The sequence below is a fragment of the Ahaetulla prasina genome, chromosome 6 (assembly GCF_028640845.1).
Source record: "Ahaetulla prasina isolate Xishuangbanna chromosome 6, ASM2864084v1, whole genome shotgun sequence".
NCBI lineage: Eukaryota > Metazoa > Chordata > Lepidosauria > Squamata > Colubridae > Ahaetulla > Ahaetulla prasina.
This window is the reverse complement of record NC_080544.1, coordinates 40,002,472-40,130,207: the sequence shown is the minus strand read 5'-3', so window position 1 is coordinate 40,130,207 and position 127,736 is coordinate 40,002,472. Positions and strand designations below refer to the sequence as shown.

The window sequence follows — 127,736 nt, the reverse complement described above, 5'->3', positions numbered from 1 at the left end:
GGAAGACGGAAACAAAAGTGTTCTCTAAGCCATGCTGTTCAGGGGGAAGTTCGCGGGGACAAGGACGCGTCCGGGGGCAAAAAGCAAGCATTGTGTTTTCTTCTGAAAGGGAGAGGGAAGGCGTGGGACGAAACTTGTTGAGGCTTTAAAAACTTTTGCGACCCGCGATGGACAAGTCGGGCCTAGTTCAACACAGGAGCGGATTCGCCCTCTCCCTCTCCCTCTCCTTTTCCTTATTAGAAGCGCCTCTCACCAGTTCAAAGGTGGGAGCCCAGAGCTGGAAGCTTTAGCTGAAGCTGGTACAAACCCGGCTGGGGTAGAGCCCAGCTACCGCCAATCAGTCCCTTCCCCGCACATTCCCCTCCTCCCCAAAGACTTGACCTTAGCAAACTTGGTCAGGCAGAAGGTGCGGTGGATTTGAATGAGATTTGCATACTGCAACTACGACCTCCCGAAGTCGCAGCCCTCCTCCTTCTTGGAGTGTGTGAAGTGTTCCTTTTGTGTGAATTTACGGGGTGAGGCTTCAATGATCCCCCCACAAATTTGCATTTAAATAGCGACATCAAGCGATTCGCGTGCCACACACCAGTGGGCTCCCAGATGTCAAGCCGAAGTCAGTCAGATGGCCATTGCCCAGCTGTCCTTCTAAACATCATACCAGAGCATGCCGTGACCTTAAAGGGACAGAGCCCTTCCTTGGCGTCAACCACCATATAAGCTCTTTCCCAATGGGGGAGGGGGGGAGAACAGCGGACACATCCGAACCAGCCGTTCAACCTGTTCCATTGTATAACCCTCTCTCTGTTAAAAGGCCAGAGAGAAAAAAAATAGCACATTGCGCCATAAATCACAACCCCGCCACCCTTTCCCTACTTTCCTTTCTGTGTTCTCTGACAATCCACGGCCATAATGATCCATAATCTTAGACCGTACAAAATCCCACTGATTCATGCTGATAGATTCATTTCTCAAGTTTGGGAAAGGGCTTCTCTCGCCCCCCTCACTCTCCCCCCGCGCGCGCGTGCGTGCACACACACACACACACATTTTCCAGATAATACTGCCGGGACTATTATCTCAAATACTTCTCTTATGCCACCCACCTGAATCAAACAGAACTGTTACACTTCAGTTGTTCAAAATCTCTAACACGTCCCACGTGCAATTCCTTATATATTCTGCCTGATGCTCAGTTCCACGTTATGTCTTTCTTTCTGCTTATTGAAGCCCCACCATCACCACCCTCCCGCAACACTTGTATCTTTCCTCTTTCTAAAGAAACTTTGGAGAAGCGAAAAAGTCCAGTTTGGAGGGGGAAGAATGATTGTACGCTCGGTAGCCACACACACACACACACAGCTAATTTCAGCCCTGTCCGGTCTTAATATTAATAGTGTCTGGTGCTGTCTTCTTCAGGTGGCAAAGAAAAGAATTGGCACGAACGTGCCAAAATCCGTGTTTCAGTTTTAAGGTTATTCTCGGACTCTTTGATGAACAAACACGCTCTGTTCCACTTGAAATGATCATGCAGGGTTTCGCCGAAACAAATCTCGGCAACCGCTCCCCCCCCCTTTGCTGGTTTCTAAAGGACAGGTACATACACTTATTTAAAATCTGCCACTTGCAAAAGAGTTTGGAATGGTAAAGCGGCCCAGAGAGAGAAAATTAGAAGTGTGGTGCATGTGTGACACTATGTGCATACATAAATGCACATCCATTCATTCATATACGCTCCCCCCCCCATGCACGCACACACAGACTCACACGCACACATACACAAACAGGCGAGAGAGGGATCGCGGGCTGTTATTTCATGACAACATACCCTGTTGAACCGAACGGCAAAATGCCCTGACCCCAGACTCTTGCCTTGCTGCAAACGCCTTTAGGTAAACGGGAATCTACCGCGCGGGCGCTATCTAAGGGAGAGTTCTCCTTGGCAGATATCACCGAGCCGCGGTCTAGGGAAGCTGAAGCTGGCGATGGAGACCTTTAAAGGTCCCGAGGAGTTAATTCCACAACATCCGATTCCAAACCTCCCCTGGCTTTCCGCTAGGCGCACAGCAGCTTAGAGCAGAGGTTGGCTTGAGGCCCCTGTTCGCAATGCCCGACCAAATGAGCGGCATTTCTGCCCAGGGAAAAAGCGGAAGGCAGTGGAGTCGCCCTCCGTACCCTGCCTGGATGCCTTTTCCAAGACGGTCGGCCACCTTTCCTTCCCAAACAGACTCCACCAGCGCCAACACCATAGACAACCATGGCTGGGGATTAAACGCCAACCGGTTACACTTTCTCGCTTCTAGAAAGCCACATACTCCTGTGCCGGTCCGAAGTTGGCTTCAAGCTCAAGACCGGGACTCCTGGCAGCCCTGTGTAAACGTCAGCCAAGCCCAGTTTCGCCTTTCTAATTATGCTCAGCAAGCCAGATTCTTTCACATTGAGGTGGACGGTTTGTCGGTTTGTTTTACTAGCAAAAAGATAATAGCAAAGGGAAAGTATGAACAGCCGCAAGAATAACAGCAATCAGAAGAAACGAAATGGGGTGCCTTTTATACGGCCAAGTAGGAAAACGAATCTTTTCTCCCTGATGTTTTTAAAAGGCGCCCGGTAAGTTTTGTAGCAACGAGGAAACGAGTTTCTGTGTGGGGTTTAAGACATCCTCTTTCCCTTGCCCTTTTGTTTTAGTTGTTAAGACTGGACATGGGGGGGGGGGGGAAGGGGGAAACGCAGAGGAAAAGAAAGACCCCACTAGATGAATGTTGTGAAACATATGAACGCGCGCACACCCAGTCTCCCTGAATAAAAAGATTGATTTCTCAGAGTAAAAAATCCGAGCGCCTCGGAGTTGAGCGGCGGCGAGGAAGTTTGACGAACAGCGCCTCCTTGGGTGGGAAAAGAGATTTTCAGAGTAAATAAGATGGAGATCGTAAGTAAAAGGGGGACGGAAAAGTAGCATCTTTCTCGCTTTCTCCTTTTCCTTCGCATTGCATAGTGAGAGTCAACGGAACAGAAGGTTCCTTTTTACTCTTTCTGCCAAACAAACCAATAGATTTCTTCACGTGAAAACTGTTTTTGGTGTTTCTTATTGCATGGAAACTCAATAAACGGGATCTGTTTGGAAGGCGCAAAATTAACAAGTGTTTTCCTACAGCTCTCTCCTCACTTCTTGAGAATTAGAGCAATAGAGCCCGCGCCCGTGAAGAGAAACTTTTAAAATTGCCCCTCCGAACAACGAGATAAAGTCATATTTGAAAATTGCAATGGGCGTCGCATTTGTGAACAATACATTCAGGGAGGTAGTGGTCAAAGAGGACAGAAAATGACTTAATGTTAGGAGTTAGGACATTTTTGGTTTAAGTTAGGGAGCGAGTTTGGGAAAACGGCGGGATTTCAGGGAAATGCCACTGGTACCCTGTGTGTCTAAAATTAGTGAGAGCGTTCAATCGGAAGAGACACGATAAAATGTGACCTAATGGGTCAGGGGGCTTCAAACGCCTTCATTTGGGAAGTAGAACAGAAGCGATGCGTGTCCAGGAAAGATTTGAAGGCAGGCGGGCGTGGTGTGCGGGGGAGAGCGGGCAAGGAGGCCAGGGCAGACCGTAAACTTTACTTCAAAGGCAGCAAAAGCGGATCAGTCCAAAGCGAGTTCAGTTGGAAGGACGTGGTGTTTCTCCTATTGCGAGAAAGTAAGGAAGGTCTTGATGGTTGTAAAAGAGCAATCCAAGATCCCGAGTAGAATGAAGGCTGACGGACTGGCGGCGGGGGCGAGAGGGAGACGAAGTTTCACAGCCTTTTCGGCCTGGGCAGCAGCGCGTTCTTCTTGGGCTGGCAAAAGACTTCGCCGCGAACTTGGCCGGCTCTTCTTCCTTCTTCTGTGTTGTTGTCGGGGGCTCCCCTGTAACTGAGGCACCCCAATATTTCGCAAACCACCAACAAGCGCCTTTTTTTTTCAAGTGGGAAGTTGGCAAGCCCACTTGATCTTCGTTACCCCACTTTTCGCATCCCACCCCCATTCAACCTGTACGGACAAGGATCGATCCGGCCATTGCTGACATTATAATTGGCTTTAATTAAACATACTTCGTTCTAATTAACTCTGCAATTTTAGCATGCTTTGGACGCCGGTGTCGAATTTGATATTGTCAGTCCAGATGTCCTAATAAAATTCAACCCTCCACTCGAGGCTTCCATGTGCGTCGCGAACAAAATGCAAATGAACTGTAAAATCTAAAGTATTGTCAAAGGTATAATCAAGAAAGGTGTCTCCAAACTTCTCACTTTTTAAGTGATTATCACGCGGCAGTTAGGAAACGCAGATTTCCTGCGAACACTGCGCCTGCATAATAGGGACCTTAACTCTTTCCTGCTCCAAGTGGCGCCCCTAAACCCAGCATCTTTTCCCTACTCCGCCTCGTCAGGGCTCGCGGCTTTGCAGAACCTCGGCCACACACACCTCCTGAGATGCGCCCTTGGAGGATGAGCAATAGGAGTCGATGCCTTGGGGAACCTCTTGCTTTTCCCAGCGTTTTCGAGGTTATAAAATCCTCCGGAAGTCTGGACTGGCTACGCTGGTGCAGTTTTTTTTCCAGGGGGCGGAAAGAAACGGACCTTTGGTCAGAAGATCCTCTAGTAATTCAACAACGCGGAAGGAGGCCACCCTCATTTAATCCAAGGCCAGAACTAATTTCTCTTCCTTTCCTGCCTGCCTTCGGAAAGAAGACGGAGATTTTCCGCCTTCTTGAACGGCCGGGGTAGTTTTGGAACCCTCAAAATGTGGTCTGCCTTAAACACCTTGAAAAGCTGGTCCAGCAAGCAAAGAAATTGATCTAATTTCCTAGGCCAGTTTATACACTTTCTCACGGGTTTATGTGGCTTGGGAGTTTTGATCCTCCGTCCAGGAATGGCAGGCAGGCAGGCATAAATGATCAAAACCCTTAGCCCTAAAGAACAGGAGCGCGTTAAAAAAAACCGCTCGTGCACTACATGCATTACATACATACTACATACTACATACTACATGCACTACATACCACTACATTAATGGAATCATTTAAAGCGGTTGCTAACTTCATTTTAGGGGGAGAGAGGGAGGGAGAGGGAGAGAGAGTGGGAGAGAAGAGGGAAAGAAGATGAAGCGGACAAGCGTGTGCTCTGAGCGCGGGTGATTTGCATTTTCTTTCGGATATTGAAATGAAGAGTGAGCTGCTGGGCGGTTGGGCTGCCCAGAGCATAGCTGGGGGCCATGCAGAAATAAAAACAGAAAAAGGAAAGACGAAAGAAAGAAACCGGCTTCTCTTCTAGACTATTAATAAGCAATTTGTCCCGCTGAAATTTACATTGCAAAGCGGACGGGGAGGGGAGACCAAGCGGTGCGCGTTGGGGGAGAAAGAGATGAACCGGCCCTCTGCGCGTCTTTCTGTAGCTTTTTCCGCTGCGGCAACCCGCGCCTTGGCTTGCGTTGCGGAGGGAAGGACCAACTCCTCCGCAAGGTGATTTACGGGCAATGCTTGAACTTCCCTCCGTACAACTATAGTTTGTACATTTGCATATGTTACCCTGGACCGAGCTATCCCTTTTCCAAGTGAGAGTTTTTAACCCGTCCCTGCAGCCTCCCTCCCTTTGGACACTTTGATTGCAAATCGATCGGGTGAATTCTAACTCGATTCCTTTTCCTGAAAATAAAGATTGCATTTTTTCCCCAAAAGCATAAATAGGAGTCTGAGAAATAAACATAGATTACCTTAGATAAACAAATGTTTGGATGATCCCCGCCCCAACAAAATTGTCCTTCTGCTTAAAAAAAAAAAAGGGGGGGGGGACGTTGAAGACTTCTTGAGCACTAAACAGCGGGTATAGTCTGCCACCTACAGGACATTCGGCGGATCAAATCCCCGGCGTTGGTTCGTGTTAGATTCTTTAGATCTTGATTGCTGTTTAAGTCACTTATCAAAATTACTCGGTTATTTCTCTGTGCCATTTTGCTTATGAAACATTGATTGCTTTGTTATTTGAACTTTGGAAAGCGCTGTCTCAAAAAAAGAAAATAAATAAAAGGAAAGAAACCACTGTTCCTCACTTTCCAGATAATAAAAGGGTTGTCATTTTTAAAGACATTCGATTAAAAGGTAGGAAATGTAAAGATAATACTGTTTGATTTGTTAATCTAACTCCGCGATTTCAGAGTTGATGTCCCCAAAGACCAGGCAAGCTTTTTCTCTTTATTTATTTTTATTAAAACATCAATCTACTCTAGAGCTGGGTGAACTCAGTTTCACCTAGAGAACATAAAATTCTCCATACCAAGGAAATAAGCACCTTTCATAAATCAACAGTATTCCTGGCAGATCGATCAATTTTTGGTTGTTAATCCGAGAGGAGGAGTTTTAATTGCTTCCACCGTTTCTACACCTCCCCTCCCCAGTTCAGACATCTTTCCCATTTCCAGACCGGTCGAAGGTAGTTTTCAGTCTGATTTCAATATTTGGTTGGAAGACAAAGTCACCTTCTTTCAATCAAACCACTTCCCCAATCGTTCAGCAATGCCGCTTTCCTGTTCTCCTTCCCACCAGGGATACAAGCACAAACAACCCACTTCGCTTCAACTTTCTGACTGCCTTCCAACAGACACACACGCACGGTTTGCCTCCAAAGTTACTGAGGACACCACACCAGACGTAAAGCGACAAAAATAACTGGGTATTGGGGAAAGGGAAAAGGAAAGGGAAAGGACGCTGCGAGGTCACCCTTTCCATCCTTGGACCTGTTTGATGCCTGTTTCGCGTCAATCACGGATCAAATCAAATTGGCAGCAGCATCAGGCACGCGGCTCTGCCCGGTCAATCTGCCCTCTAACCTAATTGGAGGACCAGAAAGGAAGCGCAGTTTCTTTTGCTCTCTTCTCTTCTCCCCCCCCCCGACCGCCCCCCTCCCCGCCTCTCCTTCCTTCCCCCAAACGCAGCAAGGCACCCCATCCCACTCGGGCCGCCTTGCCCGTTTCTTTCCAGAATCAGGACCCCACCAGAGACGGAAGACCCCGAAGAGAAGTCCAGCCAGCGAGCGACATGCTGTAACGATGGGGACCCGGCAAGCCCCAACAAATCGCTTACCTTTCACGGCTAATTAGGCCACGGACAGGTTTGTTTGAGTTCACAAAGAAGGCCGGGGGTGTTTATTGTGGACGCAAAGCTGGGCTGTGTGTGATCTGGACTATTTAATACATTACTTACCCTGCAACAATCTCGGGAAAGCTCCACGGGCCAAAGGGATGGGAGAAAAACGCAGCAGTGCGCAAGCGCCCCTCCCCGGTTCAACTAAGGGGGGTGTGTGTGTGAGAGCGAGAAAGGAGCGGGACTTGCGGGAGGAGGAACGCTGGATCCCGGCGAGTCTCATGGCGGGAAGGGGAGGCGTGGTAGCGGCGACTCTGGAGTTTAAGGAAAAGGCACTTCAACCCGAGAAAGTTTCGGAGGGCGAGCTGGCGCTCCGGGAGAAGGGCAGGAGGCAGCAGGGTAAAGGGAAGAAGTGGGACGAACAGCCTCGAAACAGTGCCGTTGTGGCGACGGCGGGGCATCCAAGCCCCTTAGCAGCCGGGAAAGGGCTGCCCAGGAGCCTCCGAAGCTAGCAAGAGTCGGTCTAAATTTCATATCTTTTAAGCTTTCCCGTGGAAAGGCCGCTTTTTCCCTGGCGCGCCGTTTCCAACGCCTGCTTTTGAGGCGCGCGCCCCTGAGCTAAAACGTGGCCATCGATGAACTCGGGCGGGGTGGGGGAGCCCCAGGTTTGTGACAGGAAATCTGCTTTGGGGAGCTGTAACTGGGGCGAGGGGGAAAGAAACCGTGCTTGGGGGAAGAGGGGGGGCTCCTTTTTCTTTGAGGAAGGAAGGAACTCCCCTCCCTTCGCCAGAAGGATTCCCTATTTCTCCTCCCGCGCTTTTCTCTCAGGCGGGCGATTCTCCTCAGTCCTGACGCAATCTCCCTCAATTCCCGCCGGGGGTTCAGTAATAATGTCGTTCAGCGGGGGTGGGGGGTCGTCAGTCGACCGCTTTGCCTATTTTTATTTTTTTTTGTGCCAGCGTGCAAATCTGGAAGTCCGACCCTATACCTAAGTACCAATTAAAAATCCCTCGAGTCTTTCCAGCTCTTCTCAGGCGACTCAAGACTTGCGCCAGGCTGGACTGTGGTGAATTTCGACGGGAGGAAAAAAAGGCGCCAAACGTAAGAGGCTGAAGGGCGGCCGGAGTGAGGCCAACACAGCCGCACGTGTTCCCCGCGATCCTCCTTGCCGGGAGCAGAGTTTCTGGGTTGGCCAGAATTACGGGCAAAATTACCACGCTTTCCTCTCTTCCCCCCCCCCCGCCACGTCTGCACCTGTGGGATGCAGACGAAACAAAACCCCACGGGAGAAGCGGCCCAATCGGTCGCTTTCGTTTCCCGACCGTTTCCCCTCAGACCTGCCGTTGAAGGCCAGAGGGAAGGCTGCTGGTGCGAACCCTGACCTGACGTTTATGTGCCAACTGCAAGCAACTGGTGGCGTTTGCCAACTTTGAGCCTGGGGACATTTTGAAAAGCCGCCCCCTGAGCCTTGGGGTCCTTCTCCCCCAGAAGACTCCGGCTGTCTGCTTTGAAAGTGGGTTGCGTGGCGTGCCTCTCCCCTTACAGCTCCCGCCAGCTGTGAAATCAATGCGGCGGGGGAAAGAAAGGTATGAGGCGCATTCCTGCCTTAGGAGCAAGAATCCCAACGGTAATAGGCCATTCCTCCATGCGCGCCGCCTTCGGAATAAGCCTTATTCCCACCAGCGGGAGTTATTTACAGGTAAAAATAGGCTTTGGAAGCGGCGTGCGTCTGATTTCCTGTTTTAAGTGGTTAGTGGATGTCGCACTTCATCCTACAGAGCGAAGCCAAACGTTATCGACGCTACGTCCTTGCCTCAACTTCTTCCGCGAGGTTTTATGATTTAAATCTTAAACGCGCATGGGCCCTCGTCACCTTATGAAGCTCCCGAAACCTAAGAGAAATAAAAATTACATGTTTAAAAGCAGTCCACACGCTTCCTGAGATTTAAGCCACATTAATTCTTTAAAAGGCAGTGGCAAGTCACCTTCCTGGGTAGATCTTTATATTAAAAAAAAAAAGAAAAATCCCCTGAACTGTGTTCTCTATTGAAGTCCTTGGTTAACTTGGTTTATTGACTGGGACGTCGTTTTCTTGTACACTTGTCTCAGAAAGTAGAAATAAATTCCGCCCCCCCCCCAATAATCTTTATTTCAAAAAAAAAATTGGTTTGCCCTGTCCTGAATAAATTATGAGAGTTCACATCAGATTGGACTATGCTAAGCTTTCCCCCCCCCCCCAAAAAAATGATCAACGATGGAAGTAAAACGATTTTTACTATAGAAAGAAGAGGTGAAGACTAGACTTGTGGATCATTCAGCAATTTCTTCCTTCCTGAAATATTAAGTATATCAGGGAGGGGGAAAGACCTGATAGAGTACAAGATTCTCTATCTCTTCACTACCCAACTGATCCTTGGGTAAAAATTACATCACAAATACATTTTTACATGAACTTTATTAAAAATGAATCAGTGCATACATAAGTGCCCTTTTTCCTAAAAAATAAAGATGCAAGTGTGGAATAAACTATACAATAAGGTAGTATTCATGAAACTCAAGTATCAGTTTATTATTTTATATGCAGCTGAGGTTGTTTGATTGTGGTGAGATATAAATGTAATAAATTTAATTCTTTGTAAGTTTAATTAAAACACAGGTTCTCAAGTTAAATAGGTTTAATTTGAATTTAACTCTCCTCTTGCTTGGGAACAACACCTACTGGATGGAGTAGATTTAATTTCTAGCACATAGAATTGCAATATCATGAAATGTGTATATTAATGCTAACTTTTATTAACCTAGTGAATAGAAAAGCTACTGAATGTAATCTAAGTCTGCAGTTTGAAATGCTTTTTGGGAAATGCTGCATTGAGAAAAGTAGGATGTACTTGTAAACAATAGGATGTACTTATAAACAATTATTAGGGAAGTATAACTGAGTGGTTAGTGGACTAGAAATTTGAAACCCTTGAAACTGATAGACACTTTAACATTATTAATACATGTCATGTAGAAAAGTCAATACATTAAATTTTCATACTGATATGTTTTAGTGATTTCCCCCTCACACTAAAACAATATTCACTAATTAAGCTACAAGTGGCTGCATCCAGAAATAAATTAAGTCTAAAAATGGTCTAAAATTCTAATAGCTTAGTTCATACAACTAAGCCAAAATGAAACAAGTCATTTTATGATTTGGTATAATATTTAAATGTGTGGATCTAGTCAGTGAATATTTAGAATAGAAAGCCATATTAGATAGTTGACATTTAAGATCTTCTCTAGAGAGACTTGTGGTGTGTGATCATCTTATCTTATTCATAATGAGAACATGCCAAAATATACCATTGATAAAGTGGCCTGTTAAGTGCGTTGAGCCAGTTTGGCATAGGGGTTAAGGCACAGGTGTCAAACTTGATCACGTCACGTGATGTATCATGACTTTTTTGCCTTTGCAGAGCCGGGATGAGCATGGCCTGCACATGATGCATCCGGCCCACGGTCCACCAGTTTGAAACCCCTGGATTAAGCCATCATATTAGTTACAAGGAGATCATGAGTTCTAGTCCCAATTTAGGCACAAAGCAAACTGGATGACCTTGGCCAGTTACTTTCTCTCAGCCCTAGAAAGAGGTAATGGCAAATAACTTCTTGTCCAGGCAGTCTCTGAGAACTGGGCAAGATTGAATGGAAGAAATGTGTTAAAGGAGAAAAAGATGTAAAAATTCCACAGTCAACCTAATTAGTAGTACTGGGAGTATCCCTCTAGACCTACTTTCATATGTGGCTCACTTTTAATTAATTAATTCAATTGCTTCCTGACTCCCAATGATTCTGGTTTTATGGTTTTTATAATACAAGAAGTCCTCAATTTATGATCACAACTGAGCTCAAAATTTATGTTGCTAAGCGAAACAGTTCTTAAGTGAGTTTTGCTTTTTTATTACCTTTCTTGCCACAGTTGTTAAGTGAATCATTGCAATTGTTAAGTTAGTAACACAGTTATAAAATGAATCTGCCTTTCCCATTGACTTTACTTTCAAAAGATGGCAAAAATTGATCATATGATCCTGGGACACTGTAGCTGTCATAAATATGAGCCAGGTACTCAGCATCTGAATTTTGATCATGTGGCCATGAGGATGCTACAATAGTTGTAAGTGTGAAAAATGGTCATAAGTCACTTTATTCAGTGGTGTTCTAATTTTGCACTATCACTAAACAAAAGATTTAAGACAAAGATTTACTTGTGCACAAACAGCAAGTATCTTTCTATCAATAAGTCTTTGAGTCAAACTAAACTTTTAATGATTTTATTAATTAACTTTAACTTTAATGACAATAACAAGGAAGACATTTTCAACTGCTTCTTCCAAAATACTGTATTTCTTTTTAAACTTATGACCTAGTTTACAATTCTAGTTAGTATATTTTAGTGGCCTTATCCAATCACTAATTAAGTATGGTCTGCCATAGCTTTTCAAGGAACTGACACCTAACTGGGTTTAATATATTAAACTGGGTTTAATATACATCAGGTTAGGAAATGAGCAAAGTGGCATTCAGTGATCCGAAAAGCTGATCCTGCACTTGCAGGAATACGTTAGGAAGAAGAAGAAGGTTAGGAAATGACCATTTAAATGATAATAAATAGAAAAGGAGCAGTCATTTTGTCTGAAGAAAAAGTAAAAAGCTGCCTCTTTGTTCCAAAATGTGCTTTGAATTTGAGATTTTTAACCAGTTTTAATGGTAGGAAAAGCAGTTAGGGGACTAAAAATAGAAATTCTGTTTTCTTGAATGTTTTTCCAATAACCAGGAAAATAAGGAATTTTTGCTTGTTTCAAACAAATATCACTGGGAAATTGCACTTTTTTTCTCATTTAACTATTGTGGGTAATTTCTTAATGACTGTGATGGAAGTGGAGTTGTAATTCCATTATATAATGTCTTACTTAATTACTGTGTCCCTTAGCAACATTGTTGCTGGTCCCAATTGTGGATGTTAAACGAGGACTACTTTCAACTCAATGAAAGTTTGGCAGCAAACGGGTCAAAACTTTTAAAACCTACATTTGAAGTCCCACAAGAAAAATTCAACAATATGTTTCTGTGACAGAATTGGTCATGTAAAATGGGTTATGGAAGCCAACAAGAACATTCTATAGAGTGATCACATATAACATGTATCTAACAGTATGAGTGATTCATTTGTTTGGTAATCCCATTCCTTGTTATCTGAATGGAAGGTTTGTAGGATGACTTTCAAGTCAAATTACATGAAATTATCCCATCTATGCTTTACTTTAAAAACTAGTGTCTTTAAGATCTCACTTCCACAGGACTATCTTCTTCATATCCAATTTACACAAGTTGCTAAACTTATGTAAATTGTGCTCAGATTAAATTCAGTTGTGCTGGCATTTCTAACTAGTTGGGAAGAAGCCACTGAGGCTGTTTGTCCGTTTCTTCTTTCATTTGTGTGTTGTCTCAGCTTCTCATAGAAGCTTTAGTTTTATAGTGCTTTAGTCTTATTCCTATTTCTATCTTGTTGTCAGTTGGCTTTATTCAGTGCTTAGACTGCCCATGTCACCCTCTGAGGAAATGCTAAAGAATTTACTCTTGGTATTAGTCTCTTGCTTTTACAGTTGTGCACTTCCACAAGTACTGAAGCAATTTTTCTGCTTTCAGATTGTAGGTTTCCTTATAATGGCATAGATATCTGCTATACATTTACTGATAGGCAAACTATAATGTATGAAATTCAATTAAAGCCTACAGAGCAAGAAATTATTCTCTATATTCACGTGTGCTTTCTTCCTTTCATAGAAATTATATTGTTTCCTTGTATATAGGGTCATCTTATGGGACCCAGGAAACAAGCCTTCTCTGTGGCTCCTGTCTTCTGGGATGTATCCACCCAGAGATCTGTACTATTTCCACTCCACTGATTTATCACAAATTGCTAAAAATCTGGTATTCTACCAGACTTGTAGTTTCCTTGAAATATATTATTTTTTAATTTTAAATTAACTACAAACTGTATAGTTATTGAGGATGGTCTCAAAATTAGAATATTAAATTAAGTTAAAATACATAATATTCAAAAGGAACTTTCTACATTTTCCTATTTTTTACTGACTCACAAATATATATTCCTTTCTATTCTGAATACAGCTTTGCAACTACTCTTCTTTACTCTAAATATATAGTAAGCAAAGGTTCATAGTAGAAAAGGTCATACTTTCAACAAGCAATACCATTTCCTTTAGCACATGCTTTCTTTAAGTAACTGTCTTTATGCCATAGATTCTTCCAATTTCCAAATTGGAGATGAGGTTACAGGGTAAGAGGTTATGTATCAGGTGACTGAGTTCAAGAAAAATGTGCCAACAATAAGCACTAGGGACAGCAGAAGTGAAATCTTCTCTCCCTCCCTCCCTCCTCCCTCCCTCTCTCATACATATGCATACTTACATAACTTCAGTCATAAGAGCTATATTAGGCAAAACTGAACATAAAGAAGTTAGATTCTGTTTGTATATCCACAATTAAATGAGAGCAAACCCTGAAAATCACCTTACTGACAAACAGAAAGTCTTAGCATCTAAACCAAAAGACACTAGGAAAAATGAATGAATATGGTAAGACATTTATCAGGTATAAAAATTAATAACAAAATATTATGGTACTAGCATTATATAAAAAATTAAGCGAGACTAAAATATTAAGAATTTCTATTTTTTTAAATAATGAATTTTAATCATATAAACATTTCTAACAATGTATACTTACAAAAATGTATAGGTGTATATCAAAAGTATGATTTTAAAAAATAACAAGTACTGAATAGTACTTGGAGAGAATTCAAGTAGAATTATCAATATATTTCTTGAGAAAAAATATATACAAACTTTTGAGTTGCATATGATAAAATTACACAACAGTCAGATATATGCACACAGTATCCTGCCTCATTATTTCATGTCCTAGAACAAATATTTCCAAATTAATCAAATGTTACAAACAGAATTAGTTAATGTGTCTGGAATTTTGGGAAGCTACTGGTTGCCATAGAACTCATGCTTTCTAGCCGTAGGCATACCTATACATGGCTATCTCAAACATCACAGATTTATGAAGAATTAAAACTACATAGGATCAGTACCAAAAACAAATTCTTAAAATCATTACATTTTTTTTCTAAAGTAATTCTAGGTTGTTAGTAATGGAAACTCCATCCCTAAATCACCAGATAGAAAAACACGGATATAGCTATAGCAATAGAATAACACTTAGACTTATATACTGTTTTACAGTGCTTTACAGCCCTCTTTAAGCAGTTTACAGAGTCAGCATTTTGCACCCAACAATCGACCCTCAATTTACTGACCTTGGAAGGCTGAGTCAACCTTGAGCTGGTGAGAAACGAACTGCTGGCAGTTGGCAGAATTTGCATTCTAACTGCTGCGCCACTACAGCTCATACAAAGTAATTCATGTAATTTTAATAGCTATTAAAAGTATCTGGAAGTAGCTACAATGCAAGAGATGTCAAATACTGGGGGAATATCTATAGTCATTGTATACTCAATCCTGCTAGCCTCTTGTATTGCAAAGATTCAACCACATGTGGAAGCTGTGTCTTTATCCTTGCACATATACTGGTATTTGCAAATTAATACTTACGATTTTGTGTAAGCTATGATACAAGTGATTGTATCATTTATTCTATAAGGAGTACTTGTGTTACTTGTGTTGTGCTAGTTGTGTGCAATGCTAGCAAAACAATACTATCTCACAACTTTGTTGGTAATCTATCATTGGAAATAAGTCAAAGGTCTTCCATACAGAGACAATAATTTTAAATGCTGATTTAAGTTTTGTATTGGTGTTAGCGTTTGCTTTCACTCAGCATCACAGTAAAAATATTTCCACTAGCTGCAGAAGAGAGACAGCAGGTAAATCAAAGTTAGTAGGGCATAAGTCTGAAAAAGAAAAAAGATTTTAAAATTTAATTTGTGATATTCTATTCCATACATGGAATTATTTTGTTTTTTTTCTTTAGGTACTTCACAGTTGAACTAGAGTTTTTATTTCTATTCTTAGTATTATCAATGATGCTCAGAGGAACACTCCAAACATTGAAAGGTAAATGGTAATCAAACATACCAGTTTAAAAAGAAAGCATCACAACAGAAATTTAGATATGCAAATTTAAGCAGATTAAATGTCCTGTGTATAGTTTTCAAGGAATGTTATGGCTATGGGAAGAAGTTACTTTCACTCCAGCAAATGCCTCATCCTTTAAAGGCATTGTGGTTAGCTGTCTTCACTTATATTGAGCCAATTTAAAATGTGCCTATCCAGGTAAGCAAGCCATGGTTTTGGGTTGCTGTGCGCATTTGGAAAGTGCATTTGAAGGTTTCCATCAAAAGGTTGCCATGGGAGATTGCTAATATTATCTGAGATTAAAGTATTATTATTAGAATATATGAATAAGATACATTGCTATTGTCATGCAATGTTTAAAATACAGGAGGTCTATTGCCTGGATTTCTTGCAGGTACAATATTAGAAAATCAGTAACTACTATATTTAAAATATTTTTATTCAAGTGGATATCCTGGTTTTTTATTTTATTTTAGTTTTTTATCCTGCATTACCAACCTGGAGACAAGTTAGTAATACAGTCCACTCAAATTATATCTATCTATCTGGACATAAATTTGATACTGAGAATTTTAAAAATCAACACCTCATAATTCCTGGATCCTTGGTGTGTAATGTCCTGTAGCACCATCCAAGTGGAGGAGTTGAAACAATTTATGTCCAGGATGTGAGGAGTCTGTAGGTACCTTCTCAGCCCTCCTTCTGACTCACACAGTATACAGATCTTCTATGAAAGGCAGGCTAGTTGCCATCTTAACTATCTGTTGGAGTATGTATCAGTCAGTGTTTTCCTAACAATTCTAAAGGGCTTTGCTGCAAATCATTTTACTTTTAAAATCATCGAACTTTTCACAACTCTCTACGATTTCTTATTCTTTTTCCATGTTATCAGCATTCTGAGATTATTTCCCTTTCTCTTAGCTTGTATCCAATTACCAAGTAATTACCGAGCACTGTGTTTGTAGATCATGTATGTTAGAAGCCTTTTTGCAATGTGTTTCCAACTCACAAATCTTACTGCTTAGACATTGAATGACAACAAATTTACCATCAATTGTTTGGATATTCTTCCCAATTTATACCTTAAGGTGAACATTACTCTCCTTTGAAATGTGTATTCAGCCCTCTGTTCTTCATTGTTCCTAAAGTTTGTGAGGTAATCAGAAAACTCATACATTTATTTGTTTATTTACTTGTGTTCTCTCTCTCACACACACACACAGATCTGTTCCAAGTATATTTCTAATCATGGGAAACATAGACACCAAATACATGCAGTTCATAAACACTATACTTACAATATCCTTGATGGTTTGCAGTTTGACATACTCTGAGGGCTTGCATGCATCAGTGATGATGACAAGTATGCCATTAGTAAATTGACTACTGGTCACAATGGACAGATCTCAGTTAATGTGCCAGACTAAGACAAATCATCTAGCTACACAGATAATGTTGGTGATGGAGAGTTGTGTGGACTTGTGTGATAAAAGGCCCAACACTGAAACTATCTGCATAGAGTAAAGGCCTGGAAGGCTACTCATCTTGCCTGGAAAATTGTGAATAGTCAAAACAAAAGAAAGTCCAATATACTATTGGCAGATTAATTTGTCACATTGGAGGACACTCAACAAGCTTCTGGGGAAATGCTGAAGTCTCTTCAGAGGAAAGAAGGCATTTATGATGTGGTTGCAGCAATGCTCTCAGGCTGTCTGACTTTTGATGTACCTGTGTATGAAATGAGAGTCAAGTGGTAAATATGTCCTACAAATTGTAGCATCAGATACATGAAGCAAAGAGATAAATTGTCAAGGTGAATGGAATACACTAAGTTGTTCTGTTTGATATCAGTGAACTGAAATGGATTGGCATCAGGCACTTTGAGTTTGATGATCACACAGTGTATTGTGCAGAAAATGAAGGACAAAGAAATGTTGCATCTATAATCACAAAGATTGCAAGAATTGCAATGAAATGCAGTTCAGTCTCTGAACACTTAATTTCTACTCAGTATTGCAAAATGTCTATCAAACATGACATCCACATGCAGAAGATGATGATATTGATTACTTCTACAAAACAGGTACAGGATAAAATTAACAGACATACAAAACAATATACTGATAATTATGGATGACTGGAATGCAAAAACTGGGAACAAAAAAGAAAGTTGTGTGGTTGGAAAAATGTGGCTTTATAAGAGAAATGAAGCTGAAGAACATTTTGTTAAATTCTATTAGACCATCAATCTATCTCAAATATTGTTTTCCAGCAAAATAAATTGCTATTGTATATAAGCATTTCACTCAATGTACTAAATAAAAATGATGGACAAATTCAATAACATCAACAAACAAAACTTGTAACAGGTAAGTGGTACAGATTTTCAACTATTGGTATGCAAAAAATCCAAGCTAAAGTTAGAAGAAGCATGCCAGTAATGACTAAGAAATGACTTTGAAAATATACCATCAGAATTTAAAGGGTGCCTACAAAATCAGTTTGCTTCATTGGATAATAATAACAGAATTGTTATGGGAAAGACAAGAAAGCAAGAAATAGCAGAAAGCAGAATCATTATTAAAAAACTCAAAATTTCTTAGAAACATTGAGAAGAAATGAGAAACAAGGGACAAGGAGTATTATGGAATGGCACCAAAATGTTAAATGTGCTTAGAAGTAAGACAGAACTACTCTAACAATACACACAAGAAAATTGAACCACAAAATAGAAGAACAAGAAGATCTGTTTCCAAAAGCTACATAGTTAAAATAAAAATTCCAACCTTGAACTGGAATACTAAACAAAACTGAATGATATTGATCAAGAAAACATAGAATACACCATCATTATACCATAAAGATCAAGTAGATCAACTTGTAATTTATGATTAGGAAAAATGATGAATGAAGAGGTGGAAGCAGCATTGAAGATGATGTTAAAAAAGAAAGCACTGAGCACTGAGGGCATTCTCACTGAAATATTACAGAAATAAGATGTTTATTACAAAGTTTTGCTAGGAAATTTGGAAGACAACATTATAGCAAACAGACTGATAACGTAAGTATTTACACCAACACTGTAGAAAGTTGATCCAAACTATCACATTATTGTCCTGATCCCACATGCAAGCAATACTCTTCTTGAGATTACTGTATTCAGTGGAGACTAAAAGCATACCTGTTTTCTTAATTAGCAGAATTCAGGAAACGTTGAGAATGAGAGACATGAGATCCTTGAAAAGACAAAAGAATACCAACTGTAAATTTACAAATACAGTATTTCATTAACCCCAACAAGACCTTTGGCTGTATAAAAATCACATTAAAGTTCCATAGCTGAGCTTGGATTTAGAGTTCTTTTATGTACTGATTCCAGACTCTTCGTATTTTTTTCCCTCTCTGATCCAGGTCCATGCATCTGATTTTGGGCTCTGTTGTTTTCAAGAATTCTCTTATGACAAAGTAAGATTCTATGACTGGATAATCTCATCCAGTTTTATTATACAAAATAATTCTCTATTTGTACTTTGGTTACACATATCACCCCTGTGTTTGTCATTTGTATATCATTTATCATCTAAGTTGGTCTTGTGATTAAGTATGTCAGGCTGTTCTTGTACAGTATTTCCTTATAAAGCTCTAATTCCACTATTTGACATTATTCCTGACAAATATTTATACCTAATTTTATTGCCTATACCTTAATAGTGGGTTCAAAGCACTATGTTTGTACATAGACTGGTGTTTATAATTCCTATATTGATAGTCTGACTACTGTAGTGAGTTCTAAGCCTTGCCAAGTGCATCTAGTACTACGAAAAATATGTTTTTTAATTATTTGCTCAGTCCAGAAGCTTTAATATAATTTAATAAAACACTTTGAAAAAGCTATAAATACAGTATCTGCTATAAGAACACAAACACACATAAAGGAGTTTTTAAAAGACAAAAATAGAAAATAGTAAGACTTTGCATTTTTATATATGTGCAGATATATAAAGGAGTTTATATATACCACAAGCCATGGTGGCACAGTGGTCAAAGTGCAGTACTGCAGGCTACTTCTGCTGCCTGCTGGCTGCCTATAAGTTACCAGTTCAAATCTCAACAGGTTTAAGGTTGACTCAGTCTTCCATCCTTCGGAGGTGGGTAAAATGAGGACACAAATTGTTGGGGACAATATGTTGACTCTGTAAACAGTTTAGAGATGGCTGTACAACACTGTAAAGCAGTATATAAGTCTAAGTGCTATTGCTATTATTTGAGGCAAAAATAGAAAATAGTAAGAATACAAGATGAGAGTACTCATCTGGAGATTCAGATTATAGGTAGAATTCATTCCAGAAAGGATGATGTAAGATAAAACATGTTTGTCTTCTGATCAAATGTTGTGAGGAACACCTAGGCTAAGAACAAAATCTAAAATTTTGCCATCTGATCTACTAAGCCAGTCTCCTAGTAAAGATTCCTTTTTCCTCATTCTCTGATATCCTCTATTTTTGAAATAAACTATATACAAGCTATCAAAATGATTATGCTTTTAAAGTATAAAAAAACTGACTCCTTCCAGCTTGACCAACTTTTTGCAGTAATGCAAAACTATTGGATGTGTACTTGGGTAAAAAAGGTGAGATTTGATCTTTTCAGATTTTCTCATGCTAATTTAATAAATATTTCATAGGGCATCATTGAGTTACATTAAAATATAAGCATGTTTCACAGGGAGTATGTTAATAGACACTTCATAAATTAATACGCGTTAGACTGCTGCAAAGAAAAGTAACCAATTGTGCTGCAAAACAACAATAGCAGAGCAATCTGATTAATACATAAGCCTGTCAAAACATTTAAAATGTTTTTACTTTATGTCTGAATTTGAAGCTGCAGTGACTTCTCAAGATCTTGGGAATGAAAAGTGACTACAGATCTAAACCAGGACAGGATTTTTAATAGATTCTGAAAAAGTATCGATTATATAAAAATGACTTCTATGGACTGTAATTTGAAATGGAAAACCAGCATGGGGAAGATAATTTATATTGCTCCCAAATGGTGACAGATGGAATGGGGTTTATTCTATTTTCCATTCCATTCATCTCTCCCTTTGCATGTCTTCAGCTTCATCCATCTAAGTGGCTATTCTGTATTTTTAAAAGTCCTCTCAAAGAATTATAGATATGCAGTTTGGCTTCACACCTCTTACAGACTTATAGGTCACATGAAATACCATGGATCATGTTTAGAAGTAAACTGGCAGGCAATGCAACTGAACAAGAATAGGTGCAATATGATTCCTTTGCCTTGATCTTTCCAGGAGGTGGATAGGCACATTTTTTACTAGCTATAGTGTACTGGGAAACTTTGAAGACTAGAGTGCTGTCAACATACAAATGTATAAGTGTTTCTTGTCAATATTACACAATGCTTTGAAAATGCTTCTCAGAAAAGGCTGAAGTTCATAATGGAGAGTCCACGTTGCCTACAAAATACCTAGACTACTAAGAAATACTCTGACATTCTGAAAAGATGTTCTGTTTAGTATTAAAAGTCAATGTGAAAGAAAAACCCAACTGATATATAGAACATATTTATGACTGTTGCGCTATCCTGGTTTATGTGATCACAATTTGAAGCCTTCCCAGCTGACAAGCAAAGTCAGTGGGGGAAGCCCAATAGTGGGTTTCAGTTTTGGCCACTACCGGTTTGCTTGCGTGTGTTTTTCTGGGTATGCTTAGAAGCTTCTGTGCATGCGCAGAGACGTCCAGGCCGGTGGGCGGAGCCTCCCACAGCCGCCACTTGGTTCACCTGATCTGGGGCGAACCGGTAGCAACCCACCACTGGGGAAGCCACATTCACTTAATCACCATATGATTCACTTAATAACTTAGTGATTCACTTGACAACTGTGGCAAAAACTGGCAAAACTCATTTAACAACTGCCTTGCTTAACAATAGCAATGTTGGGCTCATTTGTGGAGGACTACCCATAAAGAAGGCAAGGTGAGTTTGTTTTTACCAGTACAAAAAGTTTTGGCATCAACAAAGTCATATGCACGCTTTACCTTCCGGTTGTCTATAGACAAACATTGCTTCACTGTTTCCACTTTTGTTTCCTCTGTTCCAGTCTAAGCTATCACAGCTCCTAAGAGGAATCCATCTTAGCATAGAAAATAAAAATGTCCAGGAATATATGTTAGTAACTAGTAACTTTATCCTCATCCAATGTTGCTGATAAATAACGCTGAAACTGCAGTTTTAATATAACTGAAACCATAAATTAGCAATTTTTGCTAATTACCGTAAGTCAGTGACTGAAAAGAAAGTTTAAAAAACCATGGAAAATGATTTAATTAGAATAAAATGGAAAGAAAAGAAAGAAAGGCTCAGTTACTTACCTTGATAATTAACTTTCTTTTCCCCAATATTGTGCAATATTAATAAAATATTCTGCATCAAGGACAAATAACTCCCCTAACTCGCTATTAGATTGATTCACAGAACACTATGGCCCAGTGCCTGAAGAATTGACAAGGTAGGGACCATCTGGATCCCAGGAGGACACTGATACACAGGAGAAATTCTTTTGGATTCCATGAAATGGAAAGAGGTATAAAAAAGGTAGGAGGGATAAAAAACAATGGATTCAGAGTTTCCCATACACTCACACACATACCCAGGCTTGTTGAATATGGGAATGCAATTGGTGATATGTTCCCACACTTAAGCAAAGCACTCAAAATCTACCATGAAATTCTACAGAAAAGATAATAAAATATGGTATGGACTATGCTATTAGATGGATATGTAGCTGATAGAACAATCAGTACCAAGTTTAGTTTAAAAAACAAGGTTTTCAGTATCAATCTAAACATCAAAATTCAGAGCAGTGTATTCTATAATTCTGGTGTAACTAGAAAAGGCTTGGTCTAGTTACGTTTTAACTTCTCATGGAGCTGAAAACTTAAGTAGAACTTCCCTAAATGGCATGTTCGGTGATTTGGTTTCTGCTATAACTTGGTATTATGTATATAGCCATGATGGCAAACCTATGGCACGTGTGCCTGAAATGGGATGCAGAGGCATCTTTCCAGGCATCCGTGGTGTCACCCAACTTATCTGCAGCTGTGCATGTGCGTGCACCGGAGCTGATGTTTGGGCATCCGGACCTAGCTGGTCTTCGGAGCTCTCAGCATGCATACTTGTTTGTGCATGCATAGATGGTGTTCGCATGTGTTCGTGAAAATCATGCACATGCGCAGATGGTGTGATTGCGCATGCAGCACACGGGGCACGCAAAACCTAGATGCATGCACAGATGGTGCGATTGTGCATGTAGTGCATGGGGAGCCATGTGAGAGCCATGCACAAGCATAGATGGTGTTGCAGCGCAGTGCACAGGGTCACGCATGAAAGCTATGCACAGATGGTGCATGCAGTTGCACGTGCAGCACATAGGGAGGAGCTACATGTTAGTGCAAATAGCGCGCACAAAGTGTGTACCTGTTGTGACCCAGGTTCCTGGACCCGGACTCCTGGACTCGGATGATTCAGAAAGTGAGGGAGAAGACCTGGCCAGCCCTGCTTCTCGAGCCCTTTCCCTCCCTGGCACCCACTCAAAGGGAGGAGGAGGGGCCGGCAAAGCCTGATTCCATGGAGCCTCCTTCTGATTTGGCAACGCCCCAAGAACAGTTTTGGAGTGATGCAAGGTTACATAGACGTGATCGGCGTGCGCAGCAGCGGAAGAGTTGGGACAAAGCCAAGTCATAATTGTCATGCAGTGACATCTGCAGAGACTATAAATAGGAGGCGGGACTTCCTGGTTTTTTGTCTTGGACAAAGTAATGAATTTGGGCGGGCAATCTGTATCAACGGAGGGAAGAATATATTCGTGAGTAATTCTGGCCTTATCTGTAATTTCCTTGTTATCTCCAGAAACTTGGCAGGCCCGTGGGTAGACGTAGCCAGGACATTTATATATATGTAAATAAATCAGAAAAGGAGGCCTCTGACTGACTCTTTGCTGGGAGTATTGGGGGAAGGGAAACAGAACAGTTTGGCACTCGGTGAGTAAAAGGTTCACCACCACTGCTATATAGAGTTTATTGGATATAACCACCACTTTGAAATGGTCTTGGAAGACTACCAACAATACCACCTTTAAAGCGCTCCATGGCTTAGGACCCGGGTACTTACGAGACCGCCTGCTGTTACCCTTTGCCTCCCACCGACCCGTACGCTCTCACAGAGAGGGTCCCCTCAGGGTGCCGTCCGCCAAACAGTGCCGGCTGGCGGCCCCCAGGATAGGGCCTTCTCTGTGGGGGCAGTGATGCTCTGGAACGAACTTCCCCCTGGCTTACGTCAAGTGCCTGATCTTCGGACCTTCCGTCGTGAGCTCAAAACACATCTATTCATTCAAGCGGGACTGGCATAATAGTGTTGAATTTTAATTGGGGTTTTGTGAATATTTTAAAATTTAAAATTTAAATTTTAATTATCAGCCTTTTATAATTTGCTAGGTTTTAACTGTTGTTTTAATTGTATATATTTTATGTTTTACTTTTTGGCTGTACACCGCCCTGAGTCCTTCGGGAGAAGGGCGGTATAAAAATTTAATTAATAATAATAATAATAATAATAATAATAATAATAATAATAATAATAATAATAATAATAATAATAATAATACAGTGATTACAAAATAGCTGTTATTCCATCAGGTTGTAATTTGGCTGCTTGACGTTTATAAATTCCCTTCAAAGACAGCCCAATGTAATAGCCTAGTGGTCTGCAAACTTGGCTCTTTTAGGACTTGTGGACTTCAACTCCCAGAGTTTGCTGGCTGAGGAACTCTGGGAGTTGAAGTCCACAAGTCTTAAAAGAGCCAAGTTTGCAGACCCCTGTAATAGTCCATCTGTTGGAAGAAAAGGCTTGAGTTACTGTTGCCTAGTCTTCCTAGTCCAGGTAGGGCTATACGTGGTGTACCAACAGAACAAAGGTCTCTCTAGACATGATTTTCATCATTGATTAAACAGGAATTATCAGTCCAAGTGGACCCATAAGCCATGGACTTGCTCATTCAGGGGAAAGTACAACCTCATCCCAAAATGTTACTGAAAACAATCGATACCCTGGAGATTTTTGGACAACCAGCAGTTCCAGCTTGCTAGCGTTTAGTCTGAGCTTGTTTCTTTTCTTTTCAGTCCCTCACAGCCAGTGGTTCAAGACTTCCACAGCTGGGGATGGTCATTTTATTGAGTATCATAAGCATACCTCATACTGTAGTAGTAGTAGTAGTAGTAGTAGTAGTAGTAGTAGTAGTAGTAATAATAATGATGATGATGATGATGATGATGATGATGATGATGATGATGATTTTTAATATTCTATTTTCCCTTCATGGATATTCTGCAATAAGAAAAAGATGAAATAAGTGATGGGACTACTCAAAAGGAATGCAACACTATCCAGATTCCCCATAAAACTTGGTGAAGGAGATACTTGATTGCTTAATAATAGCTTCACCTAAAAGGACCCTTTATTTATTGCACAGGTACTCCAGGCCCAACTCCCAAAATATATGTTTTGTTTTGTTTTGTTTTATTTATTTATTTATTTATTTATTTATTTATTTATTTATTTATTTATTTATTTATTTTCTGTCTTGTTCATTCCATGACATACATGAACTACTTAAATTAACACTTAATGTTTGGTTCCACAAAAGTCTGAAATGGTTATAACAATCCTCACTATTGAATGGGTGAGATTAATTCTTAATGCTCAGCCCGATGCGGAAAAAGTCCCTGGGCACAAGTCTTGCTGAAATGAACAAATTTTATTCTGTGGAAGCTGTTTAAGGATTTGGGCTTGTAAAATGTCATCAATCTGCAATCAACAGGTATTTTGGAGTTTGCCCTTTGCAAAAGCATTCCAACTAATGGCATTGTGCTAATAGTGTTTCTTTGTATCCCAAACCACAGATTGATAGGCAGCTTCTATAACTGAAATTCTTTGAAACTATAATGAGAAAGCAAAATTTCATGGCCATGAGACCATAAGCGATGACATATGATCTTTATACAAGGAGAAAAAAATCCAAAATGTTTTTATATTGTTACAGTAAGAATCCACCATGACAGACCCCTCAAGTTTCTTCCACAATTGGCCTGAGGGTGTCTTTATATTGTCAGTGACCCAAGGGTTAAGTTGACCTTAGCCCCAGTCTGCTCACACCAAAATATTGAAGTTTAGTTACTGAAGTGCTTACACTTCTCTTCAGTGCTGCTTCAGCCACTTATAGGATAGTATCTTAGTAGTTATACTGCTCCAGCTGTGATCTTCCAAACTCTTGGATGATAAAATGTACCAGTCATATTCTTTTATAAATAAGATTTTCCTATCTTTCTGGCAATTTGTCAACTACATAATGTAATCAATGCCATCAAAAAATGAAGATTGCATTTTTTTCACTTTTCTCTGATGTAGAATGGTAAGAGGTTAGCTTTTGTGGGGCGTAATGACAATAGCAACTATAAACTGAATTTCAGATGCCACAGCATATCCTCTACATGGCATAAGTACTCTTCATTACTTTTCTCATGAGGGAATCATTATGCACCCTAGTGGCATCTTAGTCTGGGCAAATCAATATTTACAGGTTTTTCATCTGAATTCGTAGCTGATCAGAAATGGAAATTCTAATCCTCCTTCCAATTCTTAGACTATACAATGTTCTCAGACTGGGTTACAGTATTGAAAGCAAGACAGTTTTAAACTATCTCAAAATTTGAGTTTTATTTTTATTTTTTATAGAAAAAGTTGGAGAGGCATGTGAGACTTTACTGTTGTATATACGTCTCATTTTTCCTCCAAGATTATTTATTTATTTATAAATTTTATTGGCCATCCATCTTACATATGGTAACTCTGGGTGTCCTACAATCATAAAAGAGATAAATAGATAGATAGATAGATAGATAGGTATGTATGTATGTATGTATGTATGTATGTATGTATGTATGTGTATATGTATACATTGCTATATGCTAAATAAATATGTATACATGTGATAGATATTCAAGTGATATACATGTGTATATGTATATTTATACTAAAAATATAAATTAATTCCAGCAAATGCTACGATCCAATTACCAATGGGGAAGACCGGAACAGGGAAGGAGAGGAATCTTTTGTTAATCAACCACCTCCACTGTGATGCTCCACACTGAGACCCCAAACTAACTGGCAGAACCAAGTTTTTAAGCTTTTATGAAAGCCCAGGAGGATTAAGGCAAACCTCACACCGGAGGAGCAAGATGTAAATGTACTCTATTTGCAAATATATATCCTTACCAAAAGTTTGTTACGTTAGATTAATTTATTTATTGTCTCGATTGTATACTGCTCTTTATTCAGGAGCTCAAAGCCATGTACATAGCACCCCCTCTTCCAATATATCTCACAACAACAATCTTGTGAGCGCCTTCTCCAGTCCCATTTATACTAGTTTACCAGCCCTTTAATTAATCTCTGAAAAAAGAACATTGGCTTTGTCCTCTAGAAACTAATATTTAAAATCATGAAAGAGATTATTAGATGTAAAAGGGCTGTATTTATGTAGAATACATTCTTCATATGTGTGAAATTGTAAGCATTGCAGCATAGATCTATTACACATGTTTCAATATTGTAAAGCTGGGGTATTATATATATATATATATATATATATATATATATATATATATATATATATATATAGGCTCTCGAGGAATAATCAAAAACTGGGATAGACAGCATCTAATTTGCTAGTACAAGCTTTTTCTTTTGTTTCTTTTATAAAGAGTATATAGATTATGATGAAGATGACATATGAGTTGCATAAATTGAATATTGTTAGACAAGTAAATTATTATTATAAAGTAAAAGATTCATACTTTGTCATGTCTCCTTTATCACAAAACAAAATATTTTGGTAAGAATGTAATGCTCAGGCTATGTAAAAGATAGATAGATAGATAGATAGACAGACAGACAGACAGACAGACAGACAGATAACATTTCTGATGCAGTGGTTAAACACATAATTTTATTAAATTTAAAATGAGAAAATGCTGAATAGGAATAATTGTTCTTTATCTTCAGGAAATGGTTTTAGATTATTATAGTAGAATTTAAGCATGGAGGTACCAATTCTTAGTCAATCTTGAGTTAGAGATTTAGAGATTTTGATTTCAAAATCTTGATAGGAAAAGCACCTAGTAATACCATAGCTGTAGATTAGGCTAGACTAGGAACTTGAAAAAAATCCTGAATGAAGAGAATTTCAGACCATTTCCCTAAAACTGCCACGAAAACTGTATGAATCTAGTCAATGGTGTTCAGATATGAATACAAACAACTAGGATATCTTTACCTGTTTTTAACAAGCTTTGTAAAATTACTACCTACTGGTTAGATGTTTAAGTTGGGTTAGAGAAAACTTACAAAATCCATGTAAGTTTTAAATAGTCACTTTAAAAATCTTATAAGGCCTTATTAGTAAAATAAAATGCTGCCATGAAACACACAAGCATGATAGAACCAAATAAGAACCAAATGTGCAATTGGCAACCAACGTCATAGGTTTCATTTGTTTAATGATGTCTGATAATATCATGTTTGTTTTTTCATTCCCTTTCTTTGCAGACTAGAACCATGTGGGACTATTTTTAAACTAAAATCTGAGACTTAAGGAATGCTACATCTTCAATTCTAAAATCCCAGCAGTTGTTATTCACTTATAGATGATCTGCAGTGATGACAGAATGTACCATAAATATTAAAGGTAGGAAATATAATAGTTGCTAGGTTTCTGGAGGTTTTAAGGACATGGGTATCCTAATATTCTCTAGTTGTCAGGTATGTTTCTGTTCATCCATGACTACTCATCTAATTATAAAGGCAGCAGTGATCAAGCCCCCTCAAAATTACAAAACAATTTAAGCTAGAGCAGAACTGTAATTTTTATTTGGTTCCATTTCAGTTTCTGGAGAGATCTTGATTATAAACTACAGTCTATTACAAGACATTTTACTGACCATAAGAATATAGGACAGTAAAAATAATATTTACACACACATGTACACACAAACTGGATTAAAGAAAGAGACAGATCAACACAAGTACACATATATTTAAAGATTTTTCAGTGGCACAGTGTTTGTTTAACTTAATGTATATTCTAAAATTGCAATACCCTGCTTCAGATTTCACAAATTTGGGGAAAAGTTGCCTGTTCTTGGGATAATAAACCTATTCTACCTTGCAGGATGAAGGTTCTCCATCCTGTAGTTGAAGCACACTGATTATCTTGTGGGGTGGAGGGGGAATGCAAGAGGCTTTTCTGTTATAAATAAATCCTGTGACTTATTTTAAGAAGATAGTTCAAACTGGCAGAAACCCAGCTCTCATTTGAATGCATAAGGAAAGAGGATTTGCAACTGAGTGAAGGATTGTATTTATGTATTGCATATGGAAAGTATAGTCAAGGTAAAGTTCTCTTTAATGCTAAGGCCCTGAAGTTTCTTCCTTAATATGTTTTAAATAATTTGAACATGATATTAAGGTACCCCTTTATCCCTATTTCTTGGTTCCAAATTTATGATGCTACTAGTTGTGTAATTCAGGGACAAGTTGTAATTCTGGAATAAAACAGTATGTAATGTGCAGCCTATAACATTTTTAAGATACTTTAGGCTTCATATAAATAACTGAAATATAATATATCTTAAAAATGTAAAAGAAGGGAAAAAAAGAAAAAGACACAAAAACTACTCTATCTGCATGACAACCAGGCCTATCACATGAAGCAAGAAAAGGGCAGCCTTATCTGCAGTTGGCTTATGTTTACTAGCCCTTTCTCCTCTTGGAAGCTTCTCTAGGGAAATAGCTGAAGCCTCCCCAGAACATAAGCTTAGATCCTGCAATTATCTTGTTTGTGCTGAAAGCACACCACTGTCTTGTTCATGCAGGATTTTGATAAATATTATTAGCACAGCCTTCTAACTACCCTACTATTGCTTCAGATTTTAATAAGAAAAAAGGATTGAGAAATGGCTACTATATATAATTGCTTTTTTACTTTCATTTTTAATCCATTTTTAATTTATGTACAGACAGCTTGCTTTGATGCTTGAAAATGAGCAACACTGCTGCTTGTCTCAACATTCTTTCATTGACTATTAGAAGACTCACTATTTTGCATTTAACGTTGGGATCAAGATCAGATCTGGCTAGATTGGACTTTTCCAGCCTAAGTAGAGACTGAGACTGTTACTCCTGGTCATATTGACTTGAAATCCCAACAGATCTGGACTACTGCAACGTGCTTTACATGGGACTGCAGGAGGCACAGAATGCAGTGGCATTGGCAATCATATGTGCTCCCTGATCAGCGCATTTTCTGCTCCATGACATTGGTTGCCAGTGTCCTATACTTAATTCAAGTTACTGCTAGTGACCTGTACAACCTTCATGGCACAGAGCTCTGTTATTTCAGAGATCACTATTCCCTCAGTCTACCCATCCCATTAGGTCTGAAAGGAGAGGCATGATCTGGATTCTATGCATTAGGGAAGGCTATCTATTGGGGCACAGGAAGAGAATCATTCCTGTTGTGGTACCTACCTTTTGGAACATCATATCCCAAGAGAATAAATTGGCCTGATCCTGCTGACCTTTCATAAAGCCTTACAGATATGAATTTATCAACAAGTTAGGGAAGCCAGATATGTGGCAGAGCTGATGCAATAGCGATATTGCTGGGTTCTTGGCTGATCTGTTTAACTTTGGTTGATGACATGAGTTGTTTTTATTGTTATATGTTTTATGGTGTTTTTACCTGCCCAGAGATAGGAAATTGAGATGGGGGGGGCATATCATTTGAAATAATGAATGCATAAATGAATAGATAAATAAATGGAAGGATATAAATGTAGAAGGCTGAGTAAAGTAACATGAAGGTGGTTTGTATACTGGGCTTCTTGGATGCTGGTCTAATTTTACAGCAGAACACATTTTAGATCCTATACAATTAATAAAGTGGGACAATTCATATTTTGTACTCCACATTTTGGGAGTGCTGAGACAATATATTTTCAGTTCCAAGACTGGATTTTGTTACATATTTTTTTAAAGTAGCATCCAATGGTTTTACTCTGGTTCCTCCTTTCTTCTTCTGATGATATTTTTTATATCTCCTAGTTTATAGTAGTTTATATCTCCTACAACAATCAATCCCAACAGTTAAAATCCATTTCCCAAACTACTTTCTTCAGCAGCAGCAATCTTAGTGACATGTTAGCTGCTCAAATCCAGATGACCACTAGAGGGTGCCAATAAACATAATATCCTGTAATTCTTTGCTGCTCAAGCTCAATTGGTGAATAGTACAATGGGAAAGAAAGAAAAGAAGTGCATGGAGTAATTAGAGCTTCAATCATGTGTTATTTGGAAGTCTTGTGCTAGATGGCTAGGGCTGAAATGTCAACTGAAGGAGACATTCATCAGGTTTTTATAATATTGTGCATTGAAATTGCAATGAATAACAACACAGCACAGTTTTGTGTCATCTTTGCTCTAATAGCCTCCATTTTGCCTCCATTCTCTTAGACTCTAAGGAGCCACAGATCCCAACAGTTTCTTTCCAGATGTATTCTATTTGGGGAAACTGATCACCTGAAGCTAATCCCTCACATCTGGATGGGAAGAGGCAGATACCTATCCATTACTGTAGGCAGAGGCCTCAACTGGATTGCCAGTTTCATGTATGAATGAGATTTATTTCCATTCACAAAAAAGACTGTGCTGAATCCAGTTCAATGCCATCACATGCACACACTACGTCTCACGTCTTTAAATTATAGATTCAGAAACTGCAAGTTATCAAATGTGGGATTTGTCAGAGGACAGTAGAACTTCCTGCTTGTAGTTGACATTGTAGCAACTTCTTGGTAGAGTTTGCATTTAAATAATATGTTATAGTGTTTAAACGAAACTCAATAAAAATTCAAATTTCATCTATTATGAACAGCCTAACTCTCAAATCAAACTTTTTAAAATAACATTCTATATAAATAGGATTTTAAAACATAGAACTTGTGGAAAATGTATTCACTTTCACTTCTATCTATAAAGTGGTTTATGAATGACCTTCCTACTGAAGAAAAATTATTGCTTGGGACTTCTTAGTGGCTGGGAACTGGGTGTTTAGATCAGGGTCACCAACCTTTCGGACCTCAAGGACCACTAAATTCATAATTTTAAATCCTGCGGACCACTAATATGATCTGCCTAATGACTGCCTGGGTGGGCGTAGCTAGGTGGTCATGTGAATGGGTGGATGTGGCCAAATCGATGTCACTCACATAGAGGGGTGCCTCACCAGCCTCTATTCGCCCCTCCCCTCCCAGCCACTCTCGCCTCCCCCCCCCTGGGTTCCTTAGGGTCCCAACAGGAAGCAGTTGTTGGAGCTAAACAGCCACTATGAGAAAGAGTTGGCAAAACAGTTCAGTTCAGATTGGATCTGACCGAGAAGGAGGCTCAGTAGAAGCATCTCACTGAGGACTTTGAGCATAACTTTCCAAGGCAGAGGGAAGACCTGTGAGAGTGCAAGGCCAGGTACCGGTGCCTGGAAGCTCAGCGGGCTGAGATGGTCCAGGCCATGATGCAGTCCCACTGGAACAAGGCCCACTGGCTCTTTGCCACCAGCCTTCGCCCAAAGCCCTTCACCAGGAGGCCGAAGCAGACCCCAAGTTGGAATTTCTGCTCTCCTCCGACCCACACAAAAAGACCCCAAAGGGGGAAACACTCTGCAGCAGCACAAATGTTCATTGCACGTATCTGTCTCAGGGGCTGTAGTTTGAGGACCCCTGATTTAGTGCAATATAAAAATGCAAATCATTTTTCTGTGGACCACCAAAATTTTTTCGCAGACCACCAGTGGTCCACGGACAAGCAGTTGGTGACTGCTGGTTTAGAATGGTTATTTGATTTCCAGGCAGAAAACTTTATTAGTCCTGGTTTTACATCATTACTTTTCCATGGAAGTTTTAGAGTAGTAAATACGATCTGGCATTGCCTAAAATATTAATGAGTTCTGATTGGTCATTTGCATTTGCAGATAAGATTTAAAGAACTCAGTTAAACGCAGAGCACATGATGTATTTAAAATATCTGAAGGAATTAATCTATTCTGTCTCTAAAGTAGATGATTTGATGGAGTATAGCGAGGGAGGCCTCCATTGAAGATACACTATGAGCTAAAATGCAGTCAAACCACTGTTATTTTGTGAACACAAATGAAAAGAGCTCAGTAACATCTTTAATATCTACTCTCTTTTACCAATATTACACATGTATGATGATGAGTCTTTTTATTGATCTTGTTGTCTTGTTATACAAGATGTTTTTGCAGAGATTTACCATAATAATGCTCTCTAATGAAGCTGATTATGTCTCCCATAAGGCACATTAATATATGAATAAATTGTTCTTAAGGTAGGTCTATTTATCACAAGAACAGCAATAAGCATAATACAGTGTTCCATAGAGCATAGTATACCCTCTAATATATGTATGCATCTAATATTTATATATTTTTCTTAGACTCATTTCAAGAACAATGAGCAGCCGAAACTCTTGTATTAAAAGAAACAGACAGAGAGCAAGAAAAATGTTAGACAATCCCTGTAAAAATGCCTTCACTAACATTGATTGATAATGGTCAGATTAAAAACTATGGGCTATTTTTTTAACAGAAAAAACATTAATAATGGTATGACTGTGCATAATGCAATTGGAAATGGTTGACACTAAGGTAAAGTACTGTCAACGTTAAAGAAACATATGTCCCATCGACTTAAGTGAGAAAGATAGGAATGCACCACCATTTTAATCACTCTTACATAGTTCTTTTATTTTTTATTTATTTATTTGTCAAACACAACAGTATATATAAGTAAAAGCATGAAATAACCATACGAATTGGATACAATCAAAGGGAACATTAGGACAGGAACAGTAGGCATGCTGGTGCTCTAATGCACGCCCCTTACAGACCTCTTAGGAATGGGGTGAGGTCAACAGTAGATAGCCTTTGGTTAAAGTTTTGGGGGTTTTGAGAAGAGACCACGGAGTCAGGTAGTGCATTTCAGGCATTAACAACTCTGTTACTGAAGTCATATTTTCTACAATCAAAGTTGGAGCGGTTCACTTTAAGTTTAAATCTATTGTGTGCTTGTGTATTGTTGCGATTGAAGCTGAAGTCGGCGGAGTTCTAAATTTTCTAAACCCAGGATTTCAAGTCTGGTGGCATAAGGTATTTTGTTGTGATCAGAGGAGTGGAGAACTCTTCTTGTAAAATATTTCTGGACACGCTCAATTGTATTAATGTCCAAAATGAGGTGAACACTCTCTAATATGACAATCACAGTAACAGGATGTCTGGAGCTGTTGAGGCTTGAACTGCAAACACCTCATTGGTTATCATACCAAAATGTTATCTTGTCCAGGATTCTAATTCTCATTTTGACCAATAAGGTGCACTTGAGAAGACTACAATAGGAACTTGAAAGCAATGTAGTCTCCCAACAGTTCCCAAATTCTGAATTGGCTCTGCCTAGGCAGGCTGGCTATTGGGTCCTTTTAGTCTTAAGATTGAAATAACAAATTTCCCTTGTTCCAAGTCCGTAAATCATCTAAGATTATTGCTTATGATTTAGATACGGTGATTTTGTATATAGGTGGGAAATAGGCTAACACAATCTTGGATTTTGCTCACACACACCCCCCTTTAAATACATGTGGAGTTGGCAGTCTGAAAGGTAATTTATTAAATTCCAACATAATTTATTATTTCTTTTTTTATCTTCTTTTTTACAAGATGTCTCTGTTCTCCACATAGGTGCTACAGGATTCTGAGATATTAATAGTAGATGGCTGTTGCCATGTGCTTTGTTTCAAAAAGTGCCCAATGATTCAGTAAGAGTACATGGTAAAGTACATCCTGTGGAGTTAATCGGAACCACTTCATTAAATTTGTTTTTGGAAATTAAGTGCTTTGTGAACTAGCTAAACCACTCGCATGACAAATTTTCAGAGTATTGTCAAACCCTCTATAACAACCATTTTACGAGAATGTCTACAAAATGGTTTCAAAATACCAAGTTTGGCATTGCCTCCCATCTAAACATACAATAGAATGTATAACATGCAAAACCAATGGTTCCTTTATCTTAAATAGATGTAGGATAATCTAGGAAGACAACAGGTAGGAGCATAAATTACATCTTCTGAATCTACCAGTTCATCACTAATCTTTGTATGGCTTCCACTAGATTTTAGATTTCCAAATGTTTAATAATATCAACAATAAAATACACCTCCCCTGTATTCAATTATGGTGATGAGATAAAAGATACATTATTTTCTTGAAACTTTAGAACATAGAATAATAGGGTTGGAAGGAATTATGGCAAAAGAATATCTAAATGAATACCCACTGAAATTATTTTGTCCTTTTATTAGGAAAAACAAGACAGAGTAGATTGGAAAGATTAAGGTTGATTTAAAAATGTTTATTTCCCTAACAATAACAATGCTGTTTTGTTTTTTGAAAATGCAAAAAGCTAAGCTATAAGAAAATAAAGATTTTCAGTTGGACAGCAGAGTTTGTTTAGTATTTTGTGACACCCTGCTTGCCCCTAATAAATGTTTACTCTGCTAATTTTCACCCAATTGAATTCACTTACTTTTCATTGTTGATTTGCTTTTGATAAAATATTTAGAAATTTTGTTGGCATAAGACAACTTTTCCTGATGTAGTATCCTCTAGTTGTGTGGGACTTCATTCCTTAAAAGTGTCTTGATGCTGGCTGATAATCTTGGTTACTTGGTTTAAATCTTGAGAATGCTAGGTTGGAGAAAGCAGCATAAAATGTTAAAATTATGTTTGTTAATGAAGACTAACAACAACCGGTACAGAAAACTATTGTCACATTGCTATGAGATATTGATTTTAACCTCCTCATGTTATAAAGGATTGGAACATTTTATCTTATGTCGAGCTCTTTGCTTATTGTGAGATTTGCTCCTCAGCAGCTTGAATTGTCCATGCCTTTTTACCCGTTATTTGACCTTTCATATTTGCAGTTTATCTTTCAATATTTAAGAGAGAATTAATGTGAAATAATTTTGCGAGGCAGGCACCTGGCATCTCAATCTTTCTTGGAAGTAAATATTTGATTTAAATTGAACTTACTTTATTTTTTTTAAAAAAAAGTTTAGGATGTAGATTGGATTACTTTATATCATTGCAAACTAGAGACAGTTGTATATAATGGGAAGTGTGGCAGACTATATAATCCAACAACAATAGTCAAATCGTTTTAAAAGCTAAAAAAAGGCCCTGTTTACTCCTCAGACTTAAATTTGTGTAATTCACAGTGTTTGTTTTTTTTACTGCATGAATAATGTGTAATCTGCATGTATGATTGGGAATACCTTTTTCATCTGAGTGCACTCCATTTTGATTTGTTTATCTCTGGGGTGCTTAACAATGAAGATGCCAGTTGTGTGGAGAGGAAGAGATTTGCTGAATCACAAAGAGCAGACTTTATCAGAAAAATCTAACAATGTGCCGTGCTTTGCTAAAGTGAGCTAAAGTGTGGCCAGCTGGAACTTTGAAATTTAACTGTAAGCCACTGGGACTGTTAAATCGTAACTGAACTTATCTTTAATGAAGTTTTCTGAAATGGCACCCGACTACATAATCATCACAGTATAACTCTTTTTAGCTGTAGTGTAAAGAGAAGGCACAGTAAAGCTTTCGACAAAAACTAGGATATACTGTACATCTGAATATTTGAGATCCAGAACTGATGGGTGTAAATGTCTCTCAAAGACAAATGAAGAAGTGAGATAACCTGCCTATGACATGCTGCTATCTTCGTCCACCCACTCTATCTCCTAGTTATGCTAAATCTTTGAAGAGCATTCAGAAGCTACAGCTGGCGCACAGGTAGTTTTGGGGCCCCAAAAATGGTCCCTGTGACACTACTGTTTTGTGAACTGCACTGGTTACCAGTCTGCTTCCGGATGTAATTCAAGATATTGGTGATCACCTTTAAAGCCCTTCATGGCAAGGGTCCAGGTTACTTGAGGGTCTGTCTCACCCCACTGGATAGGCCGGTACCACTTGCGCCAGTAGAGGAGGCATGCTACAAGTCCTATCAGACTGATTATTCCAGCTGGCGGAGTCCAGGAGGAGGCCTTCTCTGCTGTTGCTCCTGCCCTCTGGAACATCTTGCCCCCAAATGTGAGGTTGGCCCCAATCCTCCTATCTTTTCACAAAGGCCTAAAGATATGGCTCTGCCAGTTGGCCTGGGGCCCCAGTTGGGGAACAGCACAATGAAGGTAGTTGATTGAGTAATACTAAATCTCACCTCCCCCCATGTATACTTAGTTTTGTTGTCTGATTTTAACTTTTTATGTTTTAACTGTATATGTAACTTTAAACTGCTCAGAGTTACTTTATGGTAAGATGGACAGCCAGTGAATTTTATAATTAAAAAAACCCATTAATTCTACAATTTTGAATCATTTTCATTCAATGCTACTAATTTTATTTAATTTGTTATTACACAAAAATTATTTACATTTTTTCAGAAGAGAATAAAAACCCCATTAGTGTAATCTGGCGTTTTTACATTCATCCTAGGTATGAGGTGGCTAAAGAAAATGTAGAACTGTCTTACCCTTCATTGTAAAAACTCTCCATTAGACAGTAGCTTCTCTGGCTTGTTGGACATCCTTAAATCCCAAAGGAGGACATGAAAAGGAGTTACATTTCAGAGAGTTTTCTCTACTTAGGATGTGTGGGCTGCCAGGGGGGTTGTAGAGATGAGAAGTGTGTCAAGAAAAACCAAAAGCAGACCACCACATCCTCAAATTACTCAGAAAGGCTATCCCAAGGAAATAACGAGAAAAAAAGGATTTTTTAAAAACAGGTGATTGTTCATAGCAAACATAGGGCTCATTGCCCATTTCTTGGCAATATAGAAAAGTCATTATATATGATTCACCTTGGTGGATGATATAGCTACTAGGCTTAAGGCTAGGTTTAGGGTTACAATCCTTTGTTTAGCAGCTGTAATGAAGGATTGCAGAATTGTTTCCCAAATCATCCATTATATCATCTAACATAACTCATATCATTATTATCCTTCAGTTGAGTACATGCAATATATTCTATAGCGAGTGATCTTTGAAAACCACCTGGCATCTGTAGGTGGTTCAAAATAAAGCAATGGAGTGGTCCATTTGCTGACTGGTGCCCGTCACCTTTTGCCTATTACAGCTATGGAAACTACCATTTGCACTGGTAGTAGGTTTCCAATGCAATTCACAATGCTAGTTTTGACTTACAAAGATGTCCAATGGTTTGATGGTGAGGTCCCTATAGGACTGCCTGCTCTAACCAGAGTTAACCAGCCTGAATTTGGGGGTATCCATTTTTGTGAAGTGTGAATGCCGAGATACATGTTTATGTCATGGCACTGAAAATATGGGACAGCTTACTTCTGGAAATTTGATTGTGTTCTTTAGGGATCACCTTTTCAAAGCTGTCCTGGAAAGCACTCAGAGCGAGTGCTATGTTTGTGTTTAGCATGGAATTTTAATTTTCTTACTGTATGATTTTTATTGCTGCCATTGTACAAAGAGTCTGGGGAAAAGTGGCAGCATGCTAGTGAAATAAGTAAATATGCAAACTAAATAATTCCATAAATGGCTGGAGCACAAATCTTCACTAGGAGGAGATGAGAAAAAAAATGGGGAAAACAAGGCAGTTTATCAAGACATTTTGTCATTCAACATATATATATAATGACTTTTCTATATTGACATGATACAAAAGCTTCCTACGAATGATTTTGGAGGTATGTGGTGTTTCGTTTCTATTCTATTCTATTCTATTCTATTCTATTCTATTCTATTCTATTCTATTCTATTCTATTCTATTCTATTCTATTCTATTCTATTCTATTCTATTCTATTCTATTCTATGCTATGTGTGTGTAATTATATATATAATTTTACATTTGAATTTGAAAGGCCTTTGGAAACATCGCAAAATCATATATATACACACACACACACACACACACACACACACACACACACACTAATACACTAATATTATATGCAATTTCAACTTCAAAATTTTCATTATGCTTACATCTAAACAGTCCACCATCTCTCTCCATCGAAAATGGCTTTAAAAAAGAGCTCCAGATAGTTACCAAGTTCCTCGTAATCCAATTGGGAAGCAGCGTAATAGAATAAAATTGCTAGAGGTAGTCATACATTTATTTTTACATTCGTACTTGAGGGTTAAAGGTTGGGGGTTTTTTTTAGCCAACAACAACTACACACAAATCTAAGTCTGCTTAAAATTTGGTATAGCTCCTCAACTGTTTAGAAAGCTTGTCCCTGGAGTGTTCAGCCACCATTAAGGCGGCTTTTACTGATGTTTGCACCTTTATTTCAAGAGAATGAAATGGCAGCCTGTCTATCACATGATGAGTGAAAGTAGCAGTAAACAGAGACTGAAACAGAAGTACAATACACCAGGGAAGAACCTGCATGGGTTTAATGTATTCCCACCAGAAATCACAAAAGTCTTTTGGAATCTTATGTATTTATTGTTAAAGATCTACACTGTTTTTGTGGATAAAGGCATCTGTGTACTTTATATTTTGTTGTTACAGAGAGAGGCATTTCATAAGCATTTGCATTGTAAGTAAGTGCTCCTAGCACTTGCAAACATTGACAGAAATGTAAATGCAGTTGGAGAGTGACTTTGGCATATTCTTAATTATGTTGGCACACTTTTGTATTGATTTTTGCTCTGTTAATTACTAAAGTATCAATACGTTGTAAAATAACATGCATTCATTATCTTTGCTTGCAGTCCATTTAAATAATTACAAAAAAAAAAATCCCCCACCAAAAACATCTACTCACACAACACTCAAACATATACACAAGCATGTTCTCAGTCAGCAATTTCATCGAACCAGAAATTAACTTACTATATTTATTGTTACTGTGCACACTTAATTAAATAAAGCATCAGTCATGTAATGTCCATGTCCTCTCACCAATAATAAACATGCTGAATGTTTCTCTATTTGTTGAGCCTTTGTAAATGATGCAGACCCAATGGGAACATCTCTGCATTTTTCTTTGAATGCAACTAGAGATGGCTGTGATTTGAAATCTGTTAGGGTTTTCTGGGATTTCCAGAAAATTTAAATTTTTGGGTTCTTTTTCACATCCCTAACATAGGAGTTACCAACCTAACAGGGCCATCTTTTGGCTCTGGGTCTAATTATCAAAGTTCTTGTTTCAAACTGTCAACCTATTTTTATGTGCCTCTGTTAGTAAGAATATGAGGGAAAGAGAAAAAAGAAGATCAGAAGGGAAACAATTCAATGACTATGCTGATTTTTTAGCTACAACTCTGGCTCCAATCATCAATGACATCTACTTGCTTATGATGACTCCCTTGAAAATGTTGTTCTCAAAAGACAGCAGTAGAAAATCTTCACGCAATGGCCCTGAATTATAACTTTGAAGGAAATGGCTTGACAGAAAAAAGTGCAAAGTGGAAATTTGTATATAATAATTGAAGTATCTAAAATGTTAAAACATATTTTATTTTTATTTTTTATCTATTTATTTTGTCACACAGTATATATAACCATAAGAATGAAATAATTATACAATATATAAGCATATATATGAGTATGAGTATGTAATAACTATATTAATTGGATATAACGAAAGGAAACAATAGGACAGGAACGGTAGGCACGTTAGTGCTCTTATGCACACCCTTTAGATATGTATTTATTATTATCTTATTATTATATAGATATGTATTTATTATTATCTTATTATATAGATATGTATTTATTATCTTATTATATAGATATGTATTTATTATTATCTTATCTTATTCCCATATATGAGAATAAGATAAACAGAAGAAAGTACCACTGAAATGTGAGTTTCTCATAAAAAGTTTTGCAATAGTTTTACCTTCCAGAAAATTAGTTTAAATTGATTTCTCTTCCAAAGACACTTTTTGTTGTTGTTTTTACAGGAAAAATCAAGGCACAGTTTGTGGTCAGTCCAAGCTGGGCTATTTCCTTCAGCAAATCTATGGTCTACGGTACAGTCTATGTTCCTTTGTGACTGTGAAAAACTGGAAGAAAATCTGTAAAAAGGGAAGGCAGCTTGTCTGCTATTACTTGTCTTCTTGTCAAAGATAATCTCCTGGATTTACTAAGAACAGAGTTTAAAATCTGGTGAGGTAAGGCATTCATATCCTTCTCACCAGATGCAATTCGTGCTATGACCTTACATTACTCGGTATAGCAGCTGTGCATGTAGAAATGTGTTCCTGTAAACAGATTGCATTTTAGGGGCAGGGTATTTAGGCACCCAAAGGGCTGAATATAGGAATTTGATAGTAGGTGGAGAGAGGAAGGGAGGGAGGGGTTGAGAGAGAGAGAGAGAGAACCTGGTGTAAGCCAAACAAATATCTCTGTGTCTGTCTGTCTATATAAGATGGTGATCATTGTTTTTAAACTTAGTAATGCAATTGGTTCTGCCCATTTAATGGTTATGTAGCATTAAACTTTGTCTACTGAATATGCAAAGGAAATATCTGAGTAAACGTACAATAAGTATTATATAGATCATTGATCTTCAATAATGGAACTGTTGAAGCAACTGCCCATTTATCTGTAAAATTATCATATGTTAACATCACAGTAGAACAATTTTACAGAGTCTAGCAAGGGCCTCTTTTTATCAGACATTGGTCAGCACAAATTCTCTGTACGTGGTGCACCTTCATCCCACAATCAAATACAGAAGTACTATACAACCTTCAATTCCAGAACCAAAGTACTACTTTCAAAATTCTAATTCTAAGTTCAAAAGTGAGAAAAGAGGCTATATTTAATTAATCAATTAATTAAAAAATTGACAAAATCAAATTGAGTTTTATGCTGACCTTTCCGACATTTGGTAAAGCTAAACGTGGCTGTTGGCTTCCAGATGTATATATTCCTGAAGTACAGGAAGAACAAACCGCAGAAAGTTTAAGAAAAAAAAAACACCATACGAATTTCATTCCATAAGCGTAGTGACTATTGTCCTCTGAAAAATACCCAGTTGTGCAAAAGCTGGAGTATGCTGTCAAATGGTAGCATGTTTGTTTTCTACTTTATACTGTTTGACATTATGTGCTAGATCACATCAGTTCAGGAAACAAACTTGTTGAATGAGATTTCACATTTGAGGGCAGAAAGCGATCCCAGAAGGAGATATAGACCCTTAACAGGAAAATCTATGCATAACGTTTTGGGGAAAAAGGAAGATTTTATTGACATATTTTCATAAAGTAAAATACAAGGCTGAAGAATCAACCAGTGTAGTAATATGATCTTCTAAGGTTATGCAACACACACACACACACACACACACACACAGAGTTTTGGATAACATGTAAATCAAAATCCTTGTGGGAAAGACCAGCTCTTGAGCCAGTCTGGAAGTACCTCCAATGCTATCTTTCACTTCTGCTTTACATTATGCTTTTACCTTTTGTCTTACTTATAGTATAAAATACAGGACTACCTCCTATGAGTGCCAAGTGGAAGGGAAGGGAAGTAGTGGAAGGGAAGCCAAGACTGGGCAAGTAGAGAAGTAACATTTGGGGAGAAAGAAGTAGTGAACGTTATTAGAAAAATTATGCAGTACTTCTAGAAGCATGGTAATTAGTTGGAGAGCTTACCTATCTTATTAATAGTGAAGTCGAATCTGTCCATTATTGTGATAAGAAAAAAATCTTCAGGGTGGATAACCCAATACTTCTCTGTGCCATTTTTAACTACAATGATTATAGCCATATGCTTCTTGCAAGTGGAAGATGACTCACATCATGGTGTAGACATCCTTCATGACCAACTCAAAAACTATTGAAAATTTTATAAAAGGAACTGCTCATTTCAGGTCTGGCTTAAGTATTTCTAAGGGACTTAAGTCTGGACGTATTGAAATTGGTAGTCTTCACAGTCCTTTTGTAGAGTTGCTTATACATTTGGGATCCACTGTCTTATTGCATGAGTCACTTATGTTCCACCTTAGAATGATGGTGAGAGAGCCTGCTGCTGTTCTGTAGAATTGTCTCATATGAATTCATATTTTCTCTCATGGTGGCAAGTTATTAAAGTCTTGCAGCAAAACATTTCCAAACCTTGTCATTATCACCTCTAAGCTTGACAGCAGGCATGTTATTATGGAAAGTGGTGTTTCTTTTCTCATGAAATAGTAGCACTCATGCAACCTGAAATGTTCAGAATGATTCTGTAATGTTTTTCAGACTGATATGCATTTATGGCTTTTTGTAGGGTCTTGTTATTTGAATAGGACCTGAAGGACATTTCAGATTTGTTGGTAGAATCTTTACTTGTTGAGGGGAGACAAAGTTTGTGAGATTTATATTGTGTAAAGTTGATCCAATTCAGCCCTGACTATTTAGTGAAATACTCATAACTTACCCTAGATGTTAACTAAATTGACTGAATTAGTAAAAACTCCCTTTTTCATTGGCACGTTAATTTTTAATGACTTTATTTATGTACTAACGGAAAAAAATTGTATTTACTTTGCTTATTTAGATTCCCTTTATCCATCAGTACATAAAGCTCTTACCTTGCAGAGATATGCAAGAATTCAGAAAATCAGAAATGGAGTGAATACTTTTTCAACTAGTTAAATTTTACTTTTTTTACTAATTTTTTAAACTAATTTTAATAATGATAACTAATTATACAACTAGTTAATAGTTCCAAAGATATATCAATTAAAATATTGCATTGTAATAGTAGGAGTGGTATTGTTAGGGAAAATATTTTAAAAATTAATTTGAGACATTTAATAATTTATTTATTTACTCATGCAATTTATCCCAATCTCAATTCAAAGAGATTCTGCATGGATTCCTGATAATGATAATCCTAATTCATAATTAGATGAATACAGATACATGTAGTAAAGCTTTTCTCTTTTGAAAGGATTCACAGATTTTAAGTAAGATGAAACTCTCCATGCTGTATTAATAATCTTGAAAGGCAAATTATTCTTAGGGTGGAAATATACCATGTTTGTATGTTACAGGCATACGTTTAATGTGATTTTTAAAATAGTAATGTTTTCTTTTAATAACTGTTTATTGACTGTATTCACTCCATGCAATCTAGTTAAGGAATTAATTTGGAAGGTTTGCACAATTCATTAAACCATAAATTACTAAATAAGCTGAATTTGCATAATAAGTTAAATCACAGGAAGACTAACTAAGGTTAGCACTAACCTCATTTAGCAGGTTGTACAAATGTAGTTGCTAGAACTGGTCTAAATGTGTTATAAGAGCTTGGGCATATAGTTTTCTTTCTATATAATCACAAACAGAAGAAATCAGCAAAAGTGTCATTTTTATTCTTCCTTCTCCATAACTAGTAGAACAATTGGGGAAGATTAATTAAGTAATAAACACTCATATAATCACTGTATAATCAACACTAATATGCAATCCTCTTTCTCATTTCCTTTCCATACTAGATCTCAGATCTGCTATCATCTTCTTCCCCCAGTAGGCAGGCTGTTTTCAGTTTTTATTTTGCCAATTTCATTTTCTGGAGCCCTGAACAGAATCTTGTAGAGTGTGTGTGTGTGTGTGGGGGGGTATTTTTAAAAAAAAGATACTATAGTTTATGGCAGCAATGGGGAATGGCAGCAATGAGACATTTGCTGCACTTCAAATGTTGTATGTGAAATTATTGTAAGTGTATTGTGAAATTATATAGGGATGCTGGAAGTTGTAGCTGAATAGCTGAAAACCTCCTCTGGCTTATAGCAATAGCACTTAGACTTATATACTGCTTCACAGTGCTTTTACAGCCCTCTCTAAACAGTTTATAGAGTCAGCATATTGCTTCCAACAATCTGGATCCTCATTTTACCGACTTCGGAAGGATGGAAGGCTGAGTCAACCTTGAGCCAGTGAGATCTGAACTGCTGAACTACAGCTAGCAGTCAGCTGAAGTAGTTTGCAGTGCTGCACTCTAATCACTGCACCACCTTGGCTCTTTATATAAGTCTTCACCAGAAGGCTTCAGGGACTTTAAATGATACACTTTACTTTATACTGGACAGATCATTTTAGCCCCATATCAAGACCCAATGCAAGATTGAAAGAGTGCAGATAATCAATTTTTTCTATGTATTGCATAGTGGATCCACCTGTTTAAGCAATGTTTCCCAAACATAGAAATTTGGCAGATAGTTATCTTGGACTCTAGGTCCAGACATGACTTCTTCAGAAGGGGATATATTGCTGCCTTCTTCATGGCTGCTGGCAGCTTCCTCTCAAGCAGGGAGATGTGAACAATCCAGGTAGTAATTACTGCCTACACTCTTTGCAACTGTCCGTTTTACAATGGTCCAGACTGCATGTGGCAAAAGACAATCTAGATAGATCTTATCTGTTTTACTTCTTCCTCTCACACTCTAGGCTGACCTCCCTCTTCCATTGGAAGTCTCCAGTTGAGATTTCCTTGCAGCATCCTTGAAATTTAGTGAGAACCTCTTTAGCTCCTTCTATGATCTCTTTACTATTTCCCCTTATTTACTTACAGTATACATCCTCTTTCCTCTATTCTACCTTCAGTTAATTACAAACTCTAATTTATAGCACCGCTTTATTTCTTTGCTTCTTATGGTAAACTCCTACCAGTTTGCACCAGTTTTGCTAATTTCCCCAACTTTACTGCAAACCCCTGGGTTGCAATAACAAAGGAAGTTGTGTTTTAAGAAGCTTACTTAGGTAAGAATTAATGTATAAATTACTTACTATATTTTGACACTGTATTTTAATACCTTGCTCAGCATATCCTTTTATTCTTTTTTACATGCAGCTACATCTTCCTAGTATTTCTGTTCTCATTGACATTTCATGTTAGGCTTATTTCTGCTTCAATCCATTGCCAAACCAGTTCAAAAGTTCTTAATGTGCAACATATAGTTATGGATGCTGGTGTTGGCTAATTAGTACTTTATTTACCTCCTACTGAGTTGTTGCAAAGCCATGCTGTCTAGAAAAATTGAGAGTTGAAATCCAACACATCTGGAGGCACCAGATTGAAGAAGGCTGAGTGAATGTTTGAGAAATAATTGGCAATCTTTTTTATGTATTTCAATGAGACATTGAGAAAGGTATCATATTTTCCATCCACTTAGATTTAGAGTGCTAATATAACTTAAGTGAGGGCAGGGGGTGAATGTAAAGAAAACAATGAGTTATCTGAAATCTGAAAGACTCCTGGAGATGCAGGCACCTGGTGTTTTGCAGAAGTTTCCTAAACTGTTTAAAGTAAAACCAATATTTTGAAGGGTTCCTCATGTAGCCAATATTTGCTTATCCCAAAGATACAAGACTCAACTTGCATTCTCCTTAAAAGTCCCCATTGAGTTCAGGATAGTGGAACAATATGTCTTTGATTATAATGCAAAGTTCATTCAAACCAATCATAAAATTTGTATGATAATTTTATGATCATCCATGGGCTCATTCACATCAGATTTCATTCCAAATCTTTATGGTAATGTTAATAAGAAAACCTGTTTTTCTCCGAGTTTTCATTATGTGTTAAATATTAGCACATTATGTCTTGGGCATTGCAGATTGAATTTCTGACACTTCATGAGTCTACTTAGTTTCAGGCTTTTGTGAGAGGGTACGATATGCAGCACCCTCCAATCTGTACATGGTTGTAATGACTGCATATATTAATGGCATAAGAGTATCATCTAATTCAGTATTCAATATAGTCTAATAATAATTGAGCTTGAATCCAATTCATCCAAAGGCTAACTATGTGCAGGATGTGGCTTTGACTTTAGCTTTTCCAGCAGATGTCCATCCCATATGTAGAGTTGGAAACTGAACAGATCAGTGTCAAAATGTAAGAATCCTCCCCAGAACAATGCTGTCATCCTGCTTTATGTACTTGTGTTTTGTTCAGAGGGTCCATTCTGCTATTGAGAAAGTAGTATTGTTTTCCTAAAGCCTATCTTGCTGATAATACTATTTGCTTGGTAGTGGGCACTCATTCTTAATTACAGGACAGGCCCAACTTGACCAAATCAGCTGAGTGGGAAAGTGCCTAGTTGAACTTTTCAGAAGATGCTGTGTTATCAGACTACCTGCTTGGCATCTTAAAGACCTTTTGTGCAATTTCCCCAATTATCCGCATTTAGAAAAAGATGAAAATGAACAGGTAGCAATTGACTGAACGACTTTCATTGAGACAAGGTTTCCAACCTCTGGGCCATGGTCACTACCGGGCCATGACCTATTTGCAACTGGGCCACCTGAAAAGTGGGCCATCATGCATGTGAGTGCAGCTCAATTAGCGCAAGCAATAAAATGACATGCACGGATATACGTGCACAGCTCAATTTGCGCACATTGTGATGTGTGCACATGCCACATGCATGCCAGGTAGCCGCTTGTGCGAGTCAAACTGCATCTGCACGTGGGTGTGCTGAGATGGCACTCACGCAGCCTGGTTCCCCTCTCCCGCTCCAGCCGGACCGCCAAGCCACAAAGCATTGTGCAGCAGGTTGGGATTGCTGCCCTAGACAGCTACTTGTAGATGAAATACACAATATTGGCCAATATGGAAATTTGGTTTGCTTTCATTTCAGGCAGCTTCCTAGGCTATATAGAAGACTTCTGAATATATTAAAACTATTCAGTGAATAAAATACTATCCACATAATGCACATAATGCTTAACACACCGCTTGTCTTGAGATTGCAACTGGGAACCCTAGCTTTATTTTATATATGGGTCATCTTTAAATATTTGCCTTTTTATAAAGGGCATGTCGACAGAGAGGATAAGATCAAACTGAAGAAAGCAGCTCTATAGGATGATTGTTAAACAGGCTTCATTTGCTCTGACTAAATCAGAAGATGATCTCTTATGCATCTGTTTCCCCTTGTTTCTACTGCCTGAGCAACACTTGCTTTACACTAGCATTAACTGTCAAAATATTATTTAGCTAGCGGATACCTTCTAGAACAACTTTTATTAATAAGAGATCAAAACTTGTTGTGATAATTGAATCTCTCTATAATCCCTCTATTACTGAATGGAATATGCCGCTGTTCGGACCAGAGTGAAAAACTCATTTGGGTTTCTTCTCTGCCCCTAAGACCCTCTCTTCTCCCATACGTTATAATAAGATTTGATTTTCAGTACCACAGAGGAAGATAAAATTTGCAATGGGTGCATACAATCAGTAAGGCAATAGCATTTCTCTATTTCTGTCTTCTTTTAACCCCTGCAGGAATCATGTTAAATAAATATGTAGCATGCTGCATTGTCACAATAAGCGGATGTACAATTATGAGGCCAAATCCCCAAAGGAAATCAACTTGAGACTTATTAATATCCAGACCCTACAGAAGACAACTGTCAGACAATTGGTCAACACAGTATGTAGTCTCTGATAGATACTGACTAACCCATTACGATCTTTATGGAGTGTCCTTTTGGGGTCTAGATCTTCAAATATGAGTTGGAAGACCCTTTCCTTTTATTAGTTGCTAAGCTCTTTATACTTTTACCATATTGCAGCACGTTAGAAGTCTGGGCTTTATTGTCTTATGTTATTGAAAATCCAGATTCCCTCAGCCTTCTCCCTCAGGTCAAGATTTGTCTGCGAATACATTCTCATTTCTCCATGTACAAAGGCTGTCTGGAGAGAGGCTGAAAAAGATTATGACTGTAATATACTTAAATCCAATTTATTTGCCTGACTAGAAACTTCCACACTTCACAATTGCTTCCTACAGAAGATTTTGTACTTAATTCTTTCTTGGCAGTAAAGAGCAAGCTCGATTCAGCTCATCTGACAGGTATATACACAGCACACACATCTGAGCCCCATCGTGGAAGGCACTGGAAGAGATAGGGTGAAAACAGTGAATTTGCACATTTACCATTATGTGTTCACACTTTATTTTAATTTAGTCATGATTAATTTGCTTCATAGAAGCAGCTCTTTAAAGCTCATGTGAAAAGCCAGCATGATAGAGAGAGCAATGTGGCTTTAAAAAAACAACAACCAACGAACAACAATTAGATGACTAGCAACCTGATGTAAAGGAATTTTGGAGAGATGTACAACTGTTTGTATTTCACCTGAATACAACCCCCTTTTTATCTGTTTCATAATGCAATATTCAACTTATTGCTAAATTTTCACTATGCCTTAAAGGAGTGCATCTATACCGTTGGCATTACAGTTGAGAAAGGGGAAAAAGAGTGTTTTGAAAAAGATTAACCTGTCAAGAGCACTAGAACTCAAACTGGGCCAGTAGATCTTTTTGGAAGCAGTTGTTGGAACTTTACTTAATCTGGGTCTGCAGAGTTACTTGGATGTAAGCCACAAAGCACAGTGAAATCCGTAATGTACTGCATGGAAATTCCTCTTCTGAGCATGACAGCTGAGAACCACTCTACACAATAGTTTCTTGCTTCTTGTGATGCCTAGCAAACCACCGTGTAGTTAATCTTTGTTTAGTTCCAATCTGTATTCTTGTACTATTCTACTTTGTTTTGTTCTGCCAGAGCCTGTGCCCCTGACAGATGCCTAAATGTTACAGATCAAGTGTTAGCAGAGGCCTTGTATCAAAGGTCGCTGGAATCTAAGTTAAAGCTGCACAGAGATGGCTGTCTAGTTTCCATTGGAGTACATCCAGTGAAGAAGAGGCCACCGTTTCTCTAAGTAATTTGTCTTATACTGGTCAAACTGTCAAATTGGTCTTATATTGTTAGGAATGTCTTTTTTCTAACATTTAATCAGAATCTGCTTTCCTGAAACTATAATTCATTATTCTTCTATTTCTTATGCGCAGGGGCAAGAAAGGGCAGGTCATGACCTTGTAGGTGACGTTCCTTCGGATTTCTCCCTCCCTCCCCGTAATCTTTTGATTCTTTTCTTAAGGTTAAACATAACCATCTCCTTCAGTTTGCTGTTCATTGGACTTTGTCTCTAATTCCATGATCACCTTCCTTTTTCTTTTCGAACCTGTTCCAGTTTATCTAATTGCATACAACACTCAAATTGATGTCTGATCCATGAAGAATGACATGGAACAATTTACTTTCTATGATTTGAAAACTGATTGTTATATTAGTCTAATATTGAATTTGCAGCCCAGTCATGTTTCTGATTCGGATGTGGTTTGTGGTCAAGTACTATTCCAGTTTGATGGGCACGGTGAGCAAAACAGGTATTTCTCCATTTTATACTCATATAATCAGATTTTGTTTTATAATAAGGTTTGTTCGTTCGTTCATTCATTCATTCATTTATTCATTCATTCCATTTATATAGCCACCCACCTCACAACAAGCTACTCTGTGTGCCATACACTTTCCAAATGTTACTATAAATTTCTATTCTGCTACATTTGGAGAAGGAATGTTTGCATTTCAGGTTGCTTATTTCAAATGTGTTCTTGACATATTGCTGGTCTCAATTTTCTGCAGGCTGTATTGTATTGTATTTGAACTTTGAATTAACTTTAGCTATACTTATTTTGCAGAAATAAATTCTATGAACACTATAGTGTGCCACAGTGGTTAAGGAACCAATGCGGCATAGTGGTTAAGGTGGTTTGATTCAGATCTAAGAGGCAAACATTCAACATTACCTACAGCTATGAGAAACTGTATCTGTCACTCAACCCAACCTATGGGTGCCCTGTCACTTTGCCTAACCCTAACTGCTCAGAAAGGCAGTTTATTTATTTAGCAAATAGCATAGCTAGTCCATGTATGATATAGTGATATATCATACATGGACTAGCAAATTTGTCTTCAGATTAGTAAAACACAATAAAATATAAATGTTAAAAAGATCAATGTTCAAATACCAAAGTATAGTGAAGTATATTGAAGCAGGAAAAGGTAGTATTACACATGTTTACTTGAGCTTCTGGAAAAAAATGAGATATAAATCTAATAAATAATAAATAACTTTTCTTCCTTAGGAATAATATGTCTGGATTTCAAACTCTTTGTTCCTATCTCATGTATTGTATGTTAACTCTCTACTTCCAGGTTATATTAGTTTCCATATCCTTGTGGCTTGTTAGAAACTAAATTAATACTAAGAGATATCAAAAAATTAGATGAGCATTTAATAGCAGATCACAGTTATCCAGACTTTTGCAACCAGATCTGACAACTCTATTTATTTAAAACCATTGTAAGCTATACAAAACCTACGAGAAAAGAATTTAAACTCTCCAATTGTGTTTATTTTAAAAATATCTTTATACACAAGACTCTGGAATATTAATTGACTTAAATTCTTGAAGTAAAGTTTACTTGGAGATTCTGAGGTCTGAAGAATATACTGATTCATTTTCCATTTAAAAAAAAAATGATCAAGTGAAATCAGTGTCATCATGTCTTGCCTTTAGAGCCTGGTTTTTTGTTATAGTGGTATATATCTTTGTTTTGCAGTCAATACAGAAGGATCATAATTCAGTGCAGTATACATCTAATTTGCATGTGAAATGTTCTAGGTTTAATCTCTGGCATCCCCCAGATAGAATTAAGAAAGATTTCAATCTCCGACTCCATGAAGCTCTATTGCTTACAATAATTTGAACAATATGAGCCAAGATAGATTACAGGTCAGATTCAATATAAATAAGTTTTTTAAAAACTTTTTAAAAATTCTTCCTCTTCTTGTACAATTTGCAGCAAAAGGGTTTGTGTCTGCTTTTTTCACTTTCACAATGTAAGACATAAAAAAAGCCCTATTCAATAAAAAAAAATGATTTTCGTTAATTTCTTTTACACTATTAGCTACCTATTGTATTCATAAGGCCCCCTCTTGTGGTGACTGTATTATGTGACTCACGTAAAAAACTAATGCTGGATACTTAAAAGTTGCACTGTTACTTTCCCCCCCCAAATTCCTTTAACAAATATTTCCAATCTTCTTTGTATAAGTAATCTTATAAATCTTCTCAAGGGATTCTCAAGATCCTCCGAATCTTCTTAAGGGGGCTGAAAATATCAGCTGATTTACAATATTCTATTAGGCCAAAAGAAACTTACTCCTGGATGTATTCAGTAATAAATGCCTAAATCACAATAAAATTAGAAACTAAGGATGTTTAAATAATGCTGAAATATTCAAAATGACTGAAATCAGTATGGCTTTGAAAAGTGACCTATTTATCTTATCCCAGAAGAAAGTGTGGTAGCTCCTCCCTTTCCTCCACATTTTTGAACTATAAGAATCAGTGCATTTCAAAAGGAGATTATTGCTTAGAGTCCATGCTTGGCATAAACAGGATCCAGAGAATGATCAAAGCACAGAGATGGGGATTATGGCACCTCCTTGTGTTTAGCCAATGTTTCAGAATTTATGGACATCGGCCACATTTGCTAGGACTGTTGGAAATTGGGCCAAGACATTAGGCAGGCACTACTTGCTTCCCTTTGGTTTAAGGATTCTGGATACGTTATTACATGAATGAGATTTCAAGCTTTTACAGTGCTATTCCAAGCAATCTGAAAAAAATTGCTGGGAGTAAAAAGAGTAGATAAATGGGATTTTAAGCATACAAACACCTCTGATATGAATGCGTGGATTATGTGCACAGCATAAAATGATTGAATTGAATCCCAACTCTAAGCTACAAATTAATAAATGATTAAGAAGCTTGGCAGTGCCAAACTTAAGAAGTTTGGCAGTGCCAAACTATACATGTCAGTAGTAACTGTGAATGATTTCAGTGGGTTCTACTCTTACATAAGCAAATCACACATTCTTCAATAAGACATATGCCAATATTAAATCTATTTCTTTAATAGGCAATAATTCAAAATTCATGTACATATTAATGGCTGAGTTCCTATATGGTAGCGTACAACACAAGAAAAAGGGAAACAGTCTGTTACCATGATGGCTGCTCAACAGAAACTTGCAAGCAAATCACACGTATTTTAAGAAACATTTCTCAACAAATCATTGTTTCATTGCATTTCTATCCCCCTGCAATGAAAACAACTGTTGGTGAATGTGTGTGTTTATGTAGACATGCAAAGAGAGGAAAAAAAGGATGTGCCATCAATATAGGTCAAGTCTTAGTCTTTCAAGGAGGGATGGATGGATGGATGGATGGATGGATGGATGGATTGAAAATCTAGATGAATATTAATTTACATATCGTTAATCCTATATTCGTCGCTTCGCGGCGAAGGTTGTAGAGAGTATGGTGGCATATCAGTTTCCCTTGCACCTGGATGAAACTGTCTATCTAGACCCGTTCCAGTCCGGTTTCCGACCCGGTTACAGCACGGAGACGGCTTTGGTCGCGTTGGTGGATGATCTCTGGAGGGCCAGGGATAGGGGTTGTTCCTCTGCCCTGGTCCTATTAGACCTCTCAGCGGCTTTCGATACCATCGACCATGGTATCCTGCTGCGCCGATTGGAGGGATTGGGAGTGGGAGGCACCGTTTATCGGTGGTCCCCCCCCTATCCCCCCGACCGGCCGCAGTCGGTGTTGACAGGGGGGCAGAGGTCGGCCCCGAGGCGCCTCACTTGTGGGGTGCCGCAGGGGTCGATTCTCTCGCCCCTTCTGTTTAACATCTACATGAAGCCGCTGGGTGAGATCATCAGTGGTTTCGGTGTGAAGTACCAGCTGTATGCGGATGACACCCAGCTGTACTTTTCTACACCGGACCACCCCAACGGCTATCAAGTGCTGTCCCGTGTCTGGAGGCCGACGGGTCTGGATGGGGAGAAACAGGCTCAAGCTCAATCCTCCAAGAGGGGGTGGTTGTGGATGCCGCCACCCCGGTACAGTCAGCTAAATCCGCGGCTGACCATCGGTGGCGAGTCACTGGCCCCGATGGAGAGGGTGCGCAACTTAGGCGTCCTCCTGGATGAACGGCTGTCTCTAGAAGATCATTTGACGGCCGTCTCCAGGAGAGCGTTCTACCAGGTTCGCCTGGTGCGCCAGTTGCGCCTTTCTGGACCGGGAGGCCCTATGCACGGTCACTCACGCCTCGTGACGTCTCACCTGGATTACTGCAACGCCTCACATGGGGCTCCCTTGAAGGGCATCCGGAGGCTACAGTTAGTCCAGAATGCGGCTGCTGGTGATAGATGGAGCCCCTCGTGGCTCCGTGATAACACCCATCCTGCGCAGGCTGCACTGGCTACCTGTGGCCTTCGGTGCGCTTCAAGGTTTTGGTGACCACCTTTAAAGCGCCCATGGCATAGGGCCGGGTTATCTACGGGACCGCCTACTGCGACCAGATACCTCTCACCGACCCGTGCGCTCTCACAGGGAGGGACTCCTCAGGGTGCCGTCAGCTAGGCAGTGTCGTCTGGCGGCGCCCAGGGGAAGGGCCTTCTCTGTGGGGGCTCCCGCCCTCTGGAACGAGCTCCCCCCAGGACTCCGTCAACTTCCGGACCTTCGTACCTTCCGTCGCGAGCTCAAGACACATTTATTCATCTGTGCAGGACTGGCTTAGATTTTAAATTCTATAGGGGTTTTAATTGATTTTAATATTTATATTTCTATTTTTAATGATAGGGCATTGGAATAAGTTTTTTAAAGATTATTTTAATTTTATGTATCGATGTTTTATATGCCTGTGAACCGCCCTGAGTCCTTTGGGAGATAGGGCGGTATATAAATTTAAATAATAAATAAATAAATAAATAAATCCAAGTCAAAAATTTTGCCATTTGCCTGAAAAATAAAAATAACAAAAAATAAAACTATTGTTAGAAATTTATTACACTGTTCTTATGGACAGTTGTTACAAAAATAATCTAAAAAGCATAGATTAGGATATTGATTAATAGAGTAGTGTCCTTCTATGCATTGCTCATCATTTGTAAAACAAGACAGAATACTGTATAATGTAATGAATAGCCCTGGGCTTAAGAACTGCCAGTACCAACACTTATCAAATCTGTTACCTCAACTGATGAGCTCTAAGGGGAACATTCCTGGAAGGAGAATCATTGATTTGGTTATTCAGTAGATGGAAATGTTGAGCTCTTTGCTTTCCCTGCTTTCAGTTTTTGCAATGCACAATTGCAATCCAATGGTTAACATTTAATAGGAGCCCCAATAATACTAGTTGACTGGATGCCTTCTCTTTTTTATATATACATTGATATAATTCAAACTCATTTACCTGCACAATCATGACTACTGGAATTAATTTTATATAGCACATTTGCACGTTTTATTTGTGGGACTGTAATAGTAGGTAATGATTCTTCCTGAGTATAAGTTATCAAGTATAGCAATGCCTAATTAACCATAGCTTCCAAGAAGGCACAAGCTATAACATGTTGTACATTATGAGTTGCAGGATCCAAGCAATCTGTGTGTACAGCTTGAAGGATAGGCCCCTGGGTGGTCTCTCCCTATCTGCTGATCCCATACTACTTCTTGGTTTTCTCAGGAGCTCCATGAAATGAAGCAGTAAAGAGAACACTGGAATGGAACTGGTGGAAAAGAAGAAATGACTGTGACTGGACTTAAATAAGAGCTCATATTTAAGTCTACTTGTTGTAATAAAGGTAGAAAAATGTAATTACCTTTCTACCATTGTATTTGCAGAATGTTGACTAGTTACATTGCTTAAAATCTTGCATATTCTTGGGAGAAGTATGAGCCAGGAGGGCTAATTGGCGTAAACTATTATTATATGGCTAGGCATTTAGTGAATAAAATCTCCCAAGTTGAACCATTCTAGATCTAACAAAAATGGAGAATTATTGCTATTATTCCTTTTTGGGAAGTTTTTTTAATAATTTTTTTATAACAACAGAGTTTGAAGGGATTTTGGAGGCCTTCTAGTCCAACCCCCTACCCAGGCAGGAAACCCTACACCATCTCAGACAGATGGTTATCCAACATCTTCTTAGAAATTTCCAATGTTGGGCCATTTACAACTTCTGCAGGCAAGTTGTTCCACTTATTAATTGTTCTAACTGTCAGGAAATTTCTCCTTAGTTCTAAGTTGCTTCTTTCCTTGATCAGTTTCTACCCATTGCTTCTTGTTCTAACCTCAGGTGCTTTGGAGAACAGCCCGACTCCCTCTTCTTTGTGGCAATCCCTGAAATATTGGAACACTACTATCATGTCTCCCCTAGTCCTTCTTTTCATTAAACTAGACATACCCAGTTCCTGCAACCGTTCTTCATATGTTTTAGCCTCCAGTACTCTAATCATCTTTGTTGCTCTTCTCTGCACTCTTTTTAGAGTCTCAGCATCTTTTTTACATCGTGGCGACCAAAACTGAATGCAATATTCCAAGTGTGGCCTTACCAAGGCATTACAGAGTGGTATTAACACTTCACGTGATCTTGATTCTATCCCTCTGTTTATGCAGCCCAGAATTGTGTTGGCTTTTTTGGCAGCTGCTGCACACTGCTGGCTCATATTTAAATGGTTGTCCACTAGGACTCCAAGATCCCTCTCACAGTTACTATTATTGAGCAAGGTATCACATATATGGTACCTGTGCATTTTTTTATTTTTTATTTGCCTAAATGTAGAACCTTACTTTTTTCACTGTTAAATTTCATTTTGTTAGATAGCGCCCAATGTTCAAGTCTGTCAAGATCCTTCTTTATCTTGAGCCTATCTTCTGGAGTGTTGGCTATTCCTGCCAGTTTGGTGTCATCTGCAAATTTGATGAGTTCTCCATCTATCCCCTCGTCAAAGTCATTGATGAAGTTGTTGAAGAGTATTGGGCCTAATACAGAGCCTTGGGGTACTCCACTGCATACTTCCCTCCATAATTCCATTGACTACACATTGAGTGCGGCTGGTCAGCCAGTTACGAATCCATCTGGTGGTGGTGCTGTCTAACCCACATTTTTCTACTTTATCTAGTAGTAGGTTATGGTCTACTTTATCAAATGCTTTACTGAAGTCCAAGTAAATTATATTGTTTATTAAGTTTACTGATAAAGTGATAAGACTGTAGTTACAGAGATCTCTGGAAGATACGCATATAGAATGGAAATCACATTATGCACAACTTGCATAAATTGGCTCTTTATGGGATTGGGGTGCCCTAGAAACAGCAAATTTGCTGTGTTGGATTGCCCTGGGCTCATACCTCCTCTTTAGGAACAGGATGAACTGGGACCAAGAGGGCTATTGCACACTTTGGGCTGGTGCACTAATATCTAGAACAGGATTGTCATTCGTGTCTTTCCTGCTAGATGGTACTGTTCATCTTGTCTCTCATTGGGCCATCTAGAAACTTCAATTGGTCCAGAAGGTGGTTTATGTGTATGGACTGTGTAATCTCTTGTCCAAGTCCCTCCTTAACAATGTGTTCTTTCCTCCCATTACAGTTCTTTTACACTTCCCCAAGTACTTTTTTTAAATTTCTTTTGTCACAACAAATACCCAAACAATTGTTATAGATAAAACAACATATTTTGAAGAAAATATACATATATGTATAAAAATATGCATCAACTATATCAATTTGATATGATGAAGGGAACAATAGGACAGGAACGGTAGGCACTTTTGTGCTCTTATGCACGCCCCTTATAGCCCTCTTAGAAATGGGGTGAGGTCAACAGTAGACAGTTTTTGGTTGAAGATTTTGGGATTTTGAGTCAAGACTATGGAGTCAGGTAATGAGTTCCAAGCATTAACAACTTGTTACAGAAGTCATATTTTCTGCAATCAAGTTTGAAGCGGTTGACATTTAGCTTGAATCTATTTTTTGCTCTTGTAGTATTGCGATTGAAGCTGAAGTAGTCTTTTATAGGAAGGATATTGCAATAGATGATTTTGTGTGTTAAACACAGGTCATGTCGAAGTCGACGGAGTAGTAAATTTTCTAATCCCAGGATTTCAAGTCTGTTGGTATAAGGTATTTTGTTGTTTTCGGAGGAGTGAAGAACTCTTCTAGTAAAATATTTCTGGACTCTTTCTATTGTATTTATGTCAGAGATGTGGTATGGGTTCCAGACGGATGAGCTGTATTCAAGAATAGGTCTGGCAAATGTTTTGTATGCTCTAGTTAGTAGTGTAGAGTTTTTAGAAAAGAAGCTACGTAAAATTAGGTTTACAACTCTTAGGGCTTTTTTCGCTATGTAGTTGCAGTGAGCTTTGGCACTAAGGTCATTAGATATGAGAATTCCAAGATCTTTGACAGGGTGGGGGTCATCAGTTAGGTAATGTCCATCAAGTTTGTACTTGATATTAGGGTTCTTTTTTCCAATATGTAAGACTGAGCCTTTGCTGGTTGAGATTTGGAGTTGCCAAGTTTTAGACCAATCAGAAATTAAGTCGAGGTCTTCTTGAAGAGTAGAAGTGTTATTGGTGGTATAAAATAGTTTGACATCATCAGCAAAGAGAACACAATAACTTGAGATGAGGTCGCAGAGATCATTTATGTAAAGTATGAAGTGTTGTTCCAAGAACACTACCTTAGGGAACGCCACTTTTGACAGGAGCAGGATTTGATAGAGCGTTGCCAATTTTGACCACTTGTTGTCTGTTTGACAGGAAGGCATTTATCCAATTGTGAAGAGATCCCGAAATGCCGTAGGATTTTAGTTTGAGGAGTAGTTTATCATGTACTACTGAATCAAAAGCTTTGCAGAAGTCTATGTAGATTGCATCTATTGCTTTTCCTTGATCAAGGTTTGTAGTCCATATGTTTTTGCAGTGGAGAAGTTGTAGATTACAAGACATTTTTTTTCTGAAACCAAATTGTTTATTAGAGAGAAGGTTGTTTGTTTCGAGATGGAGTGTAATGGATTGGTTTATGATGGATTCCATTACTTTGCATGAGACACAACATAGAGAGATAGGTCTATAATTTTCAACAAGGCATGGATCTCCTTTTTTGAAGATAGGGATGACTGTAACTAGAGACCAGAGTTTTGGAAGGGAACTAGTTTTGAAGGCTTTATTAAAGATAATGCTTAGGGGTTCAGCTATATTAATTGAAAGTTTTTTTCACATAGTCCATCTGGTCCAATAGATAATGATGGTTTCAGGTTGCGAAGGGCTTTTTCAACATTATCTTCTGTAAAGTCCACGTGGGTTAGGTTGTTGTTTTCATCTGTGGAGTCTATGTGTGTTGAGTCGTTGTTAACATTTTTGATACGATTGAGGAATGTTGGATATGAGCCATCACTGTTTACAAAGACTGAGCCGAAGAATGTGTTAAAGAGGTTTGCTTTAATTGTTTCGTCGGTACATTCTTTACCATTCTTTTAGTGGTGGAATGGTTCTTGTTTCTTTTAGCTTATTGTTTACAAAATTATAAAAAGCACGACTGGAATTGGTGCGTAGAAGGTTTTCTTCTTGTTTAGTGTGGTAAATGTTACATTTTGTTTTTATTTGGTTGCAAATATTTTTGTAGCGGTTTTTGAACTTTACTACATAACCTTTTTTGTTTTTTTTCCAGAGGGATTTTTTTTTTTGGATTGCAGCTTTTTTATTGATATGGGAAATTTGCTTTTCCTATTGATTTTGGTGATGATTTGTGGTACATATAGTTTGATGATTTTATTAATTTCAATTAGGAATACTTTATAGTGGTCTTCTGAAGTGATACAGGTTGAGAATAGATTATGCCAGTCAAGAAATGAATGATCATTGTTTATAAGGTCATAGTTGGCTTTTTTAAAATTGTAGTTTGGAGTACTATTGTTGAGGCGATTTATGCGAGGGCGTATGTTTAAATAAAAGTCTGTCATGCAGTGGTCGCTGTTGGAAAAGGGTTCTTTTACTTGTAGTCCATAAATAGAGTTTGCGTTATTACAAAAGATGAGGTCGAGGCAGTTCTTGAGTCTAGTATTGTTAGTTACTAATTGTTGAAGGCCTAGGTTTGTAACTGCATTGTATAGAGTAGTATGGATTGGTTCGGTTGTACATTCATTTGTTATCCAGTTTATAGAAGGTAGATTTAGGTCTCCCAGAAAGATGAGAGATGATTGAACTTCCTCAAGGTTGGTTTCTAAATTTCTTTCCAGGTGAAAACATAATTTTTCTGCTGTCCCTTTGAGGATTAATTGTTGTAAAGCAATGCTTTCCAATTTTATAACTTTTAGCTTCATATTGTTAGTCACCAATTTATTTTTTTTTTTCAGTTATGCAGTCTGCTTTTAATATTTAAACTCTGTAAATTGCCTGGAGTCCTGCTGTTTTCTGGAAGTCAGATAAATTTCATAAATAAATAAGATGAAGTGGTAACAGTCTATGAAGACTAAGCTTCTGTTTCCCTCTCTTTCATACCCAGAAAGCAAGAAAAGAAAGCATAGTCCTTAGGAAAGGGGCAGAAAATGCTTTAGTCTGTCCATTTGAAACATGTAGCCATAGGGTTCATCCAAGCCATCTGGATTTTATTTTTATTTCTGGTTTTGTAAATTATTTTGATTGTATTATTATACTAGCTCAATTTGTCTGGATTTTCTCTCTTTTTCTTCCATCTTTCTTTAAGATTTGCTTCCATATCCTTCCGTGGATACTGCTTCTTTAACTGGAGACAATAGGGTAGGCTATAGTTCTGACCTTTTCTGAATGAACCTTTGTTAAGAATACTTATCCACATAATATAATATAATACAACACAACACAACACAGCACAACACAACATAACATATAACGTAACTATATATACCCTGTTTTCCCCAAAATAAGACATCCCCTGATAATAAGCCCAACTGGGCTTTTGAGCGCATGGCAATAAGGCCAAGTGCTTATTTCAGGGTTCAAAAAAATATAAGACAGGGTCTTATTTTGGGGGAAACATGATGTATTTTGGGGAAACACACAGATACATAGATACATACATGATAGATACATATATCCTCAGTCCTTACCCGTTCCTCGGGCGGCCATGATCCTCAGAGCTTGGGTCTTCGGTTGATGTTATGTAATGCTCGGTCTGTGGTTAATAAAGCCCCCCTGATTTGTGATCTTATTCAGGGGGAGTCCGCGGACCTCATGGGCATTACGGAGACCTGGTTGGGCCCAGAGGGGGGGTGTCCCCCTTGTTGAGTTGTGCCCTCCGGGTTTCCGAGCATTTCATCAACCGAGGGCCCAAGGTAGGGGTGGGGGGGTGGGGTTGTTATTAGGGAAGATCTAGAGCTGAGGGAGGCCACTGTTCCTCAGATTGCCGGTTGTGAATCCCTCTTTGTGAGGTGGGGCCATAGGAATCAGTTGGGTTTGTTGATCACGTACCTGGCTCCTTGCTGCGTGACTATAGCCCTACCCGAGTTGTTGGAGGTGCTTGCCGGGGTGGCGGTTGAGACCCCCAGATTTATAGTCATGGGGGATTTCAACTTGCCATCGACCGGCTTGTCATCGACTGCAGCCCGGGAGTTCCAGGCTTCCATGACGGCCTTGGACCTGATTCAAGTAACTGATGGCCCTACGCACATGGGAGGATCTAATTTATATCTCTGGACAGTGGCTAAATGATCTGGAATTAGATGATTTAGTAACAGAACCGGTGTCATGGTCAGATCATTTTCTCCTTCGCCTGGACTTTCGGACCGCCACCCACCACCGCAGGGAGACGGAACCAATACGTTGGTTCCGTCCCAGGCGCCTGATGGACCCCGAGAGGTTCCTGACGGAGCTTGGGCCATTCCCTGAGGATCTGGCCCACGGCACGACTGAAGAACTAGTCGTGGCCTGGGAGCAGGCCGCGGCTGGAGCTTTGGACCGTGTCGTGCCTTTGCGGCCTCTGACCCGGCGCAGATCTCAACCGGCCCCTTGGTTTTCCGAGGGGCTGAGGGAGATGAAACGCTGGAGAAGACGCCTAGAAAGTACCTGGAGGTCCAGTCGTTCCGAAGCTGATCGGACACTAGTTAGGTCTTATTCTAAGGCCTACCTAGTGGCAATGAGGGAAGCGAAATGTTCCTACACTTCCACCCTCATTGCATCGACAGATAACCGCCCGGCTGCCCTGTTTCTGGTGACCTGCTCTCTCCTCCATCAGGAGGTGCGGGATGACCCTTTGCAGGGACGTGCCGAGGAGTTTAGTGGTTATCTATACGATAAAATCAATCAGCTCCGGGATGGCCTGGACCGTAATTGGGATGATCCAAGTGAGAGGGCGGAGTTGCATCTTGTCGAGATTGTTTGGGATGAGTTTGATCCTGTGGCTCCCGAGGACGTGGACAGGTTGTTGGGGAGGCTTCACGCCACTACATGTTTACTGGACCCATGCCCTTCCTGGTTGGTGCTGGCCACACAGGAGGTGACACGAGGCTAGCTCCAGGGGATTATCAACGCTTCCTTGTCGGAGGGGGTTTTCCCTGCTGCCTTGAAAGAGGCGGTGGTGAGACCCCTCCTCAAGAAGCCTTCCCTGGACCCAGCTATTTTGGGTAATTATCGTCCGGTCTCCAACCTTCGCTTTGTTGCGAAGGTTGTAGAGAGTGCTGTGGCGCAGCAGCTACCCCAATACCTGGATGAAGCTGTCTATCTAGACCCGTTCCAGTCCGGCTTCCGACCCGGATACAGCACAGAGACAGCTTTGGTCGCGTTGGTGGATGATCTCTGGAGGGCTAGAGACAGGGGTCATTCCTCTGCCCTGGTCCTGTTAGATCTCTAGCGGCTTTTGATACCATCGACCATGGTATCTTGCTGCGCCGGTTAGGGGGATTGGGAGTGGGAGGCACCGTTTATTGGTGGTTCTCCTCCTATCTCTCTGATCGGTCGCAGACGGTGTTGACAGGGGGGCAGAGGTCGGCCGCGAGGCGCCTCACTTGTGGGGTGCCGCAGGGGTCGATTCTCTCGCCCCTTCTGTTCAACATCTATATGAAACCGTTGGATGAGATCATCAGTGGCTTTGGGGTGAGATACTAGCTGTACGCTGATGACACTCAGCTGTACTTTTCCACCCCGGGGCCACCCCAACGAAGCTGTTGAAGTGCTGTCCCGGTGTTTGGAAGCCGTACGGGTCTGGATGGGGAGGAACAGGCTCAAGCTCAATCCCTCTAAGACGGAGTGGCTGTGGATGCCGGCACCCCGATACAGTCAGCTGCAGCCGCAGCTGACTGTTGGGGGCGAGTTATTGGCCCCAAGGGAAAGGGTGCGCAACTTGGGTGTTCTCCTGGATGAACGGCTGTCGTTTGAAGATCATTTGACGGCCGTCTCCAGGAGGGCTTTTCACCAGGTTCGCCAGTTGCGCCCCTTCCTTGATCGGGATGCCTTATGCACAGTCACTCATGCTCTTGTTACCTCTCGCTTGGATTATTGCAATGCTCTCTACATGGGGCTCCCCTTGAAGTGCACTCGGAGGCTTCAGTTAGTCCAGAATGCAGCTGCACAGGTGATAGAGAGAGCCTCACCTAGCTCCCATGTAACACCACTCCTGCACAGACTGCACTGGCTGCCTGTGGTCTTTCGGGTGCACTTTAAGGTTTTGGTTACTACCTTTAAAGCGCTCCATGGCTTAGGCCTGGGTACTTACGGGACCGCCTACTGCTACCTCATGCCTCCCACCGACCCGTACGCTCACACAGAGAGGGACTTCTCAGGGTGCCGTCCGCCAAACAATGTCGGCTAGCGGCCCCCAGGGAAAGATCCTTCTCTGTGGGGGCTCCTACCCTCTGGAACGAACTTCCCCCTGGTGTCAAGGTTCCAGAAAAACCTCTTCTGCATAAAAAAAACGCAGAAGCCATGGTTTCCAGGCCTGACACCTGGTTTGCGACAAATACCTGACCTTTCGCCGCGAATTGAAAATGTATTTATTTACTCGCTCGGGGCTGGCTTAAGTTTTTTGTTATATTTTTAAATCTCAAATTTTATACTTTTAAATTTTATATGAATTTTAACAGGTTTTTGGATTTTAAATGCTTTAAAGTTTCGGCCAACTGTATAATAAGTTTTTTAATTTTGTTTTTAATTGTATATTGTTTGTGTTTTATTCTGGCTGTACACCGCCCTGAGTCCTTCGGGAGAAGGGCGGTATAGAAATCTAATTAATAATAATAATAATAATAATAATAATAATAATAATAATAATAATAATAATAATAATAATAATAATAATATATAAATACACACACACATATATAGATATATACATAATATATATATTTCTCCCTTCCCTCCCTTTATCCCCTCTATTTCCTTTCCTTCTCAGTTTTTCACATTCATATAAGTATATATGAACACAAAGATAGGTCTAGAACTGACAGGTTTCTGGTTTCTAGCCTTGGGCCTTAACCATTACCCCCAAATGGCTCCCAAAACTATTCTTACAAACTTATTTTTAAGTAGACTTTATTTTTGAGCTAGCTCTTCCATTAATATTTTATATGAATTCCTATCACCTTCGTCAATGTTGCTGAAGGGTATGACTAAAAGTTGGAGCAATGTCTGAAGTTACAGTAGTACCCTGTTTTCCTGACATCCCCAGATAATAAGCCCAATTGGGCTTTTGAACGCATGCGCTAAAATAAGCCCTCCTGAAAATATTTAAACACATGTGCAGCAGGTCCCCGCCATTTCCTCTGGTTAGGATTAGGGAGACAGCTGCAAGTCAGATAAGATGGCAAGAGGAGCCCCGTCTTGCTCCATGCGTCCCAAAATAATAAGACCTGCCCAAAAATAAGACCAACTGCTTATTTTGGGGTTCAAAAGAATATAAGACAGGGTCTTATTTTTGGGGAAACAGGGTATTTCTATTATTTCAACAAAGGCCATGTTTCATATTTGTGGCATTTTATAGGTTAAACTTATTAAATTGCTAAATTTATGGATGGATTAAGTCCTTTGCACTCCTGTAAAAACATTGTAGGAAATGTGTATGTGGGGGAAATATAACTAATTTTCAATATTTTTCATCAATTGCTGATGTCTGCTCATGAAAAACATTACAAAAGGGATTCGGCCACATCCAGGCACTGGGCATACCTGATACAGAATACCATCAGACGATGTCTATTTTATTAATTATAGTAGGGGAGTGTTGCAAGGGAAATTATGCATAATTCTGTAGCTTCCTGTATCCTGTTTGAACTGTTCTGGTTGGCTGATATGAGACCATACTTGAACTTCATGCTGTTTGCACAATATGCTAAATTTCCCATGGCATTATGTAGTATTAAGCTTTCTTCCCTCAGAAATACACTGATCTTTCTGAAGTGATGTATAATCTTAACTATTTGTGAAAGTATTAAGGGATCATGCTTAAGCTGGTACACTGGAATTTTTGGTATATTTTCAAACTATTTAGCTTAATTTTATTGATTTTTAAAAAAAACAAATGCTTCACTATGATTCTGTTATTTTAGGTTTGTTTGCTTGATTGGGTAAAACCTTACACAGAGGTTTGTATTTTGACCTCACAGGAGAAATTCAACTCTGGGAGGACACCACCTTGAGGTAAAGCGAAAATCCAAAAGGATGACAGTTAAGTCTTCTTGTATACGAATTCCTACCTAAGAAACACATGGTGCAAAAATGACCTGGGGAGTTTCTGAAGTAGAGTCATTGGCATCTAAGTATCTTCATAAAGTATTTGTATCAGTGGGTGATTAAAGCAGCATGATTCCAAGAGAACGTCGCAAAAATTAATTCCTCCATGGTTGCTTGCTCAGATAGTTCAGGAAGATATTTTCCAGCTCTTGGTATGTCAGAACTCCTTGAAAATCCTGACTTTTCATAGCCATATCCAGGGCTATGATATGCCTGCTTCCACAGCTCTTATTATTAGAAGGGAGTCAGATTGATTATGTGGCTGTCTCTGTGACCTACAACTAGCAGGGTGAATCTGAAATTTGCTGTTGGATTAACATTAATGATAAGCACAATCCAACCAAAGTTAAAGTGCTGTCTACATAGGTCCAATAATTATCTTTTATATAGCTTCTTTCAATGGTGGGGATGGGAAGATATTGCCCTAACAGCCTACTGCCAATAGCATTTAAGCATATATTTAACTGAATAATATAATGCCGTGCCTTGTGAGCTGCCCTGCCTCCCAGTGGAATTCTGTGTACAATTTAAAGCACTGGTGATTACCAATAAAGCCTTGCATTGCACAAGGTTAGTTTATTTGTACATCTCCCCAGCTGGGTAGCCTTAAAAGCCCTGGCTTTTACCCCAGGCAGTGAGACCAGGCTGTTAACAGAACTTAATATTTGGATTGGGAGATGTCTTTTAGGGTCTTCAGTACATTTTGGTGCTTTTATGATACTCTCTATAATTTTTTGTATTGTGAGTTTCCTAGAGATATAAGATAAAGATGTGTGGCTGTATACCTTCAACAAACAAACAAACAAACAAATAAACAGATAAATAAATACATTTATTTATTATTTTGGATTATCCCTAATATCATACTTTTTATAATTCTCTAGTTTTAAAGATATGGGAGTTCGTCTACATTATTTTCAGGAAATTCATTTTTAAAACTCTATTAATTTTTTAAAAATAGCCTAAATAGAAGCATAAGATGTTATAACCCACTATTTTGATCGTGTGACCATGGAGATACTGCAACGGTTGTAAGTGTGAAACATGCTCATAAGTCACTTTTTTCCAGTATTGTTGTAATTTTGAACAGTCACTAAATGAACAGTTGTAAGTTGAGGACTACTTGTATATCCTGACAGATTCTAGGCCAGTGATGGTTAACCTTTTCCAGAACGAGTGCCCAAAGCGTCCACGTGTGCACGCGAATGCGCGCCCGCACCCCAAAATGCAATGCACACATAGCCCCCTGCACGCACCCCACCCACTGCACATGCATGCGTGGCCACCCTGCTAATGTACGGGGGGGTGTCCGTGCATGCGCGGCAGAGACCTGAAGACCAGCTGGCCAGCAGGAGGCATGCACACATGCGTGGCACAGCTGAACTGGGGCGACAGCTTGTATGCCCACAGAGGGGGCGCTGTGTGCTACTTCTCGCATGCATGCCATAGGTTCACCATCACGGTTCTAGGCTATTCTAAATCTTTTTCCTCTCTCCTTTAGTTTGGGACTGCACAGTCTCTTAATTTTAACTTCTGTCTAAAAGTACTGCCTCCTTCCTGGGAAAGGTCTGTGCTGCCAAGAGTCTGTTTCTTCAGGTGCACATTGTATCACACCTGTCCCATACAGTATAAGCCATGATGACATTTTGCCATCATAAGATCATCATCCAATGGACAAGAATTATGTAATTTATACCAGCTGTTTGTGTCATCAGAAGAGAAATAAGACATAGTACAACATTGGCATTATTTATTGTAATGTCACAAATGTGTGGCATCATATATGATCTTCAACTCACTGATGTAGATGGTCATGGTTCAGAGTAAAGTACCAGAACTTGAGCAACTATGTAGTGCAGAACCATTCTCAGTAGAATTTACCAATGGATCACAAACTATATTTGTAGTATTTTCAAGATTTTTTAATATTAGTCCCCACAATATACATGCGGCTATATATCATGGCTTAGAAAATAATGACATTGTTAAAGTAATCAAATCACACTCCCTGCACAAGAAAATCACTTGTGAGATTTGGTTCTTTGGATCTGTGAAATGTGGAATGCAAATTCTGTAGTTCCATTCTTAATCCCTACTTTGCTATCTTATCCATGGAGCCTGATGTACACAAGTAGAGTTTGCAAAGCATATTTTCTTAGTAAATCTAATGTAACTTTTTTATTTATGGTGACACTGATCATTCCTTCATACTTTTAAAGTTCTTATTCTGTTTTAGCTGAAGAAGGCAGAACTGAATTGCATAGCAAAGGCAGTATAAGCTTAATCAAATTGCATTATTATCTTTCTCCACAAAATTCTTTTTACTAGACATGTACATAATGTTTTATGACATACACCTGGTCCTTCCTCTTATGGCACAGGGAAATATCTCACTGATACCTATCCTCATGCTGTTTATCCCTCACAGTTACTTTGTGTTTACATCTGAGTGGAGGTGCCTCCAGCTTCATAAATCTGTATGCAGTAGTATGGGCTCTCTAACAGCCATTCATTTTAATTATGTGTGACATAAAAGGACCACCTACTGATGAGACAATACAGCTGTAAGATTTTCAAGGTTGCTACAGGGAATACTTCATAACTGAAGTATGTTTTCCCTAAGGAGTTATACTACCATTTGATTTAATTTTTAATTTTTACATTTTAATCAAAAATAGATCAAATGGTAGTGGTACCCCCTGGGAAGCATACTTCAGATATGAAGCTGTTCATGTTTCCTTTAAATATGTAAAGCTGCCATTTATGTATAACTCATGAATGACATCCTGTGTTGCAAGCAAATATCCATGCAGTAGTTTCTATACTACTCTAGTAACAATAGTAAAAGTGCATACATGTATAGCCAGATTCAGAAAGGAAAGTAACATTACTAAAACATTTCAAGGCATAATTCTATTCAGTATGAAGTTAGCCCTAATTGAATACTGTATGTTTAGAGAAAGCTTGGAATCATATTTCTAGTCTCTGTCTTATACAGAAATCACATAACATTACCCTCTAAACATGAAAGAATGTTATATTTTTATTAATGTATACTTAAATGCCTATACATGCCTATAAGTGTTAAGTGCCTATAAATAAGTGGATTATAAGAGGCTAGTCCAAGTTCTTTTAAGATTGGTTTGGATAGAAAGAAGGAATGAGGTAGTGAAGGAAGGGTAGGAGGGGAAGGGAAGGAAAAGGAAGTATGTTGGCATCACAAATATGTAATAGAACCGGATAATCATCTGATCTTTGAAGTAAGCTTGAATCCATGTATGAAAGGGAAAATATAGTGTTAAGTTCTGGAAGTAACGAGGCTGGAGACCAGGGTAGTGACAACAGCTCTTTAATATAGGGTGAACCCAGCAACAGGCTGGGGAAAAACCTCTCCTTTTATACAGTTCTACTGGTGGCTTCGTCCAATCAGCAACGTGCTGATTTCCCGCTCAAATATTTAAAGGTACAGACAAGAATACATAACACTCCTCCCCTCCCAGAAAACACTTTGCCTCTATTTACATTTTATTTACATGTTATTTTTCGACGTAGTCACGCAAATAACCTGGGCGTCTCCTAGTTCTTTCAGACCTCGCGGTTCAGTTCTGGGTGGTGTTTTGAGCTGTTCGGAGGGTCTGTTTTCCTCCCAGCTCTTTCTCTAGGCCATCGGGCCCTGGATTATTTGTAGATTCTTTTCTTGGCCATCCGGCCCTGGATTACTTTTTGTAATTTTCCTGTCGTTTCCCTCGGGAACCTGATGGCGTCGCTGGACCTCCGGGACCTCAGCTAAGTCTTGCGCCTCCCGGGTCATGGTCAGCTGTGGGTTCAAATAAGGAGGGTCATAATTTGTTTGCTGTGGTTCGGTTTGTTCAGTTATTCGTCTCCTTATCTGATCTATGTGATGCCTCCATACTCGGTTGTCTTGTAATTCGACCAAGTATGACTTTGGGCCAGTTGTTTTATTATTTGCCCTGAGCCAACTTGGGCCGTCCCGTGGTTGCGGGCCCACACCGGTCGCCTATGCCCAATTCCTTGTTTTGTCTATTTCCCCTTGTAACCCTCTGGTGTGTAATGGGGACTCAAGCGGTCAAGTGGGCACGGAGTTTCCGTCCCATCAATAATTCGGCTGGGCTTCTGCCGGTGGCAGTGCTTGGGGTTCTGTGCTGAACGCCAGAAAGAAGTCTATCTTTGTTTGCCAGTCACCTGGCTTGAGCCTGGACAATGCCTCCTTAGCGCTCCGGACGGAACGCTCTGCAAGGCCATTCGGCAGGGTGGAAAGGCGCAGAGAGGGCATGTCGGATGCCCTCCTCTGCCAAGTATTCTTCAAACTGGGCTGCCGTGAATTGCGGCCCGTTGTCGGACACCAGAGTGTCAGGCAACCCGTGGGTTGCGAATAGGTGGCGCAGGGCTGCGATTACTGCCTCGGCCGTAGTGGATTTCATGAGTATGATCTCCAACCATTTAGAAAATGCGTCGACAACCACTAGGAAAGTTTGGCCATGGAAAGGGCCAGCAAAATCAATGTGGATTCTTGACCAGGGCCCTTGGGGTTTTCCCATTCCTGACTGGGGCCGTTGGAGGTAGGGGTCTGGACTCTTGGCAAGCCTGGCATTTCCTACCCTCTCAGCAATCTCTGAATCCATGAGTGGCCACCACACATAGCTTCTTGCTAGCCCCTTCATTCGGACGATCCCTGGGTGGCCTCGTGGAGGAGGTCCAGTACCTTTCCTTAATTTATCGGGATTACCACCGATCACCCCATAACAGGCACCCCTTGAGCCGAGAGCTCATCCCTTTTTAACAAATTTTAAAGTTCGCTGCGCAGCGGGCCACCCTCTTGTACCCAACCGAGTACAGTCCTTAACATAATGTCCGGTATGATGCCGAGCCACTTCCTTAGATGTGACTGGGCCAGAGTCCAAAGAGTCAATAAGCAGGATGGGCGTCCCGGCGTGGGGTCTTCGATGGCCCCTGGTAGTGGGCATCTGCTTAACGCGCCTGCATGCCCCACTTCTTTCCTGGTCGATGCTGCAGCTTGTACAGTAAGCGGCTAAGAAAATAGTCCATCGGGTCAAGCGTGGCGAAAGTGCCACAGGCGTTGGTGTCGCCAGCCAGCATTGTTTGGCTGACGGCACCCTGAGGAGACCCTCTCTATGGGAGCGCACCGGTCGGTGGGAGGCATATGGTAACAGAAGGTGGTCCCGTAGATATCCGGTTCCTATGCCATGGAGCGCTTTAAAGGTGGTAACCAGCACCTTGAAGTGCACCCGGAAGACCACAGGTAGCCAGTGCAGCTTGCGCAGGAGAGGTGTTGCCAGCTTCCTCATTTGACTTATTACTTTGGTAACTGACACTTTCAGACTACTCTACATTTTTTTTTTAAAATTTACATTTATATCCCGCCCTTCTCCGAAGACTCAGGGCGGCTTACATTGTGTAAGGCAATAGTCTCATTCTATTTGTATATTTATATACAAAGTCAACTTATTGCCCTCCCAACAATCTGGGTCCTCATTTTACCTACCTTATAAAGGATGGAAGGCTGAGTCAACCTTGGGCCTGGTGGGACTTGAACCTGCAGTAATTGCAGGCAGCTGTGTTTAATAACAGGCTTCTTACAGCCTGAGCCACACCGCGGCCCCTATTTATCTAAGGTATCCAACCTTACTTATTGGGATCAAGCAATGTTTCCTAAATCAAAGATAATGGGCCATGGAAGGCAGTGTGGTTATATATTTCACTCAAAAATAAATCCTGAGTTCAGTTAAATAGGCTCCTAGGTAAGTACATATAGGATTAGAGCCTTAATTTCTCCATGTTATAGTAGAATAGAATAGTTTGATATCTGTAATCCATGGAAAAGTCATTTATATATGGGAAATTCTGGGGGGGGAGTTATATATGGAAAAGTACCAGGTAGAACCTATGAACAGAATTGGGACTGTACAAGTCAGATGCTATCAGCCCCTCCCCTGGCTCTCTGAACTGCTTTTTCTTGATGGTTTTAATCTCCAAGGATTTGGTGGGAGGGAGGATTGGCAGATAAAAATGGAAGGCCCTCTTTCTGGTTAACCTTTTTTAGGGCTGGAAGGGAGGACATCGTTCTAGAGTAAAAGCTATAGGGCTTCTGTGCCGTTGGGAAGCCTATGGCTGAGTACAGCCCCCACCCCATAAGGGGAAGCATCGCAAACCAGCACTAGGGGCAATGAGTTGTGATATTGGATGAGCAGGCTATTACTTGAGAGCAGGTTCTTTACTGCTTCAAAAGCCCTATTTTCCGACTTTCCCCAAGACCAAACAGTATTTTTTCCTAAAAGTCTATGCAGCGGTTCGGCAACGGTCGCTTTATTCTTTAAAAAGACCGCGTAAAAATTCACTAACCCCAGGAATGCCTGCAGCTCTGCTTTGTTTTTGGGCGCTGGAGCCTCTCTAATTGCCTTGACTTTGCTTTCAGTAGGGTGAATTCCTTTCTTGTCTATCCGGTAGCCCAAGAATTCGACGGATTCGACCCCTATCTGGCATTTGTTTACCTTGACTTTTAATCCGGCTGTCCGGAAAATGCCCAAAACCTTTCTTAAACGCTCCCCCAATTCCTCTATGTTTTCCCCTGAAATTAGGACATCATCGAAGTAGGGAACTACCCCTGGGAGCCCTTGCAGAAGACGTTCCATTAGGTTTTGGAACAGCCCTGGTGCCACACTCACCCCAAATTGCAATCGAGTGCACTTGAAGGCCCCCCTGTGCGTTACAATTGTTTGGGCTTCGGCTGTGCGGGTGTCTACGGGCAGTTGTTGGTAGGCTTGGGCCAAGTCTAACTTTGCAAAGACTTGCCCTTGCCCCAAAGAGTGCAGTAAGTGTTGCACCACGGAACCGGGTAAGCGCTTTTCTGTAAGGCTTTGTTAAGCGTCGCCTTGTAGTCAGCGCAAATTCTAATTGACCCGTCTGGTTTTATTGGGGTGACGATTACGCCTCCCACTTTGCGTGATCGACTGGCACCAAAATCCCTGATTTATGAGCTTATCTAGCTCCTTATCGATTTTTGGTTTTAGGGCAAAGGACTCTCCTCGCCTTAAGCCTAATGGGAGCTACCTGGGGTCTAAGTTGAAGGAAATAGGGGTCCCCTTGTACTTGCCCAGGCAGTCCTTGAAGACATCTTCAACTCGTTAAAGAGAATGTCTTCAGGTTACAGTCACTTGTAGATGCCAGTCACCCCATGCCCAGGGCACGAAACCAGTCTAGTCCCAACAGACTGGGCAGGGTCCCTTCCGATCGTGATGGGCAGGGTCTTCTATGTGGTCCGTACGACTCGGACGGAGGTGGTCCTCAACAGGGATGCGATTCTGGTAGTCATGGATTCGCAGCCGTTGTGTTTGCAGGTGGCGTCATGACTGACGGCAGTGACTTCGCCAAAGTGTCCCAGGACATGATGGTGATCGCTGATCCCGTGTCTACTTCGAGCCGCACCGCATTCTCTATTTTTGGTCTGGTGAAGATCTTCTTCTCCACTGGCCGAGGCGCGCCTATGACCACAGTCGCTTGGTTTGAATGCGCTTTTTGTTTGAGCCAATCGCGGTCGCCTTGCCGATTCCGCGCCTGATTGGCCGATTTGAATTTTCGGGAAGGTTGGGCCGCTGACAAACTTGAGCTAGGTGCCCTTCTTTCCGCACCGCCGACATGTCGCCCTTAAATTTGCAGCGCTGGCGCTGGTGTTGACCACCGCAGCTTCCGTGACTCGCCTCGGTCCCCTTTGTCGCTTTCTCGGTTCTGCAGACCCTTCCTCATCTTCACCGCCGGATTCGGTCTGAACCTCCTCCTGGTGCATCAGTTGTTCGCGCTTGCCTTGTGGGACCGCTTTTGCAGTGTCTCCGCTTGCGGGACATTTCATGTGCTCTGGCTTCGCCCAGAGCGCTGGCCAGCGCCAGGTTGTTTTGCTAGCAGCCGCCGCCGCAAACGGATGTCTCGGACCTCGGATGAGTTGCTCGAGGAGCACTCGCCCAGGTCGCGTATCCGCAGTCCTTGGACGCTTAGGGCGGCCATGTAGTCACCGATGGATTCGCCCCATCTGCCTTCGCCTCCGAATTCAAACCGCCGCACGATTTGGACGGCGCTAGCGCAAGTGGTTCCTTAGTAAAGTCTGTAGAGTTGGCCACGACACCGATTGTAGCGGCGCTATTCTGCCAGGGCTTCCGCGATATCAATGACCTCCGGACCGCAGTGACTTAAGAAATAAGCCCTTTTCCGTTATCTGAACCTTGCAGTTCGCTATTTCTAGAAAGCTCAAACGGGTCATACGTTCCCCATTTCTCTTTAGCCGGGTCAAACGGTGCGGGCGGAGTGTAACTGGCCATCTCCGCTTTTCTGCCCTGTGTTTGCTGGGTTCGGGTCTGTCGTGCTTCAGCTCGGTTCTGGTTCTCCTTAGCCTCGAAATCCCACCTTCGTCGCCAGTGTTAAGTTCTGGAAGTAACGAGGCTGGAGACCAGGGTAGTGACAACAGCTCTTTAATATAGGGTGAACCCAGCAACAGGCTGGGGAAAAACCTCTCCTTTTATACAGTTCTACTGGTGGCTTCGTCCAATCAGCAACGTGCTGATTTCCCGCTCAAATATTTAAAGGTACAGACAAGAATACATAACATATAGTTTAATGATAAATGAAAGATATTTATCAGAAATGCATGTCAGAAGGTATGAATTAGTGCCATCTAGACTGCTATGGGCACTTCACATAATAAACTGATAATAGGAACTGAGTAATATATAAATACTCATAATTCATAGGTTGGAATAATATGAAATTATTTTGTTACAAAATGCCACTTATGTTTGTGGAGTCATATTAAAGTAACGATGTTTGCTTGGAATGATGAAGAAAAGACATTATGGAAGAGAAAATGCATGACCGTAATTATGGCACTGAAGTTGAGGCAAATGTATTGTGCAATTGGTATATAGAGAAAATGGACAGTTGTAAAGAATTTGTTCAAAGAGAGCAAGAAATAGTTAATAGGATGCAGAAACTTCAGAGTGATCTAATGGAAATAAAAATGGTTTTGGAGTAGACCAAAAAAAGTGAAGAAAACTTAACACAACGTTAAGTGGCAGTAAGGGTAAAAATGGAGAAATGAGATGTGAAATGACTTATTTGACTTATTACTTTGGTAACTGACACTTTCAGACTACTCTACATTTTTTTTTTAAATTTACATTTATATCCCGCCCTTCTCCAAAGACTCAGGGCGGCTTACATTGTGTAAGGCAATAGTCTCATTCTATTTGTATATTTATATACAAAGTCAACTTATTGCCCCCCCAACAATCTGGGTCCTCATTTTACCTACCTTAAAAAGGATGGAAGGCTGAGTCAACCTTGGGCCTGGTGGGACTTGAACCTGCAGTAATTGCAGGCAGCTGTGTTTAATAACAGGCTTCTTACAGCCTGAGCCACACCGCGGCCCCTATTTATCTAAGGTATCCAACCTTACTTATTGGGATCAAGCAATGTTTCCTAAATCAAAGATAATGGGCCATGGAAGGCAGTGTGGTTATATATTTCACTCAGAAATAAATCCTGAGTTCAGTTAAATAGGCTCCTAGGTAAGTACATATAGGATTAGAGCCTTAATTTCTCCATGTTATAGTAGAATAGAATAGTTTGATATCTGTAATCCATGGAAAAGTCATTTATATTCTGGGGACATTCTGGGGGGGGAGTTATATATGGAAAAGTACCAGGTAGAAGCTATGAACAGAATTGGGACTGTACAAGTCAGATGCTATCAGCCCCTCCCCTGGCTGTCTGAACTGCTTTTTCTTGATGGTTTTAATCTCCAAGGATTTGGTGGGAGGGAGGATTGGCAGATAAAAATGGAAGGCCCTCTTTCTGGTTAACCTTTTTTAGGGCTGGAAGGGAGGACATCTGGCGAAGAAAGTCAAGACCTTTTCCTTGAATGTGGGTCTGGCTCTTCTGACTGGAAGAATAAACCAGTGAAATGGCTTCCCTCCAGAAGTTGTGTGTACTTCATCACTGGATGCTTTTAAAAAGAGATTAGACAACCATTTCTCTGAAATGGTATCGGGTCTCCTGCTTGAGCAGGGAGTTGAATTAGAAGACTTCCAAAGTCACTTCCAACACTGTTGTTTTGTTTTGTTACTGTTATATAATCCGCTATAGTACGATACTTGAGATATTTCCTACCACATCTCCCGCATTCTACTTATTTAAATAATATATTCATTGTCAATGTTTATCTATAAAAAGTAATCAGGCCTAATTTGAAACTAAAGTGAAAGTTACATCCACCCGATTCATTTTTGTTGTGTATCTAATGTAGAATGCGTGATACTGTATGCTATAAAGTGCAACTATTTAATATTTGGGTATGATAAATAGGAACTAAAGTATTTTTTACAAGGCACACCTGGTCATAAATATGAGGTAGGGATACACTTCAAAAGAGAAAAAGGACCACCAAGTAGATCGACCAAGCAAATTCAGAATATAGTAATGTAATGAATATACTAAAAAGACAAAGTCTTAAATTCTGGTGGGAAACAGCTTTGAGGTCAAACTATGAATTCCAGGGATTCTTCTATAGGTCAATTGCTGAAGAAATAGGTTGTAGAATGCAAATTGAGAAAGTCTAGAAAGAAATTAAGACATGAAAACAAACTTGGAGAAGTCTGAGAATCAAGTGGTCTGCAATGAAACTTGAGCTTTGACTGTTGAACAGACCTCTTTGCAAGTAAAGTTAGATTCAGAAATCTGCTTTTTTTACATTTCCCTGAAATGTTTGTTTTCTTTTTGAATAAATGCAAGTTGCTGAATATATACTATCTACATCATCCTGTCTCCATTTTTCACATTATAGATGAATGCTTACAGGTCAGGAGAGGAATAGTCACTCATTTTTTATGGGGTGGGTGGGAATCTTTTGTCCTACTGAGTCTTCCTGAGAACAATCCTCTCATAGTTTATATTTCACCAGAGTTCAAGTAGTAGTAGTTTGGGAATATATGCAGACCTCCTTGTTGCACTTTAAAAGCTTCCATACTTAATTTGGCATATGGTTTTGTGGATTACAACCCACAATGGATGCATGAAATGTTGTATCCCTATTAATGTGTGTATAGTCATCTCAAATGGGTAGGGAATGAAGGATGGAATAATAACATGACATCATGTTGAAAATTGTTTCATTTATTTACTTGTGCCTGAAATCATGGCACCAGTGCAAAAGGCCAGGGTTTGCATCAAGAGGTTTCACCTTTTATATCACTGCAATCTGTACCAGATACTCATGAAGTAGGAGAAAGTTTTAAACAGGATTGCAAAAACCTATGAGAATTATATCAGATAATAAATACATGAAAACATTTAAGCAACCATGATCTTTGTTCAAAATAAAACTCATTGATAACAGAAACATTTCAATATTAGTAATTTAAGCAACATATGTACTGTAGTAGAACTGGAAGTCATCATCATGGGACAAACTGGAAGTGACAGCTCTACCATATGATAGCTTATATTTGAAATTTCACCTAAGAATTTTCCTATTAAGTCACTAATGATGCGCACTTTTCAAATGTGAAGAACGTCAAGTTCTCAATGACACAGCAAACTAGTCTTCTAAATTCTATTTTATTTATTTCTGAGGAAATAAATGAAGGGAGAACATGAAATACAATTTATTTGTAAGATAAATTTTAGAAGGCTAAAATAAATTTTTATTACACATTAACAGATCTTTTAAAAACATAATTGTCAGCCTTAAGAGCAAATATGCTATTTAATACTCCAGCTTAAAAAAATAAATTATAATTTACCAAATACAAAGTTTTAAAGTTATGCAACAAAATGTAAATTGCTGTGTCAATTTCTTTGTTTTACATTCAGGAAAGTAGCATTCTTAGACTTTGTATACAAAAAAATTACAATGTATCTATATTTTTAATTATTCTATTATAAAATGAAAAAGTGGTTAACTTTTCTCAAAACAGTTCTGCGGTTATGATATTTTTGTCTAATTTGATTTGGAGACAAAACGTATACTTAGTTTGAGGGGAAAAATCCCAAATGTTTATTCAATGTAAGGTTTAAAAGTTCTGATGTACAATATAAAATTGTATTTCCTACTGAATGCTTGCCAATATAAATATTCTAGGATCTCTTAGTTTAAAAAAGTCTAAGAGTCCTTGAGTTATGAATGTAATGGAACCTGCCAATTAAATTTGTAACCTGAGGATTCGTTAGTGAATCACATAAAATGAACGTGATGACTCTCTGCTATCGCAGGGAGTGCACGAGGTATCTCAGGGTGGGAAAGCCATGGGGGGGGGAGAGGGTCTAGCGATGGAACAGGCCACCTGCTTCAGACCACCCAAGGTCTCCCCTGACTCATGCGCCCTCCCCTGGGGCCCCAAAATTGGTCTCCCTCCCTCCATCCTACCTATCCGGGTCACTTATAGTACCTTGTGAAGATCTAGTAAGCTATCTCCTCTCCAGCTCTCTGCCATGGTTTCTTTGCCCACTTGCAGTCTCAGTGCGAAAAGCATTTGCAAGCCAATGGCAGTCTTGAAGCAATGCGATTTCACTGCCCCAAAGTCTCATCGGCTTGTAAATGGTCTTCGGATGGATCTGGCGCAGGCCTCGGTTAGCTGAAAACAAAAGCCTAAGGTACTGTAGCGCAAGATCATGCAAGATTAGTAGTGCAAAATCTTGTGCTAGTGATCTTGCACTACTTTAGGCCTGTTGTGACCCAGGTTCCTGGACCCAGACTCCTGGACTCGGATGATTCAGAAAATGAGGGAGAAGACCTGGCAAGCCCTGTTTCTCTTGAGCCCTCTCCCTCCCTGGCACCCACTCAAAGGGAGGAGGAGGGGCCGGCACGGCCTGATTCTCCCGGGCCTTCTTCTGATTTGGCAACGCCCCAAGAGCAGTTTTGGAGTGACGCAAGATTACGAAGACTTGATCGACGTGCGCAGCAGCGGAAGAGTTGGGACAAAGCCAAGTCATAATTGTCATGCAGTGACATCTGCAGAGACTATAAATAGGAGGCGGGACTTCCTGGTTTTTTGTCTTGGACAAAGCAATGAATTTGGCGCGAGCTAACTATTTCATGGAGGGAAGAATATATTCGTGAGTAATTCTGGCCTTATCTATAATTTCCTCGTTATCTCCAGAAACTTGGCAGGCCCGTGGGTAGACATGGCCAGGACATGTATCTATGTAAATAAAAGGGAAAAAAAGGAAGGCCTCTGACGGACTCTTTGCTGGGAGTATTGGGAGAAGGGAAACAGAACATTTTGTCCAAGACCTGACTAAAACATCTTCCACCAAAGATGGATCAGCAGCAGGTACAGCAGCAGTTAGAGCAGCTACACGCGGCTAATCAACAGCTCCAGCAGCAAGTGGCTCACTTGGCAGGCCAACTTGCTGCCAGGAATGTGCCTGCAGCCCCCCCCCATCCTCCCACTCCTCCTCCTCATCGCAAGTGCCCGATAACCGTGCCGGATAAGTTTTCTGGGCAGCCTGAGATGTTCCCGACCTTCTTGGGACAGTGCCAGCTCTACATGGCTATGAGGCCAGAGGATTTCCCAGACGACCGGGCTAAGGTGGCCTTCGTGATTAACCTTCTTTCCGGCTCGGCTGCTCGATGGGCCACGCCCTCTTGCTCCAGGACAGCCCCTGCTGGCGGACCAACAGCGTTTTGGCAGCACCTCGCACCATGTATGAGGACCCGTTCGAATGCTGACGGCAACCAGGCGCCTTAAGGAACTCCGTCAAGGGAAACGCCTGCAGGAGTACATCGCGAATTTCGTCTTTTGTGCCAGGACTCTGACTGGAATGATGCAGCGCTGGTGGGCCAGCGTTCAGGAGGGACTCTCAGAGGAATTGCAAGGCAGCTGGCCGCTGGAGGCGCCACGGACCCTCGACAACTTGGTGCCTTGTCTCCGCCTCGATGCCCGTCTGCAGCGGCGACCGTCCCGTCGCACCCCGGGACCCTCCGTCGACATCTGCACCCCACTTCCTGCACCACCAGCACCCAGGGTCGCCCACGTTTTGTAACCGCTGCGGAAGAGCCCATGGAGTTGGGGCGGCCAGACCTCGCCTAACAGCCCAGGAGGCGGAACCGGGCGCCAAGGGGATTGTGCCTGTACTGTGGGGAGCCCGGCCACTCGCTGCTTCTTGCCCCAGAAAGCGAGTGGGGCACGCCGGTCCCGAATCACAGCGTGACCAATCGAAGCAGGCAGGCCCGACCTCGGGAAACCCTAGGTCGGGCACGTACTAACCCCACTGGGCGTTGGAAGTAGACTCTGGGCCCCTCGGCATCTGATTCTGGACACACGGATATGGTTGGGGAACCAGTCGGACGGGCTCCAGGCGCATGCGCTGGTGGACTCAGGGCCACAACAAACTTTATGGACCAGGCCTTTGTGACCCAGTTTGCGGTCCCGTGGTTCCGTGGACCCTCCGATGCGGTAGAGACAATTGATGGCGAGAACTGGTGTCCGGCCCCATTAAATTCGCCACCCAGCCTTTGCGCCTGGCTATTGGGGACCATGAGGAGGCGATCCAGTTTTATGTCACGGCGGACCTTCATTTTCCCTTGGTCCTTGGGTTGGCCTGGCTTGGACCCACGATCCTCAGGTGGCCTGGTCGCTGAACGCCATCTCTTTCGAGTCTGCAGTGCGTCGATCACATCCGCCACACCTGTGCCGCCAGAACGTCCCCACCGCTGCCATCACCTTGCCTCCTGAGCTGGCGGACTTCGCCGGCGTGTTCAGCGAGAAGGAGGCGGACCGACTACCCCGCATCGGCCCCTACGATTGCCCGTGGACCTTCTGCCCAACGCACCACTGCCTGTGGGGCGCCTGTATTCCATGTCGGGCCGAGTTGGCGCCCTCAGGGACTTCCTGGACAAAAACCTGGCCCGAGGTTCATCCGCCTTCAAAGTCCCTCTCTCGGCCCCGGTCCTCTTTGTGAAGAAGAAGACAGGGACTTGCGCCTATGCTGTGATTACCGCCGGCTAAACGCCATTACGGTGCGGAATCGCTACCCCCGCCGCTCATCCGGAGCTACTGGAAAGGTTGCGGGAGGCCACGATCTTCACCAAGCTCGATCTCCGGGGCCTACAACCTGGTGCGGATACGAGAAGGCGAATGGAAGGCGGCATTCGGCACCCGATACGGACACTACTGAATACACTGTCATGCCATTTGGGTTGACCAATGCTCCGCCGTTTTCAGCACTTCATGAGCAGCGTGTTCGAGACATGTTGGATCGGTTCGTGGTTATCTACCTCGGCGACATCCTGATTTACTCCCGGTCCAGGAAAGCCACCTTCACACGTCAGTCTGGTTCTGCAACGCTATGGAGCAACAACTCAATGCGGCTGAGAAATGCGTCTTCTTCCGGACTTCCATAGAATTCCTCGGCATATCATCTCGCCCGAGGGCATAGCCATGGACCCATGTAAAGTAGAAGCTTTGTGTAGCTGGGAAGCCCTCGTCGGGTGAAGGATGTTCAGCGCCTACTGGGCTTCGCCAACTACTACCGGACCTTCATCCCGGCTTCGCCACACTGACAGCTCCACTTACCCAGCTCCTCAGGAAGAAGGTTGCATTCGGTGGGGTCCCCGCAGCAAGAAGCATTCACAGCCCTCAAGAAAGCCTTCGTCACGGAACCCGTCCTGAGGCATCCCGACCCGCTCCGGCCTTTTGTGGTGGAAACGGACGTCAATGTGGCTCTGGGAGCGGTGCTGCTACAGGCTCCGACGAATGGCGGCACACTTTTCCTGCGCTTACTACTCCGGAAACTCAACCCTTCCGAGCGCAACTACACTATCTGGGAAAAAGAGTTGCTGGCTATCAAGGCTGCATTCGAGGCTTGGCGACACCATCTGGAGGGCCCGACATCAGGTGGAGGTCCGAACGGACCATCGGAATCTCGAGCACCTCACCACAGCTCGGAAGTTAAACCAGCGGCAGATCCGTGGTCGTTGTTTTTGCCCGGTTCAACTTCCGCGTGACCTACATTCCCAGCGGTCACAACCGAGGGCGGATGCCCTGTCCAAGCCAGAGTACTCTGCGCCAAGGACCCCTTCCTCCACGGACAGTGCTGCCGCAGAAGCCTTGGCCGCAGCACGGGAGCCAGTGGACTTGCGGGCCCAGGTGCGAGGCGCAGCGCCAGGACGCCTGGTCGCAGCAAAGGAGAGCGGAGGTGGGCCCCACGCCCTTGGACCTTGGAGGAGGACTTACTCAAGTTTCGGGGCGATTATATGTGCCCACAGGACCACTCCGAGCCCTCGTCATGACCCAGTGCCACGACAACCCTGCAGCAGGACATTTTGGGTTCTTCAAGACCTCCACCTGGTGACACGGACCTTTTGGTGGTTCTTCGAGTGCGGCATGATATACATGCCTACGTGACATCCTGCGACTGCGTCGGCAAGCCAAGACCGCCACGGGGCCCCTCCCGGCTCCTCCAGCCCTTGCCGACACCCGACAGACCCTGGGGCGATCTCTATGGATTTCCTGACAGACCTGCCGCCCTCTGGGTTCACCACGGTGCTGGTGGTGGTGGACATGCTCACCAAGATGGCACACTTCATCCCATGCCGCTGGACTGCCCACAGCCGCAAAACGCCCGCCTTTCTGCAGCACATCTTCCGCCCATGGTCTACCGGACAGGGTGGTTTCGGACCGCTGGAGTTCAGTTCACAGCCCGCTTCTGGAAGAGCCTGATGGCCGCGTTGAGGTGCAGGTATGTCTGTCGTCATCGCACCATCCGGAGACCGACGGGGTACAGAGAAGGTCATCGGTATACTGGAACAGTATCTCCGCTGCTTCATCAACCAGCAACAGGACAACTGGGCCGACTACCTGTCTCTGGCGGAGTTTGCTTTTAACAACTCTCAGCACACCTCTACTCAGATGACCCGTTCTTTGCCAATGTGGGGTACCATCCGCGCTCTTCCCTCTGGCACCACCGGACTCTCCTGTTCCCGAAACGCAGACCTTCCTGACGGAATTGCATGCGGTCCAACAGTTGGTACGTCAGCAGCTGAATCGGGCAAAGGAGGACTACAAACGGTCCGCCGACCGCTCCCGACGGGCAACGCCCCCGCTGGCAGTTGGAGACCGGGTGTGGCTCTCCACCAAACACCTCCCGTCCGACCGCCCGGTAAAGAAGTTGGACCACCGATTCATCGGCCCGTTCCCTGTCGAGGCAGTCATCAACCCGGTAGCCTACCGACTGACCCTGCCACGATCCATGCGGATCCACCCCGTTTTTCACCGGTCCCTTCTGGTTCCTGAGGCCACACCGAGTCCCCTTCGGTGCCCAACAGCACCCGTCACTGTCGCTGAGGACGGATCGGAGGAATACGAAGTCCACAGCGTACGAGACTCTCGCTGGCTAAAGGGTCGTTTCCAATATTTGATCGCGTGGAAGGGATACGGGACTGATTTCTCCTGGGTAGATGCCTCCGATGTTCATGCCCCTGACCTGGTGCAGGCCTTCCATGAGCAGAACCCAGCCCGACCGCATCCCGATCACAGCCCGGGGAAGGGCCCTGCGGTGAGGATAGTGTTGTGACCCAGGTTCCTGGACCCAGACTCCTGGACTCGGATGATTCAGAAAATGAGGGAGAAGACCTGGCAAGCCCTGCTTCTCTTGAGCCCTCCTCCCTGGCACCCACTCAAAGGGAGGAGGAGGCCGGCAAGCCTGATTCTCCCGGCCTTCTTCTGATTTGGCAACGCCCAAGAACAGTTTTGGAGGACGCAAGATTACGAAGGCTTGATCGGCGCAGCAGCGGAAGAGTTGGGACAAAGCCAAGTCATAATTGTCATGCAGTGACATCTGCAGAGACTATAAATAGGAGGCGGGACTTCCTGGTTTTTTGTCTTGGACAAAGCAATGAATTTGGCGCGAGCTAACTATTTCATGGAGGGAAGAATATATTCGTGAGTAATTCTGGCCTTATCTATAATTTCCTCGTTATCTCCAGAAACTTGGCAGGCCCGTGGGTAGACGTGGCCAGGACATGTATCTATGTAAATAAAAGGAAAAAAAAGGAAGGCCTCTGACGGACTCTTTGCTGGGAGTATTGGGGGAAGGGAAACAGAACAAGGCCTCTGTTTTCCACGAATGCACCAAAGCAGGCATAGGAACCTGGGGTCTGGATGGGGAGAAACAGACTCAAGCTCAATCCCTCCAAGACGGAGTGGCTGTGGATTCCGGCACCCCGGTACAGTCAGCTGCATCCGCAGCTGACTGTTGGGGGCGAATTAGTGGCCCCAAAGGAGGTGGTTCGCAACTTGGGCGTCCTCTTGGATGGCCGGCTGTCCTTTGAGGAACATCTGGCAGCCGTCACCAGGAGGGCTTTTTACCAAGTTCGCTTGGTTCGCCAGTTGCGTCCCTTCCTTGACCGAGATGCCTTATGCACGGTCACTCACGCTCTGGTTACGTCTCGGCTGGATTATTGCAATGCTCTCTACATGGGGCTGCCCTTGAGGTGCACCCGGAGGCTGCAGTTAGTCCAGAATGCAGCTGCGCGAGTGGTAATGGGAGCCGCTCGAGGCTCCCACGTAACACCTCTGCTCCGTAGTTTGCACTGGCTTCCTGTGGTCTTTCGGTGCGCTTCAAGATCCTGGTTACCACCTTTAAAGCGCCCATGGCTTAGGACCCGGGTCCTTACGAGACCGCCTGCTGTTACCGTATGCCTCCCATCGACCCGTACGCCCTCACAGAGAGGGCCTTCTCAGGGTGCCGTCCGCCAAACAATGTCGGCTGGCGGCTCCCAGGGGTAGGGCCTTCTCTGTGGGAGCACCGACGCTCTGGAACGAACTCCCCCCTGGCTTACGTCAAGTTCCTGATCTTCGGACCTTCCGTCGTGAGCTAAAAACATACTTATTTATTCAAGCAGGACTGGCATAAATAGTGATTTTAAATTGGGGTTTTAGAGATTTTAAACATTTGTAAATTTTTTAAATTTTTAAATTATCGGCCATTTATTAATAGTTTCTTTTAATTTCTTTTAATTGTATATACTCTGTATTTTATTTCGGCTGTACACCGCCCTGAGTCCTTCGGGAGAAGGGCGGTATAAAAATCTAATAAAACTAAACTAAACTAAACCAATGCCTCACTAGATCGTCAAAAGTTAAGTGATTCTCCATAGGCCCAGTGTCTGTGGAGACCCGGCTGGCAAGGAGGAATAGGCAGGGTGAAAGTTGAAGTGCATCTGCGGTCATTCGTAAGTGTGAACGACTGCTGTAGTGCTGCAACATTCATAACTTCAGGACTCTGTCATAAGTACTTGGGGTGGTGGTGGTTATGTTGTAACTTTGAATGGTTGCTAAGTGAACTGTCGATTACCTGTAGTTTATTAGCCTTCTTAAGAACAATGTTGCTTTCCAGAATTTAATTAAGATATTTCAAACCTCTACGTATTTTACTTACATATGCCACGTTGAAATTAAATTTTGGGTGCTTAAATTCAGTTTTATGTTCTATGTAACCAAGTGGACAAGATGCCCTGGCATTCATTCTCCAAATGAATCAAGGAGATTGTGGTGAGGATCCTATGAAGCAAGTTGGGGAATTCATAAAATCAGGCAGAGACATTTTCTGTCAACCTCAAGGATCTTGACTTTGGATAGCATTTTAAATGCATTTATACCTAGTCCGTTATTTCCAAATATGCCAGTTTAGCATTAATAGAGGTTTTTGAGTTAGGTAAACTCAAAGCTCAGTCCCCCCACCCCCAATATGAATTGTAGGTTTGTTACTGTGTTCATGTTTTACATATAGTCACCAATTTATGCTCACAATTGAGCCCAAAATTTCTGTTGCTAAGCAAGACAGTTGTTAAATTTTGTTCTGTTTTATAACTTTTCTTGTCACGGTTGTTAAGTGAATCACTGCAGCTTTTAAGTTAGCAATACGGTTCTTAAGTGAATTTGGCTTCCCCATTAGGTGATCAAAAGGTGATCACATGACCCCAGGACACTGCAACCACTACAAATATATACCAGTTGCCAAGCGTCCAAATTTTGATCATGTGACCACGGGGATGGTGCAATGGTCGTAAGAGTGAAAAACAGGAATAAGTCACTTTTTTCAGTGCCATTATAATTTCGGTTACTAAACAAATAGTTATAAATGGAGGACTACATGCATGTGTTTAAAATCTGCTTCTACAGAGCAAAATCAACCTTGGGTTATACTAAAATGTATACAATAAATAATACATATAACTGATAAAACTTTAGGAAGTCTTCCAATATACATAAAAAAAACAACTTAAGATTTGTGAATGGCACTTCTACATTTATTTTCCAGTAAGTGGTGGGAGACATAAAGGAATGTCAGATTTACCTGTCATCCTCTTTGCTACCTACAGTATGTTTCATAATCTATGTGGAGATAATGTTGGAATAAGAAAATATAGAATCTAATGAATGATTCATGTAAGCTTCAGCCCTAAATTTAAAGGCAATGATTGCATGGATGGAATCTGCAAAATGCTGGATTCTATATAATAGTCTCACACTACAGCCAATGTTGCCAATAACATATGGGCCTGATGAGATGGGATGCACCTTGTCAAAATCCTGTGAGATTTAAGGAAGTCTCTCCTAACACACTTAATGTATTTATTGTCCAATGCAATTAGAATCTGGGCAACTTATAGAATATGTATTAAAATACTATAATAATATCTAAACAATAAACAAATATTGTATGCGAAAACTAAATCAGCAGCTTTGGAATCAATCCTCCCAAATGAAGAAGAGGCTTTATAACTTCCTGGAAGGTTGTAAGAGTGAAGGCCATCCTCACCTGTGTAGGTAAAGTATTACATAGAGAAGACGAACCCTGACCCTTTGTTCACTGAGACTCTTTCACAGATGAGTGTCCATCAGAATGCACTCTTAGGTCTCTTCTAGCTGCTGATTTGGAAACTGCTTTGTTGATAACATTCTGAAGGAATAAATGAAATATCTCAGTCTCTGGACCGCAAAGGCATAACTGTTTTATGGTGGAACAGAAGTGAATTGTACTCCCTCTCCTTAATTATTTTCTTAATAGGTTATTCATAGCTATATTACAATCATGAGCAAAAAGTATTTGAACTGTATAGTCAGAAGGAACAATGAACCATTGGTAGTTTAATTCACCAGGTTTCAGTTGCTAAATATTTCAGCTAAAATACATAGAATCATATGACAGAACTTTTATTTAAATTCTGACATTATATTACAGTGCTGGCATTATTTATACATTTTTGTTAATTCACTTAGCATAAAAATATATTATTTTTAAAAGGTCCTAATGTTTTCATATAAAATGCTTCCATAAACTTTGTTATCAGAAGCAGGTCTATGTCTTCTTGCTGTAATGCTGAATTACAAATAAATCCATGAAAATGTACTAGATGTATACTTTTAAAAAATTGTTTTAAAAGTAATTGATTTAATCTTGCATTTTAAAATAATTTGATCAACCTCAAGGGCATTTTATGACATAGCAAATATGCAGATTAAAATAAGGTTTACTTGCAGCAACCAAAGAACCGTAAGCAATTCATTTGACTCATTTTTTATTTCATGTAAAAAATAACTAATTCTTATCTTAACATTTTGTTTTTCGTCACTCAGATAGGACTGATTCAGCCAATAAGAATCTCCCAATTTATTACTCTCCAGGTGAGTTAATTCTAAAGTTCCCCAGTCCCTCTTTCCCTAGAATTTGTGGGATTGTATTAGAAAGTAGTTTTACTAGATGGTGGAAGTGCACAGAATATTGCAAATCAGCAAAATTTAATTCCTTTGATATTATTTTAAGATTGGGAGATTAGATCTCTATTTGAAACAGATGTTTACTGCTGACATTGCTGTCAAGATTCATTTAGAAACAACACATATTTTGGGTGTTCAACGCAAGATGTACCAGTGAAAATAATGCAATTAAGAACTTATATTCAAGAAAATATGCTTCTAGTAGTACACGATATGTATGTATTAGAAGTGGAGACCTTTTTTCCCTAAACAATAGATAATACAGAATATTAAAAAAACAAATCAAACTGGGATTCTACTGAAAATACTTTTTTAAAATATTACTTATTTACTTCTTTTTTACACCTATGAGAATTTTTAAGAGAAGTAGAGAAAATATTAGCAGCTCAAGCTTATCATACATCAGTTTGATAAGTTTGAGTTTATCATCTGTATCAATGTCCTTTGATCTTCTATAAACCCATCATGTGACCAAAGTGTCCCTGTAATGAAAAACAAATTGTATTATTTGAAAACAAGTTTTGTTATTCAGATAAAGTTTTCTATCACAATAACGATAGAGAAGAAATGTAAGTAAGATTTGCAGTTTTGTCAAAGTTGGAAGGTTATAAATACTATGCTAAAAAAAAGAATCATGTTGCTGGCAGCCAGATTCTAACTAGAGCTGGACATGTTCATTCAAATAAAGGCTGAACTGACATCCAGCATGAATTGTTGAATAAACCAAGTTGGTTGGATTAATTTATCACATTGATATACAAAGCAAGTTTACAGACTACAATAGTTGGTTCTATATAATTCACTATTAAAATCAAAGAGGTCATATTAAATCTTAGCACAATGTGTGAACTCCAAGGGTGAAATCTAAAAATTTTCCCTACCAGTTCTGTGGGCGAGGCTTAATTGGTGGGTGTGGCTTGGTGGTCAGATGACTGGGTGGGTGTGGCCAATAACAATAAATAATAAAAATAATAAATAAAGTATACAAAACAATAAGAGGTACCAAAAACCAACTTTCACACTTTACACACACAATACAACACAACTGACTCACACACAATGTAAAAGCAGCTGCACTTCACCCAAAATGGCCCCTGCAACAAGCACGAACCTCACACTTTCACACTTTTCACACACACAACACAACTGACACACACACACACACACACAATGCCACATACAGCTTTGTAAGATTTTGTGTGTTTGTGTAGTTAGAGTGAAACACTACAGAAACACACCAAATCTCAGAAAGCTGCACAAATATTTTATTTTATTTTATTTTATTTTATTTTATTTTATTTTATTTTTTTATTTATTTTATTTTATTTTATTTTATTTTATTTTATTTTTTTATTTTATTTTATTTATTTTATTTTATTTTATTTATTTTATTTTATTTTATTATTTTATTATTTTTTATTTTATTTTATTTTATTTTATTTTATTATTTTATTTTATTTTATTTTATTGTGGACTTCAACTCCTCAGCCAGCAAAGCAGGAAGTCAAAGCAAGCTTTTTTTTTTCTTCAGTAGCTGAAGAAAGCATGATGTTGCCAGCCCGAAAGAGCAGTAATTATAGGTAAGTGAGGAGGGGGAATTGGCTGGGCATGGGTGGAGGTTCTTGTAAGTGGGGGCTGTTAAAAAGTGAGTTTAAAAGCCTGTGAGGATCAGGAAACTCCTCTGGGATCGCCAGAAGAGGCTTTTAAAACCTCAGGTTTTTTTCTTTTTTTCCCCCCTTCGGCTGAAGAGGGTTTTTTAAAAAAAACTTTTAAAGGGTTTTGATGATCTCTGTTCAGCCCCGCAATCATCAGAGGTTTTTTTTTTACTTTTAAAGGCATGTTTCGGCTGAAGAAAAACTTTTAAAAGAAAAAAAAACCCTCTGGTGCGGCTCAGCAGAGGCAGGGGGGGCGGGGCCAGGGATTTTTGCTACCGGTTCTCTGAACCAGCAGCTGCCATCGCTATCTAATCGGGCGAGCTGGTGCGAACCGGGAGCATTTCACCCCTGGTAAACTTCAATGCAATTTCCAAAAATCCTATGTTTTCTGAATTGAATCTGCAGTATTTAAATGTACAATGTCCAGCTTTCTTTCAAAGAAGGGTCAGGGAGACAAAATAAGAATACAACTAAAGTAGCTAAACTCTGTTTTCAATGCTGGTAACAAGAGTATTAGCTCTCTAAACTGTTATCTACCAAAACATGTTCCATGAAATTATATAATCCTCCTTTAAAGCTACAGTATTTAAACAAAGAGATACCACTTCAGCGTCTCAAAGTTTCATAAGTTTATGGCTAACGAACGTTAGAAACACAATGAAGGCAACCTATCCTAAGATAAAAGACGTATCAACTTTTAATTAAAAAGCATTGCCTCCTTTTTCAAGAAATCACTGTGGATTATATGAAGGAGAACCTACTTCAAATATTACATAGAAACAAAATAAGACATTTCCTAATACTTAATCTTCTCATTTATCAAATTTGTTCATAAATAACTCTGTTTTCACTGGCTTTCACAGTATTGGAATATGAAAGAAGATTTCAAGGGTTAGTTTAGCTTCATGAAAACAAGTTAAAAATCATACCCTTATTTACTTTGTTTTAATTGTTTATTTCCTTATGATTGCTCTGACCAATTGTATTCAGTCTTAACTTTTTTTTTAAATGCACAGCTGGGAATGGGACTAAGCGCTTCACTAAAATATTTGGAAATTTGCACTAAGAATTTTGGCTTGGAGGAATATCATCTTCCTTGGGTTGAAAGCAATTCTGCTTAACCTCAGAACTCTAGTTGAATTAAGTTATGTCTTAGATTGAACATATCAAAGAATAATATTCAATTCTCCCCTCTTCCAGTGTTGTAGAAATACTTCTAAAATCTCTTTGTAAATCTCAAATGTTTCCAAACAGGAATAGAGTAATACATGCCTTAACTTGCATTGAGATTAATTTAGGTGACTGAATTCTGCTTTCTAGAGTGTGTTTGAAAAACGAGCCTGCACTCCCTATATTTTCTACCTAATGCAGGAAACATATTAGTTTGCACTCTGCTAGCATACCAAGAAAAAGCTAAATCAATCTGCTGCTTTTATTTACATGCTTTATCCCTGAGAAATGTAATTGCTGTTTTTTTTATTAACCTTATGTTTTATGGCTCTAATATTTAAGAACAAGCCTATCTTATGTCATAGTAAGAGGGTTAATACACTTACAGATTCGCCAGCAATACATCTTGGACATGGCTGGGCAGTAGCTTTGGCTTCATTATCCGTAAATATCTGATTAATAAGCACATATATATAGAATTCTCAAAACAACATAAAAAACACTATTTGACCTCTTTATTATAAAACAGTGAGCCTAACAGCATAGATCCCATCTTATAAAACATACCATATAACTTGGTTTCTCCTTCATAATCTGAGGACTGAACAATTCAGTGAGATCACTCTCCTTCAAATTCCACTTCACAGCCCAGTAATCCATAAAACAGTTGCTTAATGGATGGCAGGGATTGATTGCCTGTGGAACAGTCTCCCAATTTTTGCACACTCGTTTCTGTGAAAAGAAAAATTAAGTCTAAGGCCTTTTCCCATATGCTTGTTATACATGCATCTTGGCCAAAGTGGCTTGCTCTTGAGAAATCATGATTCTGTTTCTATTGCAACCACAAGTTATTGCATGACCATGAGCAATTGATGGTCATTGTTCTTACTTGAGAAATGACACATCTCACTATTATAAGAAGACTGCAAAATATTTCTTTATTAAGATGCAAAAAATAGACATCATATTGTCAGCCACAAAAGATCACATTAATTTTCAATTAAACTGATTTGCTCATTTGCACAGAAATCTAATCAACTAACAGCACTATTTTGATGCTAGATAAGGGTTAAGAGAATTTAAGAGGGGTTGGACTTAATACTGCTCTGCTTGTGGGAATTAGAGACTCTAGGCTAATTCCTCTTTTGACCCAACCCTCTCACCCTTCTGCCACTCCTTCTCTTACACATATTTACCTAATAAGGAAGCAAGATTTTCCCCTAAACAATTACCTATGATTTTGAAGAAAGAGCATTTCATAAGATTAAAAGATGCTGTGAAAATGAGGAAATGGATGAGAGGTATAGATGGCCAAAATTTAGAAATATTCATAGATAAACAGTTGCCAGTCTGGGGCTTTTTACCTAGAATTCAACCCTTTTGGTAAATACCCAACAATATTTCCCTTTTCTTTTGTGTGAATATATCTACCCTTCTTAACCTAGTTTTGTTCTCCCTCTTTCTTTCTCTATCCTTTCCTCCTTCATTTTGAGTCTATTAGAAGGGGAAGGAAAGGAATGTATTTTACTTTACCTGACTCTCCTATAATCCTAAAAGCTTTAACCAAAAACTTTCTACTATTGACCTCACCCCATTCCTAAGAGGACCATAAGGGGCGTGCATAAGTGCACAAACGTTCCTGTCCTATTGTTTTTCTTTTCTTCTTCCTATATATATATATATATATATATATATGCTTATACCTCCTAATATTTACTCATATATATGTTTATATACTATATAATCTTTTTGTATGATGTTGTGTCAAAATAAATAAATAAAATAAATAAATAAATAAATAAATAAAGTATATATGTAAACTTGTGTAATTTTGGGTTTGGGAGTGATGCTTTGGTAGGGCTAAAAAATAAAAAAGTATTTCCAGTGGTAAACACATCCCTGAATGAGATAAACATTATGGCTGAATTGGTGGCTAGCTATTGGACCTAACCACTGAAATCTCTGAAAAAGGAGAGACTGAGATCATCCATATGTACTTTGGACACTTGCTGTTTGTGACAGGAACTGACATTCCTCTGGTTGATTGTGTGTCAAACAACTGGGAGTTGAGGGATTTCATCAAGCTCAGGAGTATAATGTAGCCTCTAAAGATTTTACATTGAATGGATCCTCATTTCTTAGTAACTATTGGAATTAATTTTTATTATTTTTTAAATATTGAAATATTGGAACAGCAGGTTTTACAGTATTCACGGTGAATCTCCTTCAATTCATAGTGAAAGGATTTGTAATTTATGAATTCAAAAGCTCAGAAAAAAATCTTTTTGGAGTAAACAGAAAAGGAGTTATCTTGGAAAGATTTAAATTGTCTAAAGATCCAGACAGATGTGAAATAGGATTTGAAACTAATTATATGATTATATGTTTTTTAACTGCAAAAATAAAAATGTAAGATGGGTCTTGAAGTTTTGGACACTAGAGGGAACCAGAAAGACCTAAGGAATGTATGTTTAAAGGAGAAACATACAAATTATTTGCTGATAATGGAACACAATACTTTAACATTAGATGTATTTAAGGACATATGGGAATAATAGAAAGTCTTTTAAAAATATCTGTTATTATAGATAAATGGATTGTAAATTTTGTGGAAGAGGAATGAGTTTTATTTCATAAGACTGAAACTAGTTTAATGTGGATTTGGAATTGAGAAGTTATAAGAATGATACAATATGCAAGGAGATAATAAACTGCTTATATAAAATTGGAGCATGCTTCCACAATTAAAAGGGACATATTAATAATAAACCAGAAGAGGAATATCCTATAATGGATGTACAAAATTAAATTTTCTGCAACAAGAGCAAAAAAGAAAAATTACTTTAAGAAAGAGATCAGTTAAAATTTTCAAGGTTTTTCTGAGGAGAGAATAAATCAATAAAGAAAGAAAGAAAAGGAAGGAAAAGAAAGAAAGAAAGAAAGAAAGAAAGAAAGAAAGAAAGAAAGAAAGAAAGAAAGAAAGACTAAAATTTTAGGGAATGATGAGAGGGAATATAATGTTGGCTTATTTGATCAGTAAAGTAGACGGGTTGCTATCACTTACAACCATTAAAGGACTTTTGGCTGATCAGGACTGAACAAAAAGGTTTTAAGGATCTGTTCTCAGGTTAGAGAAAGTATAGAAATATACTTTGTATTTTATATCTGATCAACATTAATCTAATTATGTGCTAAACCCTGATGGATTTTGATTAATTATGATTGAATGATGAGGTTTTGGTGATTTCTTTGAAGGTAAGGGATGAGATATAGAAGGGAAAAAAAGGGTAATAAAGTTTCTTTAAAAAAATTAAGTTTAAAATAGGTATTTTGTTATTTCTGGTAGCCCTTAATGAACTTTTCCTGATTAAAACTGAATGTTGAGTTTCTAAAGTTGTTTATAAATAAGGAGATGAGATATGGAATGAAGAGATATTTTTTGTTATTAAAAGAAGGCAATGAGTTGTTTTAAAAACACTATAACAAGCGGGTAGTTACTTCTTCATTTTTTCTCTTTTTTCTGTTCTCTATTATACATTTCTTTTTCTACTAGTTTTTATCTGTATAAGTGTAATCACTAATTAAATTAATATATAAGAGTGATCAGTGTATGATTTGTTTTATAATCAGGCTTCCTTCATATATGCAGTTAATTTTAGTCAGTAGATATTAATTCAATACACGGATACACAAGAACAGTTTTTTCCCGAAGGCCATCACTCTGCTAAACAAATAATTCCATCAACACTGTCAGACTATTTACTGAATCTGCACTACTATTAATCATTTCATAGTTCCCATCACCAATCTCTTTCCACTTACAACTGTATGACTATAACTTGTTGCTGGCAATCCTTATGATTTATATTGATATATTGACCATCAATTGTGTTGTAAATGTCGTACCTTGATGAACGTATCTTTTCTTTTATGTACACTGAGAGCATATGCACCAAGACAAATTCCTTGTGTGTCCAATCATACTTGGCCAATAAAAATTCTATTCTATTCTATTCTATTATAGTCAGATATACTGTATATGCCCACACATATATGTATATACACATATACAAATAATAAATGTACATCTGACTGAGTGATATGCAGAAAGATATTCAGAAATCCAACCTATCAAAAACAGCACCACAAAAAACAGATTAGGAACACAAGTTAAAATAGGGGAAAAAATGGTAAGTGAACATCTGTCTACCCTAGACGAGTTCAAATCACCAGGACCGGATGGATTACACCCCAGGGTTCTGAAGGAACTGGCAGACGAAATCTCAGAACCACTGAACTATATCTTTCAAAGATCCTGGAGCACAGGGGAACTGCCAGAGGACTGGAAAAGAGCTGATGTAGTTCCCATCTTCAAAAAAGGAAAAAAAACAGATCCAGGAAACTACAGACCTATCAGCCTAACCTCAATACCGTGGAAGATTCTGGAAAAGATAATCAAGCAACGAATCACTGAACATCTAGAAGCAAAGTAATAACTAAAAGCCAACATGGATTTGTCAAAAACAGATCATGTCAAACTTATTTGCAATCTTATTGCATTCTTTGACAAAGTGACAAAATTAGTGGATCAGAGGAATGCTGTCGATATAATTTACTTGGACTTCAGTAAAGCATTTGATAAAGTAGATCATAATCTACTACTAGATAAAGTAGAAAAATGTGGGTTAGACAGCACCACCACCAGATGGATTCATAACTGGCTGACCAACCGCACTCAACATATAGTCCTCAATGGAACTACATCCACATGGAGGGAAGTATGCAGTGGAGTACCCCAAGGCTCTGTTTTAGGCCCAGTACTCTTCAACATCTTCATCAATGACTTGGACGAGGGGATAGATTGGGAACTCATCAAATTTCCAGATGACACCAAGCTGGCCGGAATAGCCAACACTCCAGAAGATAAGCTCAAGATACAGAAAGATCTTGACAGACTTGAACATTGGGCGCTATCTAACAAAATGAAATTCAACAGTGAAAAAAGTAAGGTTCGACATTTAGGCAAAAAACCCAAAATGCACAGGTACCAGATATGTGGTACCTTGCTCAATAGTAGTAACTGTGAGAGGGATCTTGGAGTCCTAGTGGACAACCATTAAGATATGAGCCAGCAGTGTGCAGCAGCTGCCAAAAAAGCCAACACAATTCTGGGCTGCATAAACAGAGGGATAGAATCAAGATCACGTGAAGTGTTAATACCATTTTATAATGCCTTGGTAAGGCCACACTTGGAATATTGCATTCAGTTTTGGTCGCCACGATGTAAAAAGGATGTTGAGACTCTAGAAAGAGTGCAGAGAAGAGCAACAAAGATGATTAGAGGACTGGAGGCTAAAACATATGAAGAACGTTTGCAGGAACTGGGTATGTCTAGTTTAATGAAAAGAAGGACTAAGGGAGACATGATAGCAGTGTTCCAATATCTCAGGGATTGCCACAAAGAAGAGGGAGTCAAACCATTCTCCAAAGCACTGAGGGTAGAACAAGAAGCAATGGATGGAAACTAATCAAGGAGAGAAGCAACCTAGAACTAAGGAGAAATTTCCTGACAGTTAGAACAATTAATCAGTGGAACAACTTGCCTGCAGAAGTTGTAAATGCTCCAACACTGGAAATTTTTAAGAAAATATTGGATAGCCATTTGTCTGAAATGGTGTAGGGTTTCCTGCCTGGGCAGGGGGTTGGACTAAAAGACCTCCAAGGTCCCTTCCAAGTCTGATATTATTATTATTATTATAAGATTTCAGATGTAATTTCCAGTCTAAGACTGGCAAGATGGAGAAACTGGGGTTTGCAGAACATTATTGTTTGATTGTTGTCACCTTTCTTTTTCTTTATTGATGGAATTATCTAAGATTCAGGGGTATTTTCTTTTTTGATAACTATGATGCAGGTAACAGGTATTTAGAGAGGAATAGAAAATACAAAGAAAAACATTACATTGTATAATGGATTTTGGTATCAAAATGATGTATTCTGATTTCTGCAGTTTTCTATTTTATAATAGGACAGAGATGGAGGATGCAATAGGAACACTGTCGGATGAAGCTGATCACAAAATCCATAAAGTTCCATCCACAGAAATATCTGAACTGAACCTTTATATACCTTTATAATAAATTGTTTGAGTAGGATCTCCCTCTCTACTTTCATCAAGTCTTCCTGTATCTACAGGAGCACACAATAGATACAAACTTAAAGTGAACCGCTCCAAACTCGATTGCAGAAAATATGACTTCAGCAACAGAGTGGTCAATGCCTGGAACGAACTACCTGACTCTGTGGTTTCATCCCAAAACTCCCAAAATTTTAACTTTAGATTGGTTACTATTGACCTTATCCCATTCCTAAGAGGTCTGTAAGGGGCGTGCATAAGAGCACCAGCTTGCCTACCGTCCCTGCCCTAATGTTCCCTTTAATTAGAAATAAAAGTATTCATTTTATATATTCAATTTCATAATATATTATCTAATACATACTCGGCAAAATAAATAAAATAAATAAATAAAATCTTTGTATCTTCTGAAAATGGCTTCATGGTTCCTGTCTCGGGTTGACTGGACACTGGAACAGAAGTACTTTATTTTGCAAAGGATACACCTTTATAGGAATCAAGTTTTAAAAAATATGAATATAAACAAAAATGAAATGAAATAGAATCCTGTTAGGTTAAAACAAAGTGGATGAGCAGAAGAAGAATATCCCAGGGAAAAAGGCTGAAGCATGACTACTATTGAAAATGAATCAGCATACATCTAGAGGAAGTGAATCAGAAACAAAATATGTATTATAGTAAGAATGTACAAAATGTAATAATAAAAATCTGAGAAGACCCTCTGAAGACAGGCTGCTTTCCATTGGGAAAACATCCATCTCCTTTGTTCCTGGAGAATTTGTCCTTTATTAAAAGCTATAGCAGGCAAGTACAAGCAGCATAACTAGCAAGATGCATGAAAGGATAGATAAAAGAGAAAACTGATTTACTGCTATGCATTAGAAGAAATTTTCTCTTATCAAAAATAAAACCAGGCTATTGCTTTGGGTCTAAAGCACTTATGATCAGAGACAGGAATTTAGCATACAGAGTAGCTGGTTATGAATGCTACACTAATGCAAGCAGAACCTGTAGAGGTTTCTATAGAGACTCCCAAATTATTCCGAAATTTGAAGGCATCAGAAACATCTCGAGGAATTGAAAAAACAGACCTGTGTAGAATTTTGATTGTGGAGAACGCATTAATAACTCATACCTAGCATGTCCGTGGCAAGGCCCAATGGGTCAGAGAGCTATGGAGACCTTCACATTGAACTTCATAAAAATGATGCATAAATATGGCAACATCATTCTTCTGCAGTTGAAAAGTCCAAATATATTAGGAAGGATTATGCTATTGAGCAAAGTTTAAGTGATTATAATAGCAATCTCATATGATTATTAATGGTATGTGTGTTTTGTGTGTGTGCGCGCACACACATACTGTACACATTCTGAACAGGAAATGGATTTTTGCTTTATGAAATCAGTAGATGAATAAAACTTGGAAATTGCACGAGGATTCTTCATGAAGTTTCATGATATGTATACCATGATCACAAAGAATAACAACTTATCATTTGAAGGCATATGCTTTAGGTAATATTAATTGCAGCTTCAAACTACAACATAAAGGCACATTTAATATCATTATCCCTCATTTTTAATATTATGCTTACAGCCTCTCATGTTCTGTTCAATATGAACAAAATTCAGGATAATTATTGTGGTTTTTCTCTTGAGCAAGGTCACATTCTTTCCTTTGTGATTGTACTTGAGCTTCTATCACCAACAGCTATAGCAAGTAAGCTCACTATTTTCAGACAATGAGTGCTATTATCCAACGAGTGGTCTTTTCACAGTCCTCCTATAGGAGAGTGTACAATTTTGCTTTTAAATGCAGCACCTGCTGTTTTTCCATATACAATGCATGGAGTATTAAGCATAGCATTAAGTTTGAGGATGAAATATTCATGAAGGACAAACCAAAGGCCTAAAAAATGGGGATAGCAATAATGAATGTTGCTGGGCCAAATTAATACCTTCACTAAATTAAAGAAATTTCTGTAAACTCCCAATTTCTCATTCTGGATTGCTTTATCCATAATACTGTAGGAATTTGGGACGACATGCACAATTGAGTTAAATCTAAGACATAATACTTGACTTACAACCATTTGTTTGGTGAGATTGCAACAACACTAAAAAAAAGTGAATTATGATCGGTTTTCACCCTTATGACAGTTGCAGCATCTCCATGGTCACATGATCAAAATTCAAGCACTTGGCAACTGGCATGTATTTACAACAGTTGTGTTGTCCCAGGGTCATACAATCACTGTTTATAACCTTCCCAAATGGCTTCTGACAAGCAAAGTCAATGGAAGAAGCCAGATTCACTTAACAACTGAATGGTTCATTTAACAGTTGCAGCGATTTGTTTAACAACTGTGGCAAAAAAAAGGGGGGGACAACTCATTTAACAACTGTCTTGCTTAGCAAAGGAAATTTTGGGCTCAATTGTAGTCGCAAGTCTAAGACCAACTGTAGAGGAAATATAACTATATATGCTTCAGAAAAATGGGAGTAGTTTTATCCCATATATTTTCCTTAATTGGGATATGTACCTCCTGCATTATTTCTAATGAGTCAGCCCAATAGCGCATACTACAGCCTGTATTATGGAATTCACATACAAATGCATTAATAACATTAATGTTTTATGATTAATCTTAATTTTATATAAAACGTTGTTTTATAGTAATTTATGGCAAAAATAAACACTAAAAAGATTATTTGGTATTGATACTCTTCTTAGTTAAATTTCATTAAGCACTCTTCTTAGTTAAATTTCACAAGGGCACTGAGATTCAATAATAGATAGCTTAGAATATCTCAGTCATGTATCCTTGTTTAAACTCCAGGAAATGTTGCTGCATATAATGGAGCATAGGCTGAAGTTCAATACTCAGTTATTGATAACTGCTGACAGACATTCTCTATGCTTATTTGTAGAAACTTTGAAAAAAAACCTACTTTCTTTGACCTTAGCGTGATATCTTTTGCAATATGGTTTGAATCAAGAGAAGGCTGGGCTGGTAACTTGCGCTTGCCGACTGGTATGGCTGCATGTTCATTTGGCTGGGAGCACTTCCTTAGCTAAGTATATCAGTGGGATAAGAATTAAAGGAGACGCCAATTACCATCTCTGATCTCAAAAGCTGCAGATAAGACCAATCACCCCTTAAGGGTGATATTAAAACTCACTCTACTGAATATAAAGCATTAAAGTAGATGGCCTTTAGACAGACAAGGAAAATGAGGATGGCATTAGCTTGCATTATTCTGATCAACCGCGCCAACAAATCCAATCCTCCGTAGAAATGCTATTAGTGTCAGCCCTCTCCCCTCCCCTCCCCCCAAAAAAGGAAGAGGAGGGAAAAGGCTTTGTGTAAAGTCCCTGAAGGAAAAGAAGCAACTAATGTCATTAATGTGTTAACAGCCTCTGGTCACTTAACAGAGTAGTTTTAATAGGCTCTAGAGGGGAAACATGTCCAGCCCTTTTCAGCCAAAGGGTAGGTTAGAGCTGTGTGTGGGTTTTGAAGATAGTGGGTTAAGTTCCTGGGGGATTTGCCTGCCTTGTTATATATTTGCAAATGTACTTTTAATAAAGCAAATGATGGCTAACTACAATTAAGTACCAAAGGTGGCTCTTTTAACAAGCACATGCCATTGCACTGATAGGTTTAATTACATTATAAAGCTCACTGGAAAACACTTCAGGAAAAAGATATAGGGGCATCACCGTTCGCAACATTAGCATATAACAAGTCACTAGTGATTTCACTTTCCTGTCATAAGTTTGCTCCTGCATTTGAATTCTGAATTACATTTCAAGTCTCTTAAAAATAGATTTTTCCCCTGTAACCCTTCCCCTCCCCCCCGTTACAAATCTCTTTACCAGAGCTTTTTTTGCCTCCTATAATAAAAGTACTATGAAATCGCCAAAGGTCTAGGCTCAGCACTGTTTAATTATTAACACTAGAGGGCTAAAAGAAAAGGTAATATCGAACAATTGAATTCTTAGAAAGATGAAGCCAAGTTTTATTTTAAAAATAAAATGATATTTTCAGGTAGATGTTTTGCTTACAAAAAAAAAAAAAAGATGGCCAACTGCTGTTGACTTTTAAGGGATGACATTTAGGACAGTTTTCATTGTACTGTAGGTTTTTCCTTAGCTATGAGGAAAAACACATTGGCATAAGAAAGAATGCAATGAATATTATTACCAAGGAGTGTAGTACTCCAGTTTCTCAGGTTTCTAAATATCTTTATAGATTGTGCTGCCTGTCTTCTCCTGTAATGGCATGTAGATGTGACCTTGGGAGAGAGAAGGAAGATCCACGGACAACGAAACAGCCTGGTAAGAGGCAGTTCAGTCCACAGGTAGGTGATAAGCATGAGAAGCATTTATGATGGGACCTTTCCTAGTTTCTTGGGAACTAAAAATAGAGGAGGGGAGAAATACTTTCTCAGTCTTGTAGAATTGATAGCAGCTCTGTCAGGTACTCCAGATAAGAATAACAGAGTAACAGAGTTGGAATGGACCTTGTAGATCTTATAGTCTAACCTCCTGCTCAAGGAGGGAACCCTATACCACTTCAGACAAATGGCTGGCCAGTCTCTGCTTAAAAGTCTCCATTTGAGACTGGACAGCCATTTTTCAGCGTTGGAGCACCGACAACTTCTGGAGGCAAGTTGTTCCACTGATTAATTGTTCTAACTATCAGGAAATTTCTCCTTAGTTCTAGGTTGCTTCCATTGCTTCTTGTCCAGCCTTCAGGTACTTTGGAGAACAGGATGACTCCCTCTTCTTTGTGACAACCACTTAGATATTTGAACACTACTATCACATCACCCCTAGTCCTTCTTTTCATTAAACTAGACATACCCAATTCCTGCAACCATTCTTCATGTTTTTAGATTCCAGTCCCCAAATCATCTTTGCTGCTCTTCTCTGCACTCTTTCCAGAGTCTCAACATCTTTTTTATATTGTGGCAACTAAAACTGGATAGAGTATTCCAAGAATGGTCTTACCAAGGCATTATAAAGTGGTACTAACACTTCATGTGATCTTGATTCTATCCTGTTAATGCAGCCTAAGACTCCGTTGGCTTTTTGGGCAGCTGCAGTACACCTGGCTCATATTTAATTGATTTTCCACTAGGACTTCAAGATCCTTCTCACAGTTACTACTATAGAGCCGAACCCTGCCAGACTGAAAGTAATTCTCCCTTTCTCTCCTTTTAGTATACAGAAATCCATGGAGGATCCCTTCTGAAATGCTTCTTGTGTTCTCCCCATCTGTGTACAGGTAATCTTCAATTTATAACCACAATTGAACCCATTTCTTTTGCTAAGTGTGTCATTTGTTAAATGAATTTTTGCCCCATTTTACGACTTTTCGTGCCACACTTATTAAATGAATCATTGCCGATCTTAAGGTCACAAAAGGGGATCACATGATCCTGGAACACTGCAACTATCATAAATATGAGTCAGTTGCCAAGCATCAGAATATTGATCACATGACCATGGGGATACTGTAGTAAGTGTGAAAAATGATCATGAGTCACTTTTTTCAGTGCCATTGTAACTTCAGTCAATAAATGAACTGTTGTAAGTCGAGGACTACTTGTACTGACTTGCCTCTTATCAGAATATTACCTAACTTGTGGGTCCTCCTCTTTTTCCCAAGGTTATTCCCACATACCATTATATTTCTCCCCTATCCTCTTCTCAGAAAGGTGATTTTATAGTTTAATGTTTCAAATTACAAACAAAAATCTTAGATGCCAGCTACCTGGATATTTTTCCAGCCCCAGGTAATATTTTTAAGTGCACACAATCTATCCTGCCTATCCCCATCCTTTTAGCTTTCCACCTGATTCTAGTACTTCTGAACCAGCAAAGAGTTATGCCAGTAGCATCTGCGGTGTAAATTTATAACTGAGTGATGGTTTCTGACATTTATGTATATACAAGCTGCTACATCTTTCTCCATTCTCACTTCCATGACAGCTCATGAAATTTCCTTGTCAGAATCTGCTATTTTCTTGCAAGAGTGGCACAGCCTGATGGATGAGAGGACCCTCCAGGAAAGGAAGGTGATGTAGAATCGTTTGAAGATTTTGAAGAAGCACTAAAAGTATCTGTCAGAGATACTTTAGATTTACAAATACTAGAACTGGTCCATGAGACTGAAGTTTATGGCCCAGATCTGAGTTTTAAAATAATTGCTTTGGAATTCACAAGAGTCAGAAGAAAAAGCTTGGAGCAGAACTTAGAATATACTCTTACCGATCTTTGATTTGCAAACTGCTATTATTAGCTTTCTTCATAAAAGTCTAAGAAATGTCAATTGCAATTTCTCTCTCTCTCTCTCTCTCTCTCTCTCTCAAATATGGAATATTGGGAAAATTTTCTCTATGTAGTATTGTCCAGATATGATGGGCTACAATTCCCAATATTCTTTATCAGTTGGCTTGGGATTCTAGGCGCTGTACTCCAATGAATCTAGAAAATATGAAGATCGAATAGAGAAAGCTGTACTATATTAAGAGTTTTAATTGAAGTCTGCATTTGTTTTACTGGTTGTGAACCAGTATGTGGAGTAATTCAAGTCCCATGGCTAGCAATCACTACGATTTTGGCAGCCTGGATCTGATAGTCTCACTCAAAATGCCAAGTTGTACATAGACCTCATGCTGAGCAGCACTAACTACAGCCAGAAAATTTGAGTTGCCCAAAATGATTTGCTTTCTTTTCAATCAACAAGAAACTCAGCAAAGTAACCCCTTCCAGCAAAATAATGTATTACCGTATTTTAAATATTATTACCTAGTTTGCATTAGGTTACCAAAGTTCTCCAGCTAAGTTCTCATCTTCTAGTGTCTGAGGCTCAAAATGGGTATCAGAAGACCTTGAGGAAATTCATTGCCACATCCTGTTAGATTTGGGGGTGCAAGTTTGGGTTCTCCTAACACGTGCTTCTCTCCTGTGAATCTAAAGGAAAATCTCTGAAATAAGGGAGGCAAGAAAGCAACCACAACACTTTTTGGGCCCTGTGCCCTCTAAACTCTTCCCAACTTCCCCTCTTCTCCTTAACCTCTTCAGACGTCATTCACAATTGAAGGACAAGGTCATATTTAAAACAGAGGAAAAGAACCATGTAAAATTCTACCAAGGAACAACAACCCGCCCCACAGGAGCCCGTTATGAAACAATAGAGAAGTCTGAGGAAAAGGAAAGAAAGAAAGAAAGAAAGAAAGAAAGAAAGAAAGAAAGAAAGAAAGAAAGAAAGAAAGAAAGAAAGAAAGGGCTGAAATATTCCAGCTGGTCAGAAATGCAAGCCAGACACACTGTTACTTTGGATTAAGGCCAATTCAAGATACGACGCGATGCATTACGACTTTAAAAAGAAGTGCATGATAAAGAGGAGGAGGAGGAAGAGAAGTTAACTTGCAAAGAGCGTCTTGTCACCCTTCTGAAGTCCCCCCCGCAGCTAAAGTAAAAATTTGGATTTGGATTAAGGCGGAAGCGAGCACCCCCACCCCCTGAATTTCATTTCCTTCTTCCCATTATATTCCTTTCCTCGCAGTTCTTTCCTCTTCGTCTCCCGGTAGAAGCGACGGGGCTCCGGCCAAATTTAGAAGGGCAACCCTTCAACGTGCAGCCGGCTTGCTTTCAGCACCACCGTTTCTCCAGCGAAGGCGCAGCCAAGTGAGGGCAAAGCGGCTGAAAGGACGGGTCGTAGTAGCGTCGGCGGACTCGACAGCGCATGCTCTCCGCCACTGCCACCCGCTCTTTCCAGGCAGGCCCGCAGAGCCGCTGGCTTGCGCAGTTCTAAAACGCCGAGCTGGTTGGACTTACGCGCTCGGGCTGGGGGGCGCAGAAGTCCTCTGGCCGGCCTCGCCGCCGCTCCCCCATCAAGTTCATGGAGGCCCGGCGCAGGCAGGGAGTGCACCTCTGTCCGCACTTAAGCTCGCTGGGCCGCTACTCGGGACTTCGCGCCCGGCACTCCGCCCCCTCTTCTCGACAGCCAATCCTCGTAATTTAGCCGCGGAAGGCAAAGGCTCCGTTGCCCGCGCTGCTTTTTCTTAAGAGTGGCAAGGCCCTACGGGCAGCCCAGGAGCTCTCCCGGGGGCAGTTCCGTAACACGCAGAAGTATCGGGGCTAGACGCCCAGGACTCAACTCCGGGGCGGAATGGGACAACTTTCCCCCACCAAGTCGCCAAGGCCACCTTGCCTTGGCCAATTCGTTGCAGCCAACTCACAATGGCCAATTTTATCACAAGGCAACTCGCCACAGGACAATTCAGCAATTCAGTTTGATTATTTAAAATAATTAAAACATTTTGTCATTCACATGTCATTTTGTGCCTCTTTTATTATCCTTTCTTTAATGATTCTATTCCACCATTTCTTCCATAGAAGTGTAACTCTTGTCTCACACCCGGTTGTGAGTTGGCAGCAGTGAGTTGGCCACTGCAGATTGGCTGCGGTGAGTTGACCTAGACCCAGCTTGGCGCTCCAAGAAGCAAAGAGGCATGCTTCGATATCTCTGGAGCTTTGCCAATTATTAAGGAAAATTCTGGTTCATGCATCCCGCTAAAGTATGGTTTAACTGTGGCTTTTTGAATGCACTACCCATGGCTAGCTTCACATCATGCAAGTGGTATTCTATGTGTTGGTGTCTTTGGCTGGGATGAGTGGAAACTTCATTTTCTGTAGTCTAGCATACCAAAAGTCTTTGGCTATCCACAGTACAGATAATTCTCGACTTACGACCACAGCTGAGCCCAAAGTTTCTGTTGCTGAGGAAGACAGTTGTTAAGGGAGTTTTGTCCCATTTTATAACCTTTCTTGCCACAATTGTTAAGTGAATCACTGCAGTTCTTAAGTTTCTCCATTGACTTTTCTTGTCAAAACATTTTAAAAGGTGATAACGTACTGGAGACAGTGCAACTGTTACATATACCTGCTAGGCATATAATACCTATAATTTTGATTATATGATTGTGGGGATGTGTCATATGTGAAAAATGGGCATAAGTCACTTTATATATATATAAATTAAGCTTTAAAAAGAATAGTAAGAAGGAAAAAGTGGAAGAAAAAGAGGAAAGAAAAGAATATAATAAAGAAAAAGAAATATTTAAAGAACTAATGTCCAACCTTCACAAGTATAAACCAGTTTAGTGGCTCTTCACACTCTCTAAGTTACTTTTTTATCTCTTCATCCCTTTTTTATCTCGTCCTCTTACCAATGAACAAATCCATAAAATACCATCTTTTCAGTCCTGACAGCAGAAAGTCCATAAAAGATTGCCAGAAATAATGTCTATTTTAATCTTGATAAAAAGAAAACCTTTTATTCCATCCTTTTATTTCTAACAGTCTTAAGGTTTAGTTTATTTAAATATTGTTGTAGAATTTGATTTCTCTTCCATTTTTTCCTTTATCCCACAGAGTTCGTTAGGGTTAGGGTTAGGTTCTTTTGTAAATCATATGTAAATTGTAAGATTCTTTTGTAAATCCAGTAAGAAAAAAAGAGTCAGGTGACTCTCTTGGTTGGTCATTTTTATTTCCCTTTTAAATTTTGAAACCTTTTAATAGGTCCAATGAAACATCATTTTCTAATTTTCTTGGCCTATTGGTTGTAAATTCACTTTTGATACCATTTCTATCTTGTCAAATAAAATGTGTTACAGATCTGTCATTTCTTCAATAATATATTTCAGACATAGTCTATCTACTGAAGCAGACATCATTACTGACCCTGTTGGTGTTGTAGATACTAATTTCCAACTCCATTATTCAAAGGTCTTCAGTATTTTTATTGTTATAATGTTTTGCAAAATTTTACAGGGTTTAAGTAAAAAAAATAGCCACCTTCAAGGGTCTAATTTTTGAAATCATGAAATTGCTTATCTTATTTGTGTCTTGTAAAAACAAAAACAAAATCTAATTCCCATGAGAAGTTTTTTGTTTTATTATTAATTCCAAAATCTTATTGCAAATGTTTTACTATTCCAATTTTATCTGAATTTTTAGTCCATGTGTAACTTTTTAAGATCAAAATCTTATTTAGCTTTTTGCTGTTTATTTCAGATTCTTTAAATTTTTAAGTTTATGGGTGATCTGTCCTCTCCTTAACTTGAGAGGTTTCAAGGTACCAGTCTTCCTTGGTCTTTGCCATTGTTATTGGTTTCCGTTTTTGGAATTTAAGAGCCATGTTAAATTCACCATACTTTCCCTCAAAGTCCAGATTACTAGTGTTCAAGTGCATTGACATTAGCTAGCTGAAATCATATTGCTAACCCTCACTCATTTGCTTCCTAATAACCTTCTTTGGAAGACTAACTGAACCACTTACCTTCAAGGAATCTCATCTAGAAAAAAGTAAATTCCTAAAATTGTTGTGTAACTTTCCTGATAGATAAGAAGATGTATGTAAATGGCTATATAAATAGTCCTCAACTTACAACCATCTTTTTAGAGACTGTTTGAAATTACAACAAAACTGAAAAAAGTGACTTATGATTGTTGCAGCAATGTTACAGGTATGTGATCAAAATTGGGCCAGTTAGCAACTAGCATGTATTTATGGTGGTTGTAGCATCCTAGGGTCTCATAACTGCAATTTGCGACCTTTCTGAGGGCTTCTGAAAAGCAAAGTCAATGAGAAAACCCAGATTTGCTTAATGATTGTGTGATTTGCTTCACAAGTACTGCAGAAAAGGGTATAAAATTGGACACGATCACATCAATTAGAGATGAAGTTCTGGTCCCGACTGTGGTCATAAGTTGAGGACAACTTCAAGTCAAAAGCTCCCAATTCAGTATCTTATAGGGCGAAAGGAGATTCTAAGAAAACAAATAGTTTAAGGATGCTAACCATAAAATTACTGGATAAAATCTAAAACATAATTCCTAATCTACAGAAAAATAAGTCTTTAGCAAGCATACCTAGTAAAACAAAGATTAAACAATACAACGTTCCTTGATAAATGTTTTTACTGTTTAGTGGTATCTGTTTCCTGAAAAAATCCTGTGTCTGAATTATTTCTAGAGTTCCTTTGATTCCAATAAATTAATGATAAAGCTGCTGTGAAGATAGGCAGTTCTCTTCCCAAGCTTGGTCTACAGCTTAGGCATTCATAATATCTTATTCAAAATGCAGAGGTGAATGCAGAGATTCTAAGAGAGATAGAGAGCCTTAGTATGTCCTTTTTCTTAATCTGCATTCCACTTGGGTGACTAATGTGGCTATCAAAGTCAAAAATATTTTTCTTGGTAATTCCTGTAGGAACTTTTAACTGTACAGAATGATGATACAACTCAGCAATTTTGAAATCTCAATACCAAGATTCTTTTTTCCACCATGTGGAAGACGTGAATGTTTATATATTACAAGGATCAGAAAACCTTAAGTATCAACTTTCTCCATACAGATAAGGGTTTTCCAGACAGCTTTAAACAAAAGAATGTTCTGGAAAGCTTCTTAATGTAGATTCTATTTACAGTATTTATTTCAATATTTAGAGCTTGTTCAAGAATTTCAGGTACATTATTTGATGTTAAAAAAAACCCTAACCTATTTTACACATCTTGGAAGGATGGAAGGCTGAGTCAACCTTGAGCTGGTCAGGATCAAACTCTTGGCTGTGGGCAGAGTTAGCCTGCAATACTGCATTCTACTTACTGCGCCACCACGGCTCAGGAGCACAGAAAAACCATTCATGAATATTAAGAATTGCTAGGTTAAACAACAACAAATTACATCTGGATATCCCTTTTCTTTTCTAGATGTTAAATATTATGCTGTTACCTCTAACTCCACATCTGGTTGTGCTAAACATAGATACCTGCTACTGCTTGTATGTCATGCAAAATTCTGCTAAAAGAATATGCAGCACTGGCTATATGTCTCAACTCTAATCAGTAATGTTTAGATAACTTCTCTTGTATTTTTCAGCTTTTCTGCATAAACTGGAATTTAAGATAGGGTTGATATTTTAAAGGTTGTCATTTAAAAAAGAGATACGTGCATTATACTTATTCCCATGTTCCTATCTCCATCCCACTCTCTTTTTCTTTTTTCCTTGCTTGCTCTTTTCTCCCTATCACAAAGGAGAAGAAAACTATGATTTTCAGGAAGAGTAATTTAGAATTCTGATTTGTTAGGAAGAGAATCTGGTCAGCTGAGAGTGGTTATAATTTCCTCTACAAACATTTTCTGATCCACATTGGTTTAGTTGAATTACACTACAGTTCCACCAGGTTCAGAACAGGGCAGACTTCATGATATAAAAATGATTGAGGATGTGTATGTAAAAACTTAAGGGACTGCACTGGAATAAACATTTTGAGAACTAAAGCAATTGCCATCTGCGTTTTACAAAAACGTATCATTGTTCAAATTATTATACACATGGCTATATGAACAAAATCAAAAAATATTAGATTATGATCTTAGCTTCTAGGCAAAAATATTAAGATTAGTTTTTTAGTTGGCACTTAAGAGTCACCTATGGAGCAGGTTCCTGCTCTAACTCTGTTAATATTATATTAACATATCTATGTTAACATATACTGTAGATGTTGACTCTTAGCAACATATAGATTTTCTCCATGCCAATCTATCTCTGTTTTTTAAGCCTTCCAATGGTATTCTGATTGCCACTGTTACTAAATCATTTTTTTCTTCTCTTTCCTTCTGCTTTTCCCAGCATTAAAGCCTTCTCTGGAGAGAGAGGTCTTTACATATTATGTTTGAAGTAGAATGGTCATTTATGTCCTAAGTGTGTACTCTTGGTTGATTTCTTCAATGGTCTATTAGTTTGTTTTCTTGGTTGATTACAATATTCTCAGAAGTATTCTCCAATGTTGAAATTCAAAACCACCAACATTTTTTCTATCCTACTTCTACTAAGTCCAATTTTAATTTCCATAGCATGTCATAGAGAATATTATGGCTTGCCCTATTCTGACCTTTGTAGTTATAAACGCACCCCTGATTTGAGAATTGATCCTAACAGGAAGAAGCTATCAATCATTTTGATATTTCATTGTCAATTTTCACTACCCTGTTTTCCCCAAAATAAGACATCCCCTGATAATAAGTCCAATCGGGCTTTTGAGCGCATGGCAATAAGGCCAAGTGTTTATTTCAGGGTTCAAAAAAATATAAGACAGGGTCTTATTTTTGGAGAAACACTGTAGTTGACTAAAGGAAATGCATATATTTAGCAGGAGACTAGAAACGTGCTGAAAAATATACATTGGCTTTGCTTCTCTCAATAAAAAATTCTTGTTTCTCTGAATGAGTTTCAGATTCCTTTGTTTTATAAAGAAAAGAAAAGAAAAGCTTTGTGTGGATCGAGAAGACCCAAATGAGCTCATATGATTCTTGCAAAATGAATTTGTACGATTTCTAGATTTCTTCTTTCTTCAATTCTTATCTGTTCTTCTGGATTAGAGCCCTGGCTCATCTAGTCCATTAGTCTCTTCTCACAATGGCCAGCCAACTGCATAAGAAAGTCTACTAGCTATATTTCTTAAAGGAAGGCAAGAAGGCACCAAAAGGAAGACTATAGATAAATTATTTTAGGAAATTCATTAATGTGTATCACTCGCTGTTCTCAGGATCTAGTTTTAGAAATAGTGCCTCCAGGTAAGCAACACTCATTCAGCTATTGCGTTTGGCAGCTGTTAATGTATACAAGCAAGATGAGAAATTAATTTTAGTTAAGATGCCATATCTATGGCTCTCTTTATTTTATATTGAAATTATAATTATTTGTAAAACATGATTGTAATAAGGTGCTTACCTAGAAGTGCATTCTAAATTAGTTTTCTCATTCTTCTACAGTATAACCATATTCTGCATGAAATATTGTAGTATCTGCAGAATAGGTTGTCATGGAGATTTTTATGTCGTATATTTAAAAAAACACTTGTTTGATGAATGACCACACTATAAAAAGGCTTAGGGAAACCTGTCTTTTAATAATGTAATGATATTGTTCTCTTATTATCAATTACCTTTGATTATATATAACATCAGTAAATCGAAGTGTATGACATAGTCACTCAATGACAGATATTTTGATTTGATTATTAAGCTCTGGACTCCACATGCATTGTTTTTCAGACTGACATTTATTTCAAGACTAAGCCTTAGGGCTTACTCCAATACAGCCTGCTTAATTTGGTTGTGTTACTCCAATAAAATGCTGGGGGGGGGGATATTCTTCTGCACAATGTGTTCTTGATTTAGCTCAAAATAGTAAGTTTCTTTTTCATTTTGATAATTAAAACTTCAAGGTGCTTAATTCTTACACTGCAAAGTTGAAATTCACTGATCATAATGTAGCAACCAATTGTGTCAGGTACAGAAAAACATGTCCACATGTGAAAGTTCTTATTTACTGATTCATTGCTAAATCCTATTCACAGGAAATTTCTCAGACTAACTTTCTGCAATCTGGACAAAATTACATAAAAGTCAACTGGCATTTGGGTGTGTGTGTGTTGAAATGTATTCTTTTGTGGCTACCTAGTGATTCGAAACAAATATCTCATTTAACTTCTCCCATTTCTGCCAGTTTCTCTCCTATATATTTAGATTGATGTACTAATTTAGATTGATGATGGGGAACTTGAGTATCAAGCCAGTGAGTCAGCCCATATTAATCAAGCCCAGTTCTTTGCCAATATAGAATATTGCATAGCACATCAATTAAAAAAAGTGGGGGAATCGGACTTTTTTAGAATCATAAAATAAACAGAGCTGGAAAGAACATTTAGGCCATGAAGTCCAACTACATTATAAAAATAAAACTGATTCTGCTGAAAAAAACCAAACCCCGCATTTAAACATGTATTTTCTCATGAATGAAGGCAAATACACGTGTTTCAGGCAACTCGGGAGACTAAACCTCTGATCATGGTGACTGACCCAGATTGGATCCTGCAATGTATTTTCTCTTTCAAATCTGAATTATGGATTCAGTTAGCACCGAGATTTCTTATTAGGTAATGCTGATAATCTGAACAGTTCTACATATTTTCAAAATGAATTTATTTTTGTCCAAATACACTGAGATGTTTGGCCATGTTTCTAAAAATATTTAAGGCCTACTTCACTAACACCTCCCTTCCCTGCTCCAATAGCTTATAATAAGAATGAAAGCTTTACGAGAGAGATGCTCATCTTTAGAGACTGTTAATGCCACCTACAGACAAAGAACCATCTTTACAACGCTGATTTGTAGTGAGTGTCATTTCTATGTTAAGAGCTTAATTAGCTCTGTTAGTTTAAAAGCAAAACATGAAATTGTTAGATTGCCTCTTTCTTAATAAGATTAAAAGGATTTAGGAATAGTAGGTACAAGCATTTTGGCTTTTTTGCCATTTAAATAAGCTTGTTTCTGAAATTTATTGGAGTTCTATCTTTTGTTCTTGGTAGCTTCTTGGTCTCTAACATATGTATGTGTATGTCCAAAAAATAATCATGACATGCACAAAATGGAATGGAAAATGATTCCTTCTGGCTTCATCAATTTTCTGCAATCTGATTTGACTCTTAAAACAAAGTATGGAAGTCTGTGTTGGGTTATTTTGCACTAGAGAAGCATATGAGTTTACAAAATAAAATTTATTGCATTTTCAAACATAATAGAAATTGCTTATGACAGTTTCAAACATGTGGATTTATTTTTAAAGAATATAAAACTAAAGAACAATTAAAAGATTTCCTTAATGGACCCCAGGGGATATTTTGTGGAGTGCCCTCAATGGAGAAATTTACCTGGCACTTATATTACAGTTTTCTTGGTTCCTGTGTAATCTTAGAAATATTTAAAAATAATTTCCAAGGGTGTCCCAATGGTGCTTTATCAAGAAGCAATTGGACTTTCTGGTTTTTCTTTGAAGACGTTTCGCTTCTCATTCAAGTAGTTTCTTCTGCTCTTCTTTGATGAGAAGCGAAACGTTGTCAAAAAAAACACAGAAATCCAGTTGCCTCCTGAAAAAAGCACCTTTGGGACAACCATGACCTGGATTACTGAGAATCTCCATAGACAACTTCCAAGGCTGTTTTACAATTACTTTTACTGTGGTATTTTTTAAAATGTACTATAATGTTATTGACACCTGTAACTACACTATTTGCTGTTTTACTTTAACAAATTTTGAAGTTACTTTTCAAGAAAATAATGTGTAATACTATACTTTATAGAGTAGAAATATAGTCTTCAACTTACAACCATTCATTTAGCAACCATTTGAAATTACAATAGCATTGAAAAAAGTGATTGATTTTGATCACATGATCAAACCTTGGATGCTTGTCAAGTGGCATATGTGTACAATGGTTGCAGCATCCTGGGGTCATGCGATCACCATTTGTGACTTTTCCAGCCAGCTTCTGACAAGCAAAATCAATGGGGGAAGCTGGATTCACTTAACGACTATATGATTCGCTGCAGCACAGTGATTTGCTTAATAACCATGGCAAAAAGGTTGCAAAATCAGGTGTGATGCACTAAACTGTTTGCTTAGCAACAGAAATTCTGCTTCCAATTGTCATAAATTTAGGACTTTTTGTATATAACAAATAAACAAACAAGCAAGCAAAAAACACAATTCTGCTTGACCTAAGCATGAAGTTTATAAAATGAAGCGTTTGGGCATTCAAAATTCCTGTTTTATTAACAAATGAGAAAGTGGCATTCTGATGTTAAATATAAGAATGCCATTAACGTTTTTTAAATTTCCTTCCAAATACATGAACTAATGACTGCAAATATTACATGGCTTTGCCCAGTGTTGGATATTCATTACGATGTAGTTTTCGTTGTAAAAATACAAGGCAAACCAAGCAGCAAGGAAGTAGGTTAAACTATAACAACTTAGGTAAATAAAACATGATATTTAGAATCCTTTCATAACATTACAGTTCACTGCTTTTCAAAGCATGATCTCAAAAACATATGAGCAAGTTTGGGATAAAATATGGGATCATTTCTTTCTACCCAATTATCATGTCTGTGGTGTTTGGGAAAATACCACACACATTCCTTCAATTTATAAAAGGTTTTATGTATGCATGTATGTACCCACAAACATAAGCTCCCCAATGCAATCAATATAAAATGGCATTTATGAACCCAACAGTACTACAATTTCCCAGATCTAGAAGATGGTATGTTAATAGAAAAAGGTAGGTGGTGAGCAGTTTTAAAGTATTTGTTGTAGACATTTGGTTATGTGTTTATGTATTTTATTATATAGCCACGGAGAAGTAAAATTAATGTAAAGAATTTAATCTCATATCTGCCATGTTTTAATTTTAATTCTATTAAGTGTTTTGTCTGGACTTCAAACATTTTGTAAGATTTAGAAAAGTTGAGTGCTTTGTCCACTGTGATGACTTTCGTTTTGTATGAGCAAAGTGATTTTAAGACCAAAGAGCTTAAAGAAGTAAATCCTATTTTCCACCTTCAGATAAAAATTGTGGTTTCAGAGGGAATAGTGAATTCTGTTTAGCAGTTAATTTTTAATGGGTGAATTTCTCCTGTGAATACAGCAAAATAAAAACTGAATTTGTCAGAGATATCTTTCATCCGCTTCATTCTCCCCCTTCCGGGTTTCTATAATGTGGAATCTCTATAAATAATTTGCGGTCTTACACGTCTTGAGCTATTACAGATGAAATAAATTCGGATGATGCACTCGACTGTAAGCTTAAGAATAGTTAAAAGTGACTCATCCTAGGGGCTCCACTTCCCATTCTGTTTTGATTATAGAAGAAGTCTGCATGTGATTGGGACCATGTGGTCTGCAAGGTATTGTATGTTTCTTAACGTGGATTCTGTTATCAAATTTCTTTAACTTTAAGTGCACCGGCACATCTGGAAACACTGCTTTGTGTGTTGCTGCCCCATCCGTTTCCTTGGACTTGTATTGGCTGAGTAGTTGGAGGATTATACTGTCTGGGAGACCTGCCAGATTAATTTGGCCAGCTGCCTGTTGTTCAATCTGGAGCCACTGAAGCCCTTGGTTTCTCTGGGACCTTGCTGCCAGATATTCCATATGGGATGCCCAGAAATATAGCCTAACATTAGGGAGATTTAGTTCTCCCATATCTCCATGGGCCCATACATTTTTAATGACAATTCTTGTTTTTTGCCTACCAAATGAACCTTGAAAAGGTCTTGTGGAGCTTATTAAAGTGCGAGGTTTTAAATTCTCAAACAGTTGTAGTTGATATAAGAGACTAAGGAGGGCATTTATTTTAGGAAGCTGTATTCTTTCCATAATTGGTGCAGAGAGATTCATCTACCTATCCAGATGATCCTCAACATTTGATGGCATCAGGTTTGTGCTTGGTGGTCAAATGGCCTCGTTAGCATCTTTAAACTAGAAGAAGAATATGTAGCCTAAAAGCTGAAATGATTTGATGAGGGATGTTGTATACTGAAGCATGAAAGCATGTTTGCAAGGCACCAAAGTTCTATCTTTGTTGCTTTAATATAATTCCTGTTGTTTTTCAAGGGAAGTAATATATAGCACAGTATAAGCAATCAGCACTGTGTTCCAGAATCACCCACACAATCAGTGATCAGTTATTAATTCAGTAGTCAGATTTCATCATTTCCAGCACACAGCAGCTCCCATTCTTCCTCCAGTCAGACTGGCATCTCATCTGAAGTTGCTTTGCATAAAATGATGGGGTGGGAATGATCAAGCAACTGCAGTTGGAATTGTGTTGGAATCTCTGGTTTCCTGTTGCTAACAGCTGCTCCCTCTTTTTATTTCATTCCAGCATTTATTTATTTTTTGCATGCAAAGCATGTTTGAATATTAAACATTACTGGCCACAATTTTGGGGTTTTTGTTTGGCTTGCTGAACGAAGTCAGCTAGTGTGATTTTTAAGCCATGATTTATAGCTTAGCATGTATGAGCCAATTGTGGTTTATTTAGGAAGCCATAACTTAAGTGCAATGTGAGAATTAAATGCAATATATGGTTTTAAAAAGTAGTTTGTTTACATGAGAGTAGACCAATTATGCATGGAGCATTTTTTGGTGATTTTGCTTAAATTAGTCTTTTGCTAAGCTTCCATTAAGAAAAACTGAATCAATAAAGGGTTAGCAAAAAAAGCTAAGCATATTACTTTTTTAGTCATAAAAAGTAACATACATAGAAACAACAGATTAATTAATTGCTATATTGAAATGGCTGATCCCCTGGATCAATTACTATTCCAGAGTTAATGGTTTCTAACTTAAATTTTGTGGGCAACATAAAGGTGAAAGGTGCATATGTGAAATTGTGCATGTAAAATTGTAATCTGTTTACCAGATAGTAATGGGCTGGCTCCGGACTTAATCTTACTTATACTGGACTCTTTGAAAGTAATAGAGTTTATATTATTCATGATTGATCTGAATGCTGATTTTAAATAATCATTGATATATTTTTATTACTGCTGTGAACTACCCAAAGTTTTGATAAAGATGGATGGCCATGTACGTTTGTTAAATAAATAATTGTAAGTTCCAAATTGTTAAATTTGCTTTCAGCAAACCGATCCAAAATATGCCTAAATATATTCTACAATTATACAGGCAGAATCAGAATATTTTATATTCTGTTATACAATAACAACAGCCAACATTTGGCAACTGATAAATTAGTTTCTGACCTTGTTGCAAAGGCCTCCATTGAAGGAAAGAAAACATATTCATCTGAACAAATGTGGTCCCTTGTAGTTTTCATAGGATTATGCTGCTTTACTATCATATGGCTACATGGCACATAGGAAGAAAATTCCTCTTGTATTCAATGGAATTTATTTCCACAGTAGATAATTGTAAAGGTAAAGGTAAAGGTTCCCCTTGCACATACGTGCTAGTCGTTGCTGACTCTAGGGGGCGGTGCCCATCTCCGTTTCAAAGCCGAAGAGCCCGCGCTGTCCGAAGACGACTCCGTGGTCATGTGGCCAGCATGACTCAACACCAAAGGTGGACAGAACGCTGTTACCTTCCCGCCAAAGGTGGTCCCTATTTTTTCTACTTGCATTTTTACGTGCTTTCGAAACTGCTAGGTTGGCAGAAGAGATAATTGTATACATAGTGATTTTTACATTATACCTTTTAGCTTTTACTTTTACATTGACTTTTTAGGTTTATTTCTTAATAAATCTAAGTAGAATAAAATTTTTTACACCAAATATAATAGATACAATATGAAAAAATACAACTGGAATATAAATGGAATATTTGTATAAAATTTGCTGACCAGCTATTATAATTGAAGGACGTATTCAATAAATTAATCCAAAATTTGGTACGTACACAATTCAAGGAATCCAATTATACAAACACTGGAGACACCTATCTTTTTAGAAAGGTCAGGGTGCATTCCAAACAGATTAAATAATTCCTAAAGGGAAATCAAGATTCTTAGGTATAATCCAGAAAATATTAATTCCTTGAGAAATATTAATTCCATGGAAAATTGAAATGTTTGAAATCTGGTTAATAGTACAATTAAATTTACATGCTGCCTGACTCTCGGTGATTTACAATGGCAAAGATTGAATGGTTAATTCCTAACAATGACTAGGACCGGAAAAACAGAACAGGGTAAGAAGGGACCTTGGAAGTCTTCTAATCCAAGCAGGAGACTAACGACCTATACCAGGGGTCTCCAACCTTGGCAACTTTAAGCCTGGCGGACTTCAGCTCCCAGAATTCCCCAGCCAGCAAAGCTGGCTGGGGCATTCTGGGAGTTGAAGTCCGCCAGGCTTAAAGTTGCCAAGGTTGGAGACCCGACCTATAGCATTCCAGATAGGTAGCTGTGGTCACTTCTTAAAAAGCCTCGTGATGGAAGGTAGGAAATGTTGGGCCGGGGAACAATTACAAATTAATATGCTGTAATTAATTTATATCTATTTTCTTAGGGAGCTTAAGATGGGGGACGTCGCCTCATTTTTCTTCTTCACAGGAACTCGGTTTCTTAACCTGAACACTTGTTCAAAATCACCCAGGGAACCCTCAGAGATCAACACACGCCCAGAAAAACGCACGTTTGTTTTATTTATTTATTAAAACAACAACAACAACAACCGAGAGCTTGAAGCACCCTTTAAACTGGCTCAAAGCATCGCTCATGTCAGGGTTCACAGCGGGGACCGTCGAAGCTCAGCTTCAGAACACTCGTCCCCATTTCACCGCACAGAGTTCGAATGTTCCCCGGGCAACCTCTCGCTCGCGCTGCCGGCTCCTCACGCAAACAATCGCTCTTACGCCTAGCGCAATAGACTTCTCCGACGAGATTGTCCGAGTCCCGGCCCGCATGCGCGGGATTTCAGCTACCATTCGGGAGGCAGGAGCCGACTTCGGAGGGGGTGGCGCATGCGTGATAAAAGAACGTCACGAAGGGGGATAGCCCCACCCTCCTTTTGAGATCAGCACCAACGATGGCGGCGGAGGGGACAGCGGGAACCTTGGTAGAAGCGACATCCTCGGCCCAGTTCCAGGAGTTGCTGCAGCGGCCGGACAGGTGGGTATCCAGTCGCCGTTCCGCGGTTATGAGGCTCCGTTGGGTTTTCCTTGAGGCGGGGAAGGGAAAGGAAGCCACTGCCAAGTATCGGGTGCCGCTTGGCTGGTTCTCCTGGTGCTCCGCTGGAGATTTAAATGCGAAATTCTCGAGTAGGTATGTCTCGTATGTCAACTTTCATTGTGGACAGCTTTGCCGTTGGGGTTCATCTTTCCTTATCCACAGCCACCCTTGGGTTAAAGTTTTTGCTGGCTAAGGAATAGAAGATGGGCTCCCCAAAGTGGACAGTATATCATCATCTATAGCACTATCTATGGAGATTCTTCTGTCTATACCCCAAAGATGCTTTTTCAACTGGACTTTCTTGTTTTCCTGTGAAGAGGTTTGGCTTCTCATCCAAGAAGCTTCAGCACTGAAGAAAAACAAGAAAGTCCACTTGCCTCTTGAAAAAGCACCTTTGGGACAACTATGACCTGCATGTCTGAGAATCTCCATAGACTTCTGTCTATTATAGCAGGGGTCTCCAACCACGGTCCCTTTAAGACTTGTGGACTTCAACTCCCAGAGTTACTCAGCCAGCTTTGAAGCCCACAAGTCTTAAAGGAACCAAGGTTGGAGACCCCTGTATTATATTTATTTATTTATTTATTTATTTATTAAACTTTTATACCGCCCTTCTCCCGAAGGACTCAGGGCGGTGTACAGCCAAGATAAAAACAATAAATATACAAAGTTAAAAATCAATTAAAAATACCTATTCAATAGTGGCCGAATTAAAACCGTCGAATTGACCAACCTAAAATACCCCATATAAAATTACAGAAAATATAAAAAATTTAAAATTTTAAAATTTAGAAATTTAAAAATCTAAAAAAATCAGTCCAGTCCCGCTTGGATGAATAAATAAGTTTTTAATTCCCGACGAAAGGTCCGAAGGTCAGATATTTGGCGCAAACCGGGGGGAAGGTCGTTCCAGAGAGTAGGAGCTCCAACAGAGAAGGCTCTTCCCCTGGGGGCCGCCAGCCGACACTGCTTGGCGGACGGCACCCTGAGAAGACCCTCTCTGTGAGAGCGTACGGGTCGATGGGAGGCATAAGGTAACAGCAGGCGGTCCCGTAAGTACCCGGGCCCTAAGCCATGGAGCGCTTTAAAGGTGGTAACCAAAACCTTGAAGCGCACCCGAAAGACCACAGGCAGCCAGTGCAGACTGCGCAGGAGTGCTGCTAGCACTGTTAGTTAATCTAGCAATTATTAAATTATTTTCATGATATAGTTCGTGGATCTACAGTGTGAAAGTCCATGAAAGAGCTGATGTTGCTAAAGAGTTGGAGACCCCCGGTCTAGGTTATTTTCAGGTTGTCTGTTTGGGGAAGGCTAGCATGAATTGGGAAAGCTTTCCTAAGAGCAAGACAGTAAGTTTAATTTATATACAGAAGAATTTACCCTTTTTTCTCACATGTGAACCTGTGTTGATGCATGTATGCCAACAGATACACACATCCATATGCAGTCGTATTCGTTTGACCCCATACCAGAAGATTTCCCATGCTTTTTTTTCATCTCCCTGCAAATGGTCACAGTTTTGTTAAACTTAATTGCAGTTTGTCTCCTCAGTCTGCAGGTCTCATTTTAATCCCATTCAGCATCTTTTCTCTAAACACTTATGACATAAAGGAAAATGTTTCTGTCACTATATGGCAGTCATTTATCTGTCCATCACATCAATCAGCCATAAGACCTGGCGCTCTTTAAATGCCATATTCATCCCCCACTCTCTCTGTTCATGTTACAATGAATGGGATCCTTGGAGGGAAGATAGTGTTCAATAGAGCAGCATCTGAAAATGATGAGACAGAAGTAGAAGGCTTTATAAGTAATCTGGGTGGGCATGTGAACAGTGTAGGTCAATCTATCTGGGAATATTGAGTCTGAATGGAAACAAAATTTGTGACATATGTTAATATGTCAAGTCCCACAGATTTCAGTAAAATCATGTCTGGATTCTACCTATTAAAAATACAGTGTATTGACAGATTGCCTCCTCTCTGTTCTTTAACTGTAGAACCTTTTTGATAAAACTCTGGTTCTTCAGTATAATGTTTGCCAGCTAGGTTGAAATTAAAGCAAAGATGCAGGTACACTAAGAAAGTGTACCTGCATCCTCCAAAGGAGAAGATTATTCAGTAACTAAATGTGGCATCTCATCTTTAAATTCTTTTTTTATGTTATTTACCATTAATAAATAGGTGAATCCTATGTTGGGGATTCATACAAATTGTCCTTGACTTATGATACAATTGGGATCAGAATTTCTGTTCTTAAGCAAAACTTTGAATTGTGCCTGATTTTATGACCTTTTTTTCCCCATGGTTGTTAAGTGAAATTATGTTCATTAAGCACATTATGGTCATTAAGCAAATCCAGCTTTAGCCATTGATTTTGCTTGTCAGAAGCTGGCTGGGAAGATTGTGAATGGCAATTCACAATGACCTGGGATACTGCAGACATAATAAATACATGCCAGTTGCCAAACACCTGCATTTTTATCACGTGACTGGGGAGGCTGTGATTGTTGTAAGTTTGTGTACAGTTGTAAGTCACTTTTTTCGGTGCCATTGTAACTTTGAAAAGTCCCAAAACAAATGATTGTAAGTCAAGGACTACTGTAGTTCCTTAGTTTCTTACATGTATTCTTCATTTTTTTTCACTGAAAATCAAATAATTTAGGCAGAAATTTGGTTTGCCGTTCCAGTTTCATTTTCTTTTTTATTATTTTTACAACTGAATTGAACTAGAAAGGGAATACATGAACTGTGTGTATTATTTCTGTAGAACTAGTTTTTGTGCTGAGCAAGGTAGAATTAAAATAAAACCCTGATCTTGCTGAATGTAGAGTTTGGCCCCAAGGAGTCTTGCAACCTATGAATATGTATGACTATAGAGGTGAGAGAAGGGCATTATCTCCTTCACATTTTAGAAAATGAGAATGAGAGCACAAAGCTGTATTTAGGTGGGAAAGGAGGAGTTTTGCAGTGACTCAGCAGGACAAAGCTTTAGTCTAAGCTGTACTAATTGTTTAACTGGTACAATACAGTTTTAAGAAATAGATACAAATCCATTTTAGATAGAATTATTCTAGGTGAAAGTAGAAATAATATAGTGCATTGAAATGAAATAAAAATATGTGTGGGACAGATTTAAGAATTTTTTTTTCTATATCCCTCACCAAAATATCTTTCCAAAGCTGGAATGTGTGTGTATTCCAAATGGTATAAAAAAAGAAAATAGAAAATAAAAAAAAATATAGTAAAGAACAAGAAAAATATATGAAGAAATGACTTTCCCAATAGCCCAATAAGAATAAACAATTTTAGTAACTTATTCTCTTAAAATGTAAAAAATGATCTTTCTTCCATATCCCATCTCATATCTACAAACAAATCCACAAAACTTTGTCATTACCGTTCTGATGTCAGCAAAAGTTCATTAAGTGTTAACAGAGATAACAATGTATATTTTAACCTTGATTAAAAAAAACAATATTCCCTCTTTTTACTTCTAACAACCTTGATTTTTATTTTGTCCCTTCAAATAATGTTCTGGAACTTGATTCTTTTTCATTTTTTTCTTTGTCCCTTCTCACAAAATTCTTCAAAGCTTTAATAAACTTCTTTTGTCCAATACAGGAAAATTATTCAGACCACTCTCTTGTTTATTATTTTATATCTCTTTTACACATTCAGGCATAAGCCGATTTCTTTTGTATGTCCATTGTAGCATCTTTTTCCATATCATGCAGCCTGCTATTTTTAATCCACTTTAAGATCAGTATGGCAGGGGTCCCCAACCTGTGGGCCGTAGCCCAGCCCACAAGTGGGCCGTGAGAGGATTGCAACCGGGCTATAGAAATGGCCAGTGTGTGTGCGTGTGCTCACATGCACCCTCATTTGCATGAGCAGTGGGCAAGTGTGTGTGTACGCTTCATTTGCGTGAGCAGAAAGCATGTGTGCACATCGCTCACACAAATGGAGATGCATGCGCCCCCCCCCATCCTGCAAAGCTAAAAACGTTGGGAAACTGTTCTATAGTAAAACTTGTTCGTCTTCCATAATATCTTTTAAACACAGCTTATCAATAGTAGCACACACTCTTGATATTAACATCTGGGTCCATTGTTTAAAAATACTCTGCAGTGTGTCCAATGTTAAAATATTTTGCTCCATTTTTATATTAGTAAGTCAAATTTAATTGTTCTTTTCCTTTAATTGTAATATTTAGTTCTAGTTTCTTTTAGTTCCTTCAATATGCCAGCCTCTCCTTTTTAAAAAAAAATAAATCATTTTTTTGACGTTTTCCCACAGGAACGACTCTTATAATTAATTCCAAATTTTCGTCCCTTAATCTGTTTATATTTTCCCAGCAACAAAGTTCTAGCCATTCTTTTGCTATTTATTCCAAACATTAAAAAAAACCTTTAAACTTTTTATTTAAAATGTCTTTTACTAAGATTGAAGTTTCAGGCTAGTCAATCTAAAAGTTCCTTTTAGCGGAAAAGCAGTTAAAGCAGAGAAAGTGATTTGAAAAAGAAGCATGTGAATCCAATGTTTGAAGGTATTGACTGGTTTGAGCAAGATGGCTATTCCCTTGCCTCCCAGAGCTCTAAACCCGCTAGAGACCACTGTCTTGTAGTCTCCTTGCAAGGTGCAACTGACTGGAACACTTGTGGGTGATCTCAGGTCCTCTCCTTATCTGGAGTGGAATTATGAAGAGCTGATCAGCTTTCTGGTTCTTCATTCTAAGAAGGTCACCACTCTGCTTTTAGTGGAATAATCTTCATTTTGTCCCTGGAAGTTCAAAAAGTGAAAAAAAAACATTTCTTTTTCATAACTTTCTATGCAGAATGTTTTTAACTACAACCGAGCAAGTAGGAGTTGTGTACCAACAATTACCTGAGAAGGTACTTTCAACTTTTGTAACTCTTGTGGTTATGCAGAGAATGGTTGGATTGGAAGCCTTTGATATTCAGTTTCCCACTGAGGAGCAGCTGTCAGGGTCTATTCTTTGGCAGCAGTAAACAGGATGTGAAAGGAATGGGCAATGAATGTGAGTTGAATTTGGATCAGCCTTGAGTAGAATCAGTAGGTATGCTGCAGGGAATATAGGGACTGGTAATATATCATGTCAAAATCTTGGTCCACTGCTACTGTCTATTTTGACTGACAAGTGGTTCTCTTTAGGCAAAAAGGAGGTTTTTTTTCCAGTGCCAAATTCTTACACTATGCCTTTAGTTGCTTTTTACATTGCTCTGGTTTGCAAAAATACCTGACTCCTATGTGTTTCTTTTTTCTAATTGCAGGTCTTTAGTGGTGGTTCATTTTTGGGCCCCATGGGCTCCTCAGTGCGTTCAGATGAATAATGTCATGGCTGAACTAGCAAAAGAGCATTTACAGGTTATGTTTGTAAAAGTAAGTCAATATACGTGTGATTGCTTTTGCTTTGAACAAAAAATGGGCAGTTATTCCAAATTGACTTAAAAATGTGAATTGGGGCTAATGAGTTTTGTTCAACCTCACAATTATTTTCCATTTTCATTGGTGGCATATCAAATGCTTTCTTTAGTAAAAGTGAATATTTTCTATACTCCTACTTTGAAACCAGGATAAACTGTTAAAATGTGGATATAAAAGTGGGGGTAATGCTTGGCCATCAGAAAATGATGCAATACAGACCTCACTCTTTACTAAACGTCAGGATTGTGGATTGTGTCAACAGTGACAGTAAAAGTGGCTACGTCCCAAACGTTGCCATGCTTTATTTTTAATAAATCCTATATAGAGGCTTTTGAGATTGATAGCATTCAATAAGACTTAACAAACTGATTTAACAAACTAATGGGGGAAGGGTCACCTTAGAGATGAATGTCAAATAAGGGCAAATGGAGTATTACATGTATATAAGATATGCAGAATATGTTTAAATGTACATAATGTGAACTGGTTTGCTTAGGATAAAATCTGTTGTCTGAAATGTGGTTTTTACATCCAAATTTGGATAAACCGAGGTCTATAAAAGACTTTATTTTAGTAAGAGTATATTACTTATTTGATTTGTCATATGCTGCTGATTAAGCAGATCTCTCTCACTTTCAGTGCAGTTCAGGTGACCAAAATGCCTGCCTCTTTAAATTATTTATATTAATACACAGTATCACGTACTGTCATCTGGTATGGGAATATTTACAATTTCTAGTAAGATGTTTCAAATAATCAAGGAAAAATAAGTCTACTATATATTAGACACATCTCTGTGTCTAATATATAGTATATATATTATATAGTATATATAGAATATCTCTGTGTTATAATATGTATATGTGGGAATTAGTATAGAAAAATGCAAAATTGGTAGAAATTTTGAAGTGACAAGAAAAATTCATTTTAAAAAGTAAAGTAATAACACATAGTTTCTTTAAAAAAATACGCTATCTACATTAATTTTCCTTAATACCTTATGAAAGTATGTTATATAACCTGGTTTGTTTGGTATATCAGATTGAAAAACCATATATTAATTGTTAAATGCATTGATTGAATTTATTTAAAATTTAATTTAAACTAAATAAGGCTTTTCTGCATTTGTTTTGTAAAAAAAGTTGAAGTCAAAAACTGAAGAAATTACCAACATTATAGAAAAATTAAATGTTTCCACTTTATTTCTTGCTGTACTGCTAAGGGAAGGATTAAAGCTTAGAATACACATTTTGCCATATGAAGTTTAGTCTAAATCAGTCTCAGTTGTTGAATATTAAAAGTACCATTATTACCAACAGTTTTTATTACTTCTAATCTTTGATATGCAAACTTTCCTCATAGAGGAAGAGAATGTAAAATGTAAGTATCACTCCTGAAATTTTAAATAAAATGAGAAAAATAAGGAAGCCTAAAATTCAGTCTATATTGCATTCTGTGTATTCATAGGAAATATGTGGTAATATAGTGTTGCAGGTTATCCTTGTTAATGACCCTAATTATGACTGGCAGTTCTGCTGCTAAGTGAATTAGTTACTAAGTGTTGTTTCATCTTATAGAGAGGTGCAAAATTTATCCTGTAGATCCCCATATAAGGTATTTCCCTATTTGGATACCAACCTGATATGCAGATTTCAGCTCCCAGATGTTTCAGCTAGGACTGTGATAGCCAGATACGAGCTGAAGTCCTCAGATTTGGAGGCGAGCAAGTTTGAAAAAGCCTAAAGTGTTTTAGAGTTATTTATTAACTACTTTTTCATAATTAATGGTTTTAAAAATATTTTAAGCGTAACTGTTGAATACTCACATGAATATTTATGGTTGTTACAGTGAATGGAAGCTAGCAACATTATTTCTATTTATTAACATGTACCTTCACACCAAAGTTTGTGTCTTAAATATTTAGTTTTATACTGTTTTATTATCAAGTAATTCATTCAGTTGTGTAGCTTTGACCTATATTATGTTTATATTATGCAAAGGAACGTTTATTTGCCATTTCCAGAAAAATATTTGAATTCTTTCAAAATATGTTCAATTTCAAAACATCTGGATGTTAATAGACAGGAATCTTTCTATGGTCAAATATTCAGATTTTGAGCTATTTATATTTTAAGCCTAAAAGTCACCAACTCTTACTCTGTCGTTATAATACATTTATATTACACATAAAAGACACAATTTAATTACTAATTACTAAAGCATTATAATTAATGGCTTTATTATAATTATATATTATAATTAAAGCATAAATGTCTGTTACATTTGCTTATATTTCCATCTCAAATTGTTCGGGCCGTTAATAGTTTCCAAGGATTCAAAATTAGATCGGGACTTCTGTAGTTGTACGTGGAAGCCTCATTCCAAATTGCATTTTTGCAGTTTGATATTGGATTGTCAATTTCTCTTGTCAACTTAGTAGTGCGCTAATACCTAACGGTCTTTCAAGAGTTAAAAACTAAAATGTACCAGGCATCAATAGTTTATTGAAGAAATACTCCTTTTTTTTTTGCTTCATAATTTGCAGAAGGCTGGAAATGTCAGTCATGATGTACTGCCTCTTGAAATTAGTCAATAGAGCAAACAGCAAGAATTGCTGTGGGCAGAAAATAAGCACTGTAATCATGACATAACTGGGGTCAGTGATTTATGGATTTCAATATAGTAGTAGCTGCATATGATTGAAAATTTACTAGGTCACTAGTGCACCACGAATTTTATTCACAGCCTCTAGGCATCTTTTGAAATGTGCAACAAAATAAAAACCTCTGAACCTGTTTTGACATGGCAGGCTCAGTGGATGACAAGCCTGCCCTGTGAGTTTCATTTAAATGCAAATGTGTCACAAACTTTTGCGCGGAAATCCTTTTTAAACATTTAACATGACTAAAAGAACAGTGTAGACAAGATCAGCCAGTGCAATCTAAACTATAAATAAGCTTTTGGAAACGAAATCATATTTCCTTCTTTTTTTAAAAAAAGCTGGAAGCTGAAGCAGTGCCGGAAGTATCTGAAAAACATGAAATTTCTTCTGTTCCAACGTTCTTGTTTTTTAAGGTAAACTTATTTTGTCTTTCTTGAATTAATACTTTGGAGGAGAACACATTATTTCCAGATAAATGTTTAAATGTTTATAATATTCAATTTATATAAAAATGTTGGGAATTTCATAATTAAGCTATATAGAATTCCTGTTTTTTAAATACTGCCTCAGAAGGTATTCCTGTTTTTTTAAATATTGTCTCAGAAGCTATTTACAAGAAACTACATTTCAGTTATTAACCATATTAAAAACAATTTGATACCTAAGCTCATTGTGTTGACTTAGCTATTAGATATTTTAGAAGCTGTGTTTTAATCATTTTGATTCTCATGCCCACTGATGGGTTTACTAACTTACTATGCTCTGTTTCATTACTTCTTGTGAAATGAATTTTATACCAGCTGCTGTATTTGAATTTTTCTTGTGGCTTTTAATATAGTGATATGATTTTGTTCTCTATCGTATGGTGATAGTTTTTAGAATTGTATTGTTGTAGCCTTTGCAAATTGATCAAAAGCAGCTATTGTCTGTTGACAGAATTCCCAGAAAATCGATCAATTGGATGGCGCTCACGCACCAGAACTGACCAAAAAAGTTCAGCGACATGCATCTAGTTTGACTCTTTCATCTGCTTCTGCTGATAATGAAAAAGAGGACCTTAATTCACGACTCAAGAAACTGATTAATGCTGCACCTTGCATGTTGTTTATGAAGGGAACACCTCAAGAAGCTCGCTGTGGTGAGAATTATTTTAAATTCTTTGTGTGGTAGGACAGTTTTTTTTATAAGAAGTGACGCAGTGGTTAGAGTGCAGAACTGCAGGCTACTTTTGCTGATCACTGGCTGCCAGCAGTTTGGCAGTTTGAATCTCATCAGCTCAAGGTTGACACATCCTTCCATCCTTCCGAGGTTGGTAAAATGAGGACCCAGATTGTTGGGGGCAAGATGCTGACTGTAAACCACTTAGAGAGGGCTATAAAGCGGTATGTAAGTCTAAGTGCTACTGGTATTGCTATATACAATTTTGTGTTATAGGTTTTCTAAAAAATCTGATCTCTGAATGCTCAGGACTGATCAGCATTCTTTTTAGCAATTCTACTAGTTCACTCATTTAGCCTGGGCGCTAAATGATGGAGGACACAGTTGCCTTGGTGCAGCTTTAACTGCAGCTATGCTAGACCTAGGTCTGGTTTTATGGGTTCAGGAGATTTAGGAGTTATTGTTAGGTTAAGAATACTGTACAGGTAGTCCTCAACTTATGACCACAATTGAACCCAACATTTACCATATGTTACTAAGTGAGAAATTTGTGAAATGAGTTTTGCTTCATATTATAACTTTTCTTGCCACATTTGTTAAGTGAATCACTGTAGTTGTTAAATTAGTAACATGGTTATTAAGTGAATCTGGTTTCCTCATTGACTTTGCTTGTCAGAAGGTTGCAAAAGGGGATCACATGACCCCGGGACATTGCAACTGTCATAAAAGTGAGTCAGTTGTTGAGCATCGGAATGTAAATCACATGACCATGGGGATCCTGGCAGTGGTCATAAGTGTGAGAATGGTCATAAGTTGCTTTTTTAACTTTGAATGGTCACTAAGCAAATTGTTGTAAATTGAGGAAAGGGGAATAGGGAAAGGGATAATTGAGGTTAAATCCTATATGAAGAATATGGAGAAGAGGTATGTAGAAATCCTTGCTTACAGAGATACTACTCTTGTTGACTGAAACTATTCCAATATTGGCAGAGACAGGTAATCAGAGTATAATTATTCCATTCTCTCTTAAACCACACAAAAGAAACCTTAAAAGTATGATAGTATTTTAAGTGTGGAAGATGG

At 39.2% G+C, this 127,736-nt stretch overlaps 2 protein-coding genes and 1 long non-coding RNA gene across 8 annotated transcripts in view; 2 read left to right on the top strand and 1 right to left on the bottom strand.

Moving 5' to 3' along the window:
- Nucleotides 1–6,964: 6,964 nt before the first annotated feature.
- On the top strand, nucleotides 6,965–64,970 carry LOC131200930 (uncharacterized). 4 transcript variants are annotated; one of them, XR_009155738.1, is made up of 6 exons: nucleotides 6,965–7,131; nucleotides 24,693–24,827; nucleotides 26,411–26,597; nucleotides 27,965–28,103; nucleotides 40,485–40,694; nucleotides 64,873–64,970. It is a non-coding gene; the product is annotated as an uncharacterized LOC131200930 (long non-coding RNA). The 4 variants fall into 4 exon arrangements; XR_009155735.1 differs by lacking the exons at nucleotides 40,485–40,694; nucleotides 64,873–64,970 and adding an exon at nucleotides 30,929–31,480; XR_009155737.1 differs by lacking the exons at nucleotides 40,485–40,694; nucleotides 64,873–64,970 and adding an exon at nucleotides 30,929–31,480 and having other exon boundaries at nucleotides 26,411–26,603.
- Nucleotides 64,971–83,129: 18,159 nt separating this feature from the next.
- Nucleotides 83,130–104,273, bottom strand: C6H10orf143 (chromosome 6 C10orf143 homolog). Of its 3 annotated transcripts, XM_058188343.1 has the most exons (6): nucleotides 103,619–103,794; nucleotides 90,198–90,362; nucleotides 90,017–90,082; nucleotides 87,207–87,287; nucleotides 84,140–85,987; nucleotides 83,130–83,173 (listed from the first exon to the last, which is right to left on the bottom strand). In XM_058188343.1, the coding sequence occupies exons 1-4, from the start codon at nucleotides 103,682–103,684 to the stop codon at nucleotides 87,258–87,260; spliced, it is 327 nt and encodes a 108-aa protein (XP_058044326.1). In that variant the 5' UTR covers nucleotides 103,685–103,794; the 3' UTR covers nucleotides 83,130–83,173; nucleotides 84,140–85,987; nucleotides 87,207–87,257. The 3 variants fall into 3 exon arrangements, with proteins under 3 accessions (XP_058044326.1, XP_058044324.1, XP_058044325.1); XM_058188341.1 differs by lacking the exon at nucleotides 87,207–87,287 and having other exon boundaries at nucleotides 103,619–104,273; XM_058188342.1 differs by having other exon boundaries at nucleotides 84,140–87,287; nucleotides 103,619–103,787.
- A 12,895-nt stretch (nucleotides 104,274–117,168) lies between these two features.
- Nucleotides 117,169–127,736, top strand: part of GLRX3 (glutaredoxin 3) — a 20,294-nt gene continuing 9,726 nt past the window's right edge. The window contains exons 1-4 of the mRNA XM_058188474.1: nucleotides 117,169–117,326; nucleotides 122,680–122,788; nucleotides 125,834–125,908; nucleotides 126,432–126,633. Coding sequence (XP_058044457.1) covers nucleotides 117,244–117,326; nucleotides 122,680–122,788; nucleotides 125,834–125,908; nucleotides 126,432–126,633 — 469 coding nt within the window. The 5' untranslated portion in view covers nucleotides 117,169–117,243. The remainder of the gene's footprint in view (nucleotides 117,327–122,679; nucleotides 122,789–125,833; nucleotides 125,909–126,431; nucleotides 126,634–127,736) is intronic.

What these genes read in the sequence shown, in the direction of transcription:
- C6H10orf143 (XM_058188341.1), bottom strand. Translation starts at nt 103,684, where the DNA reads ATGAACTTGATGGGGGAGCGGCGGCGAGGCCGGCCAGAGGACTTCTGC. An exon ending in GCGCCCCCCAGCCCGAGCGC is followed by an intron (nt 90,363 to 103,618) that starts GTAAGTCCAACC and finishes TTCTTTTCACAG; the next exon opens with AAACGAGTGTGCAAAAATTG. An exon ending in GATGTATTGCTGGCGAATCT is followed by an intron (nt 85,988 to 90,016) that starts GTAAGTGTATTA and finishes TTATTCCTTCAG; the next exon opens with AATGTTATCAACAAAGCAGT.